This window comes from Anolis carolinensis, chromosome 1 (genome assembly GCF_035594765.1).
Source record: "Anolis carolinensis isolate JA03-04 chromosome 1, rAnoCar3.1.pri, whole genome shotgun sequence".
NCBI classification, from domain to species: Eukaryota; Metazoa; Chordata; class Lepidosauria; order Squamata; family Dactyloidae; genus Anolis; species Anolis carolinensis.
The window spans coordinates 199,972,712-200,116,890 of NC_085841.1; the positions used below are offsets into that span (position 1 = coordinate 199,972,712).

Here is a 144,179-nt window from a genome sequence, read left to right on the forward strand (position 1 = left end):
AGTTAACAAGGATCTTCCTAAAGGGGAGGAGGGAGGAGCTCTCTTTAGATCCGGCACAGCATTGGCTTCTAGGCTCAGAGCCCTTTTCTGAGAATACTCCTGAGTTTCCTTTTTAAAGATTTATTAAAATCTTCGGGGAGAGGGGTGGGATATAAAGCTATTATTACTATTATTATTATTATTACTATTATTTTATTGTATGACACAGCAAACAAGATAGATATGCTGGATTTCATATCACAAAATCACAAGTCGAACACTTCCCAAGCATTTAGGACTCTGAGATGTATTTTCGGATGATGCGTGCATATCCCAGTAGGGTGGCCTTTTGCAGCTGGCAGATCGTAATTTTGTCAATATCTATTGTTTCCAAATGCCGGCTGAGATCTTTTGGCACGGCACCCAGTGTGCCCATCACCACCGGGACCACCTGCACTGGTTTCTGCCAGAGTCTTTGAAGTTCAATCCTGAGGTCCTGACAGCGGCTGAGTTTTTCCTGTTGTTTTTCATCAATCTGACTGTCACCTGGTATGGCAACATCAATAATCCAAACCTTTTTCTTTTCCACGACTGTGAGGTCTGGTATGTTGTGTTCTAGATCTGTGTCAGTCTGGATTCGAAAGTCCCACAGTATTTTTGCATGTTCATTTTCCACTACCGTTGCAGGTTTGTGGACCCACCAGTTCTTTACTGCAGGGAGGTGTTACTTGAGGCATAAGTTCCAATGAATAATTTGGGCCACATAGTTGTGCCTCTGTTTGTAGTCTGTCTGTGCAATTTTCTTACAGCAGCTGAGGATATGATCAATGGTTTCGTCGGTTTCCTTGCACAGTCTGCATTTATTATTATTACTAGCTTGGGGACCCGGCGGTGCCCGGGTCATTTGAGAAAGACATTGTTTGCCTGTGTTCGAAGTTTAGTGTAGATCCAGTGTCAGCTGGGATCAGTTGGTGCAGGGAACTACAACTCCCATATGCAAGTTCCTTCATACACAGTCCATCCCCCTCACAACACCGCCCGGATGTAAAGTAAGTCATGGGGGCTCTATTTCTGTGGATGCAGGTGAACTATAACTCCCTTTTCCCCAAACTTTGCAATATGTTGTATTGGTTATGGGGGTTCAGTGTGCCAAGTGTGGTCCTGGTGTATCATCGGTAGGGTTAGAAGTGTTCATTCATTGCAGGTGAACTATAAATCGCAGTATCTACTACTCCCAAATGTTTGGGGCAATTCCCCTCCAAAACCCACCAGTATTCAAATCTGGGCATATCAGGTATGCATGGCCAGTTTGGCCCAGACCTATCATTGTTTGGGTGCATAGTGTTCTGGGTGTAGGTGAACTACAACTCCTCTAAATTTCCCAGTAGGAGTCACAGTGGTGTGACTTGTTGCAGGGTGAACTACAACTTCCACCATGTGCAGTCAATCCCCAAACTCCTCCAGTAAGTTTAGTCGCTGCTCGGTTCTGGTGTGTTTGTTCTGCAGACAGATTTGAAAGAGAAGGGCAGTGGGCGGGGCCATGCAAATTCCACACCAATGGAGAACCCTGGGATGCCTGCCTGTGGTGGAAGAAAAAGCAAAATCTAGGATGAAATGGTTCCCAAATGAAAGCATTCCTTCGGTGGTGGGTCGTAGTGTTTGGGAAGGACATTGGCAGGGGCTGGGCTACATGTTCATGGAGTTCGCTGTAACCGCAATGTCAGTTAAAAGGGGTGACTTGCTGGATTCTGAGCCCTGGGAATTGTAGCCTGTTTGTGGAGGCCGGAGGCTATCTGTATGATCACTCCATTTCAGATATCGACTGGTTTCATTTATTGATCTGTTGCCCCTTCTACATTGGCATATAATCCAGATTTTTTTTCGTGTCAGGAGCAACTGGAGTTGCTTCTGGAGTGAGAGAATTGGCCATCTGCAAGGACGTTGCCCAGGGGATGCCCGGATGTTTTGATGTTTTACCATCCTTGTGGGAGGCTTCTCTCATGTCCCTGCGTGGAGCTGGAGCTGATAGAGAGAGCTCATCCGCGCTCTCCCCGGGTGGGATTCGAACCTGGCAGCCTTCAGGTCAGCAACCAAACCTTCAAGTCACAAGGCTTTTATCCCCTAGGCCACCGGAGGCTCCTATAATCCAGATTATTAAAGCAGTTACATTGTTCCCTCACTACTTCGCAGTTCACTTTTTGCGGATTCGCTGTTTTGTGGTTTTTCAATAAACTATAAAAGAATATTATAAATCATAAAAATTACAATTTACAGCCTAAGGAAGGAGGAAGGAGAAGCCAAAGGGAGAGAAAAAGAGCCCAAGCTGCAATGGGAGGAGAAGGAGGTGATTTATCAACACACGATTGGTTGATAAAGACTTAAAATAGTGTATAACTACTAAAATAATGTACAAATATTACAATAAATATAATGTCCCCTGGTTGTGGCGCAGTGTGCTAAAGTGCTGAGCTGCTGAACTTGCAGACCGAAAGGTCCCAGGTTCAAATCCTGGGAGCGGAATGAGAGCCCGCTGTTAGCCCCAGCTCCTGCCAACCTAGCAGTTCGAAAACATGCAAATGTGAGTAGATCAATAGGTACTGCTCTGGCAGGAAGGTAACGGCGCTCCATGCAGTCATGCCGGCCACATGACCTTGGAGGTGTCTACGGACAACACCGGCTCTTCGGCGTTGATGAGCACCAACCCCCAGAGTCGGTCACAACTGGACTTAACGTCAGGGGAAAACCTTTACCTTTACCTATAGTGTCCCTGCTTCATGATTTTCATTTATTGCGGGTGGTCCTGGAACGTAACCCCAGCAATAAGTGAGGGAACACTGTAATCCAGATTTCAACTGAATTATATGAGTCTATACTGCCATATAATCCAGCACATAAACTAGATTTTATATGGCACTAGAAGGGGCCAGAAAGAAGCAAATAATTTGGCTAACAAAGAATGGAAGTTCATGGCCCTTCAGAGCACGGCACAGGAAATCAGAGGTTGGGACTTTCCAGCTCAAAACTTTTGTTTTTACATGCCATGCTAGACCAGTTCTTTAGCCAGACAGTGCAAATCCATGTGGGAAACAGATTATATTAGTTCCAGAAGCAGTTTTTGTAGGTAACAAGACATTTTTTCTTGTGTGAATGGCTGAGAGTGGGTCTCTCTTAGTTTTGATAGATCCAATCTGAAAACTGCAGAAAACTGTTTTTTGGTTCCCAATACAAGTGGGGCATCCCTTATTTTGAAATACTCTAAAATTCAAATTTGTCCACATGGACGCTTGCTTTCTGATGGCTCAGTGGACACAAACTTAGCACAGTAGGCTAAATTGCTGTGCTGCAGAAAAATCCTGCTGATCAAAAAAAGTTCGAGCCCGCATCGGGGTGAGCACCACCGTTAGCCTCATTTCACCTGCCCACCTAGCAGGGTCGAAAGCAGAAATGCAAGTAAATAGGTACCGCTTTTAGTGGGGAAATAATAAAGGCATCCTTAAGGACATCGATTGGAGGAAAACTCCTCAGCATGGAAGATGGAGCGACAACACCCCTCCCCATGGCCAGAGTCGAGTACAGCCTCCAAGATGCTGGAAATAAAATGGTAAAAACTGCCTTTACCTCTGTCTGTGTTGTCTGTCCTTGTTAATTGTATAATCGGCATTGAATGTCTGCGTCTATTAGCTATTGGTTTTGAGTATGTTTAAATGTATTATATGTTTTATGATTTTATGTTTTAAATGTATTTAGGTGATTGTATTTTACTGTGTATTGCTGGGTTTGGTCCCCATGTGAGCTGATCCGAGCCCCTTTGGGGAGATGTGGAAGGAAATAAGAATAAAGCTGTTGTTGTTGTTATTATTATTATTATTATTATTATTATTATTGCCATATATGTGTTCTGTAAGCCGCTCTGAGTCCCCTTCGGGGTAAGAAGGGTGGGGTATAAATACTGTAAAATTACTTTCAGATTATGTGTACAAGGTATATATGAAACATAAATGAATTTCATGTTTAGACTTGAGTCCCATCTCCACAGTATCTCTCTGTGTGTGCAAATACAGATATTCCAAAAATTTTAAAACACCCAAACTCCAAAACAATTCTGGTCCTAAGCATCTTGAATAAGGGATACTCAACCCATCATTACTTTTTCTGGTTGGTTTCTCCTGAGGGTCTTGAGCAAAGGTCCATTCTCTGATGCTGTCACGTGGAGCTGCCAGTCATTGAACTTGGGATCTTCTTTCACAAATAAGCAAGAATCACCAACTGGCTTACAGAATACAATGACATGTATTAAAAGTCTGTCAGTGAGGTTTAATTGCTTTTGGTACTTGTACACTTTGGAAGGTGCTATCACACATGGCTTGTAGCATGAATTTGAAGCTCCTGGGCTACAAACAGATGCTGCTGTTGTTATTCTATTTATTTGTATCCCATCTCTTCCCCAGTTCGGGATTCAAAGTAGTTTACAATAATTAAGAAGACATTGTTTAAAAAAAATCAATAAAATACAAGAAATGAAACTTAAGCAATTAGAAAATTTGGGTTTCTACCGTGTTTCCCCAAAAATAAGACAGTGTTTTATATTAATTTTTTGCTGTGCTGGGTCTTATTTTTCCATGAAGAAGAATTCACATTTATTATTGAACAAAAAAAATGAACATTTATTGTGTACTATACAGTAGCTGTCATCACAAACCAGCATAACCAGACAAACTGTGAATCCTATCAAGAATTTCTTGTTACTACCATTATTTCCATGTACAACAATCTATGGTACGTACATTTACCAATCCTACATGCTCTAGTGTTCTGTTTGGCAGGCATGCTTCCAAACAAAAACTTTGCTAGGTTTTACTTTCGGGGGAGGACTTATATCTAGCAAAACCTCTACTAGGTCTTATTTTCAGTAGATGTCTTATTTTGGAGAAACTGATGTTACTGATGGGTGTGATATAGTTGTGCTTTCTCAGAGATTGCATAAGTGTGAACTTCAGTGCAGCTGATGTTTCTGTAAACACACGTATACTGGTAGGAACATCCACAGTTCCTATCCACTCTGGGTGGATAGAAACTGTGGATTGCATAACAACCACAGTACAGCATCTGTATCACAGTTGTTGCATTCTACACAACATTAGTATGTAGCTAAATTATGCGAGGATTGTATAAGGTTTTGTCTTTCATGCTAAAACATCTTGGACTCTTATGGATACTTGAGGAGGACACAGGCCCCATCTACACTGCATATAAAATCCAGATTATCTGTTCTGATAATCCGGATTATATGGCAGTGTAGAAGGGGCCACAAAGACTGGCAAAGAGTGATAAATTTGGGGATGATTTAAAGCAGGCTTTTTCAATCATTGCTTCCCAGAAGTTGTTGGAATACAATCCCCATCACTCCTGACCAAAGTCTTCACTTGTTGGGTATGACTGGAAGTGTAGAACTGGGAAATCAAAGTTGAGGAAGGCCACTTTTAAACATTATAGTCAATTACTTCTCCATTTTATATCATTTTATTATTGCAGCTGAAAATACTATGAAGAATGATTACCAATAATTGTAGACAAAGACAAAACTGACAGAGTGAAGCAAAATTTATGAAGTGCTGCAAAAATTCAGCCAGGGTGATTTAAATTGGGTGACATGCAAAATGCAGTCCATAGGCTGCATGTGACCTCCCAGTTTAAGGATCCATCTACACACATACAGATTTTCATTTATTGCTGTCCAGGAAGCATGGGCGACAATTTCAGTGGGTCAGCACCCAAACTATTTTAGGTCCAAGGTGTTGTTTCCGCCCTCCGGAATTAGAACTGCCTCCGTTTTTTAAAGAGAAGTTCCTTCCTGTGCCAAATCATTTGTAGCAAGAACCTGGAAAAAATCCTAAGGGACCTTTTGAAAGACAGGAAAGAGATGGTGTCTTCCTACATCAGGCGGACATGTATGTGACCCCCCCCCCAAGACTTCAAAAAGGTGTCCACCCCCATTTAAAACAAGATTGTTCAACCATCAAGAAAAAGGTTAAATTTTAATCAATGATGTAAGATATGATTCCTAAGATATGTTAATTTATAACTCAATAGAACAGGTTACAGCATTTAGGTGGGTATGGCAAAAGGCATTATTTCACCCAATGGTAACGTATGGAGGTCCTTCTGTTGTCGAGCCACGATACCCCCTCCCCCCCCTCCCCAAAGATTTCTAGTTCACCAAGGGCTCACAAATAAATACTGTATATAATTTTTCCTTTTAAAAAAATCCTTTCTGGACCTGTGCCAGTTCAAACCATCAGAAGAGCGAGACCAAACCGCAGCAGCTGTAAACCCTTATCATATCTAACTCTTTAATACAGTGTATCTATCTTTCTTAACTTTTTGCGTAACTTGCATCTTTCTGTGTACTGTATCTATTTCTTATATGTATAAAACTTATTTACAAAATGTAACGAGATGTATCCCAGAAACAGTCATCTCTCTATTACCCTGCTGAGATAATCCCTTGAGAATAAGAAAGTTGGGCAAATCCCTATGGCCGTTTCCCAGACCAAATAATTACCAAAATCCATGTGTATGCAGATATAGGTGACTTCCTGTGTCAGACCAGAAAAACCTAAACCTGTTATATGGTTCACTTGAATCCAGAGCCGGCCCTAGGTATTTTTCAAGTGTAGGCAAACAGAATTTTGGCGCCCCCCCCCCCAACCAATCACTGAAAAATAAAAGCGTTGGATAAGCAAAAATGTTGGATAATAAGGAAAGATAAAGGAAAAGCCTATTAAACATCAAATTACATTATGATTTTACAAATTAAGCACCAAAACATCATGTTTTACAACAAATCAATAGAAAAAGCAGTTCAATACATGGTAATGTTATGTAGGAATTACTATATTTGTGAATTTAGCACTAAACATTGAACAGGGATATAGGGCAGTGTGGACTTAGATAACCCAGATAGCCCTCAATATTTAAAAAAACTCTAAAATCAGGATAATAAATAAAGAACAACACTCTGAAAACAGAAGAAATCCAGACAGTAAACAATCAGGGACAGCTAACACCTCCCAAAAAAAAAAGATTCTCCCAGGCAAGAAGAAGCCAGGCCTTGAAGCCACAGGGCCATTAAATGCTAATCAATTACAACATTCACACCTGCTTCAAAGAAAAGTTCTTTCTCCCACCCTGGACCTTCTACAGATATATAAACCCCACATACCTAGCTTCCAAGTTCTCACAGACCTCACAATCTCTGAAGGCCCCAAAGGTGGGCTCCCGTTGTGCGAAGGTGGGTCTGCGCCGGCCGGAAAGCCCAGCACGGGCACCGGGAGGCCCAAAAGAGAAGGAGGTGGAGAGTGGTGCCCTCCTCCCAGGACGATGGCGCCCCTGGGACGATGGCGCCACAGGCAAGTGCCTAGTTCGCCTTATGGTTGGACCGCCTCTGCTTGAATCTGAGAGATTGCTGCCCGCAGAAACAGAGGCTCAAGAGTATATGCATTTTTCTGTCAATCGGGAGGGAGCGGGAAGTCTGAATAGTTGTCAGAATTGTATAAGACATCTTGTATTTCTTTGTATGTTTATGCTTGTACATTTCAAAGTAAATTGCTGTACTTGCATACTTTTTGGCCAAATTGAAAAATCTCTGTGGCTTGTCTTCAACCTATTGAGTTGGTTTCTCTGTTCTGCCATATCTGGTTTCGTATACACTCACCAGGCACAGATCCTCTTACCCACGATCCTCACTAACCACTTCACTTCCATCCGCCATCCCAATCTTGCTTATTTAACTCCTCTGTTTTGTTTAGCCCAGTTCCCTCCATATAAGCCCAGCCTTAACTTGAAGTCTGTTAGAAAACAAACTGAAATGTCTTGGCACAATTCTACAAGGCACCATCTCCTATCTGCACAGAGTCAACATCACATTATCACACCTTTTGTAACAGATCAGTACCCAGAATGTCAATAGTTGGTTGGTTTCTTTGATTTCCTTTCTGATAACTTTTTTTTTGTAAATAATCTGTTCCTAGGCAAAGTTTAACCTGGTGCAGCTAAGCACTGCTGCAAACACAAGACTCCGGTTTATGCTTCCTCCCTCGCCACTTTATGTGTGAGGCAAGGAACTGAATGCTTCCACTTTCAGATTTGAATAAACAACTGTTTCCTGTTACCTTCAAGCAATTGTGACATATATGGTACATGATTATTTCAAACAAACAAGGGTCAAACTGCAAGGAGGAGTGGGATATAAGTGAGTCCAAATCTGGCCCCAGCTAGTTCTTGGAAGGCTAAATCATGAAGACAGGTATGTTGCTGGATTTCAGGTTGCACCAGCCCTAGCCAGCATAGCCAATAGTTGGGAATACTGGGAGATGCAGTCAAACAATGTCTGAAGGACAAGTAAAGAAACAATGTGTGAAAGTAGATGTAGAGCCAAGAAGATAAAGAGTGTATACAAGGGCATATTGATATTTACAAAGGAAACAAGAAAGAAATTGATTTTGATGTTCCTCTTTTGAAATGTATCTACATCAATCCTTTAGATTCTTCATCAGACGAATGTTAGTCAGTTGAATATGGAGAACTCATCTAGGAGAAAAGAAGACATCAGTTCATTCACTACTGTTTGTTTTTCAAAAATATAAGCTAGAGCTGGCAAAAACAAATCAAAATACCAAATATGCAAACACTGAAAAGTGAAAGCTGGAGCAAGCAGTTGGTACTTTTCCACCCAGTTAAAACAAAAAAAGCAATTTAACTTTTTATAGTGTGCTCTTGTGGCGTTAACCTACAGAGGCACAATTACTCAAATAAACATGCCAAATACACATGCCAACCTTTTAGGTCTTTTCCTGGAGTTATTTGGAGTGCTGATTCAGAAAATTGCATTGGATAGACCATATCAGCTCTAGTTTCTTAGATATAGTGTTATCATATTCTGTGGGTGAGCAGATGCCTACTACTGTGTTTCCCCAAAAATAAGACAGTGTCTTATATTAATTTTTGCTCCCAAAGATGCGCTAGGTCTTATTTTCAGGTGATGTCTTATTTTTCCATGAAGAAGAATTCACATTTATTGTTGAACAAAAAAATGAACATTGATTATATACTGTACAATAGTTGTCATCACAAACCAGCATAACCAGACAAATTGAATCCTATCAATAATTTCTTGTTACTACCATTATTCCCATGTACAACCATCTATGGTACGTATGTTTACCGATCCTGCATGCTGTAATGTTCTGTTTGGCGGGCATGCTTCCAAACAAAAACTTTGCTAGGTCTTACTTTTGGGGGAGGCCTTATATTTAGCAATTCAGCAAAACCTCTACAAGGACTTATTTTCTGGGGATGTCTTATTTTAGGGGAAACAGGGTATTATATGATATATATTGTGCATTTCAATAAAATGAGCTGATAGGGGAAAACTGGTACCATTTTTGGAATCAGAAGGTCAAATATATCCAGAAACAGGGCTAACATTTGAGGCACCCAAATATGTGTTGGCCAATGTTATCCATTATTCAAAATATTATCCCACCCATGGGAAAAAGTGGGAATTAATAATAATGGTGATTATGATGATGTTTTGGCAGCGAGTGCAATATGCATTTGACAAAGGAATAGGCAATATGCAAGCTTGTGAGTTATACAGAACTACGTATCACACAAAATTAAATGTTAACTTTGGACGGACTTCAGACACAAGACGTTTGTTACAGTTGTAAATTATTCCATCCCTCCAGACACTGCATAACTGCAAAGCAACATGAATTTCACTTAAAAACATAGTCCGCTAAACATGGTTTCTTAGTTATGAAATGAGTAATTTCTGGAACTGTAGGGCAGCAAACATGATTCCATGGCATACTTACAGAAGGGTCTCCAAAACTGTAACAAGGGTTTAATTTGGAAACTGTGGGGCTTATGGCCTGCTAAACATGTTTAAAAATGCAGCCTGTATGCATCTGTAATGTCACCTGTGTTCTAATACAAATATTCCTACATTTAGCTCTAACATCAATAGCTCCTAGGACAGCGTTTCTCAACCTGGGAGTCGGGACCTCAAGGGGGGGGGGGGGGTTGCAAGGGGGTTGTCAGAGGGGTCGCCAAAGACCATTGGAAAACACATATTTCTGATAGTCTTAGGAATCCCTTTGGCAGAGAAGGTTGAATATCTCTTCACCTGTCCTTCTCTTCCTTTTTGGAAACAGATGGCGAATCCTCCGACCAAAAGCCCAATTCTATCATTGGTGGGGTTCAAGGGGCTCTTTGATTGTACGTGAACTGTAAATCCCAGCAACTACAACTCCCAAATGTTTTCCCCAAACTCCACCAGTGTTCACATTTGGGTATATTGAGTATTTGTGCCGATTTTGGTCTAGATCCATCATTGTTTGAGTTCACAGTGCTCTCTGGATGTAGGTGAACTCCAACTCCAATACTCAAGGTGAATCCCCACCAAACCCTTCCTGTATTTTCTGTTGGTCGTGGGAGTTATGTGTGCCAAGATTGGTCCAATTCCATCGCTGGTGGAGTTCAGAATGTTCTTTGATTGTAGGTTAACTACAACTCCCAAATGACAAAGTCAACCTCCCCCCACAATCCCACCAGTATTCAAATTCAAATTTGGGTGTATTGAGTATTTGTGCCAAATGTGGTGCAGTGAATGAAAATATATCCTGCATATCAGATATTTATATTACGATTCATAACAGTAGCAGAATTACAGTTATGAAGTAGCAACGAAAATCATTTCATGGTTGGGGATTACCATAACATGAGGAACTGTATTAAGGGATTGTGGCATTAGGAAGGTTGAGAACCAATGTCCTAGGCAATGATAACACTATTCAGATGGTTTTTTTTTTGAATGGTAATGGAAACCCAGTCTTTGTGTTTCATGATCCAGCCAGCATCTAGCAGAGATTTGGTTACTTAGTACATATTGGACCCTTGTTTGTTTAACATTAGTTTGTAAGTTAAAAAATAACCTGTTCACGTACAGCAGTTTCCATTACAGTAGGACTTAGGTGTTCTCTCAAAACAGCGTAGACACTGGGAGACATGGGGAGAAGGTCTGATGGTGAAGGTGGGTCTGTTGAATCATTCAGACTTCAGAAAAAAAAACCAGACAAAATTGATGTCCTTAATGAATTATAAATGGCAATAAATCATGTTACTTGGCATATGATTTAATAATAAAATAATCAAAAACTGTTATAATGCTTGTCAAACACAAAAAAAACCTTACTACATAGTCTATTCATACCAGAGGCCAATTTGCCACAAGCCTCCAACTGGCTTTCCTGGTAGGAAGCCTTTTTGTGGCCACCGCTGCCTCTCCCTCCTCTGTCTCCAGCTGGGATCTCTTGTCCAACAGCACAAGAGATTTGGGTGTGCAATTTTAATGTGCCATTGAAATAATAATAATAATAATAATAATAATAATAATAATAATAATAATAATAATAATATATTAACGTAATTATTATTAAATAAATAATAATAATAATAATAATAAACCCGCTATCAGGACCTCAAGATTGAACTTCAAAGACTCTGGCAGAAACCAGTGCAGGTGGTTCCGGTGGTGATGGGCACACTGGGTGCCGTGCCAAAAGATCTCAGCCGGCATTTGGAAACAATAGACATTGACAAAATTACGATCTGTCAACTGCAAAAGGCCACCCTACTGGGATCTGCGCGCATCATCCGAAAATACATCACACAGTCCTAGACACTTGGGAAGTGTTCAACTTGTGATTTTGTGAAACAAAATCCAGCATATCTATCTTGTTTGCTGTGTCATACAATAAAATAAAACTTTATTTATACTCCGCCACCAGATGGCGGACTTGGAGCCGTTTTCATGGGGCAGAGGCCCAAACAACATTGATGAAATAAACAATATAAATACAATTCACAGTATAAAAGATAAAAACAAGAATACAATGTAAAACAAGAATAAAACAGTTGATAGTATCAGTCAACCACCAGGCGCATTCTATCATCTACTTAGGTGGAGAAACTGGAGCAGCAATGCAAGAATAGAATGATAAGTGCATAGACAGTAAGGACCTAATAAAATACAGAATAGAATTGGCTTACATAACGAGAACCTCCCCAAAACTATGCTGACACAGCTAAAGGATAACCGGAACATACATCCACAGGTGGTGGGATTGTGAAAAAATACAAAAGTTCCATAAAATAATTAAGAAGGAAATGGAGGAGCTATTAGGGCTAAAAATAGATTGGAATAGGACACAATTTTTCGTCCAGAAAATTGAGGGCAATACAAGCACTCCTCCATAGTCTGAGTTCTTCAACCTTTGTGCATGTGACTAGTATGTCTGAAATGTTACTAGTTACAGGTAACAATAGACTTACAACCATCTTACTTTCAAGCTCTCAGGAAGTCTTGTTTCCCAGCAGCATTTCCAGAAGGCTGTCATAACAGAACATAGACATAGAATTGCACTGGAGGACCTAAATATTCCTAGAGAGATCACTGTGGGAATTGCCAGGTCTTCCTATGGCCAACATCTGGCAGAATGTAACAGAGTTGAACTGGAGGACCTAGAGATTCCAAGGGAGGTCTCAAGTTTAAAATAATTGGTTTACTATCACCATTTTCCCATTTCCGCAGGAGTCTTTTGCCCCTAATCCCTGCAGAAGCAGAGGGCATACTGTAGTAGATATCCTTTATTAGTGAGTTTAAGACAGTCTTGGATATTAGGAGTGGGTGTTGAAATGCAGCAGAGCAAGGAATTTCACCCTGTTCAAAAAGTTTCCCAGAGCATTGATTCACCAGACTTCCCAAACAAAGTTGTATTACTCACATTTTGGAGACTGGAATAAATACAGAAGGAACATAGCCTGTTGTCCCTCCTTCTGTAGGTCTTGGAACTAAAAATTGAACAAAATTAAATATGATGGATATTAAACTTGCAAAGAAAACTGGATTTACTGAGCAGGTTTCAATAGACAATGAGATACCACTTCATGTAGTTCTCAACCTGGGGTCCCCAGATGTTTTTGGCCTACAACTCCCAGAAATCCCAGCCAGTTTACCAGCTGTTAGGATTAATGGGAGTTGAAGGCCAAAAACATCTGGGGACCCCAGGTTGAGAACCACTGTTGTACATGCAGAAGGGCAATTTAATGTGTTTCCTTATGGTTTCTCCTGCCTACAGTCTTCAGTGATGGTCTAGTTCTGGCAGCTAGATTGGCAGCTAGATTGGCAACTAGATTTTACAGAAAGCAACCTCCTACACTCCTGTGTTCCACACACAGCAGAGTTGCACATTGAACAGCCATGCTTTGTATCCACAATGCTCCCACTGCTATTGTACACAGGAAAAGGTCACAGAATCAAGGTGAAACTATCCATGGTGAAACTGCCCAGTAAACCATCTTATTATACAATTTTTTCTATCTCAGCCGTCAGGATCTGGCGGTCCACAGGAGACAGAGTTTGACTCAGATTCTGATTTGGATTTTGGGCCTCTCCAGGACTTGGGTCAAAGCCCAATGGCTTTGCAGGTGCCCGAAGTTGTGCTTCCAGAAGAACTGCTAATTGGGGAACATTCCGATGTTCAGTCAAGGTTGGGTTCGCCAGATGGTGTTGTTGCAGAGGAGGATGTGACTTTTGATCGGAGACAATCTTTTGCAGAGGATAAGAGTCGAAGGGAGGGCGTGAGAAGATGCCAGCGCTTGGCTCTTAAGTGCACTAATGAGTAACTTTCCCATGTGAAGTTGTAAGTGTCCTGACTCTCACTGCCTTGTAGCCTTTAACCTTGTAGCCTCTCACTGCCTTGTAGCCTTGTAACTCCTTAAAGGTGCCTTGTTCCTTGTTCTCATTGCGGTGTCAACATTACCATCCTTGGGAGAAGAATCTCCGTTCCAGTCTCTTGCTCCTTGCTTCGTTTCCGTGCTGGTTCCAGGAACTCCAGGTGGAGTTCGTGCCTTGTGACTCTTTAGTATATCTTGCCTTGTTAACCTCATTTCCTTAGTGGATGCTTTCCATGTGGATTACAGTTGGTGGATTTACCGTGCCTTGTTCCTGATCCCTGCAACCTCTGGCTGTTTACTGACTTGACTTCTTGGTGGAAATATCGAGTTCTGTTTGTGGATTACAACTTTGAAAAACTTTGTTGGGACTAACTATTGAACAGTTGCAGACTTTACATTATGGACTATTCACTTTACTGACTTTTTACACTATTTGCTTGCATATATATATATCATTCAGTAAACTGCTTTGCTTATGATTCTAGTTCTAGTGTGGTTTTCAGAGTGCTCTCGCAGTCTTGGGGTGCAACACAATTGTTAAACATTCCCCATACTTGGTACTACAACTCAATCAATTTTACCCCAAACTTGTTAAACTCTTTTCTTCCATCACATGGTATGTTTACTTAACAGTTTAAATATATTTTCACATGCTTTCCAAACAATCACTAATAGATTTGTTCAACTTTTCCTAATTAAAGGAAGTGAGTCAAATTTGTCTTGGGATCAAACAATGCATGTCATGCATGCCATGAAACCCACGCTCTTTCTACAATAAACACTCATATGGGACTGTAACTTTTCCCCTTTTCTTTTCTTTCCTTTCCTTTCCATTCAGTTCCTTTTCTGACTTCTCTCTCCCTTCTTCTTTTTTAAAGAGATAACAATATTTTCTTTGCTAATTGAAAGATGCTAATAATAATTAACTTTATTCATATATTGTCCTATCTCCTTGAAGGGACTCAGGTCGGTATATAAAGTTGGTTGTTGTTGTTGTTGTTGTTGTTGTTGTTGTTCTTCTTCTTCTTCTTCTTCTTCTTCTTCTTCTTCTTCTTCTTCTTCTTCTTCTTCTTCTTCTTCCTCCTCCTCCTCCTCTTCGTGACTACCCATTCACCCTACTATATTCTTCCCAAGCACAAAGAATTTTCTCCCACTGCCCTTACACTCAAAACTGCCACCTCTTGGGGCTACCTTAAATGAGAAGAACTTACTACATTTACTCCTGTAATAAGAAAATAGTCTACTTCTCTTATTACACACTAGCTGTGCCCGGCCACGCGCTGTGGCGAAGTATGATGGTATGGAAAATAAAGTATTGAGGAATTGGTGGTAGTTAAGGTAAAGGGTCCCCTGGGCTGAGTGAGTTGGTAGGAGACCAAGTGAGCGGAGCTTAGCCTTCTAACTGGCAGCAATTGGATAAAAACAATTATTCCTCTCCCTCTAATTAGGACTTTATTTTTCTTTTCTTTTTGTTGTATCAACCTAGAGGCATGGATGAGGGGTTGTGCTGTCAATTTTCGAGGTTGTGGGGTGTTTACTTTTGTTGTTTTGTCCGCTGCCGTGATGCCATCACTCTTTTATATATATAGATTTCTCCTTCTGTCTTTCTATACCTGCTTAAAACATACAGGCTTTGTATACTTGTTAAAAATGTTTAAACGTTCTTGGGAGACACTGGTATAATGATGCCTCTGGAGTTCTAAACAGTTTAGTATCAGAATATCCATGTGATGAGGTCCATTGTTGCTATTAACTAGCCTCTGTGGCGAATCAGGGTAGCACCATGGCAATCCCAGAGCTCTGGCCAGCAGCTAACACTTCCCCATCACACATGGAACACATCCCAATGGAACACAGGTAGGCTACTGTATTGGCGGCGCAGCGTCCTACCACACTGTTGCCCAAGTTTAGCCATGGAAGTCAGACTACATTGTCTGATGGGTGGTGTGGGGCTCAGTAAGTGAACTGGGACAGTAGCATTCTAGGATGTTATTTTTTCATGTGTAAAGAAGTTGTATATCAGGACAAAGGAGTCTGTGGCCCTCCAAATGTTGTTGACGACAATTTCTATGATCCTTGATATAGTAGCTATGACTGGTGAAGGTCTCATCCTGACTTTGATTTTGACCAGCTCCATGACATTTATCATATCAGAAGCGAACCAAGAGTACAGTTGTAATGTATTTAAAAACACAAAGTTAAAAACTTGGTATTATATTACAAGTCCTTTGACCAGTAGCTGGCCACTTGGCATGCCTCTGGTGTTGCTATAAGAAGGTCCTTCATTGTGCATGCGGCAGGGCTCAGACTGCATTGTAGTATGTGGTCTGTGGTTTGCTCTTCTTCACACTCATATGTCATGGACTCAACTTTTTGGCCCCATTTCTTAAGGTTGGTTCTACATCTCATGGTGCCAGAACGCAGTCCGTTCAGCACCTTCCAAGAATTTTAGGTTAAGTCAGGTTAATCTGTTTGGGCCCTATGTTAGGAACAAATGGGGGAAGTTATTGATATTGTCTGAAACTCTGTGGCAACCCCACGGCTTGGGGGCAGTGCGGACAACAGAATTGGGTCTAGTTGAGCAAAGGGGAAAGAGTAGATCATGCCCACGTCACTGCTATTGCCATTCCTGGCTACCACAAAAACTTCTACTGAAGTCAGAACAAGACTCTCGCAACAACCAGGAGGTCACACAGGGCCCTCCAGCCATTTGGAAGTGGCCATGGTGAGAGGGATGGTGAGTGGGTCTTGCGAGGCTGATGCAATTTTGCCTGGCTGGACTGTGCAGTCTCCCACCTGCTATCATAGCCTTTAGAGTGTTAGCCTGTTAGGCCAGTATAGAGCATGTCTGCACTAGGCTAGATCCACTGTTTTCCTTTCAAATGCAAAGACATTTCTCTCACTGTCCATATATGCCACTAAACACCACCAATGTGCAGTGGTGATGTTTGGATAGGCCATACAAGATTTTATTAATTAAAAAAATATGGAAAGCAGCCCCCATTTTAAGTACAGCACCTCTTTCTTTCAAAGGTAAAACTGTAAGAAGGAAATCTTAACAAGAGAAGGTATTCACAACAATATCTAACCTTCACTTGGCTGAGAGCTGTAATGCCTTCCGAAGGCCGTGTCTTTGGGGATATCTGGATAAAGATATTTCAGTGGGTTTTCGGGAACATTATCTTCCGTAATAACTTTGTAATCTCGTAAAATGTCAGCAAAAGGCAATGCTGTTAAGCGACCCTTGTTATATGGTTCCACAGAATGGAAATCCACTTCCCCTGTGGAGAGAGCATCCATGTTAATAAGGAGACAGATATTTTTTTTGCAGGATTTAAGGGGAAAATGAAAGCAAACCACAGGGAGCTTTTTAAAATGAGCGTTCAATGTACAAAATGCTGTCAAATTTAAGATATGCTATAGAGCCATTGTTTTATTAAAGTGCTAAAGGACGCAAAATAATTTGCTACACAAAAGATTATGGTGCAGTGTCTGGTCCAGATGAGCTCTAAATCTGGTATAATGGTTCTTATTATAGTTTATATTCATAGTTTACATAAAATTTGTATTTTTAAGCCAAAATCCAACTGAGCACTAGCAGAGAATAACGCTGTGCTACCATACATACATTGGGAGTCTGATGGCAACATGTTTACACTGGAGGAAGGTTAATAATGTCAGCTGGCTAGGCAATACTAAATAATAGTGTCAAATCAAAGAATGGCATGTGCACATATTTCAGGCATACACTCATATTTGTTCCAATACTGTTTTTTCCAGAAAGCCCATTGTCATAATTTAGATAAGTGGTTCTCAAACTGTGGGCCACGAGAACAAAAATCTGGTCCACGAACATCCTTCTTTTTTATTTATTTAATTTATTTTATTTCCGCTCCTTTCTGAAGCTGACTATTGCATTGCATAGACCACATCAGCTCTAGATTATTAAATATGGTTTTCTGTGGGTGAGCAGATGGCGACTATTGAATGTCATATGTTCTGTATCAGAAACTAGAGCTGATGTGGTCTATCCAATGTAATTTTCTGAATCCGCACCCCAAATAACCAAACCAAATCTAAAGTTGACCAAAAACTGATTCGTAACCCTTTTAGTACTAATGATGCAGAGTGGTCCCTGGTCAAAGTGGACCCTGTTCACGTGGACCCTGGTCAAAGTAGGCCCTGGTCAAGTGGGCCTTGGTCCAAAAAAGGTTCGGAACCACTGATTTAGATAGTGCTAAAGAAGTGGAGGAATGGGCAAGGAACACAGTATGAATTGCAAGTATAGAACCACAAAATTGCTTCGAGTTGTTGTTGTTGTGATGTATTCTGATTATTTAAAATAAAAAACACAATCTGAATGGGAATAAAATGCTGATGCTTTTGTGGGAGTTGCCACCAAAGGCCTATTTGTTTTTTTCAAAGCAACAACAAAATAATACAGACCACAGAAACTTCACAATTGTACCCAAGTCATTCCACTGCTTACTCCCAATAACTACTAAGGGTTAATAACAATGGGAACACTGAAAATTGGAAAAAGCAGTTTGCCACTGCCAATTGAGTGGTGGAAAGGCCATAAATGTGCACTATATTTTTGGTACTGAAGTTCCATACTGCTGCTTCTGTGAAGTGTCCGATAGCCTTAAAGCAAAAGCACCTACCATTTTCTGACTGGGATACCCATGTAAATGTAATCCCTCCTAGGTTGCTTTCACTGAATCTCAATAAAAATGTCCCTGGCATCTTGTCCTTGAGCAAACTTCGCTCCTTCTCTTTGCTCACAAAGCCCATGATACATCTGTAAATGAACGGGAGAAGACATGACAAGTTTTATGTAAACACATCCCTGATATACATTTTCACCTGGCAAAATGTTATGCAGCAGTCCCAGATAATTGACAATCTAAGACAGCCAATCTGCATATTATTCAGGATCAGTCAATGTTGTTTTGTGAACACACTAATTTTGATTAGGTTTGAAAAAAGTACTTGAATGTGTTTCCTGTTATGTTTCATCACTTTAAATGCTTCCCCCATCCAGCAATTAACCCTACTGGAACAGAAAAACATCAGTAAAATAATTTTCCTTTCTTCCTAGCAAGGCAAAGAAGAGAAATAAAGAATATTTAAACACTCCATAAAGAAATCATTAGATACAGTACAGTCTAACTTATCCAACATTCGCTTATCCAATGTTCTGGATTATCCAACGCATTTTTGTAGTCAATCTTTTCAATATATCATGATATTTTGCTAAATTTGTAAATAGTAAATAACAGTAATTACTATGTAGCATTACTTCATATTGAACGGCTTTTCTGTCAAATTTGTTGTATAACATGATGTTTTGGTGCTTAATTTGTAAAATCACCACCTAATTTGATGTTTAATAGGCTTCTCCTTAATCTCTCCTTATTATCCAACATATTCACTTATCCAACGTTCTGCCGGCCCGTTTATGTTGGATAAGTGAGACTCTACTGTAGTTACAAATGCATGGCCTACAGTTATACATGTATTAGGCTTGTGCAATTCGGACAAAAGGCATGCTGTTCCGGGCTCCATTTTTGGCTAACCCATCCTTCTGTATTCCAGGAAGTTACTTGTATCAGAAGGAGTGTTGTTTTCATTCAGCAAAGATTCGCCTTATTGGCTACAATGGGAAAATTCAAAGTTTCAATCCTCAGTCATTGTAAGATCTATCTGCATGAAACCTACCTCAGTTTTAGACCTCGTTTACAACTTCAGGCCTGCCAAGTTTCCAAACAATTCACAAATCTACTGATTTTTAAGAATTATTTTAAGTATTTACCATAGCATTTTATTAAAAATTAAAACAAACCACAAAAGAGGGTTCTGGGAATTGTAGTCACTGGTTGTGTCCATTGTCAGCCAATCAGATTATGGACACAACTAGACCTTTTATTGGCTGAGAAACAGAAAGAGAGAAAAACTTCAACTCCCATCATGCTCCTAGAGGAACCCAGATACTTTTCAATAATAATAATAATAATAATAATAATAATAATAATAATAATAATAATAATTTATTTTTCTATCCCGCCTCCCTCTCCTCGAAGGGACTCGAGGTGGCTAACATGGGGCCAAGCCCAAAAATGCCCGCCTTATGCAAGTGTTGCTGGGAAAGTGAATTCCCAGCTGGGTCCTCTCCAGAGGAGGAACCTAGGGAATTTTTCCAAAAGAAATGGACAGTACACTTGCTGCAGGATCTTCTGCAGGGGTCCCTCGGCAGACCGCTGCCTCAGGTATATTGCAGACTTAACTCCATCCTCTCCAGTAGCCAATAAATCCGGCTGTCTTGATCCGTTTTGCCCAACTTTTCGGTTCCCTCCTCCCTGTTGTGTTTTTGGAGGATTACATGAAATGGACTGGCGAATATTACAAATCACTTTTGGTCAAACTGATCTGGGCCCAAGCCTAACATATATAACAGGTTCATGTATACGATCATTATGTATTCACTACACTGAGAAACGCAGGGATTGTGAAAGTACCCAAATCCCTATTTATTAGACAGTCTCTACTGCAATTGATGAAAGTCAATTACCGACTGGAAAACAGGTAACGGATATTCCCACCCACCCCTTATGAAAATTATATCAATTGTGGGGTGGAATTGGAATAGGGGTGCTGCTTGTGGCTATCATAACAATAACTGCTCATGAACCGGGGTGGGAACATCAGTCAACTGCTTCCTGATTAATAGGGGATCAGATCCTTATTTGTTGCAGTGGCTGTTGCCCAGTCAATGAGGATTGAATGAGTTGGGGTTGGGAGATGATACACAACTAAACTGGCTATGTTTTAGGGCCCTTCCAGACTGACCCAAAATGTGGACTGATCCTAGATTATCTGCTTGTCCCAAATTATATGGCAGTGGAGACTCATATAATTCAGTTCAAAGCAGATAATTTGGGATCAGATTCTGGTCAGTGTAGATTCAGCTTCAAAAGATGTGGTTTGGCTCCAGTTCCTAACAACTGAGATAAACAAATTGCTTGGAATGATTCACAGAACTCACAACACAAAAAAGAAAGAAATATAACTTCTTTCCCGCACTTGCCTTGTCCCCAAGTGCACCATGAATGGCATAAATTAAATGGGACTGACTTTAATAGGCTGTTTTGCCTATGAATCATGATTTAGAAAAACACTCAAGCTATCACTTTTAAGATAACACAACTGTTGGATCAGCGCAACCCCACTGTGCAAAGCTGATATGCAGACTTAGAGAAACAATGTTGGCAAAAAGTATTAGCAACCTGGCATCTACTGGGTGTTTGGTTTACAATTCCCAGGATCCCTAACCATCGTGACTAAGATCAGCTGCAAGTGACAATGGTTCTAGATTAGGTCCCTTCTACATTGCCAAAGGAGCTCCCGGTGGCACAGCGGGTTAAACCGCTGAGTTGCTGAATTTGCAGACCGAAAGGTAGGAGATTCGAATCCAGGGAGCAGAGTGAACTCCCGCTGTTAGTTCCAGTTTCTGCCAGCCTAGCAGTTCAAAAACATGCAAATATGAGTAGATCAATAGGTGGGAAGATAATGGCACTCCATGGCCTTGGAGGTGTCTACACACAATGCTGGCTCTTCGTCTTAGAAGAGAGTCGGACATGACTAGACTTAACGTCAGGGTAAAACATTTACCTGTCTACGCTGCCATATAAAATCCAGATTATCTGCTTTGAACTGGATTATATGTCAGTTAAACACAGTTCAAAACAGATAATGTGGATTATCTGCTTTGATAATCTGGATTATTTGGCAGTGTAGAAGGGGCCTTAATGTGCCCAGAAATCATAAAGTGCGGGAAAGAACCCTAAATGCCCATCTCAACTACTTTGTTAGAAGCTGAATTAGCAATGCATTACCTCCTCTTACTCCCACATATGCTTAATTTGTTCAAATCAGAGGGAGTTAAAAGTCCTTTAACTTGGGCTGTACCCAGTAGAGGTAGTTTATTGCTGTTTCTGCTGCTGCTGCTTCTATTATTATTATTATTATTATTATTATTATTAGTAGTAGTAGTAGTAGTAGTAGTATTTTATTAGTACAGTAGAGTCTCACTTATCCAAGCTAAACAGGCCGACAGAAGCTTGGATAAGCGAATATCTTGGATAATAATGAGGGATTAAGGAAAAACCTATTAAACAGTAAATTAGGTTATGATTTTACAAATTAAGCACCCAAACATCATGTTTTACAACAAATTTGACAGAAAAAGTAGTTCAATACGCAGTAATGTTATGTTGTAATTACTGTATTTACGAATTTAGCACCAAAATATCACGATATATTGAAAACATTGACTACAAAAATGGCTTGGATAATCCAGAGGCTTGGATAAGAGAGGCTTGGATAAGTGAGACTTTACTGTAGTAGTATTTTTGAGGATTGAGACTCAAAGCAGTACAGCATTCTTTACAGGCAATGATGTATAAATATCAAAATGCTACTCACCCATCAATCCAAAGAGGAAGAATATGTTTTTTAATCAGCTCCAAGATTGCTTCAAGCCATGCCCAAAATGTAAATGACTTCCCAGGCAAGTGCTCCTGTTTATAAATCCAATTAATGTTTTAAGGAATGTGGCAATCTATTTATTGATTTAGTCTTATTCCAAAGAGGCACAATATATAATCATATATAAATATGTTGATAACTAAAAATAAATATGTGTATGCTTTAGCAGGCTGAAAACCTGCATAGACCTTTTAGGAGTACAGAAAAGATGGAACGTGGAATCGGATAATTCTGCTTATCCAAAAATTGCTGTAAATTATGCAATTTGTAATGAGCACAACAGAGATTTTCTTCACACATGCTCATCTTGTGAATATGTATTTTTCCCCATAGGTTGTTCCAGCATATTTTCAAAGAACATATTGAACCATAGTTAGCCTTTTGCAAAAGAGATTTGAAATTTTCTTTTTTTTTTTCGAAACATTTTTTTAAACTTTTTCTTGCATTACCAGTGAACTATGAAGCCGTGTTATATCTGAAGCCGTGTTACATCTGCACTGTAGAATTAATACAGTTTGGTACCACTTTAACTGCCATGGCTCAATGTCATGGAATCTTGGGAATTGTAATTTGGTGAGGCACCAGCACTCTTTGATTCCATACCACTGAGGCCTCTCAAAGCAGATAATCCACATTACCTGCTTTGAACAGGATTATATGAGTCTACACAGCCATATAATCCAGTTCAAAGCAGATAATCTGGATTTTATATGGCAGTGTAGAAGGAGCCTGAGGCTAAATCGTTATCAGACCAAATTACAAAGTAAGGGCCCTTCCACACAGCTGAATAAAATCCTACATTTTTTGCTTTGAACTGAAATATATGGCAGTGACTCAGATAATCCAGTTCAAAGCAGATGTTGTGGAATTTTCTGCCTTGATATTCCAGGTTATATGGCTGCATGAAAGGGCCCTAGGTCTTCAGTCTATGCCCACTCATTTTATTACTTTAGGAAAGGTACATGTGGAAGTTGCATGAAAAGACTCCACCGGCTTACAGAACAGACTTATCATATGGAAACTATCTATTATGCAACTAAACTAGATCCATGATGACACTCAAATAAGGAGGAAGGAACGATTTGAAATACATGAACACAACATACCTTACAGAATTTTGACCAGGAAATGTGATGTTCAGTATAGATGACTTGTTGTCCTAGAATGTTATAGGAAAATTAATTAGCAAGCATCCTTACAAAATGCTTACCAGTTTTAAGGGAAACCCTGCAAGGGCAGATTACTTAAAAACACAATTGCAATCCACATTTTGCCACATTGCTATAATTCAGTTAAGAAAAAAGAAGGAAGTCAACACAAGGCTCCTTACGTTTACCAATTAAGGAAAGTCAACGTCTGTCCAGGAACTGAAAGCCCTTCTACACAGCCATATAACCCAGAACATCAAGGCAGAAAATCCCACAGTATCTGCTTTGAACTGGATTATCTGAGTCCACACTGCCATATGTTCCAGTTCAAAGCAGATAATGTAGGATTTTATTCAGCTGTGTGGAAGGCGACTGAGTTGAACCCAGCATGTTTCAGGCTGGAAAAGCATCTATCATTCATTTACAACATTGGACATCAGCAGAATAATTGCTAGTTAGAGACCTTCTGATATTCCAGAATTGTGACAGACAGCTGTGTTGTTCACCCGCCATGCTCTGCTTCTTGTGAAGGAAAGAGATTGTGTATCTTGGAGTGTTGGATCTGCTATAGGAAAGCAGGATTCTGGACACTTGTCTCATCTCAAGCGAAGAGAAAAGTGTAATTTTTGAGCCATGATACGTTTGCAGGGACAGTTTCTGCTGTTCTAATACCCTTTCTCTTACTGGAAAATTGCAATAAAAAGAATCTATGTTTTAAAGTTATTGAAAAATTATTCATAACATAAAAAGGGCCTAAGATGCAAGTTTTTCTCCATATAAACATTTCTAAAAAGGGTGTGCAATGCATCTAAAAGCTCTTTTTTTGGGGTTGGTGGTGCGGAAATTAGTGTGTGTCTTACAATCAATGGCCTCTTAAAACCAAAGAAATACAATCATTAGAAATGAAGGTCCCTTCAACACCTCCATATAAAATCTAGATTATCTGCTTTATACTTGATTATATGGCAGTGTAGACTCAGATAATCCACTTCAAAGCAGATAATGTGGATTATCTGCTTTGATAGTTTGGATTATATGGCAGTGTAAAAAGGGTCTTTCTATTTCTGCCTTCAGTTCAAAAAAATGAGAAAGGATTTTTTTTGGTACTTTCATGGTTCTTACCTGTAAGTTTTTCTGCCAGCATCCCAAGTTGGTCAGAATTGAGTCCACGGCCAATATATGAAGAAAACTGCCAACTCAGGACCTCCAAGACCTGACTCAAGCCAACAGATGGGGGATTGTTGAAGAACGCCAGGTTCTGCAGTCAAATAAAGATTAGCACAGAGCTTTGTTAGCAACTTTTGTTATTTTTATATAATTTGAAACAGTCTATAATTCCCTGTTCCGGTGCTGTTGGAAAACACAACATACGACCATTTCAAAATTGAATGAATTTCTTTAAAGTCTTTAATGTGATTTTTTTAAAACCACTTCTTGCTCCAAAGTTTTCAGAAAAAAAGTTTTTTTCTAGTTTTTCAGGGTGAGGCAGGGGACAAACTGGTTGGTGACAAGTACAACCATTAAAAATATTGTAATTCGTTGTTGAGAAGACTAAGTTAAATGTGTTTTTCTCCTTGAGGCTCCTGCCTTCCCTGCCAATTATCTCCCTGCCAGAGCCCTGCTTCTGAACATGTTTTCTTTGAGGTCAGAACAAGATGCCCAGCCATGAGCTCAATGGTGTTGGGGTCAGTTGGTCATCACTGGCCTCATTCATAACTAGACTTAGGCCCCTTCTACACTGCCATATGAAATCCAGATTATCTGCTTTGGGCTGGATTATATGGAAGTGTAGAAGAGGCCTAAAATGGGAAGCTAGTGGTGGCCCCAAGGAGAAGGAGGATAAAATGTGATCGCAATTGGAATTTGGATATGGGAAATGTGTGGCCTTCAAAACAATGCCAATGCTGTATATTACAAATAGGTGCCATGCTAGGAGTGTGGGTGGGAGAGAGTTAGGGTCAATTTTGTTAATTTTAATATAGTGCACAATATCACAATTAAAGGTGTGCATCCACATTTTAAAAGCTGTCTACATAAACAAATCAGCATGGGTAACATGTCTGTGATTGTAGCTGGACATGAATCAGAAACATTTGCCAAAAACACCTCTGAAGTGTTTTCAACAATAAAGAAATGCTTATACAACAAAGGAAACCCACAAAGGTACCACGATTAAACTGCAAAATTGTCCAGGGCCTTTCCACACATCCATATAACCCAAAATATCAAGGCAGAAAATCCCACAATATCTGCTTTGAACTAGGTCATCTGAGTCCACACTGCCATATATTCCAGTTCAAAACAGAAAATGTGGGATTTTATTCAGCTGTGTGGAAAGGGCCCCAATTTCCTTGATTGTTTTAAAAAGAGCCCAAAGTGGGAAATAATGGCTATCCAGCTAGTGGCTCTCTCCGTCTACTCACGAGAAGTTGAATGGCCCACAATTTGGGAATTGGGAAGTGAAATGGAGAAAAGTGACACCCACAATACTATGTATTTTCCCAGTCTTGCTGCAGTAGTGCTTCTGGTGTTTCACAACACTGGAACAAAGCACCTCAGGAGGCTATTCATGTGATTCTCCTATTCTTTGAAAGGTACCACCAAACGACAAGTTTTTTTTTTCGTGTCAGGAGCGACCTGAGAAACTGCAAGTCGCTTCTGGAGTGAGAGAATTGGCCGTCTGCAAGGACGTTGCCCAGGGGACGCCCGGATGTTTTGATGTTTAACCATCCTTGTGGGAGGCTTTTCTCATGTCCCCGCATGGAGCTGGAGCTGGTAGAGGGAGCTCATCCGCGCTCTCCCTGGGTGGGATTCGAACCTGGCAGCTTGCAGATCAGCAGCCCAACCTTCAAGTTACAAGGCTTTAACCCACTACTCCAGTGAAAAACTGGTTTGCGATGCAACTGAGGTCCCATCTACACTGCTATATAAAATCCATATTATCTGCTTTGAACTGGATTATCTGGCAAGTTAAACTCGTATAATCAAATTCAAAGCGGGTAATGTAGATTAAATGGCAGGATAGAAGAGTCCTGAGACAACGTCATGCGAAAGGAGCATTTTCACTAGTTCAGAAGCTGCTAACATATGCTTCAATCCTTATGCAATAATCTCCAAAATCCTAAATCTGCATTTTTTTTTTATCAAAAAGTAGCATCACTGGAAAGATGTCCTGCTATGTTCCACACCTAATTAATGGAAAAATTGCAACATAAAACATACCTGAGATTCATTTGTGGACAGGTTGTACCAGATAATAGAAGCCCAAGCATTAGGCAATTGACTGACATTAGAAATCATCACAACTGGTAAAGATCCTGTCTGGTAAAAAAGATACATAGGCGATGTCAGTATTAATGGTGTACAGATCAGAGAATAATAACAATAACAACAACCTGCCTTTCCCTATGGATCATGGCAGGGAACAACATATGAAAATACGGCAAGAAATAAGACATATAACACAGTTAAAAACATAATCATTTAAAAGTTAATAACAATTTAAAGAACGTATATATTAGTAAAAATAATTCATAATTTTAAAACCAATTGAATGGGTCTGTCAGAAGAGACTAATATTTAATATTGTTTTAAATGCAAACAGTGTATCCAGCTGTCGAAAGTCTCCTGGTGGGTTATTCCATGTTTTGGGGGCCATTGATAAAAAAAGTCAATTCTTTGATTCTAAGACACTTTTTTCTCCATATAAACATCTCTAAACAGTTGCCAGCTTGACTCTGGTTGACTGGAGTAAATGACCCCGAGGAGACCCAAGTGTGCAGGGTAGATTATACAGGAGAAGGTGATCACATAGCCAACCTATCATGACCAACTTCCTTCAACAGGAGATCATGTAGACCTCTTGCTGCCTAAGGCAAACAACAAAATTCATTCCCTCCAACTGTAAGTATAAAAATGCAACTGAACAGGCTGCTGAATCCACTCCCAACAGTAATGCCAAGAGACTATCCTCCATGTTGCCCCCCAGGCCTGGAAATCCCTATGACCACAGCACCACACAAGAGGCCAGAATATACGCAAATATTTTATTGCATAAACACATAAAAATATAGGAAAAATCATGAATAAAGGAAGAAGTAGTATATTCCAGGAAAGGGTTAGCAACAGATGATAACAAGGCAGTAATCCAAATGTCTCATGCAAATCCCAATGTAATATAGTCCAGGAATAGCCAGAAAGTCACCAGTATAGCATAAGTCTATAAGCAAAGGTATCATTACTAAAACATGAGCAAGAATATAAAAACAAGGATGTAAAAAGCTTCCAGAAAACCAAGGCTTGACTTGAAACAAGAATGAGAGAACTTAGGCCTAGCATCTCCCTTGAACGCTACATTGCCTGAACTAACTCTTAGGCAAAACAACTTGCTAATTAATAGACAGCCATGAAGTCATTTCGCTTCCCATGAATCCTCTCCTCAACTTTCCCATGTAGATGCTCCAAACGGAGATATCTATTTTCTGCTCTAATCTGAAACGAAGGCTTTTGTTGATCTCCACTTAGTTCTTCACCCAACTCCTTATCTAATATTGCAGTTTCTGGCTCCTCTGGTTGACCTTGGAGCCTTGTACTTTCCAAATCAGGTTTTCCCCAAAGACAGCCATCATTTTTCTGACTTGAATTTTCATCACTTTGTGCCCCAGGAAATCTCACAGGAAATCCCACAATTATCTCTAAACTATCAGTGAACCATCAGTCTCAGGTTCATGCTGTACTACAATACTCCATGACACCTGAACACATCAGGGGATGCAAAATGGAATTGTATGGAACACAACTAACAGTTTACAACCATTTTTCAAAATCTGCTACCAGTTTTGCTTTATTCTGTCCCCCAAAAACGTAGTTGAGTAGATATGTCTTCATCTAGCCCAAAAATATCCCAGTTCCTCCTGGGATTAAAAGCAGTGTAGAAGTCCCCTTGGAGCCCCAGTGGCACAGTAGGTTAAACCGCTGAGCTGCTGAACTTGCTGACTGAAAGGTCAGATATTCGAATCCAGGGAGCAAGGTGAGCTCCCGTTGTTAGCCCCAGCTTCTTCCAAACTAGCATTTCAAAAACATGCTGTTCAAAAGCATGCAAATGTGAGTAGATCAGTAGGTACCGCTCCAACAGGAAGGTAACGGCGCTCCATGCAGTCATGCTGGCCACATGACCTTGGAGTTGTCTACCGGCATTGTTTACGGACAACGCCGGCTCTTCAGCTTAGAAATGGAGATGAGCAACAACCCCCAGAGTCGGACATGATAGATTTAATGTCAGGGGGAAACCTTTACCTTTAGAAGTGCCCTTAGTCTACTCAAAGTTTGGCTTTAGCCTAAGATAAGTGCATACAATAAAGCAAAAAGTGAACACAGATTGCTTTTAGTACAAATATTTATTGGCCCCTGCCTAATAAAATTCAAGTCACAGTAAAACAACAAAATAAGAATAATAAAAACAAGAAATACCAACAGTACCGAGAAAGCTTTAAAAGGAAGCATTTTAAATTGGGGAGAAACAGCTGTTCTGTGGAATTTCTGGGAATCTAGTTCTTCTAGCAAAGAGTAAATAAACAGATGTTTGGCAAATGCCTAACCTTTTTGTGTTGAGAGAATTGGACGAAAGAGTGGTGGGATGGTTGAAGAGAGCACAGAAAACGTTTACTCAGCTTCGATGTATGTTTATTGACTTTTGGAAACAAAAATGTTTGTATTTTCATTTCAGCTAACACAGGCTTGCTTTTTAAAAATATGATATACCTATTTAGTAGAGTTATTGTCAACATTTTTATAAATTAGAGGAATTCGCTACTGAGTAATAAGGATTGTTTCTATGTAAGTTCTATGTAAGACAGACAGACAGACAGACAGACAGTACTTACTTCCAAGTCTATGGTCAGTCCATATAAGCAGACCTGTGTTTCAAAAGTAATGGAATGTAATTCTTCAGTAACCATTTGAGGCCCCTAAACAGAAGAAAAATAGTTTTTAGTAAGTGAAACACATACTGGTTACTGAACGTGAGAGGGCTGGCTACTGACTCAAAATGCAATATCGAAAGATCACACGTTCTTCATTATATTTAGAAAACAGGAATAAATGTGTTAAAAAAACAAGCAACAATTATGAAGTTCAACAATGCGTTTGGGGTTTTTTGGCTTTCAAAAATATAACATTATGAATATCTTGTATGGCAGCATTATCTATGTTTTCTTTTGCTGTAAGCCGCCCGTAGTCCCTCTGGGGAGATAGAACGGGCTATAAATAATAATAATAGGTCCCAGTGGTGACTGGCGCACTGGGTGCCATGCCAAAAGATCTCAGCTGGCATTTGGAAACAATAAACATTGACAAAATTACGATCTGTCAACTGCAAAAGGCCACCTTACTGGGATCTGCACGCATCATCTGAAAATACATCACACAATCCTGAACACTTGAGAAGTGTTCGACTTGTGATTTTGTGATACGAAATCCAGCATATAGATCTCATTTGCTGTGTCATAGTGTTTCTTTGTCTCAATAATAGTAATAATAATAATAATAATAATAATAATAATAATAAGTCTTAAATTTAAAATCTCTTTCCAAGCAATTAAGACAACTTTTTTTGATATTATGGCGACCTGATGAATTTTATAGGGTTTTATTAAGCAAGGAATACACCTGTAATTTTGCCAGTTCCTTCCCCAGAAATCCCGCCAACAACACTTGGTATTCATTGATGGTCTCCCATCAAAGTCTTATCCAGAGCTTACCCTACTTAGCATCCAAGATCTGGCAGGATCTGATAAGGTATTTAGGGCCCGCTAAATATATAATATGAATTTTCTCAACCAGAGAAATCAGCCATAGCAGAGCACTTGATGAACCAACCTGGACACAGTATATTATTTGAGAACACAGAAATGCTGGACCATTCCAACAACTATCATGTCAGACAACACAGAGAAGCCACTGAAATCCACAAGCATGTGGACAATTTCCACAGAAAGGAGGAAACCATGAAAATGAACAAAATCTGGCTACCAATATTAAAAAACTCAAAAATCAGAACAGTAAATAAGGAACAATACTTTAAAAACAAAGAAGTTCCAGACATGAATCAATCAGGGCCAGCTAATGACTCTGCACAAAGGACTCCCCCAGGCAGGAAGAAGCCAGGAGATGAAGCTATTCAATGCTAATTAGGTGATCAATTACAACATTCACACTGGCCTCCAACTGACAAGAGTTCTTCTCTCACCCTGGACTTTCCACAGATATATAAACCTTCCTTGCTTAGTTTCTCCATACCTCACTACCTCTGAGGATGCCTGCCATAGATGTGAGAGAATACTTCTGGAACAGACAACGAAATAAAACTTGGTGGTTATAGCCAATATTTTCTTGTAGCAAAATAAAGCTTTCCAGTTATATTTCAAATGTTTCTTCTATATTTCCAAACCTACTATACTATACAAAACACCCAGACAATAACAGTAGATGAAAGAAGGAAGAACTTTCTGGGTTCACAATGGTTAGGGTCAGAGTTAGAGTTCCAAGGAGGGAAAAGGTATTCTGCACTTTTCATTACCAAGAAAACGTACAAGAACCCTGTGATCCCAGCCATGAAAGCCTTCGACAACACAATTTTCTTAATCTTTGTCTTCCACGAGAAAACACAATTTGATCCAGAAGGGGGAGCCCTAAACGTAATGTTTTGTTAAATGCCAACAAGAGATGGAAAGGTATAAGCAAAATCTTGGGAACACTGTAGTGCTAATATCCTTGCCATAAACAGATAATATTTTCATTCTGAATGTTCCTTCCAAGCACCCACATCAAACATTTGACTAAATTTAGTTATTCGCTTTTAATGAAATATATCATAATTGTACATTAAAATTATATTGTTGCATACCATCTAAACATTTGTGACATTGAATCTGCCTGCCACCAGTTCATCTATCATAAAGAGTGATACTTTTTTTTTCGTGTCAAGAGCAACCGGAGTTGCTTCTGGAGTGAGAGAATTGGCCGTCTGCAAGGACGTTGCCCAGGGGACGCCCAGATGTTTTGATGTTTTACCATCCTTGTGGGAGGCTTCTCTCATGTCCCCGCATGGAGCTGGAGCTGATAGAGGGAGCTCATCCGCGCTCTCCCCGGGTGGGATTTGAACCTGGCAGCCTTCAGGTCAGCAACCCAGCCTTCAAGTCACAAGGCTTTTATTCCCCTAGGCCACCGGAGACTCCAGTTCATCATAAAGAGTGATACTTAGGACCTTTGATAAATTTATTCTTAAATACTGTACAGTGATAGGCCCGTTCAAAATCATTTTACAAGTCAGCATCCCGCAGTTATAGTCTGAGAGTCTGAGTCTGAGTTGTGTGGGCTTCATGAGCCATTGAGTTCACTCTTGCCCCTTCTACACTGCTATATAAAATCCAGATTATCTACTTTGATGTGCTGTTCAAGGCTTTCATGGCCGGAATAACTGGGATGCTGCGAGTTTTCCGGGCTGCATGGCCATGTTCCAGAGCATTCTCTCCTGATGTTTCACCCACATCTATGGCAGGCATTCTCAGAGTTTGTGAAGTCTGTTGGAAACTAGGCCAGTGGGGTTTATTTATCTGTGGAATTTCCAGGGTGGGAGAAAGAACTCTTGTCTGTTTGAGGCAAGTGTGAATGTTGCAATTGGCCAGCTTGAATAGCATTGCATCGCCTTGCAGCTTCAAAGCAAAACAACGGCTTCAAACTACAGGAAAGGAGATTCCACCTGAACATGAGGAAGAACTTCCTCACTGTGAGAGCTGTTCAGCAGTGGAACTCTCTGCCACGCAGTATGGTGGAGGCTTCTTCTTTGGAAGCTTTTAAGCAGAGGCTGGATGGCCATCTGTCGGGGGTGCTTTGAATGCAATTTTCCTGCTTCTTGACAGGGGTTGGACTGGATAGCACAAGAGGTTCCTTCCAACTCTATGATTCTATTATTCTATCCACATTGACAATTCATTCTTCCTACCTCATTTCCTTTGTTTCCAGCACATGCTTTCATTTCCTTTGGTTGCTAAAAAAGTAAAAAGATTGAGATAAAAATTACAAAAAGTTTCCTCTCATAGACATTCAATGTCAGCTGACCACCTTTCTTTACCACTGGAGCAATTGATCTACCAAAAATATCACTATTATTTCTACTGCTAAGTACATAGCTTTGTGTGGAGACCATTTGAGGAGGTCCAGGGCCCTTCCATACAACCATATAACCCAGAATATCAAGGCAGAAAATCCCACAATATCTGCTTTGAACTGGGTTATCTGAGTCCACACTGCCATATATCACATGCTGGCAACATGACCTTGGAGGTATCTATTGACAACTCCGGCTTTTCGGCTCAGAAATGGAGATGAGCACCAACTCCCAGACCCAGACACGACTAGACTTAATGTCAGGGGAAACCTTTACCTTTACCTTACTGCCATATAATCCAGTTTAAAGCAGATAATCTGCATTCAGAAACTTGATTACATGGCAGTGTAGATGGGACCTTAGACTGAACTGAGTAGAGATTGTGGAGATGCTTCATGACCAAATAACGCAACAGCTCCATATTACAGAATGGCATCTCTGATACCTTCATCCAAAGTTTGGGCTTCATAAATAGTTGCGTTTGGTTTTTCTAACGGAGTACTTTTCTCAGTCAGGAGTTGACAGAAATGGAATTGTATTTGCTAAGACAAACGTATCACTCATATTAACAAGAATTTCAAGTAGTCTTTCCTTTCCCAAACATGCACTAAAGGAATTTAAACCTCTCCTCTTCTGCTGTGCTCCAAGGAAAATTAATTCTTCTCAAACTGGAATTACCCTTGATATGAAATGCCTATTGAAGCCAATAGTAGATTTTTACTTTCAAATCAATACATTCTGACACCCATATCTGTAAAAGTTCCTGGATTTCACATGGATGTGCGAAACCATGGATAACAGCGGACCCTATTGAAATGAAGGACTTCCAGCCCAAGAATACCATAGGATTTTTTTTCATGTCAGGAGCAACTTGAGAAACTGCAAGTCACTTCTGGAGTGAGAGAATTGGCGGTCTGCAAGGACGTTGTCCAGGAGACGCCTGGATGTTTGATTCTTTACCATCCTTATGGGAGGCTTCTCTCATGTCCCCGCATGGAGCTGGAGCTGACAGAGGGAGCTCACCCGCACCCTTCCCGGGTTGGATTCGAACTGGCAAACTTCAGGTCAGCAACCTGAATGTATTTAAGTGAAACCATGGTACTGATCCCACAGATACGGGGGTCACACTGGACCACTTTCAAAAGCATAACTGGCATGAAAAGAAATGGTTATATTCACAATCTGATGCAAACTTAATCTGAACCAATTTGTACTATATTCAACATTTAAATCAAACCTTTTCTAGCACTGATGTGATTCTATTGTGATGTTTTAGGGTAGTGGTGGTGCAGCTCCTAAATAAAATGAGCCCAATGCAAAAGGTTCTAACAATGCAGAAATAATGCAACTCTTCTCTGATTTGTGTGTCATAATGAATGAAGTGCTGACTTACCAGATGTCGAAACTCCACAGAAAGACTCCCATTTTCAGACTCATCCATGTTCATTGCTTTGACATGAGTACCGCAAAGAACAAATCTGCGGTTACTGGAAGAGACATTCCAATAAAGCACCAGATAAAATAAGGAATAATGTGCGCTCATTATCACAAGTACAACCATTTAAATGATCTTACCTTATAGTAGAAGCATTCCTGGGTTAAAACAAGCAAAGAGACAGAGAAAAACATGAGAATTTATTGTGTGAATCTGTATATGCTAAACATGCATTTTTAAAAAGACATAGTTCATTGTTTAAATTTGAGAATCAATAGAACCAAAACAAAACAGATTGGGAAGCTGTATCAATTTCTTCTAAAAGACTATACAATTGATGAACAAATAAATAATTCTATGATCCAAAAATATATATGCCGAGTAATACATTGAGAAGAATGGGAAGAATTCTGGAAAAAGTGACTAAAATTTACAAGGAGCTACATTTATATATAGAGGGTACCTAAGTCCAGAAAAATCTTCAAAGATATATTAAAAAGTTCCAACATATGTTGGAAATGGCAACAAATGACTGGAATTTTTTACCACATCTGGTAGACTTGCCCAAAAGTTAAAGAGACCTGGAGAAAGATTCATAGAGACATAGAGATTATTCTAAAACAGAATTCCTCTAAAAGAGTGGTTGTCAATCTGTAGGTCCCCAGATGTTTTGGATTTCAACTCCCAGAAACCCTAACAGATGGTAAAGTGGCTGGGATTTCTGGGAGTTGTAAGCCAAAATATCCGGGGACCCACAGGTTGAAAAACACTGCTATAAAACCAGAACTCTTTCTATTGGGATTAATGGGCAATCAAATACAGTAGAGTCTCACTTATCCAAGCCTCGCTTATCCAAGCCTCTGGATAATCCAAGCCATTTTTGAAGTCAATGATTTCAATATATCGTGATATTTCGGTGCTAAATTTGTAAATACAGTAATTACAACATAACATTACTGCGTATTGAACTACTTTTCCTGTCAAATTTGTTGTATAACATGAAGTTTTGGTGCTTAATTTGTAAAATCATAACCTAATTTGATGTTTAATAGGCTTTTCCTTAATCCCTCCTTATTATCCAAGATATTTGCTTATCCAAATATTCTGCCGGCCCATTTAGCTTGGATAAGTGAGACTCTAGTGTATTGAAATATCAAGAAATATTTTTTCTATATGACAACAGCAGCAAGAATTGAATATGCAAAAATATGGAAACAACATAATATACCAACATCAGAAAAGCGGATTACAAAGGTTTCTGAAATAGCCAAAATGGACAAATTTACTTTAGTACTACAACAAACGAATACACAGAAACTTCAAGAAGAATGGAAGCCCTTTATTGAATTCATGGGAAACCAGAGGACGATGACCACAGTAGGATTTGTGGACTAAAATAACAGAAATGATATATAGATGATCTCAAGGTTCCTCCACAAAAATCCCAGTGGAAATTTATTATAGAATAGCACTAGAGGACCAAGAGATTCCCAAAGATAACATTTTAATCAAATCTGCAAAAAAATAAATTCACAAGTGTGAAGGGCCAACGTAAAATGTAATTTTCTACAGAGTTCTTGCATGATATAATCTTGTCCATGCCATCGCAACTAGTGGTGTGATGAAGCAAAGCCTTAGGACCTTTGGTTAGCAAGAGTGATGGCATCATCTGCCATCCCACATAGCTTCCTTGTACCCTCTGAGCTTGTCTGCAGTAGCTCATCATGGGTGAGATGGGGTTTTCCAGCAATAATAAACTGCTGCGAGCTCCGGTGGGAAGGTAATGGCATTCCATGCAGTCATGCTGGCCACATGACCTTGGAGGTGTCTACGGACAACGCTGGTTCTTTGGCTTAGAAATGGAGATGAGCACCAACCCACAGAGTCTAACACAACTAGACTTAATGTCAGAGGAAAACCTTTACCTTTTACCTATGTACCAAGTTGCCTTTCAACCTATGGCAACCCCATGAATTTCATAAAGTTCCTTTAGGGAAGTAATCCTCCAAGCTGAAATAGCTCCACTGGCTGGCAAACCATTTTGGGCAGAATTCAAAGTGCTGGTTATAATCTTTAAAGACCTACATGGCTCAGAAACTGCCTTCTATGGAAGGTCAATTTGGCCTCATCACTACTGTCCTCCTGCTGGAAGGCATTTTTATTTATGCAGACATTTGCTTCTTAATTTGTTGTCAAAGGCAGCACTTTCAACAGGAGCAGGGTTATGTTTCTATTTCATTATGTGTTTTTTAGATTGTTTTGTTATGTGTTCTTTAAACTGTGTGCTGTTTCAGTGTTTGTGGACCTCCTTGAATCCTGGGCTAAGTGAAAAGCGGGTTATAAATAAAATAAAATTGAAATGCACCATCAGTTTCCCGTGAAATATCTGAAGACCTCCTGTTGGTGACGAACTTCAAGGAGGCTACGATTCAGTTTCAGTTCTAGAGGCAATGACGATTTTACTGAGTTTTAGATTTACACAGCAGTGAAGTCAAAGAGAACCACAACCCAATTTATGCAGCTTTGTTGTTCGGAAACAATGCCAGCTCAGGGAAGTGGAAAGTTGTCATGCTGAGGTGTTGATGATGCAGCAACCTACATTTGTGCCATTTTGCTGTTATTTTTGTAAACTAATTGGTTTATTTACCCTAATTTTTCAGGCCTATCTATAGTTTGGCACATATCAATTGTTGAAGGAGACTAAATATCTTACATGGCAAGACTTTGAAAACTATATCTAATGCAATTAATGCATTACAACTACCATGATACCATTGCAGTGAGCCACAGCATTTAAAGTGGGGTTATACTGCATTCATTATACAGCATAGATGCATCCTAACACTAGGCCTTGGTCCACAGACTTAAGAGCAAAAGATATGCGTTAAAACTTAGTGGGGTGGGGGGGAGAGAAAAAGAAACACAAAGATCTTAGAAAAATAATGGTTGATTCTGGAACTTCAGCAGCATACTGAAAAGGCAATGAAACATCATCCATCGGCCACAGGTTAACATGTTGGGGGTGAGATGCAGAATATGGATAAAATAGTGAACACTAAACAGAATTAAGGAAGGATTTTTTAATATATACCACCCTCCATAAATACACTTGTTAAGCAGGTAAAAATGGGGGAGAGTATGCAATGACATGCAGATCTTGGAGAACAATTTCCCTGAGAAATACAGAAAATAATAATCAAAATTTGTGCTTCTGTTTTGCCTGAAAGAAAAAGGGAAGGACGACAGCTAACTTGAGCATGTTGAAAGTCCTTATATTTCTGGATGAGTATTCAAGTCCTACAGTCCTCTTGAATGTTGCCTAAAATCTAATAATTAATCCTAGCTAGAGCAGCTCCATTGATTCCATGGAATTTGCATCAATGTTGTCTTAACATTGATTGATTCTATGGTCCTATTGTCATAGGAAGCACCAACTGGATTTAGGCTGCTGCTTCTGTCAACTCTGTCCATGATATGAACATATTTTGCCAATAGATCACCCAGAATTGTAGAGAGTTGTACTTTGTGCACATTACTTACTTGTCAATAGTAGCTTTCACTCTGATTTGGTAGTTCAGCTCTGGCAATTTAATAAGCAGCCTAAGAATTTAAAATACACAATTGAACTTCAGAGGAAACTACTTTATACACTTCACAGCAAATATTACTACTAGATAAATATGCAAGACAAATTGGTAAGGCAAATTAGTTCTCCCAAGAGCAAGCATTATAATTGGTTAATTTGATGTTACTGAGAGTCCTGTCACCAAAGGCATGGAAAGTACAGACATTTTCCTGTTCTGGATGAGAAAAGATGTCTCTACACAATGAAAAACCTATCAAGGAAATAGTCAACTTTCTACAAATTGCCATATAATTTTTTTGTACAAAACTTTTTTTGTGTGCAAAAAAAAAGTTTTGTGAAAAAACAATTTTTTCCCAAACTATTTTTTGCTGGATTTATTTTTTCAAACAAGTCATGAGCTCTAGCAATCAAATGGTTTTACAACACAAAAGCTAGTGAAAGTTTTGAAGCATAGGGTAAGAATTTAGTTTATGAAGCATGAAAAGTTAAAATGAGATTCTAGGATGCTACACAACTCATGTTCATGACATGTGAGACCGTTTACTCACCGAAGTTTAACAGTGAACTGAATTAATGTTTTAAGAACCAAGGGCCTCTGGGGATGAGTTGGCATGCAGGGCTGTCTCTCAACTATAAATGAACTAGTATGAAGGGAAGCAAATATTTTAGTTAATATTGTTGGTGTAAAACAAAAAAAATATATTCTGATCTGTTTTAGTGAGCCTAGTAAACTTCAATTTAACAATAGCTGTTGTCTCTTCAAGGCTTGCATTGTTTGCTGAGTTCTTTCATTTGTGTTATTCTAGAAACGTTATAATTACGATATTATGTGCCCAAGGCCCAGAACAAGAAGTTACTCTTACACAGTAGTTCTCAACCTGTGGATCCCCCAGATGATTTGGCCTTCAACTCCCAGAAAGCCTAACAGCTGGCAAACTAGCTGGGATTTCTAAGAGTTGTAGGCCAAAACACCTGGGGACCTGCAGGACTGCTCTTACAGATCCTGAGAATATCCTCTTGGACACATAATGTGCTGGTCTGTCAGGACCTTGGTGGAGGATGAGGATAATGGGGAAGAGGGTTTTCTCCCAGTAGCTGAATCAGGGACAATTGCAGAACAGCCATCTGCAAAAGCCGGACTCTTTGGAGCTCACTAATGCTGAGCAGAAGAAGGCCTCTCCAGGCTTGGAGGTAACTGAGTCAAGGCAGGATGGGGCTCTTGAGGGGAAAGAGCAGGAGCTGACTAATGGTCCATGCCATCCAGCTGAGAAGATCCAATCTGCTGGCTCAGAAGAAGGCCTTTCAACTGTAAGAGCTTTATTGGGCAGCATAAATAGCTGATGGCAGCAGCAGCTCTTTACTGGGAGCAACATCTTAGAAAGAGCCATAGCCAATATCTTTATTGGTAGACTTTGTATTTGGCTTATGACTGCATGTTTGGATCTTGACTTGGACTATTTTTGAATGTTGGTGAGTTCATATGTTATTGATCATTTGGATCAGACTCTTAGCTAAACTTCTGCTTGACTCTCTAATGCAAGATAGTTTTTAAAACCCCAGCATTGAACACTAGGTTTCCATCATCCAATGAGATTTTCAGACCTTTTTGCCACAGAATAAATATTCCCATAAATATACACAATTTTAAAAGGTACCTTTCAATTATGTTAAAATCAAATAATGTATATACCTTTGGAAAAGGCTGTATAGTAAGAAGTTTACTCTTTCCAACAAATGAGGTCTTTGCAGTGCGATGGGATCTCCATCATATGTGAGTTTGACCAAAAGCTCATCCAGTTTCTCCAGTTGCCTTTTTATTTGGAAAAGACTTTCTGCCAACAATGTGAAACTGAGCAAATGCCATAGGAAGAAAAGTTCAGGTTAATTAGACACATAGACTAGATATTTGAATACGATGCTGAAAGAAATATCATTTTTCATGTATTGTATATAATTAGTTTGCTTATGAAGACATATGAGAGTTGTCTAACCTCCATCTTTTTTTCACAAGCACATTTATGTAAGAAAGTCACTGATGATGAAGGTCCACACAAAGAGTTCCTTGAACAGATCGTGTCCATCGGAACAAAGGGACTGTTTCTCAAAAAAAGGAGCTGTCTTTCTTTTAGAAGTCTAGAAAATACCATATTGACACCATTACATCAGATTTCTAATGCTTCTCTGTGTATTAAATTTGCATGGTGTAATTATATCACTTCAACCCCAGCTCCTCTTCCCCCCCGCCCCCGCATTCACTATTCTTCTCCTTTTGAAGAACCTTCTTTCACAAATAGCACATGAGGTCTGCTAAAGTTGTATTCTAAAGATCCCTATGCCTAATGGTGTTGAATTAACAATGTCATCCCTTAAACACACAAATGAAATGTTTACTATAAATGCTGGCCTTGGGGAAAGCAGCAGCCACAAGCAACACATTTCCTGTTGTTCTTCATGAAGAAACTGTGGTGAAAAGTTTACCAGTTTTGTAGCTGATCAAGTCCACTGTGCAAAGGGCCTCCGATGCAGGCAATTTGCTGCCGCCTCTTCCAATCCAGTAATTCTTCCATCAGCATGTTATTCACAAAGGCTTCAACTTCCTTTATTATTTGTGCCATTTTGCCAAGAACCTCCTGAAAGAACCAAGCATTACATTACAAACATTTAAGAATTAAAGGTTTCCTTTGAAAAATACAGATCAATATGTTGTACCTTATTCCTGTAGCATTAATACTAATTCTACAAAACAATTTTGTAATCGATTGGTGTAGAGCTACAGACACATCTCAATAATTCTTCCTGGTTAAACGTGACTTTTTGATTTTCCGAGAGCAGTTACATTAGCTCTTTCAATAGAGAAAGACTTCCTGGAATATGAGAGATTAAATAAATATTTTTGTTTTGAATCTGCCTAATTCAGATTCAAGCGAAGTGATCCTATAATGGTTGTTATGTGCTTTCAAATAATTTTTGACTTACAAGTTTTCAGGGGTTGAGAATGTGCCACTCACATGATTCCCAGAGTGTTAGGCCTATGCTCAAACCACTATACCACACTGTTGATCACAGTTGTTTATTTTTTTATTACTTTGTTCTTCTGTCACCATGTCCCATGTCAAAATACACAGTTGTACCAAGATCTGAAATGATGGCCACTGTCTACTCATATTACTTTAATATTTAATGGTGTTGGCAATGGAACGTAGCACCATATTCCATTTTGCTTCTCAGCCCATCTGTCCTTATACCAATGTCATGGAACCTTTTGTGGCTATTGAGCATGCTTAGTCCTCACTTTTCTGTTTTGGGGTTTTGTCACTTTTTAAAATTCACTTCTGCAGACTGTTAGGTTTTTGTAGCTTTCTTGTGCGTGGCTGGTGATGCTTTCTTCACATAAGTGCTCACTTCTGAACAGTGGATGTGGAGAGAATGATTTCCATTATTTAGTATTATCTCTTGTTTAAATCTGGGGGAAATTAAAGTGCAATATCTAGCTTTTAAAAGAAAAGGGAACACTTGAGTCTGATGAGCCATTTTGGTTGCTACTGCTCAGTCCTTTAGTCGTCTCCAACTGTTCGTGACCCCATGGACCAGTCCATGCCAGAGCTCCCTGTCGGCCGTCACTGCCCCCAGTTCAAGCCAGTCACTTCAAGGATACCGTCCAGCCATCTTGCCCTTGGTCGGCCTCTCTTCCTTTTTCCTTCCATTTTCCCCAGCATCATGATCTTTTCCAAGCTTTCCTGTCTCCTCAAGATGTGGCCAAAATACTTCAGCTTTGCCTCTAATATCCTTCCCTCCAATGAGCAGCCGGGCATTATTTCCTGGAGAATGGACTGGTTGGATCTTCTTGTGGTCCAAGGCACCCTCAGGATTTTCCTCCAGCACCAGAGTTCAAAAGCGTCTATCTTCCTTCGCTCAGCCTTCCTTATGGTCCAGCTCTCGCATCCATAGGTTACTATGGGGAACACCATTGCTTTGACTATGCGGACCTTCGTTGCCAGTGTGATGTCTCTGCTCTTCACTATTTTGTCAAGGTTGCCCATTGCTCTCCTCCCAAGAAGTAAACGTCTTCTAATTTCCTGGCTGCAGTCTGCATCTGCAGTGATCTTCACGCCTAGAAATATAGTCTGTCACTGCCTCCACGTTTTCTCCTTCTATTTGCCAGTTATCAATAGGTGTAGTTGCCATGATCTTGGTTTTCTTGATGTTTAACTGCAACCCAGCTTTTGCACTTTCTTCTTTCACCTTGGTGATAAGGCTTCTCAGCTCTTCCTCACTTTCAGCCATCAGAGTGGTATCATCTGCATACCTAAGGTTGTTAATGTTTCTTCCAGCAATTTTAACTCTGGCCTTGGATTTGTCAAGCCCCGCACGTCGCATGATGTGTTCTGCGTACAAGTTGAATAGGTAGGGTGAAAGTATGCAGCCCTGCTGCACTCCTTTCCCAATCTTGAACCAGTCTGTTGTTCCGTGATCTGTTCTTACTGTGGCTACTTGGTCTTTATACAGATTTCTCAGGAGACAGACAGGGTGACTTGGTATCCCCATACCACCAAGAACATGCCATAGTTTATTATGAACCATTTTGGTAGAGTGGAGAAAAAGTGTCAGAGCTATACTGGTAGAAAACAGTTCCAGTTTACAAAGCCCACAAGAAAGGCAATCATGCACTTACCCTCTAGACTCTCCACTGTGTAGGCATGCGTGTCATGACAATGTAAGACTATATTCTTGAACACACTCAATAGTGCAAAAACCTCTGTGAAGACAGTGAATCTTCCAAACATATGAAGGTGTTCACTGTGCGGCCAATTGTTTGACATAGCAGCAGTGGTGTTTCCAGTGCACCCTTGGCCCAGCGAGCCACCCAGACACGAAAAATTCTCTAGGGGTTATGTCAGACTGAAGCAGCAGCTTATCCCAGAATATCTGGGTAAGTGTTGACACACGCCGGGTCTCATTGATACAACTGCTTTTAATGTTGATTTTAAACTACTTATGAGGGAGGTCATAAGGATGATGGGCTAGATCTCTGGATGCTGGTTCAAGCTATCTACAGAAAGGCCAAATTAAATTAAAAATCTAACAAATAAAAGGGAAAATGTTTCCAGTGTTGTGGTTGTGGTTCTACTTGGGATGTTGACAGCCTTCTAGTTTTCCCATTTTCAGGCTCTTTGGAATTTCTTGCTTCTTATGGCACATCTCAGCCTGAGCATGTAATCAAATTTGAAGCATCAAACTGCAGTGGTTACGAAATGCATGCCACAGTATAAATCAACATTTTTAAAGTGCATCAAATTTAGGAGGAAGTCTTCATGTGCTTCAGCAAGTCCTAAATCTAAACCACATCACACAGTGAAAATGGCTCTGTCACATGGAGAGTGCTTTGTAATGCAAAGGAGGAGTGCTACAAAGTATATATAAATAGCGACCCACCTTTCGCCTGTAGTCTAAGGTGTTGAGTATTTCCTGCAACATCAACATCTCTTGTTTCATTGCAGCGCTGTTTTTCTCATTCTGTTCTGAAAGGGAACATAAAAGAGTAGTTGTACAGTGCAGAAGGAAGAAAAACCCAAAATATGCCAGTAGAAATTGTGCAGGAGAATTTCCATAGAACTCTATTTATACTCAATTTGTGTCATTTCATTGTCAACAAGAATTTTTTTTAAAGTACTTTTACAAATGCAGAGTGCAAACAATGCTTTCTACTCACACATCAGTACTTACAAATGTAAATGCATTATAGGTCAAGGTTTCCCCCTGACATCAAGTCCAGTTGTGTCTGACTCTGGGGTTGGTGACATCTCAATTTTAAGCCAAAGAGCCAGTGTTGCCCATAGACACCTCCAAGGTCACGTGGCCGGCATGACTGCATGGAGCTCCGTTATCTTCCTGCTGGAGTGGTACCTATTGATCTACTCACATTTGCATGTTTTTGAACTGCTAGGTTGGCAACCCAACCTTCAAGTCACGAGGCTTTTATCCCCTAGGCCACCGGAGGCTCCTACTCGCCAAGCTGAACTGAGTGGTGAGGAGGCGCGCCTATGGCTGGTTACTAAAGGGAGGAGACTGTTTGGCCATTGCTAGCACCGTTGCTAAGGGGAGGAGCTGTCTGCTGCCACAGTAGTTAAGGGAGGAGGAGACTGATTGGCCATTGATAAGGGGCATAATTTTTCCTGTCTCAGGTGCGACAGATTTGTGATAGTAGTTATGTGAATACCTTAAAACACTCGCCAGTTCAAATGTCATGTTGCGTCTAAATTCTGTAGCAATTGGTGATGTAGTTCGGGAGATATGAGGTCCCCACAAACGGACATTAGATTTTTATTTATATAGATTAGAGACAGTTCTTAACAATATTTTATGAGGAAGCTTACCTATGCTATGCATTGTTTTGTACCGGAAGTCAAACTCCTCTTGCAAATCTTCTAAATATTTCACATCTTGTTCAGTCATCTGTTTTTCAATTTTTTAAAAAAACAGGCAAATGGATCAACCAAAAATCTAGTATTTAGCAAGTAGCAACATTCCTTGGATTTTAAGAACACATTCCCACTGCCTCACATCTACATTCATTAGCTCTGCTTTGGGTGGATAAAGCAGACAGAACAATTTTATATCTCACATTCAATGCACTTTGTAACACATACAATTGACACTCCGTTGTCCATTGGTTCTTCATCTATGGATTCAACCATCCACAATTTGAAAATATTTTTAAAATTCCAGAAATAAAATCTTGTTTTTGCCATTTTATATAAGGGATATAATTTTACTATCCTGTTATATATATTGGGGCTTAAGGATCCAAAGATTTTGTTATCCACAGGGGTGTTTAGAACCAACTCAATGGATATCAGGAGCCCACTGTACAATCAAATTGTATCCACAACTACTCAGGAACAAAATTATGAACCTTAGCTAATTTGTGACATAATATTGCAGACTTACTCTATCAATGAATTGTATTAATCACAAACAAAACATTTTGATCAATTTAGAAGGTTGTAACATTAATAGAACAGCAGGTGCATCGAATACCACAAACTGACAAATCCCACAAATAAATAGGATTCTTCCTCTCTCCTCAACTGGAACAAGAACCTGGAATATTATGATGTACCATTAAGTCATTTCCAACATAGGGAACCCGAAGGTGAAGCTATCACAGAATTTTCTTGGCAAGATTTGTTCAGAAGAAGTTTGCTATTGCCTTCTTCTGAGGCTGAGAGAACATGTGATTCGCCCAAGACCATTCACTAGGTTTTCATGGTAGAACAGAGATTTAAACCCTGCCCTCCAGAGTCTTAGTCCATAACTCAAACCATTACACTGACTCTCCCTAAGATGATACTGGATATGAAACACGAGTACATCACGCAGCATAATATGATTTCTTCTGTACAGAACTCCTTTGAAAATTTGAACACATTCAAATTCTACCTCGTGATAATTCAGACCACAATCCATTAGAAATTATTATTGATTACAAAAGACAGAATTGGAGATAGCGATTGGATAACAATCTATATGGTATGGGAAAAGCAAGGTAGAGAAAAAAAATTGGAAATCATTTTATTAGATCAGCACTATTGAGAGTTTGGGAAAAATACAAAAGAAATTTTTATACAAAAACACCAAAATGGGTTTCACCATTGGAAGCCAATCAAAGAAGATTGCTTGGATGGACCAATTGGCCATCATACAGAGATTTGGTAATTGGGACATTTCCCACATATCAATTAAGAACGCAACAAGAAATTCAGGAAAAATTCAAGGAAGTCACTTGGCTACAATATCTACAGATTAAAGAGTATTTTAATATTGATAAGAAATTAGGCTTCTCCGAGGACGACCTTTGGGACAGACTGATTAAATCTGAGAAAAAATTAATTACAATATTATATAATTAACTCCTCGAATGGTCAACCGAAACAGAACAAATTAACAATTCAATGATAAAATGGGCAAGAAACATAGGAAGGCCAATACAAATTGAAGAATGGGAAGAAATTTGGTTAAGGAAATTAAAATACACATATGCCACTGATTTAAAAGAAAACTATCTAAAAATGATGCATTGCTGGTACATGACTCCAGCAAAACTTGGAAGAATGTACAAGAATATGGACAATAGATGTTGGAAGTGTAAGGTAAATGAAGGTACATTCTTCCATCTATGATGGATATGCAAAGAGGCATTGAATTATTGGAAAACTATCCATGCCGAATGCCAAAAAATACTTTAAAAAACTTTTCCAATGAAACTGGAATATTACCTTCTCGGTATGTTTGATTTGGATCTATTTGCAGATCAAAATGTGGACAAACTGTTTACTTTCTTTACAACAGCGGCGAGGATAGTCTTCGCCAAAAAATGGAAACAGGATACTACTCCTGATACGAAAGACTGGATTATTAAAATTATGGAAATAAAAGATATGGACAAATTAACATTTCTATTAAAAGAGAATAATGGTAGTGGATTGAAGAAGACGGACTGGTCACTTTTAGAAAAATATCTTATGAAAAATTAAAACTTAAGTGGGAAAGAATTTTTATTTCTATTGATAGTTTTTCTTTCTTTCTTTTTTCTCTCCCTCCCTCTTCTTTTTTTCCTACTTTCTTATACTTATACTAGCTATGCTCAGCCACGCGTTGCTGTGGCGTTGTCTGGTGGTGTTGGTGAGAACTTGTTGAGGTAGTGGTGGTATTGAATGTCTGTTGTATGGTTGTCTTTATGTTTAGTATGCATTTGGTTGTTTGTGTACTGTGAAAGTGGTGAGGGTAGAGGGGGTCTATGTCCCTGTGTAGTATTGTATAGTATTTATACGTTGTCCATGTGTTGGGAATGCTTGGATTGTGTCCTGCTGCATAGTAGAAAGGGTTGGGCTGGATGGCCCTTAGGGGTCTCTCCAAACTCTTGTGCCTGTCCCCTGGGCTGAGTGCGTTGCTAGGAGCCCAAGTGGGCAGAGCTTATTTATTTATTTATTTACAGCATTTATATTCTGCCCTTCTCACCCCGAAGGGGGGACTCAGGACGGATCACATTACACATACAGGCAAACATTCAATGCCTTTTAACATAGAAAAAAGACAAACAAACATAGGCTCTGAGCGGGGCTCGAACTCATGACCTCCTGGTCAGAGTGATTCATTGCAGTTAATTGCAGCTGGCTTGCTCTCCCGCCTGCGCCACAGCACCGGGCCCAGCTCAGCCCTCTAACTGGCAGCAATTGGATAAAAGCAATTATTCCTCTCCCTCTAATTAGGACTTTATTTTTCTTTTCTTTTTGTTGTATCAACCTAGAGCCGTGGATGATGGGTTGTGTTGTCAAATTTCGAGGTTGGAGGGCCTGTAGTTTTGTTGTTTGGTCTGCTGCCTTGATGCCATCACTCTTTTATATATATAGATTGTTCTCCTACTTTTATGTATACAAAATATTCTTTTCTTTCAATAAAATTTATTATATAAAAAAATTGAACACATTTTGACCCCTGTATCTTTGGGAGCAGTATCTGCACTCTCATTTATCCAGATCCAACAAAATATGTCCTTTCTAGGCATTTTCTAGGATTTCCAGAATGATTCCATGGTATTCTTGGGCCAGTAATTCATTTCAATGGGATTTGCTATTATTATCTAAGTTTCATGAATTTATTCAAAGTCCAGGAATGTATTGTTTCTGGATATGTGGGTTGTATGGCACCTAATTTCTCACTTCATCTTTATCACAAAAATTCATGTGTTAAGAAACTACAATAGTTTGGTGGAACTGAAGGTTGATTGACTTTCCATTTTATCAGACGGGGTGATTTTATCATTCTAGGATGCTTTCACCCCATCTGGGAGACGGAGGTAGATGCTGGACATCACACGATGTCATGTAACTTCCAACATAGGCCACACCCCCAACTGGCTCCACGCCAATGGAGCTAGCATGGAGTCTCCCCACATGGCCAAGAGGAAACTGTGCCCAGGGCAACACATTCATCCCACTGCTTTGTTTTTCCTTTCCAGAAGTCCGGCGAAGAGGGGCGCCTTGCCAGGGCTTCATGATGAGGTCATAAATCAACTAAACCCATATGTTCAACTTGGGAAGCTGACAGTACAAATAGATCAATCTGTAAATCCAATGTGAAACAACTTTCACTATCATAATACCACTTTCTTATCCTGAAAGTGAAAGCTCAACATTAGTTAGGTTGGATTGTATCAAAACCAAAATGATGTTGGCTTCTATACCAGTGGTTCTCAACCTGTGGGTCCCCAGGTGTTTTGGCCTACAACTTCCAGAAATCCCAGCCACTTTACCAGCTGTTAGAATTTCTGGCAGTAGAAAGCCGAAACATCTGGGGACTTACAGGTTGAGAACCACTGTCCTATACATAGCCTTCTTTGCATCTAGTACACAAGTAGCAAACCATTAGAACTTGCCTGGGTGCTGTTCTTAATTGTGGATGCCTTATGCTCAACTTTTCTTTGTCTTTCTGAATCCAGGTTGTTTTGTAGAGATTTTTCTAGTGGTCCCTAAAAGATAATAAAATAAATAAATAAAAGTGAGTTCAACAATACTGTTCCACTCTGTACAGGATATCCTTTATGAAATAACAAAAAAGCAGAATCAGGACTTTACTTTTCACCTCTATAGTTGCCTACCATAAAACCACTTTATTTCTGATTTTATTATTACAGTAGAGTCTCACTTATCCAACACTCACTTATCCAACGTTCTGGATTATCCAACGCATGTTTGTAGTCAATGTTTTCAATACATTGTGATATTTTAGTGCTAAATTCGTAAATACAGTAATTACTACATAGCATTACTGCGTATTGAACTACTTTTTCTGTCAAATTTGTTGTAAAACATGATGTCTTGATGCTTAATTTGTAAAATCATCACCTAATTTGATGTTTAATAGGCTTTTCCTTAATGCCTCCTTATTATCCAACATATTCGCTTATCCAACATTTTGCCAGCCCGTTTATGTTGGATAAGTGAGACTCTACTGTACATCAATCTGAGATATCTCAGACAGCATTTATGAGAGAAAACCATTAAGATAAAATGGACCGTTTCCATATTTCTGTATGAAGAAGCTAAAAGTATAGAAACCATGTATTTACAGTAGAGTCTCACTTATCCAACACTCGCTTATCCAACGTTCTGGATTATCCAACACATGTTTGCAGTCAATGTTTTCAATATACAGTAGAGTCTCACTTATCCAACATAAATGGGCTGGCAGAATGTTGGATAAGCGAATATGTTGGATAATAAGGAGGGATTAAGGAAAAGCCTATTAAAAATCAAATTAGGTTATGATTTTACAAATTAAGCACCAAAACATCATGTTATACAACAAATTTGACAGAAAAAGTAGTTCAATACGCAGTTATGTTATGTTGCAATTACTGTATTTATGAATTTAGCACCAAAATATCACAATATATTGAAAACACTGACTACAAAAATGTGTTGGATAATCCAGAACGTTGGATAAGTGAGTGTTGGATAAGTGAGACTCTACTGTATTGTGGTATTTTGGTGCTAAATTCATAAATACAGTAATTGCAACATAACATAACTGCGTATTGAACTACTTTTGATCTTTTGATCTATGGATTTAAAAAAAAACCAGAAATTATTATCAAATATTAAACAAAATTACCTGTACAGGCATATTGGCTGAAGCCAATATTCTTCTTTCTTCTCTTAAACAATTAGAAACAACTACTGCTACATGCACAGGATTATTGTGATATTTTCCCTGGGGGGAAAAATACACAGACACACATACAAGGATATGTTAGCATAAAAAGCCAAGCTAGGAGACATTGCTGCTTGTGAGAAAATATATTAATAGTGTTGGCAGGTATTATAGATAATGTATTTTTTGTGTATCAGGAGCGACTTGAGAAACTGCAAGTCGCTTCTAGTGTGAGAGAATTGGCTGTCTGTAAGGGGATGCCTGGATGTTTTGATGTTTTATCATCCTTGTGGGGGGCTTCTCTCATGGAGCTCCCCGCATGGAGCTGAAGCTAATAAAGGGAGCTCATCCACGCTCTCCCCAGGTTGGATACAAACCGGCAACTTTCAGGTCAGCAACCCAACCAAATAATGTTGTACTCACTATAAAGTAACTCTTAAGAATTCTTTAGTATTAACACTGATACTATGAACATACACAGACCTTGTTAGTCCTAGAGACCACTGCAAAGCTATGGGTAGTTACGACAAATCAGTGAATATTTTATATCATTATATCACTGATAAAGACTATGGGGTTGAAGAATATAGAAAATAAATATATAGAACTGACTACTGCAAAAATACAGATGAAATTCTGCATTTAATATATTCTCAAAGATATCAGTGAGTAACTTAAGTAATGTTGCACCATTCAAGTCCAAAAAGGTCTCTGTTCAGCTTTCTGTTGGGCTGATGGTAAAATGCTGAAAAATTCTCTGAGAATCGGGAAATTATTACTAGAACTACTCATCTGTATTGAGTGATTATTTTAATCTAGGTCAGATAGAGGAAACTCATAAAAAAAACTTCCGTCGCGCAGTTGTAGTATTACTTTTAAGCCACAGGTGTAAATTGCTTCCCCCACCTTATCTACCCACTTCCTGAAGACTGCTAATATAGACATCTGCTAACATAATAGTCTCAAATTATAAGAAGTGCATCACAACAAGAGATAGCATGTATAGCTCTTCCTTAAACCACACAACAAATTCAGTTAGTGAAACAATGAAGGAGTGAATACTCTCACCTGAAGCATCTTCCTGATTCTCTTAAGGTTGTGTACCAAGAGGAGATTCTTTTCTTGGGAAACACGGTCTAAATGTTCATCCAGCTTTATTAGCAAGTTCTGTAGGAGAATGGTGGCCATGGGTTCATTGTTATATGCAGATTCCCTATTCAACACAAAGTGTATAAGAGCAAAATATGAATTTTAACAGTGAAAGCACAACTTTATTTATTGCAATTATGAAAAACTCATGTCAAGCTCTGCAAGAATTTTTTTCATTTGTATGGGCTATCTGTATTCTGGGAGCATCAGGGGGTGGCAGTAGGCAGGATAAATTGGTGGGCGTCACACGCCATTCGGCAAACATATCTATTTTTAAAAAACATTGACTGCTACCTACTGTGCTGCGTGCTTTATTTTATTAATAAAGAGCATGTTGATGTCATAGCTAAGATTGGCTGACGAAGAGGTAAAAAGCTAAAGGAGAATGCCAAAAGCAATGCCTACCTGGGAAGGTGGTAGCAGCAGCTTCAAGAAGAAAGAAACACTTTCCCTTCTCCTGCTTGCTCCTTAGCCAAGCCTAGCCATGAGAGCAATGATGAGTGGGTATATCAAGCCCCGCATAGTTTAAAATAAAAATATTTCTTTCTCCTCCTTAGCCTTCCCAGCTAAGCACCTCTTCTGCAGAGCCCTGCTGAAGAAGTCACTTGCTCTAAAACAGTGGTTCTCAACCTTTTTTTTTTTTTTTTGACCAGGGACTTCAACATTGAACCACTCTTCAACATTAGTACCAAAAGGGTTATGAATCTGTTTTTGGTCAAATTTAGATTCAGTTTGGTTATTTGGGGTGCTGATTTAGAAAACTGCATTGGATAGATCACAGCAGCTCTAGTTTCTGATACAGAAAATATGCCATCCAGTAGTCACCATCTGCTCGCCCGCAGAAATCCATATTTAATCTAGAGCTGATGTGGTCTATCCAATGCAATTTTCTGAATCAGTACCCCAAATAACCCCAGGAACAGGCCTAAAAACGAAGGCACTAAGGCGCCTCTGCTTCCAGGTGTTGTGGTAGTCTCTGAACGGTTAGACTCAATTTAACCCTCTCTGGGGGAGATTCCACTAAAATGCAGCAGAGTAGCAAAAGCAAAAGCTTTCAAATGCAACAGTTACTTACATGGGGCGAGCAAAGAGAAGCCTTTCAGCTTAGGATGGCAATCGATTGCAGAGTCTCAGTAAAAGTTCAAAAACATTTATTCAGGTAAAAAGAATTCCATTGTAGATAGAAAGGTTTGGGAGCTGTCTAGTCTACTCTAGACTGGTTTCTAAGGAAAAATAACAAACATCTAAATAGTTACATCTTGCCAGGAGAGACAGCAAGATGCTGCTTGTTAGCTAGAAGAACAAAGGGAGAAAGAGAGAACAAAATGGTTCCAACCTCATGGTCCAGTTTATTGGGGCCATAAAAGACATTCTGACCAATGAGAAGTTAGTGTCCCTGGAGATTCACATTTCTACTAACTTCAAAGTAAGGGATGTGACGTACACAGGATAGAGTGAAACACAGTAAAGCCTATCTAGGCATGCTTTGGAAACAGGGAAAGGATTCCCTCAATTTAACTCTATCATCTATCTAACTACATCTAGACTTGAGTAGTCCAGGATGATTCCCAACACCAGGCACCATATGGAACGGTGCTGCTCAGGGGGAGGGAGGAGGAGGAGAAGCAGCAGTCAGGAGGCTTGTTGTCGCGCCTTAATGGGTAGTCAGCCTCTCCTCTCCCGACATCCCCATTGCCTTGGCACTATAAGAGGATTTTGTGAGGCCAGTTGCTCTCGTTGCAACGGACTAGGAATGTTGAGGCAACGAGCCATATTTTAGTTCCCAACCTATGGTCCATAGACCACAGGTTGGGAACCACTGATTTAAAATCAAGCAGCTATAAGGCTTCAGCCAGGACATAGTGACCAGCCATGAGATCAATGGTGAGGTGGCAGCCCGATCACCCTTCATTTCATGGCTGGGCTTAGTTGGGGAAGGGAGAGTGGCCCCAAGGAGAAGTGAAAAAAGAGGTACTTATTTGAATTTGGGCAAGGGAAATGTATGGTTATCAATCCAATATTACATGGTGTCAACAGGTCCAATCTTAGGCAGCTCCAGAACAGACTACAGACCTGATTTGCTATGCTGGTGTTGATAGCCTCTTAGTGAAAAATGTGATAGCTAAGCTGCTAACTGGCCTGTGATAACAAGTATTCTTCATCCCAAGATCACATTGGTTTCCAGCTGTTTTCTGGGTTTGATTCAAGGTGTTGATTCTAAACTTTAAAACTCCAACAGGTTGAAGTTTGTCTGTTGGTGAGGAGGAGGAACAAGTGTCTTTGGTATGAACCTGCCTGGTTACTAAAGTCTATTCCTTCGAGTTGACTTTATGGTGACCCTATGTTATTTTCTTAATAAAATAGTTTCAGGGTGGGGTTGTCTTTGCCTTCCTCTGAGGCAGTATGACATACTGTATTTACTCAAATCTAATGCTCACTTTTTTTTTTGCTAAATTGTTGTTGTTTATTCATTCAGTTGCTTCTGACTCTTCGTGACCTCATGGACCAGCCTATGCCAGAACTCCCTGTCGGCTGTCACCACCCCCAGCTACTTCAAGGTCAAGCCAGTAACTTCAAGGATAACATCCATCCATCTTGCCCTTGGTCGGCTCCTCTTCCTTTTTCCTTCTTTTCCCCCAGCATCATTATCTTCTCCAAGCTTTCCTGTCTTCTCATGATGTGGCCAAAATACTTCAGCTTTGCCTCTAATATCCTTCCCTCCAGTGAGCAGCCGGGCATTATTTCCTGGAGGATGGACTGGTTGGATCTTCTGGCAGTCCAAGGCACTGTCAGCATTTTCCTCCAACACCACAGTTCAAAAGCATCTATCTTCCTTCGCTCAGCCTTCCTTATGGTCCTGCTCTCACATCCATAGGTTACTACAGGGAATACCATTGCTTTAACTATGCGTACCTTTGTTGCCAGTGTGCTGTCTCTACTCTTCACTATTTTATCGAGATTGGTCATTTCTCTCCTCTGAAGAAGTAAATGTCTTCTGATTTCCTGACTGCAGTCTGCATGTGCAGTAATCTTTGCATCTAGAAATACAAAGTCTGTCACTGCCTCCACGTTTTCTCCCTCTATTTGCTAGTTATCAATCAGCCTGGTTGCCATAATCTTGGTTTTCTGGATGTTTAACTGTAACCCAACGTTTGCACTTTCTTCTTTCACCTTGGTTTGAAGGCTCCTCAGCTCCTCCTCGCTTTCAGCCATCCAGGTGGTATCATCTGCATATCTGATCTTATTAATGTTTCTTCCAGCAATTTTAACTCCAGCCTTGGATTCATCAAGCCCCACATGTCTCATGATGTATTCTGCATACAAGTTGAATAGGTACGGTGAGAGTATACAGCCCTGCCGTACTCTTTTCCCAATCTTGAACCAGTCTGTTGTTCCGTGCTCTGTTCGTACTGTTGCTTCTTGGTCATTATACAGATTCCGCAGAAGACAGACAAGGTGACTTGGTATCCCCATACCACCAAGAACTTGCCACAATTTATTATGATCCACACAGTCAAAGGCTTTAGAATAGTCAAAAAAACAGAAATAGATGTTTTTCTAAAACTCCCTATCTTCCCCCATTATCCAGTAATTTTGCTAAATACTTTGCCAAAATTAAGGATGCGCATTAGAGTCATGTAATACAGTAATCTTAGTGCTGAGCCGAAGTAAAAGAGGAAGCTGCTTCAGGAGCACCTGGAGCACCTATTTAAGAGATGTTACCTGTAATTTAATTGTCATAGCTCAAAGCTATGTAATCCTGGGATTTTTAGTTTGGTGAGGCATCTGCACTCTTTGGCAGAGAAAGCTCAAGGCCTTGTAAAACTACAGCCTGTGAGACTGCATAGCACTGAACCAAGGCAATTAAAGTGCATTCATTCTATATCAGTGGTTCACAACCTGAGATCCCCAGATGTTTTTGGCTGGTAAACTTGCTGGGATTTCTGAGAGTTGTAGGTCAAAACACCTGGGGACCCACAGGTAGGGAACCACTGCTCTACAGCATAGATGCATCCCAAGGTTTTCTTTTCCATTGTTGAAAGCTTTGGGGTTCCTTCCAATTGTTTTTAAAGGAGGAATTCTAAGCAGGCAGCAACTGTAATGGGTATATTACAAAAAGTGTACATTGTCAGCAATTACTTTTTTTTGATGCGTATTAGGTTTGGTGGTACATTATACTCAAGCAAATATTTGGAATATTTTGTAGCATATTAATATTTTCCTTGCACACAACAACAAATGTGAGCTGTCATAGTCACTGCAATCAGACTTCAATAGTGTCACAAAAAAATAAATGGATAAAACATACATTACAAGCAATATTTATTTAAACAACAGAAGATAAACTTTCTAAGAAGCTATAAGTGCACAAGGAAACTAACACAGAGTGTCCAGTCTGCTTGTACATCAGCTTCCTAAGGTTTAACACATGGAAAAAAAGAAGAAATTACCAGTCTTGGTTTTCAATCCATTGTGCTAATAGGTGTCGCACTTCCATGGGAAATTTGTCGTCATAAATCTGATCTATCTGCTCCAAAAATTTTGTTTCCAGCTGCTGGATTTGATTCCACTGAGACATGCTAAAAAGACAAAGACCTGTTTCAGAGATGCAATGCATTTTACCACACAGTGAATCTAAATTTATTCTATTTCGGCTGTACACTTGCTGGTTCAGAGTGAAGAATATTATTTTGTAAACATTTACACATTTGTTGCATTGAGTCTGAAAATGTTTACTTCAGATTTTACTTTTAATTAGGAAATACAGGTTGGGCATTCTTTAGATGAATGCTTGGGACCAGAAGTATTTTTTAATTTGTAATTTTGGATTATCTGTGAAATGACAGGAATCCTAATGTAGTGCTCGATGCAAATCTATGCCTCCCACCATTTCACAGAGCCTTGCATCTCCCCACAGCTTCAGGTATTTTTTAGTCTCATATTTGGTCCGTTTGCTACTTATGTTGGGTATTAGATACAAAGATGGAAAGACAGTGAGAATATAAGAGAATGAGAATATAAGGGAGGAAAAAAAGTCCTACTCACTTCCATCATGCAAGCAAATCAGCGGCAACATTGTAGATTAAGGACACTCAATTTAGACATATATTCAGAGTGGCTAAAGTCCTTTATTTTGAATGTAGGCTCTCCAGATAGTATTTTTGGATAAAAATTCCCCAACGCCCCTGAGTGGTATTTCCACTGAGAAGTACATTAAATACAGTAGAGTCTCACTTATCCAACGTTCTGGATTATCCAACACATTTTTGTAGTCAATGTTTTCAATATATCATGATATTTTGGTGCTAAATTTGTAAATACAGTAATTACTACATAGCATTAATGTGTAATGAACTACTTTTTCTGTCAAATTTGTTGTATAACATGATGTTTTGGTGCTTAATTTGTAAAATCATAACATATTTTGATGTTTAATAGGCTTTTTCTTAATCTCTCCTTATTATCCAACATATTCACTTATCCAACATTCTGCCGGCCCGATTATGTTGGATAAGTGAGACTACTATAAAAACAATTGGTTTTCTGAGCTGTCCTAAACAGCATTTTCACAGACTTTAAAAATGTATTGGGGGCTTTCACACTGTAAGGACTATTGACATTATTCAATACAGATGTTGAGACAAAATGTGGTACAGTGTTCCCTCACTTATTGCGGGGGTTAGATTCTAGGACCACCCGCAATAAGTGAAAATCCGTGAAGTAGGGACACTGTATTTATTTTAATATTTATACATTATTTTAGTAGTTATACACTATTTTAAGCCTTGATCAACCAATTGTGTGTTGATAAATCGCCTTTTTCCTCCTGTTGCCACTTGGGCTCCTTTTCTCTCCCTTTGGCTTCTCCTTCCTCCCTTCCTTAGGCTGTAAATTGTAATTTTTTATGATTTATAATATTCTTTTAGAGTTTATTGAAAAATTACAAAACAGCGAATCCGCAAAAGTGAACCACGAAGTAGTTCTGACGATTCCTGCCATAGATGTGGGCGAAACGTCAGGAGAGAATGCTTCTGGAACATGGACATACAGCCTGGAAAACTCACAGCAGCCTAGTGATTCCGGCCATGAAAGTTTTTGACAACTCATGGGGCCTCATCACACTAGAGCATGAATCCACTTTAAATCTGGTTTCTGCCTCTTGAAGAATTCTGGGATTTGTAGTTTGGTGAGGCCCAGGACCTGTCTGGCTGAGCTGTTTAAAGCCCCCTCCCGAAAGAGGATTTAAAGTGGATTTAAAGTGGATCCAAGCGCTAGTGTGATAAGGTCTTTTGACAACACATAGAATCAGTGCAGTTTGGCACCACTGGAAGTGCCCTGGCTCAGTTCAATGGAGTCGTGAGAGTTGTAGTTTGGTGAGGTGTCAGCACTCAGAATCAGCAGAGAAGGCTAGGTAAAAAGGTAAAGGTTTTCCCCTGACATTAAGTCCAGTCGTGACCGACTCTGGGGGTTGGTGCTCATCTCCATTTCTAAGCCAAAGAGCCAGCGTTGTCCGTAGACACCTCCAAGGTCATGTGGCCGGCATGACTGCATGGAGCCCCGTTACCTTCCCGCCGGAGTGGTACTTATTGATCTACTCACATTTGCATGTTTTCGAACTGCTACTGTGTTTCCCCAAAAATAAGACAGTGTCTTATATTAATTTTTGCACCCAAAGATGCGCTAGGTCTTATTTACAGGGGATGTCTTATTTTTCCATGAAGAATTCACATTTATTGTTGAACAAAAAAATGAACATTTATTATATACTATACAGTAGCTGTTATCACAAACCAGCATAACCAGACAAACTGTGAATCCTATCAAGAATTTCTTGTTACTACCAATATTTCCATGTACAACACTCTATGGTACGTACATTTACCGATCCTGCACTCTCTGGTGTTCTGTTCAGTGGGAATGCTTCCAAACAAAAACTTTGCTAGGTCTTACTTTCGGGGGAGGCCTTATATTTAGCAATTCAGCAAAACCTCTACTAGGTCTTATTTTCTGGGGATGTCTTATTTTAGGGGAAACAGGGTAGGTTGGCAGGAGCTGGGGCTAACAGCGGGCACTCATTCCGCTACCGGGATTTGAACCTGGGACCTTTCGGTCAGCAAGTTCGGCAGCTCAGCGCTTTAACACACTGTGCCACCACCAGGGGCCCCAGAGAAGGCTAGAGACCTAGTAAAACTACAGCTCCCAAGATGTCCCGCAAAAACCAAGTTTGGGCAGTTTAATACACTTTCTCCCCATGCTTTTGCTGATAGAGTCAATTAGGAAAGGACATGGATCACGCAGGAACAACAATGGTGTTACAATGGTTGGAGACGGGACCCCTTTGGAAAGCACTATGTGCAGACCCAGCCACTGGCCAAGGAGCGGCAGCCCAAACCCATTTGCGCACCTTGGAGCGAAGCTTCTTCCCTGCGAAGACGAGTCCAAGCCAAAGCCAGCCGAGGGAGCAGAACAAGAGGCAGTTGCGGACCCCGATTGGCCTCTGCCCTACGGAGGGCCAAGGCTGCTGCTGCTTCTCCTTCGCCGAGGCAGACGGAAACCGAGCCGCTCCGCTTGGGCTTCCACTCGCGGCGCCGGGCGGGGAAGGCTTTCCTGTGCGTCAGGGGCCGAGGAGGGGACGTCCCTGCCTGGCGGGCTCTCAGGCTCAGCTCCGCGGCTGCGGCTTCCGAGGCCACCGCTCTTGCGCCTCTCCATTGCCTCCGAGCCTGCTCTCCCACGCCTGCCCTTGTCGCTTGTTGCCCTGCCCAAGGCTTCCAGGGCTGAGTCAGGATGTGGAGGACCCTGGCCTTTAAGAGTCCTCAAGCTACCACTCAAAGGCCACTTTCTGCAGTCATAATAGTGGGCTAATGCGAATGTAGCAAGGCCCGGGCTGTGGCGCAGGCTGATGAGCAGCCAGCTGCAGCCAGCTGCAACAAATCACTCTGACCAAGAGGTCATGAGTTCGAGGCCAGCTCGGAGCCTGCATTTGTCTCTGTCTTTGTTCTATGTTAAGGCATTGAATGTTTGCCTTATACAGTAGAGTCTCACTTATCCAACACTCGCTTATCGAATGTTCTGAATTATCCAACGCATTTTTGTAGTCAGTGTTTTCAATCTATATATATAAAAGAGTGATGGCATCACGGTGACCCACAAAACAACAAAACTACAGGCCCCCCAACCTCAAAATTTGACAACACAACCCATCATCCACGCCTCTAGGTTGATACAACAAAAAGAAAAGAAAAATAAAGTCCTAATTAGAGGGAGAGGAATAATTGCTTTTATCCAATTGCTGCCAGTTAGAAGGCTAAGCTCCTCCAACTTGGTCTCCTAGCAACCCAATAAAAAATAATAAAAAACACTAAAAAATAATTAAAAACACTAAAAGATTAATACAATAAAATACTATAATAACAGAAAATAACTACAAATAATACAAAAAAATAATAAAATATAATAAATAAAAAGATAACTTACAATAAAATATTAATACAATAAAATACTATAACAGAAAATAACTAAAAATAATACAAGAAAATAATAAAATATAATAAATAAAAAGATAACTTACAATAAAATTAATAAAAAATGCAAATAACGTCAAATAAAAATTACACAACCATTTTTAACCAATACCACCACCACTTTGCCACAGCAACGCGTGGCCGGGCACAGCTAGTCTATATATATAAGAGTGATGGAATCCTGGCACCGAGCAAAACAACAAAACTAAACACCCCCCAACCTCGAAATTTCACAACACAATCCATCATCCACGCCTCGAGGTTGAAACCACAAAATATCATGTCACGAACCTCCACAGGGCCTAAAAAACCCCAAAAACCGGAGCTATTCAGTGCAATTTCAATAGGCCACAGCAACGCGTGGCAGGGCACAGCTAGTCTATATATATATAAAAGGGTAATGGAATCATGGCACCAGACAAAACAACTAAACACCCCACAACCTCGAAAATTGACAGCACAACCTGTCATCCACGCCTCTATGTTCATACAACAAAAAGAAAAGAAAAATTAAGTCCTAGCCACAGCAACACGTGGCCAGGCACAGCTAGTACGTGATACTTTGGTGCTAAATTCGTAAATACAGTAGTTACAACATAGCATTACTGTGTATTGAACTCCTTTTTCTGTCAAATTTGTTGTATAACATAATGTTTGGTGCTTAATTTGTATAATCATAACCTAATTTAATGTTTAATAGGCTTTTCCTTCATCTCTCCTTATTATCCAACATATTCGCTTATCCAACATTCTGCCGGCCCGTTTATGTTGGATAAGTGAGACTCTACTGTATTATTTACAGCATTTATATTCCGCCCTTCTCACCCCGAAGGGGACTCAGGGCGGATCACATTGCACACATAAAGGCAAACATTCAATGCCATGGCATAGAACAGAGACAGAGACAAAACGCAGGCACCGGGCTGGCCTTGAACTCATGACCTCTTGGTCAGAGTGATTTGTTGATTTGTTGCAGCTGGCTTGCTTTCCAGCCTGCACCACAGCCCGGTCCGGTTTTTGTAGTCAATGTTTTCAATACAACGTGATATTTTGGTGCTAAATTCGTAAATGCAGTAATTACAACATAGCATTTCTGTGTATTGAACTACCTTTTCTGTCAAATTTGTTGTATAACATAATGTTTTGGTGCTTAATTTGTAAAAATCATAACCTAATTTAATGTTTAATAGGCTTTTCCTTCATCTCTCCTTATTATCCAACATATTCGCTTATCCAGCATTCTGCCGGCCTGTTATGTTGGATAAGCGAGACTATTGTATGTGTAATGTGATCTGCCCTGAATCCCCTTCGGGGTGAGAAGGGCGGAATATAAATACTGTAAATAAATACATAAATAATGAATTGCCCAGTTTCCTCTGAGACTGAGAGCAAAGCGACTTGCCCAAACTTCCCATGGCTGAACCCTGCTCTTTCAGAGTCCTGGTCCAACACTCAAGCCATTACTTTACTCCAGATCCATAGGTAAAGGTAAAGGTTTCCCCCTGATATTAAGTCTAGTCGTGTCCGACTCTGGGGGTTGGTGTTCATCTCCATTTCTAAGCCAAAGAACTGGTTGTCTGTAGACACCTCCAAGTTCATGTGGCCAGCATGACTGCATGGAGCGTCCTTACCTTCCCACCGGAGCGGTACCTATTGATCTACTCACATTTGTATGTTTTTGAACTGCTAGGTTGGCAGAAGCTAGGGCTAACAGCAGGAGCTCCTCCCGCCCCTGGATTTGAACCTCTGACCTTTCCGTCAGCAAATTCAGCAGCTCAGCGGTTAAACCCATTGTGCCGCCTTGGGCTCCTGTCAAAAGCATATTGATGAGCTAATGAATTGCTCACTTTTTTCTTTTGGTTCATATTTGTTGGGAATCATCATGGACTGCTCAAGTCTAGATGTAGTTAAATAGATGATAGAGTTAGATTGAGGGAATCCTTTCGCTGTTTCCAAAGCATGCCTAGACAGGCTTTACTGTGTTTCAGTCTATCCTGTTTACATCCTTTACTTTGAAGTTAGTAGAAATGTGAATCTCCAGGGACACTAACTTCTCATTGGTCAGAATGTCTTTTATGGCCCCAATAAACTGGACCATGAGGTTGGAACCATTTAGTTCTCTCTTCTCCCTTTGTTCTTCCATCTAACAAGAAGCATCTCACCATCTCTCCTGGCAAGATGTAACTATTTAGATGTTTGTTATTTTTCCTTTCTTATTTTTCCTTAGAAACCAGTCTAGAGTAGACTAGACAACTTCCAAGCCTTTCTATCTACAATGGAGTTCTTTTTACCTGAATAAATACTTTTTGAACTTTTATTGAGACTCTGCAGCCATTGCAATTCTAAATAGATAAAGGCTTCTCTTGTTCGCCCAGTGTAAGTAACTGTTGCTTTTGAAAGCTTTCCTTTTGCTACTCTGCTGATTTTTGGTGGAATCTCCCCCAGAGAGGGTTAAATTGAGTCTAACCACTCAGAGATTACCACAACAGTATTTATTTTTTTCCACTGCTGAACAGCTCTTATAATAAGAGTTGGAAGAGACTGCATGGGCCATCTAGTCCAACCCCCCACCATGCAGGAAAAGCACCCCCGACAGATGGCCATCCTGCCCCTGTTTAAAAGCCTCCAAGGAAGGAGCTTCCACCACACTCCGAGGCAGAGAGTTCCACTGCTGTACAATTCTTAGAGTCAGGAAGTGCTTCCCAATTTTCAGCTGGAATCTCTTTTCTTGTAATTTGAACCCATTACTCAGAGTCCTAGTTTCCAGGGCAGCAGGAAACAAACCTCCTTTCCTTGTTGGTTTCACACACACACACACACACACACACGTACGTTGAAGGCTTGCGTTACAGATGTTTCTGAATTTCCCTATGACATTTTGGTTAGAAAGTGGGGGAACTGAATGATGATACCACCAGGTAGATTCCCAAACCATTACTCACCAGTGGTTTCTTAGTAAACTGATGAGTGCTACCAGTCATTCTGCACTTCCGGGGACAAATAGGTAGAGGTTTCAAGAAAAACATATGCCTAGGAAATGCTTTACACTGAGGTATGATTTCACACACACACACACACACACAAGATTGCTGAGTGCTTATTTTCATCTGTTGCAGTACCTACTTTTAATAACAAGTACAGTAGAGCCTCGCTTATCCAAGCTAAATGGGCCGGCAGAAGCTTGGATAAGCGAATATCTTGGATAATAAGGAGGGATTAAGGAAAAACCTATTAAACATCAAATTAGGTTGTGATTTTGACAAATTTAGTACCAAAACATCATGTTATACAACAAATTTGACAGAAAAAGTAGTTCAATACGCAGTAATGTTATGTTGTAATTACTGTATTTACGAATTTAGCACCAAAATATCACGATATATTGAAAACATTGAGTACAAAAATGGCTTGAATAATCCAGAAGCTTGGATAAGCGAGGCTTGGATAAGTGAGACTCTACTGTACCAACATTTGCATGTGCATGTGCTGTCAAGTTGCCTGTCGATTTATGGCAAACCATGAACTTCATAGTTTTTCCAGGCTGCATCTACATGAGGGCTTTATCCCAGTGTTGTTGAAGGTTTTCATGGCCAGAATCTTTGGGTTGTTGTGAGTTTTCCAGACTGTATGGCCATGTTCCAGAAGCATTCTTTCCTGACCTTTTGCCTGCATCTATGGTAGGCATCCTCAGAGGTTGTGAGGTCTGTTGGAAACTAGGCAATTACTTTACTGCCACACACACTTGTTTTAATCCAAACTGAAATAAGTTTGGAAAGCCACATGTGATGCCAGTGTGCTTTACTGTTTACATGTGTTCTCCTCATCAGTTTATGTCTGGTGGCATGACCACACCAGCAACGGATATGTGTGAGGTTTTCTTGGACACAATCATACATTTGTATATTTACTTAATTAGTAGCCTTTGTTTTCCTTTCTTTCTGATTGCTTACCTATGCTTCCATAAGGTGAAACTGGTAGGAAAAAGGGGGGGGGGGATGAAATGCTGATCTATAGATGGTTTAACTCCTTCAACCTCCCTCCCTTCAGAAGAAGACAATGGCAGACTCACTCTGAACAAATCTTACCAAGAAAACTGCATGATAAATTAACCATAAGATGGAAACAATTTGAAGGTACACAACAACAATAATAATTCAGCTATCTTCCAAAACAGTGCAGAGAATCTAAGTTTGATATCTGGATTCTTCAAGAGACTATTTCCTTTGAAATAACTGTAAACCTCTTCCCAACTAGCTTTGTGTGTGTGTGTATATATAAAGTACTTGTATATAAAGTACTGTATATACTCGAGTATAAGCCTAGTCTTTCAGCCCTTCAGAAGATTGGATTAAATCTACATACAGATGGTATATGACACCAAAAAACTGGGAAAATGTTACAAGAATACCAACACAAGCTGCTGGAAATGCAAGCAGAGACAATGAACATATTTCCACATATGGTGGACATGTGAAAAGGTGAAAAAATTCTGGAAAACAATATATAAGGAGCTTCAGAAGATTCTAAAAATTGCTATACCATGGAAATCGGAAACATTTCTACTAAGAATACATGAAATAAAGATGGAAAAAAATACAGACAAATTGTTATTCTTACTGACCACAGCCACAAGACTGTGTTATGCTAAGTTATGGAAAAATCAAGATATACCTGATGATTACAAAAAATCTTAGAAATTAGAAATATGGATAGGCTTACCTTTCTCATGACTAAGAATAAATGAATGAAAATAAAGGAAACCAACTGGAAACAAGTAAATGAATATCTCATGTTAAAGAATAAAAAAATAATGATATGATAAGAACTATTTGTAAAAACAAAACTATGTACAAAAACAAAGGGGAAGGAAGAAGAAAGGGAGAAAAGAACAAGAATAGAACAGAAAAATAGAAAAGGAACAGACCTCTGCAAGATACCAGGAAGTCAAAACAACCAATCATTTTTCTATTTTTTCATTTTTCAACCAATTCATTGTTTCTCTATCCTGATAATTTTAACCTATGTTTATATTTCCATTTCTTCTTCGCCTATGCGCTCTATATAAATATATTCTTCTATATACTGCAATTAAGTAACTATAACAATAATAACAAAAAATTAATTTTTTCAAGAATATACACAATTTAGTGTAGGTAATACACATAGTAAAATAGATACTCTAACTTGCAGTCTTAAATCTGTTCTATTTATGTCCCTTTTTCATATCTGTATATTAACCTTTCTTTTTCTCTTTTCTTCTATCCTTTTTTCTTTTCCCTTTTCTTCTTTATTACTATTATATTATTATTGTATTATAAAAGAAATCTTAATTAAAAGTATTAAAAAAAAGAAGCTCCCCTCGGCTTATACTCGAGTGAGGGTCCTGGCTGGCTTTTATTCAGGTCGGCTTATACTTGAGTATATAGGTATTCAGAGTTGGACAGTCTTACCTTATTAAAGTCTTATTATTATCTTAAATTACAGTTTTATATAAATATTCTAAGATATTTAACCTACTAATGCAATTTTATTGATATCTATTTTTATTTTTGAATTCGACCCATAGCTGCTGCATTTCCCACCCTTGTCTTATACTCGAGTCAATAAGTTTTCCAAGTTTTTATGCTAAAATTAGGTGCTTCGGCTTATATTCGGGTTGGCTTATACGATAAGTTATATACAGTAAGTTTAGAATCACAAGGCAGTCACCATTTGTTTCTGCACCCCATTCCCATAGGTGCACGTGATTAGAAAGTAATGACAAACATCAGCTCCTCACTATTTATTCCAGCTTCTGTTGTTTACAATATACAGATTTGTTACTGTTATGCTGTCAAATCAACTTTGGTTTATGAAGACTCTATGAATGAGAGACCTCCAAGTCATCTTTCCATCAACAGCTCTGCTCAAGTTTTGCAAACTCAGGGCTGTGGCTTCCTTAATTGAACCAGTCCATCCATAATGCAACATTCCTCTTTTCCTACTCTGCCTTCCATTTCACCAAGCATTTTCTCGTGAGTCACGTCTCCTTGTGTTATGGCCAAAATATGACAGCCTCAGTTTAGTCATCTTGCATATACTTATTACTAACTTAGGTTACTATTGTGGCTTTTTAATTGAACCATCATCATCATCATCATCATCATCATCATCATCATCATCACCACCACCACCACCAACAACAATAGAAATGGGTTGCTGTGAGTCTTTCAGGCTGTATGGCCATGTTCCAGAAGTTTTCTCTCCTGACGTTTTGCCCACATCTGTGACAGGCATCCTCAGAGGTTGTGAGGATGTGTTACCTTGTGTTACTTCACAACTTCTGAGAATGCCTGCCTCAGATGTGGGCAAAACGTCAGGAGAGAAAACATCTGGAACATGGCCATACAGCCTGAAAAACTCACAGCAACCCAGTGATTCCAGCCATGAAAGCCTTCGACAATGCAGCAGAAATAATTTAAAATATATCATATACACGGTGAGCAAAGTTATCACTAATCAAATGCCTCAGATTAAAAACTTATAATTCAGAATCCATGACAAAGTTATTCTGCTATAGGACACCAAGTTTTCTAATAGTTAAAATATGTACAGTAAAAGGTAAGGCAATGAACAGCCCATTGCATTTTATATGTGCTGGAATATTTTTACTTCTGCATTTGTTTTGTATATTAATCTGTGCACCGTGCATAGATATTCTTGCCTAGGCAGGGAGCAAGACAGATTGCTTATGATATAGATTTGCCTTAGGGTACAAAAGGACTTTATTGTGCATAATATCATACACAAATGTGTCCAAATCCACCTAGCTAGCTATAAAACAAATTGCCAGCAGAGGGCTCATGACACCTGATAATGTGGAGAAAAAAAATACTGCCAGAGGCAATCCTCCTATTGAAGCATATGTAGTAGAAAAATAGCTATAAAAATATTGTCTCATCTGTTGCCAGAATTATTGTTTATTATGTTGTGAGAAAGTAGCTGAAACCCAACAGAAGAAAAGAATCTGAGGTCACACTCGCCACTTAAATTAATGTTGTAACACTTTCATAGGCCTTGTGTAATATACATCCATGCAAATGTGATGGGAGTTTCTTGGAAGTCTAGAAAGAGTTCAGGCTTGACTGGCACTAAGACCATTTATTTGTCTTTTTGGCAGTCTGTGACATCTACAGAAAGCCCCTTCTACACTGCTATATAATCTAGATGAGCAAAGCAGATAATCTACATTATCTGCTTTGAACTGATATGAGTCTACACTGCCATATAATCCAGTTCAAAGCAGATAATCTGGATTTTATATGGCAGTATAGAAGAGGCCGAAGTCTCCTCTAGCACTTGATTTCAAACCAACTGATTCACTTCTTGTCAATGTTATATATCATTCTATGATTTATTTTCCAGCTTTTGCAAATGCACATGGAACTACTATGACATGAATGATCTTGATTTTGATGCTGCTTTGCACTTGAGGATCTTATCTAGAAAGGATCTTAGACAAGTCCCAACATTGACCACCTGTCTAAGGACCTGAAAACCTGGTTGTTTCAGCTTGATTTTGACAACGCCTAGTCCCTAGTCACAAATGTCCAGTCCCTAGGTTCCACAAGATTAAGCTGCTATTTTATATTATTTTATACCTGGCCCTATCTATGCTGCTTGCACTACCCCATGCCTTTGCCTGGCCCTTGTATATCCTGATCATGCGCATTGTACTACAGCATTTCATTTCATTGAGTATTGTGTATTGATATTTGATATTTTGTTTGATATTCTGATACTTTATTGAAACTGTTTTGTTATTTTGTACTGTTTTTATTTGATTTATGTTTTTACTTTGATGGGTCATTTGTATTGTGTCTATGGAGATTGTCCCATATGTAAGCTGCCCCAAGTCCTGCTTGGGAGATGGTGGCAGGATATAATAATAAAATTATTATTATTATTATTATTATTATTATTATTATTATTATTATTTTATTATGACGCAGCAAACAAGATAGATATGCTGGATTTCATATCACAAAATCATAAGTCGAACACTTCCCAAGTGTCTAGGACTGTGTGATGTATTTTCGGATGATGCGTGCAGATTCCAGTTGTTGTTGTTATTATTATGGCTCTTTACTAGAACTTTTAATCTATTTTAATTTTTATCAATATTTGTATGTATGTATTTTTATCCTTTACAATTTTATCTTGTAAATCGCCTAGAGCATCGTGGATGGAGGGCGATTAATAAGTAATTAAATGATGATGATGATGATGATTATTATTATTATTGCCTTCGTAACTGCCTTTTCAAGTTAGTAGTGTTCTTCCGATTTCTTGACTACTGTCTCCATTTTGATTGATGACTAAACCAATGTGTTGCTTTTTAAAATTTTGATAGTTTTATCATGCATTTCCAAGTTTAAAAAGGTAAAGGTTTCCCCTGACGTTAAGTCCAGTCATGTCTGATTCTGGGGGTTGGTGCTCATCTCCATTTCTAAGCCGAAGAGCCGGCGTTGTCCATAGACACCTCCAAGGTCATGTGGCTGGCATGATTGCATTGAGCGCCGTTACCTTCCTGCCGGAGCAGTACCTATTAATCTACTCACATTTGCATGTTTTGAACTGCTAGGTTGGTAGGAGCTGGAGCTAACAGAGGGTGCTCAAGCCGCTCCCAGGATTTGAACCTGGCACCTTTCGGTCTGCAAGTTCAGCAGCTCAGCGCTTTAACGCACTTCTCCAACGGGGCTCCTATTTCAGTATTCCTTAAAATACTGGCCTGCCAGGTATGCAAACGATTGACTACCAGTCCTTGGCAAGTTTCTAGAAAACAAAGAATCAATGTAACCAATGGCCACAAATATTGCACCAGCAGAAAGCCGAAAAAGACCTGGTGTAAACCATCTTGGAACCTGTAATGGAGATTTAAAATCTTTTTTACATGCAACCACCTGCCCAGCCTTTTGCTATGCCTTGTCAACTGGCTGTATACATCAAATATTTGGTTTTTGATGGTATGTAATTTAAATTTAAAAGCTGGCAAATGATCTGACTGATGTGTTGTTGAAGGCTTTCATGGCCAGAATCACTGTCAAACAGACAGAGTTCTTTCTCCCATCCTGAACCTTCTTCAGATATATAAACCTCACTTGCCTAGTTTCCAACAAACCTTGCAACCTCTGAGGATGCCTGCCACAGATGTAGATGAAACGTCAGGAGAGAATGCTTCTGGAAGATGGCCATACAACCTGAAAAACTCACAGCAACCCAGATCTTTTTCATTGTGCAATAGAGTTCTTGTGAAGAAACCCACTTGCATTGTGTTGTCAAAGGCTTTCATGGCCGGGATCACAGGGTTGTTGTATGTTTTCTGGGCTGTATGGCCATGTTCTAGAAGTATTCTCTCCTGATGTTTCGCCCACATCTATGGATGCCTGCCATAGATGTGGGCGAAACGTCAGGAGAGAATACTTCTAGAACATGGCCATACAGCCCAGAAAACATACAATAACCCCACTTGCATTTTCTGCTGCCATGAGACCCTCACATCCTTCAGTTTTAGGCTTGAACCTTTCCAGAGGGATAGGGAGCTATGCATGCAATGGAGACCTTTGGAATGCCATTCAATACATTGAGTACATTTGTCAGTGGAATCTAATGTAGTTTGCCCAAGCACAAGGTTGAAGGTGCATGAAAGCAAATAATTTCTTACTTTTGTGTCTTCCTGTAACTTTCTATTTTGTAATTTTCTAGAAGCTACTTTAGGATAATGTAATGGGAAAAACACCTGTTATCACTTGTTTTTGAGTGACGCAAGGATCTTCAAAGGCCTCATTCATTAGTGAGAAAATGATTTCATCTATATTTGGAAAGAGGCTACTATTTGCATGCCAAAGTGTTACAGAGTTCAGGTTGGTAATATCACTGTTTGGTTTGTTGAGCTACCCTGAATTATGGTCAATTTTGATTATTAAAATTGGGTATAACTTTGCTTTCCTAGACACTTTATTTTGATTGTGTGAAAACTGTTGCGTGCTTGGAGATTTGGGCTCTTGTTCTGATATGTGTGAAAACTGGGGCAGATCTGCTTTCCCTGTCTTTAATTTTCCAATATGTCTGTTTTGTACAAACTAACATAGGCACTGGAATGGCACCCTGTAAACTAGATCTGGCATTTTTCCATCTTATTGAGGTCATCAGCACTTAACATCTCATTCCTAAAAAGTACATATTTTTTTACATTTGCTGGTGTTCACAAAGAAACTTAATATTCCAAGTTTTTAAACCGGGAGCACAAGATTTCCCTTTCACACAGCCATATAATCCAGAATATCAAGGCAGATAATCCACAATATCTGCTTTGAACTGGGTTATCTGAGTCCACACTGCCATATAATCCAGTTCAATGTGGATTTGATACAGCTGTGTGGAAGGGGCCTGAGATGTAGGCCCCTTCTACAGTGCCATATAAAATCCAGATTATCTGCTTTGAACTCAATTATGTGGCAGTGTGGACTCACATAATCCAGTTCAAAAGAGATAATTTGGATTTTGTGCTTTGATAATCTGGATTATATGGCAATGTAAAAGGGGTGATAATGAAGTCTCTTTTCTATTTGATTCAATGACTGGGTGAACAGTCCATTTAACGATCAATGACCTGAAATTTTAAGAAAATACACACATACACTATATCTATATCTATATCTATACACATACACATAATAAATAAACAAATACACATAATAAAAGTGAAAATCTGTATGTGTGTATGTGGCACAGATGTCCGTTCACACAGACAACCTCCGGCCTCCACAAACAGGCTATAGTTCCCAGTGCTGAGGAGCCACCGTCACTCCCTCCCAGGACATTGCAGGTTACAGTGAGCACATCCCAGTGTTCCTTTCTCTCTCCATTTGCATGATCCCACCACTGCCTCTCTCTTAACCCTTCCCTAACCTTTCCTATGGCACTCAGCAAACAGAGGAATTGATTAGCAACTGAACATACTCCAGAAGTTTGAGGAGAATTCACCATGATTTCTAGGAGTGGTAGGGACTGGTATGTTTAGTTCACCCGCAATCTAAGAGCACTCTGAACCCCACCAATCCAACATGGCCTCATTTGCATATGGGTGGGATTTGGGGGTGATTGACCTTGACATCCAGGAGTTATAGTTCACCTGTACTAAAATAACATTGAACCATTTGATGATGAATCTGGACCAAACTTGGCACACAAATTCAACATGGCCAACTGCGAACACTGGTGGACTTTGGGGGTGATTGACCTTTAACTCTGGGAGTTATTGTTCACCTGTATTCTGCGACTTCTGTTATTGAAGTCCTTGGCCTTGATTTGCTAATATGAAGTGAAGTCCTTTAAGATTTTTTCCTGTTTTCCTTAGATGTACCCTATATTTATCAGTTTCTATACCTGTCATTTCATGACTGCTTCCTATTGATCGGATTAAGTGCTGTATCTCAGTCCATTTGTAGTTTTGATCTGAATTGCTGTAGCAAACTCCTTACTGACTCTTTGAGTACTGGGCGACTTTTGTTCTTAGCTTTTTAGCCTTTGTAGTGCCTCATTTTAGATCACTAGCAACTCATTCCAGACAAAAACATGCTGTGATCTTTGGGTGGGAAAGAAAAAAGTCAAGTTTAATTCCACCAATTGTTCTGCAGTTTAATTCCTTTATCCAAGATTATATCTTGGTGAAAACAGAGATATTTAAAGGGGACTGTGTTTAGGAATTCATCTGTAAGAAAATATCCTGTACTTCCAAAAGAGAATGTGCAATGTACAGAACATTTAAAATTTAAGTTTCCTACAATCTCATCAGATGGGGGAAGAATTGGCGGCATGCTCCACTTCACTGCCGCTTTAAGCATGGAGCCCAATGGTTTCTATTACACTACACACTACTACTTCCAGCAGGGCTACGTGTTTAAAGGGGCAGTGAAGTGGATTATGCACAACACAAGAGGTTTCCCATGTTGACTTGAACAATGGGGGGAAGCCAGATGGTCACCCTTTCTCCTCCGAGATCACCCTGTCGGTAAGCCGGACGATGTGGAGCATGGGGTTCAACTCTACAACTCTCTTGTCAACTCTACATGATTTACTGTGGTTAAAGACTTAGATTTTCCTGGGTGCAGAATTTGCTTTGTACTAAATGTAGTAGACAACAAGATGAACATGAGCCAATCATGTGATATTATACAACTTAATTTATAATGATATATAATAATATAATATATTGTATATACATATAATATTGATAATATTATAATGTATTATGATATAATACTGATAATAATACAATTTAATAATATTAATTATATATTATATATTAAATATAATATTACTAATAATATTACAATGTAATGATATAGTACAATATAGTAATTTAATGCTAGTATTGTACTATGTTAATAATATAATGTATTATATGTGAATGTAATATGTAAGCCGCTCTGAGTCCCCTTTGGGGTGAGAAGGGCGGCATATAAATGTAGTAAATAAATAAATAAATATGGTAGCAAAAAAACCCCCTATATGATTCTAGGCTGCATCAGTAGGAGTACAGTGTCCATATCAAATGTGTCCATATCAGTGTCCATATCAATGTGGTCACTGGATTTGCCACAATATGTGGTGATTCAGGCAACCAGTGTAAAGAATTCCAGGATGATGCTGTGATTTGACCATTGAACAAACTCTGGAGGCCATGGAAACCCAATTCCGTGGCAATTCACTCTCAGAAGAAGTCAATGGCAAATTTAAGAAATCTTGCTAAGAAAATGTCATGATAAATTGACTTTAAGGACACCATAAGTCAAAATGGACTTAAAGGCACACAACATTGGCAATGGCAGCAATATGTTTCCTATGTCTATTGTGATGGGTTGATATCATTCCAATGCATATACACATTGTGTCTTTGCAGATGTAGAAGGCTTTGCCCAATTTTATACTAGCTAGCTCTTTTCTGCAAGCCCAACATCCTAATTGATGTTGATGGAAACAGTAGAAACAGTAGAAAAATCAATTAAATCTTGGCCACAGTAGTAAGTACAGGGTAGAGAGTAAGGGAAGATAGTATATGTGAAGTCCTCGGACAACAGACTGAATACATTTACAGTGTTGAAGAGGCCTCACTTCAGGTCTCTCATTGAATTTTCTTTGTGCCTATCCAACTTCTGATCTGTGTTAACGAAGCTCTTTCAACTTCTGTTATGGCATTCTGCTGTAAATGGAGCATATTGAACTCTAGATGGGATTGTGTTTGAAAATTTCTCAGAATTTGTAGTCAGTTCTACAAAATACAGCTGCTGGATTATTGCAGCCAGCAGCAGGGAATGCATCTGCCAAGTTCTTCAGCTAGGCTGACTGTTGGTCTGCTTCTGAGAGTAGTTTGAAAGGGTGGTGCTTAGCAGGTTATGTTATGTTATAGGTATATGTTATTTTGGCATATTAGGCAGAAAAAAACTGCAAACATTTCTCCTTATCCTTAGAAGTTAAAATACAAGTGTAGTGACAACAATAATGTTTTATTATTTTTTGCTTTGATATTTTATGTGTTGCCTAAATCAGACATCCCTTGGGTGACTTGCAACATAATAATAACTATGTTTCTCAAGTAGATGTGAGAAGAAAAGACTCAACAGTAGTGGCTTAAATACCCCAAAGGCACCAGATCCCACATGATCTTGGAAGATAAGCAGGATCAGCCCTGGTGAGTATTTGGACAGAAGACCACCAACAAATACCAGGAGGTGTTGGATCTTTTTCAGGGGAAGGAATCAATAAAACCGTATCCATGTTTAAGAAAACTCTATGAAATGCCTTCGTTGATGAGCAGCATGAAGACATATGTACACAGAACAGAACCAGACCTTTTCCTTCAGCTGAGAGGTGCTGCTGACATGGGATGGTAGTGGAAGTCTCACCACCTTATCCGACTGGGTAATTTTAGTGTCCTAGGATGCTTCCTAGGTTTAGAAAAGGCAGAGGAAACAGAGACCAAATTGCCAATATCCGCTGGATAATGGAGGAAGCCAGGGAGTTTCAGAAAAACATCTACTTCTGCTTTATTGACTATTCTAAAGCCTTCGACTGTGTGGATCATAATAAAATATGGCATGTTCTTGGTGGCATGGAGATACCAAGTCACCTTGTCTGTCTCCTGAGAAAGCTGTATAAAGACTAAGTAGCCACAGTAAGAACAGATCACGGAACAACAGACTGGTTCAAGATTGGGAAAGGAGTGCAGCAGGGCTGCATACTTTCACCCTCCCTATTCAACTTGTATGCAGAACACATCATGCGACATGCGGGGCTTGAGGAATCCAAGGCCGGAGTTAAAATTGCTGGAAGAAACATTAACAACCTTAGGTATGCAGATGATACCACTCTGATGGCCGAAAGCGATGAGGAGCTGAGAAGCCTTATCACCAAGGTGAAAGAAGAAAATGCAAAAGCTCGGTTGCAGTTAAACATCAATAAAACCAAGATCATGGCAACTACACCTATTGATAACTGGCAAATAGAAGGAGAAAACGTGGAGGCAGTGACAGACTCTATATTTCTAGGCGTGAAGATCACTGCAGATGCAGACTGCAGCCAGGAAATCAGAAGACGTTTACTTCTTTGGAGGAGAGCAATGGCCAACCCTGACAAAATAGTGAAGAGCAGAGATGTCACACTGGCCACGAAGGTCCGCATAGTGAAAGCAATAGTATTCCCCATAGTAACCTATGGATGCGAGAGCTGGACTATAAGGAAGGCTGAGCGAAGGAAGATCGACGCTTTTGAACTCTGGTGCTGGAGGAAAATCCGGAGAGTGCCTTGGACAGCAAGAAGATCCAACCATTCCATCCTCCAGAAAATAATGCCCGGCTGCTCACTGTAGGGAAGGATATTAGAGGCAAAGCTGAAGTATTTTGGCCACATAATGAGGAGACAGGAAAGCTTGGAAAAGATCACGATGCTGGGGGAAATGGAAGGAAAAAGTAAGAGAGGCCGACCAAGGGCAAGATGGATGGACGGTATCCTTGAAGTGACTGGCTTGACCTTGAAGGAACTGGGGGCGGTGACGGCCGACAGGGAGCTCTGGCGTGGACTGGCCCATGAGGTCACGAAGAGTCGGAAACGACTAAACGACTGAGCAGCAGCAGCAGGATGCTTCCACTTCATTTGGAGAACTGATGGTTTCAATACCCATCAGATGATGTGAGGGACCTTCCTGTGGAAGTACCACTCCCAAATGGGGTGAAAGCATCGCCAGAAACTTTCCCGGCAACACGGAAGGCCTCCCGTGTTGTGCTGGCTCCCATAGAGCTACCATGGGGCATCCTTGCAGTGGCAAAACTTTCCACATATGATGGGGAAACTGTCACGGAGAGGGAGCTGTGTGCAGGGTGACAGATTCACCCCACTCCTCCCTCTTTCCTCCCCAGAAACCCGGTGAAGCGGGGCACTTTGCCAGGACTTTATGATGAGGCCATAAGAGCTCACCGACATTGCCATATATTGCAATTTCACAATGTAGTTTAACTGCATTGCATGGCAATATGGACTCATATGATGCAGTTCAATGCAGATTAACTGCATTACATGGTTGTGTAGATCGGGCCTCTGGGACCTTTCACACTACACCATTCTAGCACTATAATTCCTTTATCTACCATGGTTGCATTCTCGGAAGCATTTCTTTGCCCTCTTCTGAGTTGGCTCCACCACATTTTAGTCAAGAAAGGGGTTCCTGAATGGGAAGAAAAAATATATGAGGGGAGGAAGAACAAGACTTTTCCGTCTCTTTAACTTTAAATTACTCTTTAAATTATAACTTCTCTATATATAAAAGAGTGATGGCATCAGGGCAGCGGACAAAACAACAAAACTACAGGCCCCCCAACCTCGAAATTTGACAACACAACCCATCATCCACGGCTCTAGGTTGATACAACAAAAAAGAAAAGAAAAATAAAGTCTAATTACAGGGAGAGGAATAATAGGTTTTATCCAATTGCTGCCAGTTACAAGCCTAAGTTCTGCCCACTTGGTCTCCTAGCAACCTACTCAGCCCAGGGGACAGGCACAGTTGGACTTAATGTCAGGGGAAAACCTTTACCCTTTACCTTAACTACCACCAATTCCTCAATACTTTATTTCCCATACCACCATACTTCGCCACAGCAACGCGTGGCCGGGCACAGCTAGTATTTTATAATGTAAATGTCCTGGTTGCATCCTATAGAATATTGGCATTTTGGTTTGCTGGAACATTAGAAGACCTCTTTATGCATCCCTCCCTAAACTGCAAATACAAGGATCCCACAGAATTGCACCATGGCAGAAGTTGATGATGAACCCATGGGATCTCCGTTCAGGGATAGGAACAATTCCTGTCTAAAACCTAGAGACTCATTGATGACAACACTGGGTTGGGCGAACTATTGCTATGACTCAGGCCTCCTTTACACTGCCATATAATCCAATTCAAAGCAGATAATCTGGTTTTTATATGGCAGTGAAGAAAGGGTCATAGAATAAAGAATTGCTTGTATTCAGGGGCACTTTTTTCTGCAATCATGTTTCTCTATTCTTATGCTATTCTACTGCATATGACTCTGTTAGGTGAGATTTGGGCTTCTAGTGAAGGCAAAATGTTTAGAGAGGACATACCAGTACTTTGTTGGACATGGAGAAATGTAATTGTGGGAACTGATCCTGCTGTATATAGGCTATATTTATTTATTTATTTTGTGTCAAAAAGCATTGCATAAACAGATATGTTTAAAACTGATAAAATATAGGGATCACAAGCTGTTAGATAGTTTTAGACCCAAAACGGACAACAGTGACTGCATTGTCTGTAGCTTTAAACAGTACTTCCTCTGTGCATGAGGCAGGGCATTGTGGGCAAGCATATAGATGCTGAGTTGTTTGTTCTGCTACACAATTGCACAAGGTGGAGGATTCTTCTATGTCAGTAGTTCCCAACCTTTTTATAGGAGCCTCCGGTGGTGTAGAGGATTAAAGCCTTGTAACTTGAAGGTTGGGTTGCTGACCTGAAGGCTGCCAGGTTTGAATCCCACCCGAAGAGAGCGTGGATGAGCTCCCTCTATCAGCTCCAGCTCCATGCGGGGACATGAAAGAAGCCTCCCACAAGGATGGTAAAAACATCAAAACATTCGGGCATCCCCTGGGCAACGTTCTTGCAGATGGACAATTCTCACACCAGAAGCGACTCAGGTTGCTCCTGACACACACACACACAAACAAAACAAAACAAAAACCCTTTTTATGACCAGGGACCACTTGACCAGGGACCACTTGGCAATGTCAGCTAGCTTATAGAGTCTATCAATAATAATAATAATAATAATAATAATAATAATAATAATAATAATAATAATTTATACCCCACCACCATCTCCCATAAGGATTCGGGTGGCTTACAAAACAGCACACAAAGATGTCATACATAAAATACATAATACATAAAATATATCAACAAGTGTAGGTTTAAGACATCCTGTGATTATTCTACATGTCTCATTCAGTTCTATATTCACCTGCTTCACATGGGCAGATTTATGTCAGACGGGGCAGACATACTCAGCAGTTGAGTAACACAAGTCCAGGTCTGATGTTCTTATTAATTTTGGATCTGCACCCCATGAACTATTAGTAAGTTTCCACAGGATGTTATTGCATGCAGCTACGTTGTGCTTGGTGTTCACACAGTGTTTCCTAAATGTTAGCATTCAGTCTAAGGTGACGCCGAGATATTTAGGGTGGGAACAGTGTTCCAGCTCTTGGCCTTCCCAGGTAACCTTCAGTTTGCTGTTGGCTTCACGATTACGAATCCAAACATAGGTTTACCAAAGGGATTTCTTCCTTTGCCAGAAACCCCTCCCCCCCATTCAAGATCTCATTTAACACTGCCGGGGCAAAAGTCTTGTCCAAAACTAGAGGCCGAAGAGGGCAACAGCTGCCAGCTGGGCATTGACAGAATGGAGCTCTCCTGGCATGCACCTTGGTCAGTCAATGGCAATTTGGGTCAGGACAGGAACTGTTACTCAGCCAAGGAAAAACATTGTGCTCGGAGGTATACAATAACATCTGAAAAAGTACTTATTCTAGTACAATGCCAGTTATGCCACTATAAATCACCAAAGGAGTTCTTGCCAAACAAACCTGATTACACTTTTGGGGACTATAGCCTAGTTTATCAGATGATGATCCACCAAGACTAAACTCTGCCCACACCTGCCTTGGGAGATATCGGGGAGGAAGGTAAAGATCTCTTGACCTTCATCCCATGAATGACTAATTGGAATGTAATCCTCTCCATCTCAGAAAAGCACACTTTGATCCAGAGGCTAAGGTGAGTGTGATGTATATACCCTCAGACTGTATTTCAAGTAAATGCTGGAAACACAGTGTCTTTCTCTCATGCAGCAGACAACCAGACAATATTCATTTTGCCAGCACCCTTCTCTACAGCCAAGCCAATGTTCTTGGGTCATTTCCTAACATTAGAGCCCCCTAGTTAATCAGGTGTAACATGAAGCTTTGACATGATTTACTGCATGATGGTAGCTCGTACTGTAAGGGCTTTGTACTGCTCTATGTATTGTATAATAGTGTTAAGCTGTCCCTGGACAAGACTCCATTGTAAACAAGCTATCTAGCTCAACTGGGATATCCTGTAAAAATATTATAATGAAAACAGACTCTGACATCACTCTAAAGAGCCTCTGTTCAGGACTCCCAAAACCACCCGGCAACTGTCTGTAAAGAACATTAACTGCAGCTATTTAACCCCAATGGTGCTGAATGAATTGTCTGCTCAGAAAAATTAATTTCTCACTGGTTGGCTCTTCGGCCCCTTTCCCACAAATGCAGGCAATACTTTATGAGAATTTTCAGTTCCCCCACAATTTCCAGCAGCTTCAAGATACATAGAGGGACCTTCCACACAGCTGAATAAAATCCCACATTCTCTGCTATGAACTGAATACATGGCAATGTGGACTTTCTGCGTGGATATTCTATGTTATATGGCTGTGTAGAAGTGCCCAAAGTTTCTGATGGTGGCAAACATACTCAGGACATTGCAAACAATAACAGTGAGAAAGTTAATCAGCTACAGGCTCCAAATTCCGTATATACTCAAGTATAAGCTGACCCGAATATAAGCCAAGTGATCTGTTTCTCTTGCTGCTTTAACCATGTTGTACCTCACCTTGAGCCACAAGAGGTGGGTAATAAATTATTATTACCGTATATACTCGAGTATAAGCCGACCCAAATATAAACCGAGGCACCTAATTTTACCACAAAAAACCTGGGAAAACATTGACTCCAGTATAAGCCGAGGGTGTTAAATTTCAGAAATAAAAATAGATACCAATAAAATTACATTAATTGAGGCATCAGTAGGTTAAATATGTTTGAATATTTACATAAAGCTCAAATTTAAGATAAGACTGTCCAACTCTGATCAAATCATTATTCTCATCTTCTTCAATGTAAATGTGCTTATGTATCCCTTTAATAATAATAGAGTAAAATAATACATGTAATAATAATAATAATAATAAGATCAGAGTGAAATAATAAATGTAATAATAATAATAATAATAATAATAATAATAATAATAATAATAATAATAATAATCTGGCAGAAACCAGTGCAGGTGGTCGCGGTGGTGATTGGCACATTGGGTGCCGTGCCAAAAGATCTCAGCCAGCATTTGGAAACAATAGATATTGACAAAATCACGATCTGCCAACTGCAAAAGGCCACCCTACTGGGATCTGCACGCATCATCTGAAAATACATCACACAGTCCTAGACACTTGGGAAGTGTTCGACTTGTGATTTTGTGATACGAAATCCAGCATATCTATCTTGTTTGCTGTGTCATAATATAATAATAATAATAATAATAATAATAATAATAATAATAATAATAATAATAGAGTAAAATAAATGTAATAGTAGCAACAATAATAGAGAAAAATAATAAATGTAATAATACCAATAATAATAGAGAAAAATAATAAATGTACCATATATTCTCGAGTATAAGCTGACGCAAATATAAGCCAACCAGGGCCCTCACCCGAGTATAAGCCGAGGGGGGCTTTTTCAGTCTTAAAAAAAGGGCCGAAAAACTAAACTTATACTCGAGTATATACAGTACATTGTGGGAGTAAAACAACCATTGGTCGAAAGTTATTAATTCACAGAGGATGGTTGTTTCACTTCGACAACAGTTTAATCTTTGAATTAATATGCTGGATATTTCAATAATGTTCTGGTTAAAAGCCACAATAAAATTCATTGTGTCCATTGAGTAATATCTTTACTAGAACTATTTTTATAGTGTCTATGTGAGATTTTGAGTTACTGAGAATGTTTTCTCAGATTTAATATTCAAGGAGAACATATAGATGTTTGCCTATGAGACTGGGTTTGGTTTAAGATATTGATTCAGTATTATGATTCACACTTCAAAATTAAGGATGCTTTTGTCAAGTACAATTCCTGTGTTATGATGTTATGAGCCGTTGATCCCAGAATAGGGGATCATAGACTCTTAGAGTTGAAAGAGACCTCATGGGCCATCCAGTCTAACCTCCTGCCAAGAAGCAGGAAAATCACATTCAAAGCACCCCCGACAGATGGCCATCCAGCCTCTGCTTAAAAGTTTCCAAAGAAGGAGCCTCCACCATACTCGGGGCAGAGAGTTCCACTGCTGAACTGTTGGATTATGGTTGTATGTATATGAAATGTAAATCAAGTGTTTTCTGCTGTTTTGCAAGAGTGTGTGTTTCAGTAATGAAATAGTTAACAGCAGGCTAGTTTGACTGACAGCCTGTTGTGACTGCTATGACCTATCAGGCATGGTTTCCGGTCTTGGAGGTTGGGAACTTCCTTCGGACTGAGGAATGTGTTTTTCTTATCTCTCTGTGTGTTGAGCTGTGCTTGCCGAGCAAAGAGGCTATAAGAGAAATGCCAGCTCAGAGAGATGGCTTTTGCTGTGCTTTGTAAATATGTATTATAGATATAGAATAAATGTTTGGACTTCAGACTACGGATGTGTTTGAGTCTGACATTGAACAGAGGAATTGGTGAGGCAGACGATTGTAACCAATTCATCAGGGTGCTGGAGAAGATGATTGATGGAGCTTGAAGAAACCCACCCGGCACGCATCCTGACCACCACGCTGTCATGAACAGCTCTCACAGTGAAGAAATTCTTCCTCATGGTTAGGTGGAATTTCCTTTCCTCTAGTTTGAAGCAGTTGTTCCACATCCTAGTCTCCATGACAGCAGAAAACAAACCTGCTCCCTCCTCCCTATGACTTCCCCTCACATATTTATACATGGCTATCATGTCTCCTCTCAGCCTTCTTTTGAAGGCTAAACATGCCCAGTTCTTTGAGCCACTCCTCATAGGGGTTTTTCTTACAGACCCTTGATCATTTTAGTCGCCCTCCTCTGGACACTTTCCAGCTTGTCAACATCTCCCTTCAATTGCAGTGCCCAGAATTGGACAAAGTGTGATTCCAGGTGTGGTCTGACAAGGCAGAATAGAGGGGTAGCATGACTTCCCTGGATCTAGACACTAGACTCCTATTGATGCAGGCCAAACACAAGACTGCAGAAGAAAGGAAGGTCACATTTCAAGTAGATAGACTCAATCAAGAGCGCCACAACCCTGAGTGTGCAGGACTCGGGCAGAACTATTGAGGATGGAGTGTCTTGGAAGTGTCTTATTCACAGTGTCACCATAAGTATAGGCATAGAATCATAGAATCATAGGGAAGAGAAAGGGGTCTCTACCATGATTATAGGTAAAGGTTTCCCCTGACATTAAGTCCAGTCATGTCTGATTCTGGGGGTTGGTGCTCATCTCAATTTCTAAGCCGAAGAGCCGGCATTGTCGGTAGACACCTTCAAGGTCATGTGGCAGGCATGACTGCATGGAGTGCCGTTACCTTCCCGCCTGAGTGGTACCTATTGATCTACTCACATTTGCATGTTTTCGATCTGCTAGGTTGGCAGAAGCTGGAGCTAACAGCGGGTGCTCATGCCGCTCACGGGATAGGCTGGCAAAATTGGACCTCCAAGAGGTCGAGCCACATTTAGAATTATCCATTAGAAGTGTTCTACATGATGTGTTCTACTAAGAAATATCTAAACAATCCTTTTGAGTTTTCCCGTGAATAATAAAGGCTGCCCCTCCTCCATGCTGTGTAGACATATAAATACCACTGAATGCATGGAAGTCACTTGTAAATAGACATGGTGCTTATAAGAGGCCTCATTTTAAGAATGTTTGAATGTTAATGAATGGAAAAACAATTTGTCCTCCCACGCCAAGTATCTGCAAGTAGATGAAGTTAATCATGTCCTGCCTGCCAAGGTTAAGCCGCCACCACTACCATCTTAATAACACTTCCGGGGTCCCTGGTATGAGCAAACCTATAGCGAAGGCTTATTTTACATCTTAAATATCATTATATTTATATATAATTTTAACAGCATATCATTGTATGTCAGAAACATTAGGTTTCAAGCTGCCAAGGCCTTGTCTGCTCTAAACCACATCTTGTGTCTTGCTCATGCCACTCTGAACAACTGCCTAACCATAGTCTCTGTGCAGACCAAACTGGAGAAGGAATTGGCTCCTGAAGAGAGGCCAGATCTGTTCTAACAGACATTTGGAGACATGGTGAGAAAATAAAAGAGAGATGTTGCATAAAAGTAAAAACTGCAGGCATTACAGAAATAAATTATGCAGTGTTCTTGGGCTTCAGTGGAATTAGCAATTCTGGACATATTTGTTACCTCAAAGGCATAGAGTCTCTCTGGATCAAGTATAGTAGGAACAATTTGCACTGTGTGCTTTTTTTACCCATCCCTGCTTCACAGACATGTAAAGGTAAAGGTAAAAGTTTCTCCTGACGTTAAGTCCAGTCATGTCTGACTCCATTTCTAAGAGGAAGAGCCTGCGTTGTCTGTAGACACCTCCAAAGTCATGTGGCCGGCATGACTGCATGGAGCGCCGTTACCTTCTCGCTGGAGCGGTACCTATTGATCTACTCACATTTGTATGTTTTCGAACGGCTAGGTTGGCAGGAGCTGGAGCTAACAGCGGGTGCTCAAGCCGCTCCCGGGATTTGAACCTGGCACCTTTCGGTCTGCAAGTTCAGCAGCTCAGCGCTTTAACGCACTTTGCCACCGGGGTGTTAATATGTGTGGCCTGACTACTTAAGCTAGATCAGTAGTTCTCAACCTTCCTAATGCCGCAACCTCTTAATACAGCTCCTCATGTTGTGGTGACACCCAACCATAACATTTTTGTTGCAACTTCATAATTGTAATTTTGCTACTGTTATGAATCGCAATGTAAATATCTGATATGCAGGATGTAGTTTCATTCACTGGTCTAAATTTGGCACAAATACCAGATACGCCCAAATTTGAATACTGGTGGGATTGGAAGGGGATTGATTTTGTCATTTGGGAGTTGCAGTTGCTGGGATTTATAGTTCACCTCCAAGCAAAGAGCATTCTGAACTCCATCAATGATGGAATTGAACCAAACTTGGCACAGAGGACTCCCATGACCAACAGAAAATACTAAAAGGGTTTGGTGGCATTGACCTTGGGTTTTGGAGTTGTAGTTCACCTACATCCAGAGAGCACCGTGGACTCAAACAATTATGGATCTGGACCAAACTTGGCACAAATACTCAATATGCCCAAATGTGAACAGTGGTGGAGTTTGGGGGAAATAGCCCTTGATATTTGGGAATTTTAGTTGCTGGGATTTATAGATCACCTACAATCAATGAGCATTCTGATTCCCATCAACAAGAGAATTGGGCCAAACTTCCCACACTGAACTCCTATGGCAGGCAAAGGGATCTTCAGCCTTTCCTTCCGAGGGGGTAACTAAGGCCATCAGAAATATGTGTTTTCTGATGGTCTTTGGTGACCCCTCCGACCCCTAGCTTGAGAAACACTGGGCTAGATCCTTTCATTATTCTCCCATGCCTTCCTGTCTTGCTCTGTTTCTGTCCCATCTGTGTCTCATAACTGTTTGAAATGATGATCCCATAATGTATGTGCCAATAGTGACTGTAATTCAGCATACTTAACTGGGATGATGTTCTAAGTTAGCACAAAGCACTGACATGTTGCAACTGAGAATGACACAGCATCTGCTTATGTTGGCAGCATTGTATGACATTCTAAATGCTGGGCAAGCAGTTGGTTGTTTTAATTCGAATTGCAGTCAGCTTTCTATACCTACATGTTTGTGCATCCATTGATTCAACCAATCATGGCCGAGCACTATGCTGATGTGTAGGCAGAACCTTGTGTTGCTTCCTGCCATTTCACAGATACTCTGGCTCTCTCTGGCACTTGTTTACATTGTTCACCGTTTTATATATACATAGTATATAATGAGACTTGAATATCCACAGATTCTGTGGCCACTTACTCTGCAGAATGCTTTGTCAGAGGGAGATCCAGCAGGCTTCCGCTTTGATACTGTGTTCTTTTTAGGCTGGATCTACACTGCCCTGTATCCCAGAATCTTATTCCAGATTATCTGCTTTGAACTGCCAGATAATCTGGGATAAACAGATAATCTGGGATCAGATCCTGGAATATGGGGCAGTGTTTAGCAAAAACATGTCTATTTAGTACTGAGCTTGGAAAATTGCTTTGTCAATTACTTTGTGGTCACTGGGATCAATACTGGTGACTGTGGTTTTGACATCTTCAACACGGTGGTTTGGTTATTATTTTCTGACCATTTTAATACTGTTTCGTTTCCAGATTTGTTTTTATGATCTGTTATATATTGGATGAAGCCATTTTGTCAGGCTTGAGTCAGCTATTCCACTGTAAGAGTACTGTAAAAGGAATGCAAATGCTTATATATCATTGATAGACAAGATGAGATACTCAAATAAGGAACACCATTAGGACTCTTGGATTTACATATAGATTACAACCAAGGGCTCGTCTCCACCGACCAGTTAGGCCAGCTCAGAACCAGTTTGGTAGAAACCGGTTTGGCTGTGCATATGATTAGATGGACATTTCTGGAACAGGTTTAAGGCTAGGAAAGTGATTACATGAACCATGGAATGTGGCCTCAAACCTCTTCTAGAATCTGCAGTATCCAAAGTTGCAGAAAAATGTGTCCCCCATCCCCCCCCCCAAATTACTTGAGATTTGCACCAGCTCCCCCGAGGCATATAAGGAAGTAAACAAGAAAAGAAAGTAACACCAGTGGAACCTCCTACTGCCCAGCTATGCCTTTGAGGTGTTTTTTAACAGCCCCTGACCCCACATTCTGAATTTTACAAAGTGTTTCAGTGGAGGCGGGTATCTATGATGCATTTTCCATTCTGTTGAACCGATTTTGACATCTGATGTGCTTCACATTTGGAGCTTGCTGCTGCTCATTCAGAGGTGTATCTCAATACTTTCCCTCAACTTTGGTGAGCTTTAAAGGCCTTAACCCTCCTTGCAGTGGGCTTTGGCAGCATGCATTTTCTAGCCACTGCAGAAGTCATAATATTTCAAATTGTATGATATGGGCATGACATCTGTTTCGACTTAATGTTTAATATAGACATACAGTGGAACCTCTACTTAAGTGTCCCAACTTAATAGCATTTTGAGTTAAAAGATGTTGCTGAGCCCAGGTTTTGCTTTGACATAAGAGCAGAATTTTGAGTTAAGAGCTAGCACTAGAGGGGACACTACCGCAAGGGTACTGGGCTTTAGGGCTTCAAGGGAGCAGCCTCCGTGCCTAGTGCTCTTGTCCGCTTTGGGAGATTGCTGTTTGCTTTGCTCTTGTCTGTTTTGTGGAGCTTTGGGTTAGTTGATTTTGTGTGGTTTTTATTCCTGGTATGTTTGGCTTCATGAAGAGGGAGAGAGAGAGTGAGTGAGTGAGAGAGGGAGGAGGCTGGAATGAGTCCAGTATGAAGAAAATGATGCTTCTGCCTCTTCGCTTGGTTCTTCCTTGTCACAACTTTGTGCTTCTAACATTTTAAAGTTGATCTTTTTTCTTTGTTCCACATGAATGTGCATTTATACTCTATTTGTTATTTATAAAGTACATTTTCTTACACATAATAAAATGGGGGGTGCCTGGGTTCAAGGGACCGGAACCAATGAACATCACTTTGATGTGTTTCAATATGCTTTGAGATAAGAGTGTTTTGAGAAGAGCTTGGCCATAGAACAAATTACTCTTAAGTCAAGGTGCCACTGTAGAATACCTTTTAATAAATTGCAGCAGGTTTCATGCCGGTGAATTTGCAATTTAGGGACGGATGTTTTAAATTCTAAAATAGAGAGCCAGATTCTATTAGTGCTCATATTTTAAAACTTTATTTTACAGTACGCATTACATACAGAGTTAAACTGTAGCTTTTCATAGTAATATAACCATTCTGGCTGAAATTATTTTAATGAAAGCAGTATTTCTATGGCTTTCCACCACAACGGTCGGATTTCACTCCTCATGGCATCATCACAGCTATAAGGCTTCTGAACTTTTTGTCATTATGAAATTTAATCTCCCAACAGAGGTTTCAGGAAATGTACCAGATCAGATGTTGAAAAATGAGAAAAAAGAATATGCAAGGGAAAGAAACAACACTGTATAGAGCAGTATGGTACAAATAAAATACTGGGATAAGGAACCTCAGTTAGCAAGACTTTTTTCCTTTGTTATGTTCTAGGAATAATATGAGTGCTGATGAATAATAAACATCCAAAGCTTTGAAGCTCTTTCAGATAACTGTTTAGCACTTCATCTGTTTAAAAGAAAATGCAATAAAATATAAAATTGGAATGATTTTCCTTTTGAAATCAAAATATAAGTATAACTATATGAAATATATCAACAAGTTGACCACCAGTATTTTATATCTAGTATAGTTTAAACCAGCACTGGTGACATCACTCCTTCTTTTCTCCTTCCAGCTCATTGATTCTTATGATGTGATGATAAAAATTCAAGGCAACTAGAACCTAGCTAGGTTACAGCTTTTACAGGAGACAAGGTAAATTCACATATCATTTAAGGCACTGTGGTGAGAAGGGGCTGGGGAAACACTTCTACTGAGAATCTGTAAACTCAATATGACTGTATCAGTGGTATTGTTTAGATCAGGCATGTATTTTCCCATCTCTGTAGAACAGTGGTTCCCAATCTGTGGCCTGTGAACCACCAGTGGCCCCCAAGAACTAAAATATGGTCCACAGCTTCATTGTTACAACACTGTGGCAACGAGAGCGACAGCCTCTTATAGTGCTGAGGGGATGTTGGGAAGGGAGAAATTGACTATCCACGAAATGTTAGACAACAGGCCTCCTGACTGCTGCTTCTCCTCCCTCCTCCTGAGCAGAACCATTCCATGTGGCACCTGGAAGCGGGGGCGCCTTTATTGGAAAGTGTTTGCTGGCCCTGAGTGATTCATGTCTGGAATTTCTCTGTTTTCTGAGTGGTGTTCTTTATTTGCTATTCTGATTTTAGAGTTTTTTAATCCTGGCAGCCAGATTTTGTTCATTTTCATGGCTTCCTCCATTCTGTTGAAATTGTCCACATGCTTGTGGATTTCGATGGCTTCTCATGGTAGTTGTCCCAACAAAGGTTTCCTTCAGTCAGTAAGGAGCCAGATCTTGAAGCTGAAAGGGTATTCAATGCTAATCAAGGTGGCAAACTGAAACATTCACACTTTCTCAAACAGGCCCCACCCTGGACCTTCCACAGATATATACATCCCACTTGCCTAGTTTCCAGCAGATGTCACAATCTCTGAGGATGCCTGCCATGGATGCAAGCAAAACGTCAGAAAGGAATGTTTCTGGAACATGACCATACAGCCCGGAAAACTCACAACAACCCTGTGATTCCGACCATGAAAGCCTTTGATACTACAGGGGGTTTTACCCTTCCTTATTCAAAGTAAACATATACAGTAGAGCTCCGGTTAACCGAGGCTCTGTATTATCCGAGGTGCCACCGGGGGCGCCCCGCCTCTTCATCTCCTTCTCTTGCGCGAAGGGAGCTCGCAAGAAGAGGGAGAGGGAGGAGGAAGCATCCCGGAAGCGGGCCACGATCGCTGCTGCAGCAGCGATCGTGGCCTGGTTCCCTGGGCCGAGCCCTTGTCCCTTGTGAAGCAGCCCACAAGTACTGCTAGGCAGCAGCGCTCGTGGGCTCCTTCCAAGGGGCGAGGTCTTGCCGAGGAATGTCTCTCTGGATCTCCCTCGGCCAGGCCTTTGCTGGAGGAAACTCTTTCCTCCAGCAAGGGCCTGGCCAAGGGAAATCCTGGGAGATGTCCCTCGGTGAGCCATCGCCCTATCTGAGCCTTTCAGTCATCTGAGATTGGGCCCGCCCGTTTATCTTGGATAAAGCATTCACATACGTATATATTTGGCCGGAGTTACACTTGAAAATGTACTTGTTCCAACTTACCTACAACAAACCTATAGAACCTATATTGTTCGTAACCTGGGGATTGCCTGTACTTCTGGCTCAGGAACAGTCAAAATATCGGTTCCACTATTATCTATGATATCCACATTCTGGTTGTCTCAGAGTGTATCCCCTGCAAATACAGAGTCATACTGTATATTCAAGGTAGATAAACAGATGAATAGATCAATAATTACGTTTTTAATTGCTCTAGTAACTGCAGTGCAGTTATGCCCTTTCAAGTGAGTACAATAGCAGATTTACTTGGTAGAAAAAGGATTGAGGCTGATTTTCCCTCTTTTTCATTGTTATTTTTTTCCGGAATAGTTTACCCGCATGGCAAGTATTAGGAGTCCAGTAGCTTGCCTTTGAGTAGCCATGGAAAAAGTTTGTTATTAATGGTGGTCCCCAACCTCACTCAGCTTGTCATGCTCACTTGTTAATTGCTAAATAATTCTGCTTTTTAAACACTTTAGGAAACATCAAGAAAACATATGAAAGATTGCGCGAATTGTTTTTTAATATGATAAATATAGGTTTGCTGAAGAGATGGAGAAACTAGTTATTACAGCACGCCGAAATCTTTTGGTGAATCAGCCTAATTCCATGTTGAGGCCAATGAAAACTTTTGAAACTAAAATGCTTTGAAACCATAACAACAGAAAGGAAACATTATTAACCTCCTTTTACAAAAGATCTCACTCATTTTCTTTCTTTCTTCCCTTCTGTCTTTCTTTTTCTATAATGTCAGTCAGAAAAGCAAATCAAAAGGTCTGAATAAAAATCGCAAGGTAAGCAGTTGCTCATTTGGACCTTGTGGTTTTTAAGATTAGAATTCTTCTCTCTCTCCATTTATTACATCCTTGGAAATAACCACTTGACATTGCGCCTAAGGCAAGTAATACTTCCAGCTGGGCAAACAACCTGAAAACAAGGCTTTAAATGGAGTCACGACGCATCATAACTTTCAGCCACCCAATTCTCAGTGGTATTTATCTCCACTATGAATCCATTTTGTACAGTAAACCACAATGTGCCTGAACACATGAGGAGTCTCTTTTCCATAGAATTGCAGTGATTTTCCAGCAGTGGAGGCTAAACCCACTTCAGTGGTTGTTCCTCCCATTTGCTAGAAAGGATGTAATTTGTGGCAGCAGCAAGCAGAGGGCACAACCCACCCTCAACTCAGGATGCATGTACAGTCCGGCACCACTTTAACTGCCATAGCTAATATTATGGGATCATGTGATTTCTAGTTTAGTGAGGCATATGCTTACTAAAGAGTTTGTAAAACGACACCCCCCATGATTCCATTGCATTGAGCCATGGCAGTTAAAGTGGTGTACACCTGCATTAACTCTACAATGTAGATGCAACCTCCATCTTGCTTGTGATGGGCCTTGTTTCCTCACCGTTCTTTCTCACATCTAAAAAAAATATTTTAAAACATTGGAAGTTATTTAGCTGCTACAATAAAACATGTGAATAGTTTCTGCTCCAGGTGTCAGACTCAGGAGTAGAGAGAATCAGTGTCCTAATGTAATTGTGGCCATCATGTCTATTCAATCTGCTTCCACCAACATCTGTTCTAAGATCAGAAGGGACCCAGCTCATTCTCACTGGATTTGGAGAGTGTGGTTCTTGGAATAGTTCACTCTGGAGCTGGGTAGCCTGCATCTGCATCTATTCTGCCAGGTGGGATTCACTAGAATCTGGTTTGGCTAGAGATTTAAATGGGCCGTACTACTGAGAAAAGGTCTGCTAGCCACAGTAGTGGATATTATTAGCACCAGATGCTCCTCTACCAGTTGTATTTATTAATAACTTAGGTACCCAGCAATATCCAGGTTAGGTAATTTGTAATGCCATTTATTAGAAAAAGACATTGATAATGCACAAGAATTGTATTATTTGCTCCTTTTGAAGATGGTGTATGAGGGCCCTTCTGCACAGGCCCTAAAATGGGGAAGAAACCGGGATAAAAGGGGGGTGGTCAAATTATGTTTGCTGAAAATGCGTGCTGGATCGCACTAGCTGCTGAAAAACATGATAAGGTCCCTGAAAGATCCAGACCTTAATGTAAGGTCCAGATCTTTCCAGTTGTGGATCCTGTGGGGACTGACTCCCAGGACTGCATTCCATCTCCTCTGGAGCCCGAAGGAATTGGATGCCCCCCATTTATCCCCAAAACTTACCTGAGGGGCCTGGCAGCATACTCAGGTCCCACTGGCAAGAGGTCCCACTGGCACATTAAAATGGCACATGGGAGGTTGGGGGGGGGGGAGGAGTAAATGGGGGTAATGAGGGGCTGGGGGCAGGCTGGCTAGCTAGTTGACCCAGGAGGGCATGTATCATTACCGCCATCCCCCTCATGCCCAGGGAAAGCCTGGGGTTTGGGGTAGGCAGGGGCCTGAATTCTGGGAGGATCTGAGATTAAATATCCCAGTTGGATGGAAGCCCTTCAAGTGCCTGGTCTTGTTACCCTATCAAATGCAAATGTTGATGTCATGTGCTTTCAAGTCAACTCCAGCTACCATTTTCTCAGCAAGATGTATTCAAAGGAGATTTGCCACTGACTTCCTCTGAGTTTGGGAGAGTGGGATTTGCCCAAAGTCACTCAGTGGATTTCCATGGCTTTCATGGGATTTTGTGTCTGGTCTCTTATATTCCTACTACACTGGCTGCCAAATGCGTGTGTGTTTCATATAACATGGTTAGTAAAAGGTAAAGGTTTCCCCTGAAGTTGTCCAGTCGTGTCCGACTCTGGGGGTTGGTGTTCATCTCCATTTCTAAGCCGAAGAGCCAGCGTTGTCCATAGACACCTCCAAGGTCTTGTGGCCGGCATGACTGCATGGAACACCATTACCTTCCCACCAGAGCAGGACCTATTGATCTACTCACATTTGCATGTTTTCGAACTGCTAGGTTGGCAGAAGCTGGAGCTTACAGCAGGTGTTCACTCCGCTCCCCGGATTTGGACCTGGGACCTTTCGGTCTGCAAGTTCAGCAGCTCAGTGCTTTAACACACTGTAATTTAAATATCTAAGCTCCCCTGATACTTTCTCCTTATGCTTTTTTTCTTCTATCCCTCTCATAATATGTTGTGGTCCATAACCTGACAGTTTCCTTTCCTCTATAATTGGATCACAATCCTTTTGGATCTTTCTGTATAGGCTTCCTTTTTGTTGCTGGTATTTTAGTCCTGCCAACCTAGCAGTTCGGAAACATGCAAATGTGAGTAGATCAATAGGTACCACTCTGGCGGGAAGGTAACGGCACTCCATGCAGGCCACATGACCTTGGAGGTGTCTACAGACAATGCCGGCTCTTCAGCTTAGAAATGGAGATGAGCACCACACCCCAGAGTCAGACATGACTAGGCTTAACGTCAGGGGAAACCTTTATTTTGGTCCTTAAATGTGTTTTTAAAATAAAAATCCAAAATAAAACCAAACCCAGGCTAAAATAAGTAACCTGTGTTTTGAAACTTGTTTTGCTTCATATATCTTATAACAATATATTTTCCAGGTTTATTTGCAGGAAAGCATGGCTTTAGAGCTAGTGGAGTGGTTTGAATGTTGAACAATGACTCTGGAGACCAGAGTTCACATCCCTGCTTGGCCATGAAAACCCACTGGGTGATTTTGAGCAAGTCACATTTTCTTGTCCTCAGATGAAGGCAAGGGGAAACCCTCTCTGAACAAATCTTGCCAAGAAAACCTTGTGGTAGTTTCATCTTAGTGTTGCCATAAGTTGGAAATGACACGAAGGCACACAAAACCAACAACACATTTGAAGAAAAATATTGCATTGTGGTGGTCATGTGAGCTGATTTTGAACATAAAATCATTCTGAATCTTGTAGAATTATACCTCACTGTGACCATCTTTTGAACAGCAAATAAGAAGAATTGACTAACTGGCTTTTTCAGACCACCAATTGCTATGATGACTCTCACTTTAAATACACTATAAGCTGCCAGCCGTTGTAAGAAGAACCACCACTCATTAGTTGAGTCAGCCTAAGAGACAAGAGAGACCTTCCATGTGGCTGGGCACCATCTCAGAGACGTTGACAGGATCCATCATCTTCTAACTCTCAGGACGGAGAAGATTTGCAGCTCCAGCGATGACAATTGTGATGGTGGCCTCAACCCAGCCAGAAGCTGGTGAGTCACTCTATGATCTCCATGAGGCTGAGGCTGATTCCTTTAGTGGCTTCCTTTTCTCTGTTTTAACTTGACATCCCTTTCTTTCTCTTATTCAGAGCTCTAACAACTGACTGCATTCTTCATCCAGTCTGAACTTTGTAAGAAAACCTGAGCCTTTTACAAAGCTATTTAGACAGAAATTTTAGCTCTGAAAAAAGACATGTCTGTGAAAGGTCATTTAATAACCCTACTGCAATATCCCAGTCTTAGAAAGAGGTGTCATAGTATAATGGTTGGATTAGAGCTAAGTCCAAATCATACTTCAGTCATGAAGCTGACTTGGTACAGTCAACTGTCTCTCATCCAAATTAAGATAATGTTTTGTTTTGAGAGCCAGACAATACCTCACATGTACATCACTTTGAACTCCTTGAAGTAAGAATTGAATATAAACAAGCACAGCACAGCAGAAACTACCCTACATTTCATGTGGATCTTTCAAGTCTTCCTCAAAAGTGACCATGGACCTTTTTCAAATATAGTATGACCCCTGGACTTGCAGGACTAGTACCTGTGGTTTCACCTATCCCCATCTGACAAAATATGTTCTTTCTAGGAATTTTCTGGGTCGTCCAGGTGATTCTACAGTATACTTCTTCCAGAACTCACTAGAGTTGCATTGGAGGACCTAGCAAATTCCCAGAGAAGATAACTCTCTTGGAATTTTCTGGGGGTGTCTCTATGATAATAGTTCTCAACCTGGGGGTCCCTAGGTGTTTTGGCCTACAACTGCCAGAAATTCCGGCCAGTTTACCAGCGGTTAGGATTTCTAAGAGTTGAAGGTCAAAACATCTGGGGACCCACAGGTTGAGAACCACTGCTCTATGGTAACTTCTGACAAAAGTTGTTCATCTCAGTAGAGTTCACTATTATACACAATTTCCTGTTTCTGATGTAGGTTCAGAGATGTATCCCCCATGAATGTAGGGATCAGGCTATATAGAGATAACTTATGGCTCAAGTTATAGTGTGCGGTAATAACCAGCATGTGTGGGATGTTTTGGCTGGGACTTATGTGAATAAGACAGGATCTAAGGATTTAATGGCAATAACTGCTGGTCTTTATCAACTGAATGTAAGTTTTAGCAGAATTTGCCCAGCTGTAAAGTTGTTTCTGGGGCCAACATACATGCACACATGTACACACCACTTGCCGAAGAAAATACTGATGTAAATGCAAATCTCATGATTAATTATCATGTCTTCCTTTCACTCATCTATAGGTCCATACATGTTGTACAGCTCTGGAGGTACAACATTTCCGTGTTGATCCTTGTGTAGTCTGAATCTATACATTTTTATTCAGCATTACATTCCACTGTTCAGAAGTACATTCCCTATATGCATAAAACAGCAGCAATAAACTGGCATCCTGAACAGTGAAGCTTGTAAAGGATTTATGCAACCACCTGTCAAAATACAGCTATGTTTTTATAATGTGCTCTCATATTTCCCTTCTTTTCTACTAAAGCTTTTTAGAAGAAGCAAATCATTTTGTAAAAACCTTTAAAAGAAATTAAATTCTGAACCATCATTAGATGTTCTTACTTGTTTAACCAGAATGCAGACATCTTTATTTAGAAGCCCCACTGTAGTCACTGGACAGGGCTGCCCATGCTGATTATATTTGTGATAGAAGAAATAGTCCAAAACCAAGCATTGAACTGTGACTTGCAGGGCTTCAAGAAGAAAGGCCAGCAGGCACAATCCTCCCCTAAGACTAAACCAGGGGGCTGACAAATTTGGACCACCAAGATTCATACATAGTTGAACCATGGAAAAAAAATAACAATTAGAAGTCCATTGTTGCTTTTGTGGTACTCAGACTGGTACCACCTTCAGTTAGATGCTGATGATTATTGTTTTAATGCAATGTATTATGTTTTCAAGGTTTTGGAGATAGTTAAATCCCATCCTTTTAGAAATCCTTTTGGGAATCATGCCTAGAAGCAAATCCTTATGTCAAAGCATACCACAATGACTCATTTTTGACTGAAAATGCATAGGATTGGCTTGTTGGTCTACCAGTCATTGTAAAAACACACCACATTGTTAGAACACTATATTATTGGTATGGAATGGCATATCTGTGAGACTATAGACATGAGGTCATTATAATCTGCCTTACAACAGGATTCACAAAGGGAAGGTATTTGTGTTTTATTTACATTTCAGAGAGAGCAGGTTCATGCTTCTGCCAGAATCTCTGACCTGCTGGGAGAGATTCAACAGTCAAACAGGCTGTCTGAATTTTAAAAAGCATTAAGGAGCAATCTCTTCTGGCAGGTCTGCCCAGTTAGTTTCAAACTATGAATTTTAAATAGACATTTTATACATATGAATGATTTTGATGGCTAATGCTTTGTGTTTTGATGTTATATTTATGTGTTTTAATCTATGTGTTTTAAATGGTTTTATGAGTAATATATTGTAATTTATTTCTGTGTTTTGCTCCACCTTGAACCTTGGGAAGAGACAAGTAAGAAATAAAATTTGTTGTTGTTATTAACCTTTGTTACAACCTGAAATTGGCTTGCACCTGGCTTAATCAAATTTAAATAAGTTTGTGCAGATCCTCAGGCTGTCTAAGAGGTACAGACTTTTAGACTGTCCCCTTGTGCTTTCCCCTTAATATCACAACCATTAACATTTCACAGACAAAAACTGGGATGTGTGTGACAACACAACATCAGTGTAGTAAGAAGGCAAAATCTATTAATGATGAACAACACATAACTAAGAGATGTTGCAGCAGTTTGCTTTTTCCAGAGCCCACTGGGAAAGGCAAAATTGTGCCCTCTCTATACCCCTCTGTTGAATTATTTGAGTGCAGACTAGTTTTGCACTTTGAACTCCATATGCCACAACTGAAGAAAGCCAAGGACAAAGAGGGAAAGTGGTAGAAGAAGAGAGAAAGCAGGACACTTTAAACTCAACTTGAAATGTTGAATGACAGAAGATTAATCAGGACAGCTCCTGCAAAATCAAAATGAGAAGATAAGCTATCTTTTCCTCATTGATTTTAAAAAATTCATTATGGAGGATAGCAATTGATGACTATATAGCACTTTTCAAGAATGGTAAGGTTCTTCATAGTAAACAGCAGTTTGAGAAAACTGTACTCCTTGTATGTAGGTTTCCAAGAGGCATTTGGAGGGCAATTGTGGAAGAGCTTACTCATTGTTTTCTAAATCTGTATAATAAACCTTATTTACACCAAGATTTAACCCCCTAAAATCTCCCTTTCTGAGTTAGCTACAGCATTTTTTGCTTAAAATCTACATAATTTCTGATCAGTTTGCCATGGCCACAAAAACCTCATCAAAGTAGTGGATTATCTGGAGTTAAACTGATGTGACAAGGGGCGGTTTCTGAAGGGCACAGAACATGGGGCAGAGTTAAAGAGATTATGTGGTGATGTTTATGAACAAGACAGGTATGTGTTACATGTCAGTTTTAAAAGAGTGCTCTCTGCAGAGTCTTTTGATCTTGCTCAGTTTCAAGTACATGACATTTTATATTGTCATTAATTATCTACCAACGCACAATGCAATTCTAAGTGTCAAAACCCTGAAATGGAAGGGGTTGGAAGACATTGGGAAGAAGGAAAATATCCCTCATCCCCCAGAAAACACCTGCAGTTCCAGATATTGTGGTGAGTGGCTTTATAGCCTAACGTATCTTTGTGTGGCGTGAGCAATGTACTTATTTCGATTGGGCAGACAAAACAGCAACTTCATGGGAAGAATTCAAACCAGCTATGTCTTGGAGAGACATGTCAATTTCCCATACTGGTTACATATATGCAGGGCCATAGCCAGAAAAAGTTTCGGGAGGGGTTTTGAAAATTTCGGGGGGGGGGGGGGGGTTTGAACCCCTAGCACATACCCCTCCCCGCTACAAACCTGTCAATATCTGCTTGAGATAGTGCCTGGAGGGACTCTTAATGTTTTGCATCTCATAGACTTAGCATGGGGATTTGGTTAACCAGTTAAAATTCATGAGTAAACGAGATTTTTTTTATAACTTGAAAAATTTCGGGGTGGGGGGGTGGGGGGTGGGGTTTGAACCCCTAACCCCCCCCCCTCGCTACAGACCTGCATATGTGCTTTATACAGAGTGATTAAAAAGACTAGTCTTGGATTTTGTTTCTGTTCCTTTCAATTTTATTTTGGATATCCATACGTATTTTATTTATACCCAAATGTTTTCTGTCAGATCCTAGTGCAAGTACAGATATTTTATATAGGCTCCCAAGATCAGCCTGACTGTGCCCTCAATCTACTTTTATATGGCTCCATTTTTCATAGAATACAGTCTTTCCTTGTCATGTTTATCTTGTACAATCTTGCACAATTCAGTGAATTTTATAGCCTGGTTAAATGCAGAAAGAAGTGGGTCTAAACCCATTTCTATACATTTGTTTAGTTACATTTATATCTTGCCCTTTCTGGCACAAACTCAGAATTATGCACATACCTCTCCTCTAAGAGCAACTTAATATAGAAGGGGGAAAGCCTTACAAATATAGAATACATTTTTGCAGTTGTTGTATGTATGTATGGCATGTTCCAGAAGTATTCTCTCCTGACATTTCGCTCACATCTATGGCAGGCATCCTCAGACCTCACAACCTCTGAGGATGCCTGCCATAGATGTGGGTGAAACGTCAGGAGAGAATACTTCTGGAACATGGCCATACAGCCCAGAAAACATACAGCAACCCTGTGATCCCAGCCATGAAAGCCTTCGACAACACATTTTTGCAGTTGTCTTGGCAGATTAAATATGGAGAATGTGTGGCTTTTCAAATGTTGCTGTCTTACATTTCCCATCATTCTGAACATTAGCTATGCTTGCTAGAACTAATGGGAACTACAAGCCAACAACTCTGTTGAAGGTGCTTAAAATACAGCTATCACACAGAAGATAAGAGTGTATTGCTGATTTAGACATTTTCCTCTCTTTTGCAGACTTAAATATGCAGTCAATGTTAGGACTTATTCCTGGAATGCATGAATAGAAAAGACTGTTTTTGAGCAGAGACTGAGTCCATTTCTCTTGCTATTGAGACCAGAGCTTGAATACCTCTTGAACAGTCATGGGCAAACTTTGGCCCTTCAGGTGTTTTGGACTTCAATCCCACAATTCCTAACAGCCTGTGGGAGTTGAAGTCCAAAACACCTGGAGGGCCAAAGTTTGCCCATGACTGCTCTTGAACCATGGAAACCCACTGGGTGACCTTGAGCAAGTCATATTCTTTCACCCTCAAATGGCAAATTGCCTCTGAAGAAATCTAACCAAGAAAACACTAGGCTCCATTTGGGACCCCATCAGATACAGGGTGTCTGTCCCTCCCCCCATTTCAACACCCTTTTGAAACAGTTTAGAGATGAAGTCACATGGAACGCATCACACGACGCAAAACCATTTCTTCCAGTTGCTCATGGGATTCTGTCTGTAAACTTTCAAAAGTGTGTAGGAAATTGTCTTAAGAGCTCCTGATTTGTGCAGAATCAGCTGAAGGCACTTAATTTAATGTGTGATGGGATCTGTCAGATTTGCCTCTGATGGATTGCTTTCGTAACATTGAAGAGTGGGTGTTCCTATGGATGGTCTCCAAATGAGCATCAATGCTCTTTTTCTCACTAGTAATCCTCTTCCGTGATTCTTTCACAGTAATTTAAAGAAATACATAATTTGTCAGGAATCGTGCCATTTCAGTATATCCCCACTTAGCTGTTGCTATATCTCCCTCTCTATTAGACTTAGATTTTGGACTTCTGCAATTTCAACGTTCCTTCATTTTTAATTTTAAAAAAGAAAGAAAGAAAGAAAGAAAGAAAGAAAGAAAGAAAGAAAGAAAGAAAGAAAGAAAGAAAGAGAAAGAAAGAAAAGGAAGCATTATGGATGGGGACTACACTCGCTTGTGTGATAGGTCAGAATGCAGAGAATTACTGTTGAAATGTACAAAAGTACATCGCGTGTGATGTTGGTGAATATATTAAATGTTTTCATTATAAACACAATGGAATGAAACGCTACGATAAAAAGACAATTCCTCTTCATGCTTCTTTATAAGAGCCAGTGTGGTGGAGTGAGAGCGCGGAAACTCTAAAGAACGTGGAAAGCCACTGGGGGACTTTGGGCAAGTCATGCTCCTTCATCCTCAGAGAAAGGCAATTGCTCTGTAACAGAATCACAATAAGTTGGAAATGATTTAAACTTACCCAGCAATGATGTGCTGTGGTGAGATGAGAGTTGGACCAAGACTCTGAAGACCATGAGCTCCCACTCAGAGGAAAGCAATGGCCGCCTGAAGAAATCTAGCCAAGAAAACTCTGCCAGGATTGCAATAATTGGAAATGATCTGAAAGTACACAGCAGCAACTTATTTCCAAGAGCCAGCATGGTGTGGTGAGGTGAGAGTTGGACAATGACTCTGGAGACCGTGGGATCCCACTCAGAGGAAGGCAATGGCCGACCGCCTCTGAAGAAATCTAGCCCAGGAAACTCTGTGATAGGATCGCTACAAGTTGGAAATAATTTGAAAGTACCCAGCAACAATGTATTTCAAATAGCCAATGCGGTGTAGTGAGATGAGAGTTGGACCAGGACTCTGGAGACTGTGGGATCTCACGAAGAGGAAGGCAATGGCTGATTACCTCTGAAGAAATCTAGCTAAAGAAAACTGTGAAAGGATCGTCATTAGTTAGAAATGATGTGAAAGTACCTAACAGAAATATACCGTATTTACTCAAATCTAATGTTCACCTTTTTTGGCTAAATGGGGTACACATTAGATTCACATCATACAGTAATCTTAGTGCTGAATCAAAGCAAAAGGGAAAGCTGCTTCAAGAGCACATGTTTTGGTTTTTTGGTTTCAGGGTTTTCAAAACTGAGGCACACATTAGATTAAAATCAAAGAGGCATGAATGGAGGGCCAAAGGGAGAAGAGTAAAGCGCGGCAAGCCAACCCTTGTTGGGACCGCATTCCATCTAGAAGTCGATGTCCTCACTGTGAAATACCATGCAGATCCAGAATCCAGTATAAGCCTCTGCAATCACTGCCAAGATCCTAAACCTGGAAGGCAGTCATACTCAACCAAGAGTGATAGCCTATGATGATATGAGATTCAAGTAAATAAGGGTATTTCCAAGAGCCAGTGAGGTGTAATGATAGCATTGGAGCAGGGCCCCTTCCACACAGCTGAATAAAATCCCACATTATCTGCTTTGAACTCAGTTATGAAAGTAAACCAGGTTTTGTGCTGTCAAAGGCTTACTGTGAGTTTTCTGGGCTGTATGGCCATGTTCCCGAAGCATAATTTCCTCATGTTTTGGCAGGCATCCTCAGAGGTTGTGTGGTCTGTTGAAAACTAGTCAAGTGGGGTTTATATATCTGTGGAAAGTCCAGGGTGGAAGAAATAACTCTTGTCTACCTGAGGCAAGAGTGAATGTTGCAATTGGACAGCTTGATTAGCATTGAATAGCCTTCCAGCTTCAAAGCCTGGCTGCTTCCTTGCCTGAGGGAATCCTTTGTTAGTGATTTGAGGTGTTAGCTGTTGTTATTGTTTCCTGTCTGTTTTTTGAGTGTTGTTTTTTATTTACGTCCTGATTTTGGAAGTTTTTTTTAAATACTGGTATCCAGATTTGGTTCATTTTCATGGTTTCCTCCTTTTTGGTTGAAATTGTCCTCATGCTTGTGGATTTTCAATGACTATTGCAATGCGCTCTACGTGGGGCTGCCTTTGAAGACGGCCCGGAAATTACAACTAGTACAGCGATCAGCAGCCAGGCTTCTAACTGGAGTGAATTACAGGGCACGTTCAACGCCTCTAAGGAGCTCCACTGGCTGCCTTTACTTTCCGGGCCCAATTCAAGGTGCAGGCTATCACCTACAAAGCCCTAAACGGTTTGGGACCCACCTACCTTAGAGACCGCATCTCCCCCTACGAACCCGCATGTTCTCTTCGCTCGTCGGGAGAGGCCCTTCTCTCGCTCCCACCACCCTCGCAGTCGCGGTTTGTGGGGACGAGAGAGAGGGCCTTCTCTGTCGTGGCCCCCCAGCTTTGGAACTCTCTTCCTAGAGAGATCAGGCAGGCCCCTACCCTCCTCTCCTTTCGTAGGAGCTTAAAAACCTGGCTCTTCCAAAAGGCCTTTGATACCTAATTTGATGTTGGACTGATCCATCTGCCCATTTTATAATAGCCCCCATTTCGAGATGTTGCCAATGCTATTTGCACTTTATTGTCCATTTCTACCGGCACATTCTGTTCTGGATTTTATGAATTAGTCTCCTGTTTTAATATTGTATGTTTTTCGTATGCTTCTTGCCGATTTTAACAATTGTTTTATTGCTATTGATGTTTTACTGGTATAATTGTTTTATAGTCGTGTTACTGATATTGATTGCTTTATCGGGCCTGGCCCCATGTAAGCCGCCCCGAGTCCCTTCGGGGAGATGGGGCGGGGTATAAAAATAAAGTTATTATTATTATTATTCTCTGTGTAATCTGACATGGTGGTTGTGAGAGTGGTCCAGCATTTCTGTTGTGTCCAGGTTGATTCATCAGGTGCTCTGCTATGACTGACTTCTCTGGTTGAGTTAGTCTGCAGTGCCCTTCATGTTCCTTGTTTGGACAATGCTGTGTTTGGTGGTCCCTATGTAGCCTTGTCCACAGCTGCATGGCACATGGTAGACTCCTGAAGAGGTAAGATGATCCCTCTTGTCCTTTGCTGAACGTCAGGAGAGAATGCTCCTGGAACATGGCCATACAGCCCGGAAAACTCACAGCAACCATGAAAGCCTTCGACAACACATCAGTCAGATCATTTGTTAACTTTTAAATTTAAATACCATCAAAACCCAAATATTTGATGTATAAAACCAGTTGACAAGGCATAGTAAAATGCTGGGCAGGTGGTTGCATGTAAAAAAGAGTTTAAAATATCAATTACAGGCTCCAAGATGGTTTCCACCAGGTTTTTTTCCGCCTTTCTACTGGTGCAATATTTGTGGAGTCCCCGGTGGCACAGTGTGTTAAAGCACTGAGCTGCTGAACTTGCGGACCGAAAGGTCCCAGGTTTGAATCCAGGGAGCGGAGTGAGTGCCCGCTGTTAGCTCCAGCTTCTGCCAACCTAGCAGTTCGAAAACATGCAAATGTGAGTAGAGCAATAGGTACCGCTCCAGCGGGAAGGTAATGGAGCTCCATGCAGTCATGCCGCCCACATGACCTTGGAGGTGTCTACGGACAACGTTGGCTGTTCGGCTTAGAAATGGAGATGAGCACCAACCCCTAGAGTCGGACACGATTGGACTTAATGTCAGGGAAAACCTTTACCTTAATATTTGTGGCCATTGGCTACAGTTGATTCTTTGTTTTCTAGAAACTTGGCAAGGACTGGTTGTTAGAGTAGTCCAGCATTTCTGTGTTCTCACATAATATACTGTGTCCATGTTGGTTCACAAAGTGCTATGGCTGACTTCTCTGGCTGAGTTAATCTGCAGTGCCTTGATTCGTGCAGGAGTCTACCGTATATCATGCAGCTGTGGAGAACTCTACATAGGGACCACCAAACGCAGCATTGTCCAAACACAGAAGCAGTCTTTCCCAGTTCTCCTTTCCTGTGGCCAAGGAGTGATATTCCCCTTAGCCTCTGCCGAGCCACTGGGAGCCGCTCGCCTCCGACTGGCGAGGACCTGGCCGGCGGAGGTGTGTGGGGCACAGTCCCGCCCCCTTTCCCGCCCAAAGCCGGGCCCCTCCCCTGGTCGGAGGCGAGGCGAGGAGGGGAGTGGCGGGCGCAGCAGCACGAGCGGGCTCCTGCTTCTCCGCCGCGGAGGGAGGCATTCAGCGGCCGAGGTCGCGTGCAGCGCGAGCGGCTCCAGGAGGACAAGGAACCCAGGCTGAGAGAGAGGAAAGGTACAGAGAGGGAAGAGGAAGGGGCGGGCACGCGCCTCTTTCCAAACTCCTCGCCCTTTTGGTAGACTGAGGGGTCTTCTCCCGCCTTGCCCCTCTTTGGGCGCGCGCCTTCAGGTGCTGCTAAAAAAGAGGAGGTCGCGCGCGCTGGTGTTACTGAGGAGATTTCAAGTGAAGAATTTTTTTTGGGGGGAGGAGGAGGAGGGCTTGGAAGTTTATGAGGGAAGCAAGGTTCCTGGATAAGAAAGAGAGATTTTAGGGTTGGCTGAGGCCCCTTCCACACAGCTGAATAAAACCCCACATGATCTGTTTTGAACTGGAATATATGGCTGTGTGGGCTCAGATATCCCAATTCAAAGCAAATATTGGGGGATTTTCCGCCTTTCCATTCTGGGTTATATGGCTGTGTGGAAGGGCCCTGGAATATATGGCAGTGTGGGCTCAGATATCCCAGTTCAAAGCTATTGGGGGATTTTCCGCCTTGATATTCTGGGTTATATGGCTGTGTGGAAGGGCCCTGGAATATATGGCAGTGTGGGCTCAGATACCCCAGGGCCCTTCCACACAGCCCCATATGCCAGAATATCAAGGCAGAAAATCCCACAATATCTGCTTTGAACTGGGTTATCTGAGTCCACACTCAGATAATGTGGGGTTTTCCGTCTGGATATTCTAGGTTATATGGCTATGTGGAAGAGCCCTGGAATATTTGCCAGTGTGGGCTCAGATATCCCAGTTCGAAGAAGATATTGTGGTTTTTTCTGCCTTGATATTCTGGGTTATATGACTATGTGGAAGAGCCCTGGAATATTTGCCAGTGTGGACTCAGATATCCCAGTTCAAAGCAGATATTGTGTTTTTTTCCGCCTGGATATTTTGAGTTATATGGCTGTGTGGAAGAGCCCTGGAATATATGGCAGTGTAGACTCAGGGCCCTTCCACACAGCCATATAACCCAGAATATCAAGGCAGAAAGTCTGTAATACCTGCTTAAATCCGGGTTATCTGAGTCTACACTGCTGTGTGGACACAGTTCAGTGTGGATTTTACACAATTGTGTGGAAGGGGGCCTGAGGTTCAAGTTAGAGGAGAGACTCCAGATCAAAGGAGCAATGGGGTCCTCCTCACCCCCTGAAAGAACACGCTTGAATGGAGCACTCAGGGAGACAGCCTTTACGCATCCAGATTTAACCTTTTCTTGTTTCCCTTGCCTCTTTTTGCTGAATCCCATTCGCAAGCTGGCTCTGAGGGGGAGTTGTATGGAGCTCTGTGCTGCTTTTCCCCAGGTACATTCTTGCCTAAGGGCCCTTCCATACAGCCCTATATCCCAGAATATCAAGGCAGAAAATCCCACAATATCTGCTTTGAACCGGGTTATTTGAGTCCACACTGCCATATATTCTAGTTCAAAGCAGATAATGTGGGATTTTATTCAGCTGTGTGGAAGGGGCCCAAGAAAACCCTGCAAAACTCATGGGGCAACTTGAATGCATTGATGCCTACAGAAAGTTGGATGTGGCTCATTTGTCGGTGCTTTCTGTTGCCTTCTTCCCTTCTCTCCTTCCTTTTACGCCTGGCCTTTGTTCTGTCTCAAGGACTGGGAGAAGGGGCACATTTTCTGTCCTTAGTGTGTGTGTGTGTATGTGTGTCAGAGAGAGAGGCGCCTGCCCAGGGATTGAAACCAGATTCTGGGACTGTGGGTTTCCGCCTTGTGAGCCCTGAAGCCACTAGGGTGTGCATGCAACTCTTTTGTCTTGAGAGGTCCTTTTGTCCCGGCTCTGGACATCTGTGCCTTGCGGAGGGGGTATGCTCCCTTTGTCTGGGAACTATTCAGTTTCAACAAGTTCCTTGCCTCAGGAGAGACTTGCTGCAAGGCAAGGAGGAGATTGAAATTTCATGCATCTGTAGCCCCGGGGACTTCACTCCCTCCTGTTTTGATGTGACTTCTTAAGAGCAGAGCCTGTGTCTAAGGGCCCTTCCACACAGCTATATAACCCAGAATATCAAGACAGATAATCCACAATATCTGCTTTGAACTGGGTTATCTGAGTCCATGCTGCCATATAATCCAGTTCAAAGCAGATAACATGGGATTTTATACAGTTGTGTGGACGGGACTTTAAACAGCTACATGAGAAAAAAAAATCAACAAGTGATCCCCCCCCCCCCCCCCCCCGGCAGCATAGATATACTATTGTGGCAAAAATGCTTCTTCAGTTTCCCTGCATCCTTTTCATCTTCACTGTAAAAATAACACAGTCAGCCAGGATCTACACTGCCCTACATCCCTGGATCTGATGCCAGATCTGCTTTGAATGGGATTATATGAGTCTACACTGCCAGATAATCTGGGATCAGATCCTGGGATATAGGGCAGTATAGATCCAACCTCTGGCACCACTTTAACCACTTTAGCTCAATGTTATGGGGTCTTGGGAGTTATAGTTTGGTGAGGCACCACCACTCTTTATCTGGGAAGACTGAAATGTTGTACAACTGCAACTCTCATGATTCCATAGAATTGAGCCATTGCAGTTATGTGGTGTCACACTTCTATGGTCTAGACGCACCCCATGTGCAAATTACAAAGGGAAAACTATGCTTTCCTTTGTAATGCCTTTTTTCTTTAAGAGTCAGATTGCCCTTCCAAGTGATTTTTTAATTGTGGTGTAGTTCCTTATCAGGGTTAGGTAAAGGTAAAGGTTTCCCCTTTACCTGAGTCATGTCTGACTCTGAGGGTTGGTGCTCATCTCCATTTCTAAGCCTAAGAGCCGGCGTTGTCCATAGACACCTCCAAGGTCATGTGGCCGGCATGACTGCATGGAGCGCCGTTACCTTCCCGCTGGAGCGGTACCTATTGATCTACTCACATTGGCATGTTTTCGAACTGCTAGGTTGGCAGAAGCTGAGGCTAACAGCTGACGCTCACTCCGCTCCCGGGATTTGAACCTGTGACTTTTCGATCTGCAGGTTCAGCAGCTCAGTGCTTTAACACACTTCACCATCGGGGCTCCTTTTATCAGGGTTATCTGTGTACATTACCTGATCCTCAGATGTCTCATATTTGTAAGGCGGTGTCAAAGTAAGAAACTCATACAGAGATCATTGCTGAGTTCATCAATTGCACAATATATAGCACTGTCTCATTTCCCAAGCGTTAGAATTGAAATGATTAAGGAAGTCTTGTCAGCAAGTCCAGACACCTTAGTAGCTCATCTGCCTGTGCATTTGTGTATGTAACTTATTTCCTACTGCTGACTTTTTGGAGCGGGGATGGGGAGAAGGAATAATCTTACTTCCTAGTGTTGATTCATGAAGTTGATGCTTGTGTTGTATTCCTTTCGCATAATTTCTGACTTAAGGCAACACCCCTTGCCTCAGGAGGAACCTATCATAGAGTCTTGACAAGGTTTGTTCAGAGTTGCCATTCCCTGAGGTTAGGAGTGTGCGATTTGCTCAAGGTCATGCAATAGCTTTCCATGGCTTCAATATGGGGACTCAACCTAGGTCTTTTTTATTCAGCAGGTTTGCATTGTTAAATATGGGTTTGATACGGTGATCCTATCTTAAGGTCTTATTGGCAAGATTTCTTTAAAGGGAGTTTCCTGTTGCCTTTCTGTGAGAACTGTGTGAATGTGACTCGCCTAAGGTCACTCAGTGGCTACTATGGCTGAGCCAGGATTTGAACCCTGGCCTCCCACAATCCTAATCTGACACTCGAACCACTACACAACAAGACAATTCTTGTTAGGCAAATATTTACTTAAAATATGTTATTTACAAGACACATCCATACAGATGTAATTTCCTCTCCAATTACTACAGTCACCCTCCCCTTGGGAAACCAAACTCTTGCTCTGATGTTATCCCGGTTGACACTTTTTCATCTTTGAAAGTTGGGTGGGATTCAGTGGATTGCATTGTCCCATTTCTTGTGTGTAGAAGCACATTTGGCCCTCATAATTAGAGCTACATAGAAATATCATGGCTGGTCCATGAGGTCACAAAGAGTCGGAAGCAACTGAACGAACAAACAACAACAAAGAAATATCTTTGTAGTTGCTACAAAAAAGTTGCCAATGGTTTTTTTAGTAGCCAGTGATTATTTATATTTATAAATAATCACTGGCTACTAAAAAAAGGTAGCAACATTTTTGTAGCAACTACAAAGATATTTCCATAGCAGTTTAAAACTGAGGCATGTTGTCTGCTGATGTGCATGTGAGAAAAGGTTTATAAATGGAAAGTTTATACAGATTGAGAACTAACACTCAACCCTGAGAACATTTTGTATGAAATCACTTGCAGTGATAAAAATTCTACTTCATTATTAAAATGTAAATGGGATGAGTAGTGTTAGTGCGGAAGCAATATAAAGGAGCTGTGAATAGAAATTGTCAGGGTATTTGAACTGTATTTGATATCTAAATCATGTACAGAAAAATATTAAGTGGAAGTGACATTCAGGAGAACAGTTATTAGAAGTGCTTAGTTTAACTCAAGTGTGTCATCTTCATGTACATATCAGATACATCATTGTCATGAATATCAATCTCCAGGCTCATTATGAAGGTTGGCATCTAAGGATATAATGAACAGGAAAAAAATTAGAGGATCGGGGCTGATATTCAAAAGTAAATGCCTTATTCTTCTTTCAATTCCCTCGCCCTTTGCTTCTGCAAGCATTTAATAGATGGAGGAGCTAAAATGTGTGTTATCGCTGTAATGTTTCAGGAATGCTGGGATCCTGGGAACCAGTATGTGGGACATGTGGCTTTAAATTTTTTCCACCAGCTCAACAGTTTTAGGAACATTGCCCTCCGTAAATATGTAAGTTAGAATGATTCCAGTACAAATGCAAGGACAATCAGTTTTACTGTTGAGTCATGACTTTTTCCTTATGGCAGTCTGTCCTATTATATCTTTCAGCTCAGTAAGGTAATAAATGATGAATCCTTTTGTCACGCCCTTTAGTTGGTTTTCTCCTATTCGGCCCTGCTGGACTGGCATGAATGTAAAATTAGACAGTCATACGTTTCTTGTAACGTAGCAGACATACTAGGTGTAGCCTGCTTTCTTTCCCAACTGTGATTATCTTTATTTTAGTGACTGTGATTATAGGGCTGTAATTGTGGCTTTGTTTTAGAATGCAGTCAAATGAATTTCATCCATTATGATCATGAATCAGAATGGGGAAATGGTGCAAGGGATGCAGAATGCATAGTCTTCCAGGTGTTGGAGTGCAATTTCCATGTTGAGTTTGGTGATATGAATTGCAGCAGAATGTATTTTGCTTCCTGTTCTTTGACTTATTGTTGATTGATCCAAGATGTGAGAGAGGCAGATGTGTGCTAATTTTGGAGATTAATTAAGAAGTGGTATATTTATAGGCTTTTATGGCTGCATTGTTCCCTATATGAACATTCCCAAATATGCTCTTTGAAGGAGGGCCTTCTCTTGGTCTTCCACCATCACAGTTTTGTCTGGTAACAAACAACATTGGAAAGAGCATTCATGTCACTTCCTGCTTTCCCCACATCTCCACATGGAATTTCCTCCTGAGAGTGGGTAGATAGGCTGGTATTTTGGCCTCTTCACCAGCAGGAAAAGATATTTTTTAAACAGATATTCAGCTTTTATTGATTGGAGCATAAGGTAGAGGTAAAGTTTCCCCCCGATATTAAGTCTAGCTGTGTCCGACTGGGGTTTGGTGCTCATCTCCATTTCTAAGCCTGCAAGGTCATGTGGCTGGCATGATTGCCTGGAGCGCTGTTACCTTCCTGCCGGAGCAGTATCTATTGATTACTTACATTTGCATGTTTTCGAACTGCTAGATTGGCAGAAGCTGGGGCTAAGAGCGGGAGCTCACCCTGCTCCTGGGATTCGAATTGCTGACCTTTTGGTTTAATCTGTTGAACCATCAGGAGCTTCTTGATTGGGGGAAATGTATTTATAATGTATGCTGTATTTTTTACTCTGCTCTGAATGCACTTTAAACTCTTAGCAATGTTTTGATTAGATTCTTTGCTGAATTTTAAAAAACATTTCTATTATATATTGTTATAGCTATACATTTGGGGGTATCCATGGGTTCTGTATTCAAGAATGTAACCAACCATTGTGTAGCGGAACCTTTGTGCTCCGGTCCTTGTTTGAGCGCAGTGGAGGAATGGAGACGGACAACTGAAGGAATTCCAAGAAAGCAGTTTTATTTCGCTAATGGCCACTAGGGTTCCCCCTAGCACAAAGTAAGTGCTTCTCCAGGGAGAACCCCCAGTGGCGGGCTGAGAAAATATTTATACACACTACAGGGTTCGGGTTATGCCCGCCCACAAGCAAATTCATTGGCTTAGAGTTGTGACGCTGCCCAATCAGTGCTGACCAGCAGGCCGGCTGCACTCTTTCTGTGCCGTGCTCACAAATCATTCAGAGCGCCTGCGTACGCATGCGCTGTTTGTTTATCTTTAGCTTTCATTTCTTCAGAAACACATGATTTCCCAGAAGTCACATGTTTCTGTGAGTTTATGCACCCGGGTCGCTAGCTGTCGCCATCTCTGCCCATATATGGTATTTCCTGGGGTTCTTTAACCTCCCGCCTCACTCCCCCATTTTCTTTTTGCGAAGCGCATGTACAAAAGCTGAAGCAAAGCATTATGGTTCCATCCAATCCCGCTTGGCTTGGAGTATGGCTATCTTTTTTTCAGGTAAGGATTGTGTGACACACCTAGTACACATTTGCATCATTATTGGAGTGCAGCACATAACTATGAGAACAATGAACAATCCTAAAATCTCTACCAACAATATGTTCTTCAACCATTCTATTGAGGGTAACCAGCTAGTCACCCAGGAGAAGGGAGACCAACCTTCTATCTCCTGGACATTATTGTAAATTAACTTTTGTAATGACTCGATGTCATCTTCAATAGTACTATTCAAGTTATGAAATTTCACTACACAACGCCCTCTAACCATGGCGCATAACCCCCCCCTGGCCGCCAGTAGGTAGTCAAGGGCCAACTTATGCTGTAGGGCCATCTGGCTGATTTCTTCTACTTCAGACTGGATTTCCCGGAAAATTTTACCAGTGGCATTTATGGACTTTTCAAGGCGGCAAGTCAGGCCTAGAACACTTCTACGATTTGCTTGAGCTACAATCCCTGGGTAAGCACCCAGTGTCAACAAGCCTGTGATCAGGCCTCCTCCTACACGGGAGGCTTCTGAACCTGACAGGGCCTTGTTAATAATGACCTCATCCGAGCATTCTGGTCCTAGAGGGCCTGTTTGCACAATGTCCCGTTTCAGGCGCTGATGCCTTTTGTGTAAGACCTGAACTGGGAATGTCAAATAACCCACACCGACACACTGGTAGTTGCCGGGGTGATAATTTGTGGCCCATTTATCAAAGAAAAACCATAGATTTGGATCCCTAATTTGCCATAACGGACAGAGGCTTTTAACTAGGCTCAGTTGGGTTAATTGTTGCAGTATGTTCATATAAGATTTTAGGCCCTCAATAGAATCATTCACACTAAATGTAGGATAATCTGGATACATGCTAGCCCACTCGGTTGCGGTTAGATTTAATCGTGAGACATAAGATGTATTAAATCGTCCATGTAGATAGAACCGGTCTCGACAATGGGAATAATTGCCTAATCGGGAAAAGAACGCCTGCCTAGTTCCCCAGTGTTTCCACTCAGAATTCCATATTCCCGATCCTCCACAACAGAAGCACAAACCCCTGGTGGAGGTGTGGTATCTAAACCGTCGAAACCGAGTTTTATTTATTTTTTGCGGTATGCTAGAAAACACGGTAGGTGGACCCTCCTGAGCCTTGGACAATCCCTCCAACACAATCTGTGGTTCATCAATTAAATCGGGAAGAAATGAAAAATCTCCTACGGTGAGGGGGTGTTCATATATTAATGCTACCTCTTTCCCGTGCTGCTCAAACATATAATTGGCATGTTCTTTTATCCAATTCCCATGTGCTCTTTTTCCAAAAGAGAGAATAAAACTCAGCACAAATAATATACCAAACACAGTGCGCTTTCCTCCCCTCCTCATAACTTGTCTCCCACTTTTTCCTCTCAAAATGTCTAGCCACCATCTCCCGGAGAGCGCCTTTGTTGGGCCATGCTGCGACATACTTGACCACCGACGCTCCGTTGCACCCGAAGGGATCAGCTTCATGGCCTTGTTGACCCCTTAGGGAGTTGCCGGATGATCCTGAGTCTCAGGTCCTCACCAGGAACTCGCTCCGTCCGCCACTCCTCAGGTGCTAGTTTTACACGGGTGTAATGTATCCACGGCTTAATCTCCTTCACCTTCACTGCAGTGGGGGTAGACAGGAGCACAACATAGGGTCCTCGCCACTTGGGTCCCAATGGCTCAATCTTCCAATCCTTGACCAGAACCTCGTCACCTGGTGAAAAACAATGTAGAGGTGTGGTAGGGAATGGTGGGTTCAATTCAGAAATGTATTTTTCTAACTGCTGCATTTGTCTGCCCAAAGCCTGAACCTGGGCCAATGTCTGTTTCTCTCCTATGAGGTGTTGCTCAGCTCCTGTCTCTAAGGCTCCCTTCAAGTTCAAAGGGGGTCGTCCATAGAGTCTTTCAAAAGGGGAGAGTCCTGTCCGTTTGTGTGGTGTACATCTGATTCCTAATAATGCCATGGGCAAAACCACCGTCCACGGCAATCCTGTCTCTTGGCAAAGTTTCCCAAGCTGAGCCTTTAATGTCCTATTCATTCTTTCCACTTTTCCAGAAGATTGGGGTCTATATGCACAATGTAACTTCCATTTTATGCCCAAAATCCTACATAATCCTTGCACAGCCTGTTGAATATATGCGGGGCCATTATCTGACCCAATTTCTAAGGGTACGCCAAATCTGGGAATAACATCTTTCATTAGAGCTCTTGACACCTCCACAGCCTTCTCAGTCCTTGTAGGGTAAGCCTCCACCCATCCTGTGTATGTGTCCACGAACACCAGTAAATATTTGTATCCTTTGTATGGGGGCATTTCTGTAAAGTCAGTGACTAAAGCTTCAAAGGGTACCCCACCCACATGTTGGACTCCTGGTGGCTTGAGGGGTCCTTCTCTGGGGTTATTTTTGATACATGTCCAGCATCTTCGGGCTGCTGCCGCCGTTAGGCTATGTAATCCATCGATATACAACTGTCGTCCTAGCAGATTTGCCAATGCCATTTTTCCTAAATGTGTGTTTTGGTGCATGTGTTGGACTAAGTGCCATGCCAAGTCCTTAGGGACGTAGACACGGGCGTCTGGCACTATGAGTTCTCCTGACCACTGACCCTTCTCCTTTAAGGCCCATTCTTCTTCCTCTGGTGTATATGTAATGTTATGTTCAGTTAATTCTACCTGTAGGGCCATTACCTGATGTTCAATATAGGGCAGCCTAGCTGCCTCTTTGGCTGCCAGATCAGCCTGCCTATTTCCTTGCACTACGGGATCGTCTCCACGTTGGTGCCCTTTACAATGCATCACAGCCACCTGCCTTGGCTTCCAAACCGCCTCCAGGAGATCCACAATCTCTCCAGCATGTTTCACGCACTTTCCTCCAGACGTGAGGAGCCCGCGCTCCTTGTACAGTGCTCCGTGTGCATGGAGGGTAGTGAAAGCATATTTTGAGTCTGTGTAGACGTTAACCCGCTTTCCGCTTGACAATTCCAACGCTCGGGTCAGGGCAATCAATTCAGCCTTCTGGGCAGAAGTCCCCGGGGGCAGTGACTCTGCTTCCAGCGTCTCTCCCCCCCACCGAACATCCGCATAACCTGAGTGTCTTTGATTATTTTCCATAAAGGAGCTTCCATCTGTGAACAGAGTGTCGTCCACCTTAGTTAGTGGCACATCCTTCAAATCCGGTCGACTGGAGAATACCTCATCCATCACCTGGGCACACTGATGGATCGTGGTGTCTCCTGGAGTCGGGAGCAAGGTGGCCGGATTCAGAGTGGAGCAAGTCTCCAGGGTCACCAGTGGGTTGTCACACAACAATCCCTCATATTTCATTAACCTCTCACTTGTGAGCCAGCGCGGTCCCTTAATGTCTAACAGTGCCTTAACGCTATGGGGCACCTTAACTGTCAGTGGCTGTCCTAGGGTCAATTTATTCGCTTCTTTGATTAAATCTACTGATGCTGCCACAGCCCTCAGGCAAGGTGGCAATCCACGAGCCACTGTGTCCAATTGCTTTGACAAGTAGGCAATCGGCCTTTGCCATGAACCTAGTGGTTGGGTCAATACTCCAACCGCTGTTCCTTCCCGCTCTGCAGCGAACAGAGTGAATGGTTTTTCCAAATCGGGCAGTCCTAATGCTGGAGATGACATTAATGCTTCTTTTAATGCCTTAAATGCCTGTTGACATTCTTCTGTCCACTCAAATGGATCTTCTCTTCCACCTCTCGTAGCCTGGTACAGTGGCTTAGCCAACACGGCGTAGTTGGGGATCCACTGTCTGCAATATCCTGCTGATCCCAAAAATTCCCGCACCTGTCGCCGGGTACTGGGAGTGGGGATGGCACAAACAACTTCCTTTCTTTCAGCTCCTAACATCTTCTTTCCTTCGGTCAGATGGAACCCCAAATATTTCACCGTGGGACAGCACAACTGGGCCTTTTTCTTTGACACTTTGTAACCCTTTTCTTCCAATGTCTTGAGTAATCTCAAAGTATGCTCTTTACAGCCCCCTAGTGTCCGGCAAGCAAGAAGCAGGTCATCTACATATTGAAGCCAAATTCCCTCTTCTTTAGGTATTACAAAATCCTGTAAGTCTTTGGCCAGGGCTTGACCAAAAATGGTCGGGCTGTCCCGGAACCCCTGAGGAAGGCGTGTCCAAACATACTGGGTCCTTTGCCCTGACTGCTGAGATTCCCACTGGAAAGCAAAGATCGGTTGGGATACAGGGGCCAATCGAATGCAAAAGAATGCATCCTTTAAATCCAATACAGTAAACCATTTGGCAAATGCTGGTACTAGACTCATCATGATGTATGGATTTGGCACTACCGGGGTTAGGGGAACGGTGACTTGATTTACAGCCCGCAAATCTTGAACTGGGCGATATTCTCCTTGTCCTCCTGGTTTCTTGACTGGGAGCAGGGGCGTGTTCCATGGGGAACTGCATGGTACCAATATCCCATGCTGCAGAAGTCGCTCTAGATGCTTTCTGATCCCCTGCACTGCCTCTCGACTGACGGGATACTGTGGCTTGCATATGGGTCCCATTCCTCTTTTCACTTCCACCACCACCGGCGGAACATATTTAGCTAATCCTGGAGGATTATCTTCTGCCCACACTAAAGGAGTCTCATGCCATGGCCATTGTATTTCTTCAGTAAAAATCCTAACTTGAAACAGTCTCCATTCCTCTTCCATGGGAAATGATAGTTCCATTTGTCCATTCTTCATGAACTGGAGTTGTGCTTGTAATTTTGATAAAATGTCCCTTCCCAATAAAGGGACTGGGCAGTCTGGGAGATATAACATCTTATGCTTGACCTGATGTCCGGCCAGATTGCAGGTGCGTTCCTTAAGGAAGGGGCACTTCTGGGTCTTCCCAGACACCCCTATTACTTTCGTAGTTTCCCGAGTTGGTGGACTAATTTTTGTATTTACTACTGATTTTTCGGCACCTGTGTCCACTAAAAAGTCCAATTGTTGGTCCCCGATTTCAAGTGTGACCATCGGCTCCCCGGGGTCCAACAAAACAAGAGCCTGGCTTCCTCATTCCTCTCCTCCATCCATATCTTCCCATTCTTCTTCCATCACAGCTGCTGCAGCTATCACCTCTCTTGCAGGAAAAGGTACGTAGTTCCCACGCCCTCTTCCCCTTCCTGGGTTTCTTCCTCTCTCAGGCCTTCCTCTTTCTCTCGGTCCTTCCTGACTTCCTTCTCTTCCTTCTGGGCATTCACCTTTCCAGTGTCCAAACTTCTTACATTTAGCACATTGGTCTCGACCTAACCTCCGAGGGGGCCCTCTTCTTCCTCCTTGTCCCCCTCTGGCATATCCTCCTCTTCCTCTCTGTCCACTTGCACTTTGTTCCATCATGGTAACTAATGCTTGGTATTCCTGCTTCTTCTTCCTGTCCTTCTTCTCTTCTTCTACCTGGTCCCTCGCCATATAAACTTGATCTGCGAGTGCCAACAATTCATTCATAGTCTTTCCTAGAAATCCTGGTTGCTTTTGAATCTTTCTCCGGATGTCAGGAGCCGCTTGACTGATAAAAGACTGTTGAATCGCCCTCCTACCGTTTTCATCCTCCAAATTATATGGGCTATACTTTCTATATGCTGCCTCCAGCCTTTCCAAAAAGGCTGTTGGTGACTCAGATTTTTCCTGTACCACTCCCTGAATTTTTACAATGTTGACGGGTCGCGGCGGGCCCCTCTTTACCGCTTCTACCAATATACGCTGGAATCCTCTCAGTCTCTGCAAATGTCCTTCTTCTGCGGTGTCCCATTGGGGATCTATTTCCACAGGAAACCTCTGTGCTCCCCACTCGGCTGCATCACCATCTTGTGGGGCACCAACCTGGGCTATGGCTACCCCATTATTCAACACTGCTCTTCTCTCCTCTGATGTGAACAACATATTCAACAATTGTCTGCAATCTTGCCAGGTGGGATTATGGGTTGCCATAATCCCTTCCAATAGCCTAGCCATAGCTTGGGGTTCTTCACTATAAGGTGGAGTATTATTTTTCCAATTCAAAATGTCACTACTACTGAAAGGCACTACCTGGTATGCTTGAACTATCTCATTCCTGTTGTTTATCACAGGCACCGTTCTCAAGGGCATCTGGAGGGCCGGTCCGGTCGGTGAATCACCAGGCCACACCGGAGCTCCATGTCTCCGAGTTTGTGCCGGAGAAGCATCACTGGGCATCCGTTGTGACTTCTTCTTTTCCTTTGTTTCCTCCTGATATTTTTCTAGGCTAGGATAGTGTTTCTTGGCCGCTTCGGTTGACTCCGAAGAGTAGGGTGGGGGTCTCGTTCCTAGTGTAGGTGCACCGGGGGCTGTTCCCTGGGGTGGGGGGGGCGGTGGCAAGGGTGGCGGCAATAATTCCTGTTGTCTAGCCTGTACACTCAACTGTAAATCTGGGTAGTCCTCCTCATTGGATTGGAAAACTTTCTTCTTTTTCCCTTCCTTCTTCACCACCATACATTTGCCATTCCTGCACTGTCGAACCCAACCTGGATCTTCTCTAACTACCCGTTCCCACGTAGCAATATAGACCCACTGGTTCGGATGATTCACAGCACAATATTCTTCCACTGTTCGGATCAGTTTCAGATCCCACGTTCCTTCTACTTGCCAACCTAACCCAAACTCTGGCCATTCTTCCTGACACAAATTCCTCAGTCTATAATCTCTCAGGTCCCTTGGATTCCCTGCTACAGCTCTGATAGCAAAAGAGCCAAAATTATCTAAGATGCATTGTAAGGGAGTGGAGCTCTTTGAATTTTTCCCTCCCATCCTGCCTAATAGAGGGGACTGTCCTGGCCTGGGCACCCGGCCACTCACGGCATACGTCAGGAAACACAAGACAGAGCCCCTTTCTACCTCCCTGGGAACTTTTTGTGTCCCTCCCAGCGCTGGTGTTCCCTTAATATCTCATGCAAACCCCTATACTTGCCAGATTTCTGTAGACGTCGGACCAACCTTCGCCCCTGGGCTTTTTTCCCTGGATCCTTTTCCTCCTAGCCGGTTTCTGTGGAACCTCGCTGATGTTGCAGCTCTCACCGTCAGTCGGCGTTGGCATCAGAGGCAAGCACCGTAGCCGGTCTTGTAATATTCAGGGGCCCCTTCTCGTCTCACGGTAGTTGCCTCAGGCCCCCACCGCTGAGTTGAGGCCGTCCCGCCAACGGGATCCGTCTCCAATCTCCTGGCCCGTCTTATAGGAAATCACGTCGGGGTCACCAGAAAATGTAGCGGAACCTTTGTGCTCCGGTCCTTGTTTGAGCGCAGTGGAGGAATGGAGACGGACAACTGAAGGAATTCCAAGAAAGCAGTTTTATTTCGCTAATGGCCACTAGGGTTCCCCCTAGCACAAAGTAAGTGCTTCTCCAGGGAGAACCCCCAGTGGCGGGCTGAGAAAATATTTATACACACTACAGGGTTCGGGTTATGCCCGCCCACAAGCAAATTCATTGGCTTAGAGTTGTGACGCTGCCCAATCAGTGCTGACCAGCAGGCCGGCTGCACTCTTTCTGTGCCGTGCTCACAAATCATTCAGAGCGCCTGCGTACGCATGCGCTGTTTGTTTATCTTTAGCTTTCATTTCTTCAGAAACACATGATTTCCCAGAAGTCACATGTTTCTGTGAGTTTATGCACCCGGGTCGCTAGCTGTCGCCATCTCTGCCCATATATGGTATTTCCTGGGGTTCTTTAACCTCCCGCCTCAATTGCACAAAAATGTCCTTCCTGGTGGTCTTAGCAGAAGTTGTTCTGTAATGCTTCCCTGTGGAGGGTGCAAAAGCTGCTGAAGCAGGACAGTGGAGAGAGTGAGAAGGAGGAACTGGTTCTCAGAGTGGGGTGGGAAGGAAATACTGGGGCTCACGCATGTATAGCTGTTGCCTTTGGGGTGCATGAAAGGTGGGGTGAAAGGGATCAGGTAGCATTTGAATTCCTCTCTCATTTTAGAGCTTCATTGCCCTTAAATTGAATCTACATGAATCCCTTTAAATATGGGACCTGAACATTTGCAGATTTTGGTATCCATGCCCTCCCCCTTCAATTTCTTGCAGTTAAGAAGGCCAGCTGTATTATGCCTTAATTTATAATGTAAGCTACCTTGGCGCCAATAATGGAAGAAAAACAAGTTATAAAAACAAGCTAATTTCAGTTGCGTAGATTTGCATATTTCTTGAGTATTGTTCCTGTTATGAATGTGGCCCTCAATTGGTGTAATTTCCTGGTATTTTGCAGCTTGAATGTACATGGGAAAACATTTGCTTAATATTTTAAATTGAATTGTGGGAGCTGAAGTCCAAAACACCTGGAGGGCCCAAGTTTGCCCATGCCTGGTGTAAGAGCACTTCCACTCCCATTTGTGGTGGCTTAAATGCAGTGTTCAAAACATGCAACTGTTCGTGTAAGCTTTTGTGTTGATTACATATTTTTTATACATGTATCAACACAGTAATATAGTTTTACCAGCAATCGAATCTCTTATAAGAGTTCTGGACACATATATAAATTGTAATAACAAAATGTATGGGGACACAGCATATCTCATGAAAACCTTACATTTATATTTTTAAAAACTATGCTTTGTAAGGTTATAATATACATTTCCAAGGTTTTTTTCATTTATGAGTAACAATATGTAAATATGCGCAAGCATTTAAAAATTCTACATTCATGAAACACACCTATACACTACAGTCAACACAGTAACGTGTCATGATACACAGTTTGGAAAGCTGTACCATATACTAATAAGAGCCTCATAATGGAAGATGCCATGTAGTATGGTCCTTTCTCACGATTCTTGGTAACATGAGAAGTCTAAAGTTCGTATAATGATACCAGCAACAGTATTTCAGATACTCTGGCCCTAAGCCATTTCTTTATAGAACTAACTTCTCCTTTCTTGCTTGAGTATTTATTTTATTTCTATTTGTCATCCATACAAACATTTCCATTCAGTACTTATTCATTGTCTAGTGGTGGTATGATTCTCTGGTACCACAGACCTGGATCTTTATGCCATGTGGGTCTGACTCATTAGGTTAAACATCTAAGGTTATCAGTAGGGTTTATCTAGCAATTTTTGAGGATTACAGCCTCTCTGTGGAATACTGTCAAGGCTAGAAGTCTGTTTACCAGGAAGTGTTCACTGAAACTGCAACACCATGCATAAAGCATATGGAGCTATAGAGAGGGGGAAGTATCTTAATCTCAAAGCAGAATATTGAACAAATGGTATAGGAGGACAGTAGATTTCCATTGGCTCTTGCTTGCATCAGCTCTGCTTGTGCAAATTAGTTATTGCTAATTTGCCTACTGGCTCATGACACATTTCTAGTATGGTTTTACTTGAATGGCCCACCCATTTCAAGCATTACTGCAGTAAATTCTATTGAGTATGGGACTGATATTATGGTTGACAGTTATTGCTGAGGGAAAGAGAGCAGAAGTGTGAACTTAATGTCCTGCAGTAGAATTGCATTAGATATATTGAGATGAAATAATTAGCAGCACAAAGGGATGAGAAGTATAGGTAGGCTAGTACGCATTTCCAGATTGTAGCTATGGGCTCATTGTTTCATGTAGACCAGTCTTCTTACAGTGTAGTTTGCAACCAGTCTAATTACTATGATGCAGTTCACTGTTATCTTTACGGCACACATTTATTTGAACTCTAGGCATCTTCCATTTTCAACCATCCTAAATTACTGCCAAGTAGTGTATATTTGACTTGTGGTCCACTCTTGTGACCATTAATGAGTTCTGGTTATGTATAGTTTAAAAACAGTTTGAAAGAGTAGCCTGCTGCCTGCAGCTACTACACTAATCAGCCTCAGACTGAATGAAAATATGACTTTTTCCACACTGCTTGCACAGTACAATGAAATTTATGGCTGTCTCCTTGTTCTCCTCTTCCTCCTCTGATGCGAGGGAGGACAGTTGAGAGGGGTATTCAGACACACCCAGAGACACTGGAGAAAGTTTAGAAGCAGCTTTAAAGGAGCAAGTGGAGCATTCCAGTTTGGTCTTCTGAGAAGTGTGCAAAAGGGGAGAAAAAAAAGAGAAGGAAAATGAGTTGGAAAGCACACATTTTCCCCCTTGCCTCTAGCATGCATGTAATGATTGAAGTGTAAGGAAAGTATTGATTGTGCCAATACTTCTCCTTTGTCTAATGTTGCTGCCTCTACTGCTTCTCCGCCATGTCCCCTGCCCCAAACTATGAGATTGGTGACTGGGTGGGCTTTCTTGCTGCATTCCAGATACTTCTTGCTCAAAATGACGCACTACATTTGCAAAGAAATTAATCTCCTGGTTTGGATGCTGCTTGTCTGAAGGGCTGGAAGTGGTGGGAAGTAGGAGCAGAGGCGGTTCAACTGCCAGGCCAACTAGGCACTTGCCTGTGGCACCATCTTGTAGGGGGTGCCATTGAGGACTGGCCCCATGGCTTCTCTCCTCTGCAAAGTGCCCAGGAACGCCTTCCCGGTGAGAAGCCCTGGAAGGCCCTGATCCTCCCCTCCCAGCTGTTCCCTGTTTGGGGGGTGTGTGTGTGCCAACATTCGAGGGGGAGGGGGCGGCAACATTCGGGGGGGGGGGGGGAAAGCAAAATTCTTATTGCCTACTCCTGAAAATTACCTAAGGACAGCTCTGAGTAGGAGGAATCCCTCCAGGGTTTCATATACAAGATACAGGCATTCTTTCCCTCTTCAACCCTGATCACCAATCCCTCCTCTGGAAGGGAAGGAAATCAAAAAGCTTTCTTGGGAACTTCATGAAAGCTCTTTAGCACTTCCAGTGCCATTGATTTGAACAGGGAAATTTACTAATTGCGAGCAGCCTTCCATGCAAGCATACTTTTGCTTCCTGTGGAAGTGCATAGTATGAATTCTGTTAGTAATCATAACTAGATTAGAACTATTGAATCTGGGGCTGAATAGTGGATTGACCCAGGGGTAAATTGTATTAATCTAGTGGGTCTGCTCTACTTGAGACTGCCCGTAGGTAGATTTTTGTGTGTTTGGTAGCAAATTATGTATGTAAGAGATAGGTTTGTGTTTCTCACTTTTTAGAAACACTTCTACATTAAGTAAATAAGCACCCATAGTTTAATGTACACACTTCAAAAAGTTAAACAGTTATATAATTCTTGGCATTGAAATAAGCCGAAGAATAGTGTTTGTTTTCAGAGTTCTGTAACAGACCAAAACTTCTCTGTTCCAGCACTATGGACGGGTAACTTTCAAAAAATATCATGAAAACTTACAAACTGAGTTGATAAGACCCCATGAGAGGACACTAAAAAAGAACATCTGTCTTACAAGCAATGAAAACTCTAGAGCTTTATTTATAGGGATTTGATAAGACATCATCTACGGGAGCCTGAGCAATTCAGACCAAGTTCTGGGATAGCTGGAATATGAATCCAGATGCCTCATTTGTTTGGAGATTAGATTGATATGCAGCAGAATGGTGCTCGGTCTTTGAAACATGATCAAGCCATTAAGTTTTCCACTAGAGATTTACAGAAAGCTGGAAGTGTATGAAATGTTTTATCCATATGTCCCTACTGTCTTCTAAAAATACACAATTCACAAACACTGAAGAAAAAGGTATCTGCTCAGATCTCATATTGCTTCAACAACAAGAACTAATAATGCCAGAACCATGGCATAAGAATATGAATGACAAAATGGCAAATATAGTTGGGTTGTAGTTTGGAGGAGACTTATTTTATGAGTAGGGCAAATCATTGGGGTGTAACATTTTGAGCTGTTAATTTCATCCATCCTTTTCCTCCCCCTTTTTATGTTATGATTATAATAAATATAACAGTGAAACCAAGTGCTTATAACTCAGGGCCCATCCAGAGAGGCCCATATAGAGATCCTAGGATCTGTCTCGGTTTTACCGGAAGCGTCCTGATGCCATGTATGGTAAAACCAGATTAATTAAATTCCATGCTAAGATCCAGATCATAAGGTAAGATCCAGGTCTTACCAGGTGTGGGCCCTGTGAAGATTGAACTTGGGGACCACGTCACGTGATCCCTGGGCCCAATCCACACAGCCATCTCAGTTTTTCAGGCTCTTGGAGCCCGAAAGACAGAGAGGGCACCCACCATCTCCCCTCGAAGCCCCAAATTTCCCTGTAATGGTTAAGTAAAATTTTCCTGACTGCCATAAGTTCCCTCCTCATGTTCTTTTGGCATGAGGAAACAAAGTGCCAGGAGATTGGGGGGGGGGGGGCAATGAGGGATTATTTGGGGCCGGTGGGACTGATATCCACACCAAATCGGGTTTTTAAAGTCTTCTTCAGCACGGATTTTAGTCCTGTCTGGAAGTGCCCTCAGTTTTTATATGAATAGGGATCTAAAGTTAGAACACTACCAGAACTTTAGATAGAAAAAAATGAAGGCTTTGCCTATAGTTATCTAAGTATAGTCGTAGTTTGTAAATTTTTTAGTTCAAGTAAAAAAAAAAGGTTTGCTATTCTAGACTTCAGGGTTTGTGTATTTTTGGCTGAATGTGCTGTTCCCTTGGTGTATAGTTTTGTTATGGTCATGTCACAGACACATTTTATTGCATTCTGTCATGGATCCTTTCCATGTACAGATCTCATGAAAGGTCCTTGGTCATTTGCTGGGCATAGATATCAACATAAGGGAAATTTCTGTTGTAGAGCTCCATATGAATATGGAAACCCAATACAACCAGGACTGATAGGACCAATAAGTTGTTGAAGAAAATATGAGCCAGAGATAGTACTGTGTTCTGTTGAACTGTGGTTGCCAGGTGAGCTACCAGGTGTTCTGTCTCTCTTGAATATTAGTTGTACAGCTAAAAATGTACAATTTATGAAACAGTAAAAGGATCAGCTGTATTAAATGTTACTTTTCAGATTACCCTTTTTAACCTTTTGATTCCAGTATCCTTGGTCAATTTCTCCCTCTTTTTTGTGGGTTAAACTTTTGTGGATTTTATTTTCCAGATTTGATTCTTTATGAATCCCCAAGTCTTCCAGGATGACATCATGGTCAACTTCCAGAAGAAGTTGACCATAGAGTTGCTCTGGCAGATATAGAGATTCTAGAAGAGGTGATTATTTTATTTGTCTCACACAACCCCCCCCCCCCCCCCACACACACACAAACACACCACTTTTGTATGGGGTCCTTCACCCATACCCCCTGTGAAAGTGGAGGACCTACTGTACATTTCACTCATCTGATTAAGTCTGTTAAAAGCCACTTAGTTATGCTGAGGCAGTCCTAAGAATAAAGAACTCATTCTGCAGTGCCTGCAGCTGTTTTAACTTTATGGTGATAAAAGTATCAACTGAGTTAATGTGGAGTAGTTGGAAGTGTGACCTAGTTTATCCCTGGTAATGCCCATATTTCATTGACCTTTCTCCTGCAAACACATGTGAGAGCCAGGCTTCGTGATGCTTTTATTTGTTTTTAAAAGCTAATGACCGAGACAAGGGAAGAAGGGAAATGTGCAAGGCATGTTTAAGGAGGAAAAGTTTAGGGGAGTAGTAGAGTGTGCCTGAAACATATAACAGCTGATGGTATGTCTTAAATGTACCCATACAAATGAATGCAGTTGTAAGTAGAAACCAATTGTGGAGGTTTTGGTATGTTATGACTGTCATTTGCAAAATTCTTCATTTGTCTGTGCTTCTCATCACTGCAGATGGCCTTGGACTGGTTCACTGACTTTTAGGATTAGTCCGTTATCTGCAACAGGCTTGCTGGCAAAACTGATGAAGCGTCTGCATGGTCTGACTTGTGTTTCAATCTTCTAGCAGACTGACAGTATAGTGACGTTTTCTAAGTCTCAGGAGAGTAACTTATCTATTATTTTAACCATGTTTGTTATGTGGAAGACTATGAACATTTGGCTAACTACTTCTATGGATTCACTTGTGGTTTATTCTCTCTAAAGAGGAAAACCACACAAGCTCTCCTTGTCCATTGTCAATGCTGATATATAAATACAGTAGAGTCTCACTTATCCAACACTCGCTTATCCAACGTTCTGGATTATCCAACGCATTTTTGGAATCAATATTTTCAATATATCATGATATTTTGGTGCTAAATTTGTAAATACAGTAATTACTACATAGCATTACTGTGTATTAAACTACTTTTTCTGTCAAATTTGTTGTCTAACATGATGTTTCGGTGCTTAATTTGTAAAACCATAACCTAATTTAATGTTTAATAGGCTTTTCCTTAATCTCTCCTTATTATCCAACATATTCGCTTATCCAATGTTCTGCCGGCCCGTTTACGTTGGATAAGCGAGACTCTACTGTAGATAGATTGAAAGTCTGACAAGATTGGATGAGCTATATCCTATATACCAGGGATTCCCAAACTAAGGCCCGGGGGCCACATTCGGCTCATAGAAGCCATTTATCCAACCCTCACCTCCTCCCTTGCCCAGTGCGCACCTTCCAGAGCTTTGCTTGTTTATAATGGTATTTTTATTATTAATAATTAATTAATTATCAAGGGGGTGTTTTGCTAGTGCTTTTGGTGCACAAAGGCAGAAGGGGGCTGGACTATATGGCCCAAGGGGGTCTATTATTATTATTATTATTATTATTATTGACACAGACATTGTATAACACAGCAAACGAGATACATATGCTGGATTTCGTATCACAAAATCACAAGTTCCCAAGCGTTTAGGGCTGTGTGATGTATTGTTGTTGTTGTTATTATTATTATTATTATTATTATTAACAACATTGAGGCTGGGTGGCGATCTGTCAGGGGTGCTTGTGATTTTGGTGCACAAAGATAGAAGGGGATTGGATTAAATGGCTCAAGAGGTTTCTTCCAACCCTATTTTTATTATTATTATTATTATTATTATTATTATTATTATTATTATTACTATTATTACTATTATTATTATTAACATTGAGGCTGTATTTGTTCCTGTTTGGTTTTTTTACTTCAAAATAAGAGATGTGCAGTGTCCATAGGAATTTGTTTATAGTTTTTTTTTCAACTATAGTCCAGCCCTCCAATGGTCTGAAGGACCGTGAACAGGCCCCCTGTTTAAAATGTTTGGTGACCCCTGCTATATACAGTTGTCCCTTCACATTTGTGGTTTTGACTTTTGTGGATTTGATTTTTCACAGATTTGATTAAAATATTCTCTCTGGGAATCTTTAGGTTATCCAGTGTGGTTCTATGGTCAACTTCCTCCAGTCATTCTGAAGGACCTAGAGAGAACACCTCTTGAGATGATAGTATAATAATATAAGAAGTTGATTTCTTCACAGCTGTTAACTCTTTCAAGGTTTCAGATCTGATTAAATTGTTCTGGGATGGGGAAATATGAAGTGGCCAGCTAAATGCAAGTGTGGCAGGAACAGACAGTAGATTTTAAGCTTTAGTTGTTTCTGTTTTGGACCTTTTTGAGAATCTGATAGAAGCAATGAACTCCTTCCAAGAAAAATACACACAGTTTTCAAAGCAATAGGAAGAAAATCAAAGGAAAAAAAAAGATCTTACATGGAGACAGTGGAGGTTCATGGAACTGAAATTAAGAACCATACCATAAAGTGACCAGTCCAAATAATTCCTCTTGTAAAAAGTAGTGGTGGTGGTATTTTCACATATACTGTGTAAGAAATAGGGATAGCATATGGTGTAGCATTAGACCAAGGCTGCTTGCTCAAATCCTTACGTGGTTATAGAACTCACTAAATACCTTGAATAATTTGTTATTTCTGTATAACTTGCTGTACAGCATGTTAGTGGTGATATTATTAGCAGATTGAGAAAGAACGGGCCCTTGTATGCTATTCCAGGTAGAATACAATGGAGCAGGTAATATAGGGATGAAAAGCACATTCAAAAATATTCAGAGATGGTTGAAAAACCATAATAACAATCCCTAACTGAAGAGAATATATTCCACAATTGGTGTAGTTTAGGACTAATTCTGTGCAAAATTGGCATATAATTTTGTGTAGAAATCATCATTTTCTGCATGGAAAACAATATCTAATGTAAAAATACTTTCTGTACAGAAAGTGTTTATTTTTACTCAGAAAAATGCTGTAATTCGTAATTTATTCTGTATTGAATTCATACACAGTTAATTTGCATAGAGGAGAACATTTTCTGTGCAATACAACTTTTTAAATTTGAAACTTCAAGATTTTTGAATTGTGCCTAACTTTTGAAAACTATGATTTTCAAAGATTTTCTCGCAGCAGCGAATGCTGGAATTGCATTCTCCTTTATAGATTTTAGAGCTCTCTGTCTTGAAATTCTAAATGTTCCTCCCTTGACTGCTATTCCTAGGATTCTATATGATGGAACCATTATAGTCAAAATAGAATACAATTCTGTAGTGGAAATGGGACCATAGTCAGCAAGCCTGGAGCAGTTTTATCAATTTCACCATTGATAATTCAGCTCTGATTGCTGGTTAGTATGGCAGGCACACAATTGTATTAACATTTTTCAAATTGTTTGTTCTAACTGAAGACAACTGCATAAAACGATTACTAAGCAAATGCATTTACTATATAAAATTACTCTGATAAAGTCTAATGACAATTTACCCGTAGACCCATTCTTCAGTCACATCTGTTTTTTAAGTATCAATTTCAAAATTAATGGTAACTTTGGCTTTAAAACACACATTATAGGCTAAGCGTGGGGAAAGTGTCAGTGCCTCCTATTGTGATTTTGCTTAACACCTCCCACCCCCCAACATTCCCTTGAGGATGGGGGGAAATATCAAAACTTTTTTGCATGGGAAGTGTTTTTCCCAGTAGCAAATGACATAGAAATTCAATTCTGGATGTCTAAAACGATTGTTCGCTATACTCTAACAGAACTTGGAGATAGATAACACATGTGTCAAACTTTAGTTAATATATAGAGACAGCACAATATATTTCTGGGTATATTAGCAGCCCCGGTGGCGAAGTGTGTTAAAGCACTGAGCTGCTGAACTTGCAGACCGAAAGGTCCCAGGTTCAAACCCTGGGAGCGGCGTGAGCGGCCGCTGTTAGCTCCAGCTTCTGCCAACCTAGCAGTTCGAAAACATGCCAATGTGACTAGATCAATAGGTACCACTCGGGCGGGAAGGTAAGGGCGCTCCATACAGTCATGCCGGCCACATGACCTTGGAGGTGTCTATGGACAACGCCGGCTCTTCGGTTTAGAAATGGAGATGAGCACCAACCCCCAGAGTCAGACATGACTGGACTTAACATCAGGGGAAACCTTTACCTTTACCTATGTGGAGCATAGACTATAATTTCAGTTATAGATTGATTAATGCAAACCATGGTTTGTTGTTACCTCTGAATTTTATCTTGGGGAATTAGGAAAGCCACCTGTAAATACTCCTTGTCTGAGAAAATTATATTAAATTTCTGTGTCTCCTTAAGCCAACAGGTGACTTAAAGGTACATGGGCTCACACACAGCATTTAGCTTAGGGGAAAACTCCTCTAATTTTGTAGTGAAGACTGACCAATAGTGTGTATTTACCAGCATGTACTTCTGTTGCTGTGAACTGCTTAGTTCAAATTATGTCACCTAAAGTAAACAATCTTTTGTCTCCTTCTGTTCTGAAGCAGTTATGCAAACTCAACCTTTGTAACATGGGACCAAAAGATAGCATCCTGCCTAGTTCTGACTTTTTTCAAAGGTGATAATTTTTATGTAATTTATCTGCTAGTGTGGTGTTACGTGACATGGTCTGAGTGTTTTGTGCTATTAGTGAAGTAGAAATACTTCTTGTAGTCCTCTATAAAATTATTCTTGCGGTTTTTTGTACTTTCTCTTGAAGAAATATCTGTCTATAGAAATGCATATACAGTATCTTAAAGTTCACCTTGAACTAGTTTTGAAATCTAAAGCTGAAGCAGATGCTTCTTATTTGATTGACATTTCACTGCATTTTGAAGTGAATATTGATTACTTTTCTTGTAATAATATTTCAATACACATCTGTATTCTTGTTTTGATATTCTTTGCCTGTGAGTCATTTAGGGACAATTTATATGGAAAAGCAGCATAAAAAGTGGACCACCAGGATCAATACAATAACATTTTTAACATTGAAGACTTAATTTATACCAAGAGTGTTTATGTATTATAACTGTGAGATAAGACTTCAGTATTTTCTCAAATACTTTTGAATAGGACCTGTTTAGCAGTCCATATATACTTTGTCCTTGTGTAGCTTTGTATCAAGATATAGCCGGCTACATCCTCTTTATGGTTCATAGGCATAATGTATATAATGGACATGATAATAAACTGCAGTTAATCCTGTACTCATGGACCTTCACTACTTCCATCTAGCTGTGGTGAGAAAACTGGAATGTTTCTCTTTTAGCTTAGCTTTAAAGTGTAGTTAATTTTAACTTATTTTATGTAAATTATGTAGGACATTTGTTTTTCCTAACGTTAATTAAGATATGGTTTAGGACCACATGAAACATCAGACTGATTAATTCGAAGTGGAAGCAGAAATGCTTTGAGCATGACATTTGAATGCAGCCAGTGTTCTCCCAAGGAAATCTGAAGTGCAAGTTCTCAGATACTGGGAACTAGGCTTGTGCAATTCAACTGGAAGGCGATCTGGTTTTGGCATCCAAATTTTGTTGGGCACCCAGATCTGTTTTTTGGGATCCTCCTGAAAATCAGCAAATGGAAATATCTGTTTTTGACTAGGCAGCTGAAAGATCCGGGAAGATCCGTCCAATTGGTGGAAATGGGGAACTTACAAGGCTCCCCTTTCCATTCCTGGGATCCTTTCCCTTTTTGCCTTCAAGAGCGTCTGGGTTTCAGTAACAGGGTTAAGGAAGCACTCTTCCTGGGACCCTTTCCTTTTTTCCTTTCAAGGAAGTCTGAGTTTGAGCAATGGGGTAAGGAAGCAGTGTGTAACACATGCCATAATGTTCTTCTATTCAGATTGGCCCAACAGGCAGGGCTCACAGGGAAACCCTGCACGTGTGATGTCGAATAGGGGACGAGGAGCTGTGATTGGCTGCCACATGGTCCTGTAATGGACGAAAAATGTGATGGCTGAGCCCTTACCATTATGGCCATTTGACCAAGCCGAAAAAGCCAGATTGGCCGAAGGGAACCAACCACTCTGAATTCGTGCACAAACCTACTGGAAACAGGTTAAAATTCATGCAGTTGTTTTTTCTCCCATAGGCTATGTGGGTTAAATCTGATGGGAATTGCCATTACAGTAGATCTACAGAACATAATGTTGGAGGCACACATGCAAATCTGCTTGTATTTATATTAAGATAGTTGCATGTGCACATCATTGCATATACAGTCCAGTGCATAAGGGAATGATTTTTTTAATTTAAAAAACCTTCTACCGGATGTCCCCTGTCTGCCCTTCATCTTGTTCCAATATAGAGGAGGCCTGTGAGGACAGTGGGGGACCCAATCTCAGAACTAACAGGTCTGTGTGGGAACCTGCAGCCAGGTCCCAGGATTTATTATCTCCATTTAAAACCCGCATTTTCTTGCTGTCTGGAAGCATCCTCAGTCTGTCTGATTTACGGTGATAAAAGGGTGAATCTTTTAAATTTGCATTGCCAAAGCAGAAGGAACTATCCTCAATTCTGGGTTTTTTTTAGTCAGTATTCTTAAATTGGGCAAAGTTTCTATTTGTATTTTTGTTGTATGTACTCTACCAAGAATAATTCCTCTATAATGCCCATTATATTTAATGGGGATTGAGGGGAGCAGTGCATTTGGATTGACCTATAGAGTTCTCATTTCATGATTAATTAGGCTATTTTTGCCTCAGCTTCTTTAGAAATCTTATGCTTGTGTTGTTGGGTTGTATGCTAAGCATGTTAAGAGAAGCATAGCCTCACCTTCTGTAATTCGTTTTATTTTTAGGATTATCCTTTTTGTTGCTACTAGAGTGTTTGTAGTGAAAAAGTAATATTTCCCCAGAGTATTTCAGTATTCTTCTCACACGCACTTTAGACTTGTAGAATCACAGAGTGCACGTTACTTGCAGAGGCTCTTTATTATTTAGAATCTTTGTCAGGTTTCTTCTAACTTGTGAAGTCCTCATGAATAAAGTAGGCATACAAATAAACATGTCAGTCTTATTATCATGGGGAAAGGGAGAGAGGGAGGTTAACATTATACAGCAAGCTCTCCATACTCATGGATTCTGTATCTCCAATTCAACTGTCCACAGCTTAAACATATTTTTAAAAATTCAAAGTGGACACCTTGACTTTCTGTGTCATTGTATAGAATGGGATTTGAACATCCACAGAATTTGATATCCACAGGGGTCCTGGAACCAAACCTGGATACCAAAGGTCAACTGTAGATATTGTTGAATATGGCAGAGTTGGAAAGAGTGGTGATTTCTGGATACTAAGCTAAGCACATGATCCTCACTGCCCCTTTTGCCATGAATCGTGATATTATAATGTAAATAGGGCTATAGTTGCTCATGAATTTTTCAAGGTATGATCAAAGAAGTACTAAATATGTGTCTCTGAGGCTGTGGTGACTATTTTTTCATCACTGAAAAGGTACCACCCACCTTGTGATAGGCTTATTCCTCCTTCTCCTTCTTTTCCTTCTCCTCTTTTTTGACAAGTTTGTGTGTCAGTTTTAAACAGTGAGTTTGCAATAAACTCAAATTAGATTTTTATCCCAATTTCTGTTTGATATCACCAGCTTTCCCTCCAGTAAGGTCTTGGAAGATTTCTAAATATGCTTTTGTTACCTTAGCCCAATGTGAGTTTCTTTGGGTACCATATAAAAAGGGGCATACAAATAAATGTGAGTGCTATCACACAGAGTCATAGAGTCATAGAGTTGGAAGAGACCTCATGAGCCATCCAGTACAACCCCTTGTCAAGAGGCAGGAAGATGACATTCAAAGCACCCCCGACAAATGGCCATCCAGCCTCTGCTTAACAGCCCCCAAAGAAGGAGTCTCAACACAATAAAAGAAAGTCAAAGATGATGGTTAAAGTGGTCTTTCTGAAAGATATAATGATTCTCAGGTTGTTCTGAACAGACAAAAGATGGGATCTTCAGCCCACTAGTCAATCTGTCAAATAAATTGAGGGTACTGTTTCATTATCAGGGCGGAGGCCACAAGAGGGTGCTAGACAGAGAAGGATAGTCCATTTTATGGGGGGAAGGGGTTGAAGGAGTAAAACAATTTCCTCGTTTTCCTGTTATACGCCCAGCCATGTCACCTTTGTGGAAACAACCATTGTTTATGACATAGGATGTGTGTATGTGTGGGGGGAATAACCAGTGAAAATGGGGGGAATGGTTTTCCTCCTTCAAATCCCCCCACATAAAATGGACTATCCTCTCTGTCTAGCACTCCCTTGTGGCCTCCACCTGGATAATGAAAAACTGAGTTCTTGATTGAACATCTCACTGTCAGGAAAAAAAAAATCAGGAGAAAAATAAAAAGAGTGATTTTTTTTAAAAAAGCAATTGTTATGGAAGCCCTATATGTATTTCATTTAAATGACTACTGTATCCCATTGTCAGTACTTATGCCACTAGTTGAGAACCATTGCATTACAAAATTTGTAAAAAAAAAAAAATCCAGAAGAAACATAATACTTATTTAGGTAGCTTCCTTGTTTTTGGAATGTTTGTACTTTGTAATACTGAATACAGGTCTTTGGTTCAGAAGAATGTCCAATTGAAGAACATCGTTTGTCAAACTTACATTTGCTTTTCTCACTGCTGGAATTTTGTTCTTGTAAGCCCTTATAAGATTGCTGAACACTTCATTTTTCCACTTTGCTATATATAACATTGTTGGTGGCTCTGTTCCCATTCTTATTACACAAGTTATCATTGTGGCTTCTATATTTAAGAAAAATGAATAAATGCATAGAAGGTAAAACTAAAAATTTAAACTTGCTAGAGTTTATAAATGCGAAAAGTGCCCAAAAGTTCCATAAGAAAAAAAATCCACCCTGAGCTCAATATCAGTATTTTTTATTGATGTTTTTGACAACCGATGTATAGGGAAGATTATTAATTGGCTAAAACTGAAATAAAATCTTTTAGTTTTTCATTAAAGAAGATTCAAGGAAAACTGATCTAGCTCTTCATGTATACATTTAATTGAAGTTTGTAATTAATATAATTGCTAAACATGCAGAAAACAATGTTTATACATCTTGTGCAACAAACTTCTATACACTGGTTACAGAATTTTTCTGACACTATAGTTTGGCTAATTCTGAACATTTTCAAAAATTAAACTTTTGACACAGAAATGTTGTATTATTAGCAGCATGGGATAAAATTGGGTCATTTTTTCCTAGAGGTGTATGATCTTAAGGAGTCCCTGGTGGTGCAGTGGGTTAAACCACTGACTGCTGAACTTGCTGATCAAAAGGTCAGTGGTTCGAATGCGGGGAGCAGGATGAGCTCCTGCTGTTAGCCCCAGCTTCTGCCAACCTAGCAGTTCGAAAACATGCAAATGTGAGTAGATCAATAGGTACCGCTCTGGTGGAAAGGTAACGGTACTCCATGCAGTCATGCCAGCCACATGACCTTGGAGGTGTCTACGGACAACGCCGGCTCTTCAGCTTAGAAACAGAGATGAGCACCAACCGCCAGAGTCAGACATGACTAGACTTAATGTCAGTGGAAAACCTTTACCTTTTATCTTAGATTATCTTTACTGAGAAACTTTGTGATTGCTATTCTCTCAATCAAAGGATTTTAAGAAAATACATATTTTTATGTGCTAAATTGGAATACTGTGTCAGACACAACCCAATTCCCAGTACATATAATGTATCATAATATATTTGCCTTGCGAATGTAGAAGTAAATGTAGGGAGAGGGATTTTAGGATCCCTGTGGTAGCTTTTTAAAAAATGCTACGTATTCACCTATAAAGCCAGCTAGACATTGATAATTTGTAGGGTCCCAAGTGTGTGGATGAGCTTGTGATATAGAAAGAAAGGATTGATTAGGCACAAGGGGATATTTCCCTCCATAAACATCTGATGGGCTGCTGTGTATGGATTGCAGATAGACCAGTTCTCAACCTGGAATCCCCAGATGTTTTTGGCTTACAACTCCCAGAAATCCCAGTCAGTTTACCAGCTGTTAGGATTTCTGGGAATTGAAGGCCAAAAACATCAGGGGACCCCAGGTTGAGAACCACTGAGATAGATCTTTGTTTCCTCTCAGCAGGGTTCTTCTTGCAATATTGTAGAGCTCCAGCTTGAGACTTTGGCAATTTGATCTACTAATGTGTGTGAGCTGTGCTATTACTTCTGTTCTTTGATGCTGTAGTTATTGCTTGATGCACTTAAACGAGAATGAAATCTTCAACTAGTAGTGTTGGAATGGAAGGCTTATTGGTTTGGCTGCATTCACACTTCAGATTCCTTAGTGGTGATGAATGTCATATGGTAGGTAGCTTGTAATTTAGAGTGGTTAACAAAGAAATTTCTTCATAGCAGAAATTTAACCCACAATGACCTTATTAGGATTTGTATACCTCAGAAAAGCATTTTTTCCAGTGTAAATCAAATCCTAATGAATTCCATGGAGAAGAGATTACAATACAGAATGGGTATGAGTTCTTAAAGGCTGGATTTACACTATATGCAGTTTGAACTGGATTATTTGGCAGTGTAGATCCAGCCAAAGCCCGTCATTGTGCAATTCTGTGGAAGCCAGTATTTTATTCTATATTCTGTTTATATCTTGCTATCAGTCAATGTGGAATCCAAGGTGGCTAACAACTAGGGTTGCCAGTTTGGATACTTTGTAGGGTTGCTATAATCGTAATTCTGAACATGGCTTTTGCCTGATTGTTGATGGGTATTGTGGAGCAATGATGACCGGAATAGAAGTAAGAAGAGAGATCATAGAACTCTCATCAAATCAGTTGAGGGTCGTTTTCTAATTTACCTTCCAGACTCCAGTATTTTAGCAGCCCCAATCAGGCCTCCCTGGTGGAAATCAAATTGGGCACTTTTATTCTTGTCATCATTGCTTCACACACAACTTTCAGAAGCAAGGCAAAAATTATGCTAGAACTGAAGCTGAAAGTTGGAGTTTGGAAGGTAAGAAATGACAAACATCTCTGTCCATTTTGACAAAACTTTATGGTGTTTTTTTGTCCTGCTATGCAATCTCTTCAAGATTAAAGTTACAGGAGCCCTGTCCTGTATCTAATCTGACAATCCTACGTACAACATAGATTTGTTTTACAGTATGGATAGGTTTGTAGACATAAATACATACACGTCATGTATAAAAATATTAGCACTGGTTATTGACTTGTAGATAGATAGTTGAACTGATCTCTCCTGCCCCCCTCTCCCAGTTGATGTATAATGCCAGGTAATGTATTCTAGAACATCTACTTTACCAGTTGCTTATATTATTTAGGAGTAATGTTCGAATAATATTTGATGAAAAGTTGATTAACATATTTTGGAAGAGTGACATATAAAGAACCTAGAGAGTGGACAGACTGATAACTTGTATGGACGATGGTCTGTGAAATTAAAAACTTGTGTTTATCACTAATCTATTACAGTAGAGTCTCACTTATCCAACACTCGCTTATCCAACGTTCTGGATTATCCAACGTATTTTTGTAGTCAATGTTTTCAATATATCATGATATTTTGGTGCTAAATTCATAAATACAGTAATTACTACATAGCAGTACTGCGTATTGAACTACTTTTTCTGCCAAATTTGTTGTCTAACATGATGTTTTCGTGCTTCATTTGTAAAATCATAACCTAATTTGATGTTTAATAGGCTTTTCCTTAATGCCTCCTTATTATCCAACATATTCGCTTATCCAACATTCTGCCAGCCCGTTTATGTTGGATAAGTGAGACTCTACTGTATATATAACTAATGAAGTGATTGAAAGTCAGCATGGTGTAGCATTTTGAGTGATGGATTAGGATGCTGGGAGACCAGGGTTTAAGTCCTTGCTCATCCATGGAAGCTCACTGGGCAAGTTACACATTCTTAGGCCTCTTCTACATTGTCAGATAATCCAGGTTATCAAAGCAGATAATCCACACTATCTGATTTGAAGTGGATTATCTTAGTCTACACTGCCATATAATCCAGTTCAATGCAGATCATGTGGATTTTATTTATACAGCAGTGTAGAAGGGGCCTTAGTCTTAAAGGAAAGCAATGGTAAGCCCCTTTGGAAAAAAAAGTTATGTGCTTACACATAAAAATATTTAAGAAAGCATTTCAAATATAGGTATATCAGGGTTTTTTTCTATATTGAAGAAATGTTCAAAGCGATTTCCCAGCTATCTTTTGCTAGGTGTCTGTACCACAGATCAAATTACAAAGGAATATACCATTTGAAAAATTTAGCACTTCTTAAATATCCATCTTGGAGTATTGGTATTGGCCATATTCAGATGTCATACTTTTTTTTTCGTGTCAGGAGCAACCGGAGTTGCTTCTGGAGTGAGAGAATTGGCCGTCTGCAAGGACGTTGCCCAGGGGACGCCTGGATGTTTTGATGTTTTTACCATCCTTGTGGGAGGCTTCTCTCATGTCCCCGCATGGAGCTGGAGCTGAAAGAGTGAGCTCATCCGCGCTCTCCCCGGGTGGGATTCGAATCTGGCAGCTTTCAGGTCAGCAACCCAACCTTCAAGTCACTAGGCTTTTATCCCCTAGGCCATCGGAGGCTCTTAGATGTCATACTAAAGTAACCTTTTCCGATCTAGTGCCCTCCAGATGTTTTAGATGATAGTTTCCAGCATAGTTGGCAATGCAGGGGAGGGGTCAGTGGGGGCTAGAAGGTTTTCTTCTTTCTTACAGCTATGCTGTAGTGGGAGTGAAAGGTGCACATTTGTGTTGCACCACATTAATCTAGGAGAGCTGTTTTTTATTTCACAGAGACCCCCCTAAAGTATCACAAGTCATTCCTTTGAGAATTAAAAGGAAGTTTTCAGGTAACACACACACACACACACGTACATGTGCAACAATTGTTACAAACATGTGGCTAGTTGGATTGTTTTTCTTACATCACACTAAGCACATGGCCCTACTTCAATTTAGGAATTAAAGTGATGTGGTGCAATTTCTGGTAATGCAGGGAGTGATTGCATTTCCCCCACCATATCTGTGTATTGAATGGCATCCACTCTCTTTAGACTAGCCATTCCCACCATATTCTGGCATGTGAGGAGATCAAATTCTATATTTTTGCAAGTTCTCTTTGGTTTGTGTTAAGTATTTTTGGTTAGTTATAAGTGATCTAAAATAGTCTGTTACTGAGGTGTTAAAATGAAGTTATGTAAACCTTTTGCTTTTTAAATGGTGTGTTAACCATCTCAATTTGACATCTCTTCCTGAGAAATTCTAGGAACTGAATTCTTAATAGTTTCACAATTTGTCTTGTGCTTCTGCCACTGGTTGTTCTGAGAATAGTTGGTATATTTTCATGAGATCTGCATCTGTTCAGTTCCTTTTTCTTGTGGAGAATGAACTTTGAAATAGTCGGTATGGCTGGGATTAAGTTGCTATCAGGGGACTGGGATGTAGAGGAGACAAGAACAGGGAGCCCAGAGGCACAAAGGCTAAGGGGAGTAGACTGAAGCAGGAAACCTGAAGTGAAGGTGGATTAAGTGATTTGAGGAAAAGGAGACAGGAAATTGAGGCATAGGAAGGTTTTTTTGTAGGGCAGAAATTGATGCTTTCTGATGTGCACACGATAGGATAGGAATGATTAAAGAGGAGGGGATAAAGAAGTTAAAATTAAAGGAAAAGGTCAAGGTTGGGATAGGGTCATTATGTCAGGAAAGATGCTCTTTCAAGTAGGTTGGGACAAATCTGATGCATTTGAGGTTGTTTTGGGTTATTTCATGAGCAAAATTTAATCTGCTTAAGAAATCTACAACTGTTTTTGGAATTGGGGGGCATGGTCTGAAGGGCAATAAAAGAGAATTGTTTTCTGTTCAACTTTAAAAAGTAAGACAAAAATCTGTGTAGCAGGGCTGAATTTTGCAGGCTGTTTACATAGTTTGGCTGCAGGATATTTGGTGGATAGAAAGATAGATAGGGAAGAGGCGCGTGAAGAGAGTGTCTCGGCATCACTGGGCATAAGAGAGAAAAGGCCATCTGCTTTACTTGTTAATATTTTATCCCCTCTGCTCGTGTGCACATTTGTATAGGAATAAAGAATAAAAATAAAAGAAATACAGTAGAGTCTCACTTATCCAAAACTTGCTTATCCAACATTCTGGATTATCCAACGCATTTTTGAGTCAATGTTTTCAATACATCGTGATATTTTGGTGCTAAATTTGTAAATACTGTAATTACTACATAGCATTACTGTGTATTGAATTACTTTTTCTGTTAAATTTGTTGTATAACATGATGTTTTGGTGCTTAATTTATAAAATCATAACCTAATTTGATGTTTAATAGGCTTTTCCTTAATCTCTCCTTATTATCCAACATATTCGCTTATCCAACGTTCTGCCGGTCCGAGACTCTACTATATAAAGAGATACATCATAGCGAGAGACTGAAATGGAGGTGCTTTGGATACATTGTAGCCACCTGGCTTGTCTCTTGGCTGTGAAGTAGGGAGGGGATAGGCTGTGGAGATCTGCTGGGTTAGACTGGTTCGAGCTGAACAGCTGAGCCAGGGTGTGGACCCATGTGTGGGAGCTCAGGGGTTATGGAGTGTGGGCTGTTGCTGGTCCGTTGGAGGCTCGAGGAAAATTGTGGGGACGGAGACCATTTCCAATTCATCTGGCTTCCATCCTCGGGAAACTATGATTCCCACGGAGTTTGAACAATGTCTCCTTTTTATTAGGGTTGGGGTTGGTTGTCCTGGACAATAGAATGCCTCAAATTTGTTATCACTAGGCTTGGAATGAATATACGGTTTTGCTCTGCAAAATTGCTGTTTCTGCACAAGTTTTTTTTCTACAAAACTGAGATTGTGCACAAATAATTCCATGTGACTGGCTCCCCTCCCAATGCAACAAATCTCATGCAAAATGTCTATTTCTGCACAAAATAAATCGTATATTCTCACTTATAACATTTGGTCAGACATTAACATCCTTAGCTTTCAGTTGGTTATCTTAAATCTGTTTTGTGAAAATATCTTTTGAGATATTCTGACTCAGTTTTTCAAAGCTATTTTTGTTTGTCTGATTTCCCTTATAGGAGTAATTATGTTCTCACAAATGATGTTCCTACATGAAACTGCTTTTTTGATGTTGCGTTTTTCCCTTCCAGCCCAAATAATCCTCTTTCCCCCCCTTTATCTTAAAAACTTAAGGTGATATTCAGTCAAGACAGTAAAGGCACAGGGTCCTTTGATAACCTTGTCCAAGGATTTTTTTTTCCAACCATGTAAGATATTTCTGGCTCATTGGCCCCTGTGATTGATCAGGCACCAAAGGTGCCCATTAATCTCAGCATAATACATTTTTATTTTACATTTTCTGGAAATATATGACTTAAGGATACTTTTTATCATAGAGATGTGTTGAGAATCGTCATTGGACTGGAGGCTCAGCTTGAGTCTATGGTTCTTCTAGTTGCTTAGGTTGATTCAGTTAGTTCTCATGAAAGGCAGCTTTCTAACAAGATATCTTGCCATGATCACAATTCTTTAATTTACATATATAATTAAAGAATAATTAATGGATGCCCATCCCAATGTTTGCCGAATCTCATTACAAATGGGAATGTTGAGTTTAACTTTGGGTTTTGGAGTTGCTGTTATTTTGAACATTTGAAGTGACAACAGTCTGGTTCCTTAGGGGTTGTCATAATTATGTCAAGGCATAGTTATTTTAACTATGTATTTGCAGACTAGTTTCATTTATGGGAATGCTTTTTTGTTGTTGTTCTGGACTAAAAGGATAACAAAACAACACCCTCCCGCCCCTCATAACCATTTATAGATGCAAGGAAACCTGGATTCTTTTCTTGTTGGCACATACCACCTTCCTGAATAGCTTTTTCATAACTCTCACATAGCAAAATCAGACAGTGGAAACAGTTGTTTCTCTGACCTTGAAAGGTACACTCTTGAGTGCTTGTGCTTCCTATCTTTCTTTGGTTATACTGCCGGCTGTGAGCAATTTTCCTAAATGTCTTCCTGTTTTGCTTTGTGCTGCAAGTGTTTCTTGAAATACTTTGCTTTTGCATTTAGGTGATCCAAACTTCATTTTTAATTTCTAATCTTGCTGTGTTTCTTCCTCTTTGGTAGATAAAAATGGCAAAAATGGAGGTGAAGACATCTCTTCTGGACAATATGATTGGAGTTGGAGATATGGTACTACTCGAGCCCCTCTCTGAGGAGTCCTTTATCAGTAACCTCAAGCAGCGTTTTGATCACAGTGAGATATATGTAAGTATGATGTAAATAAATTTCATATAAATGCTTATTTTAAAATGCCCATCCTTAAATGGATGCTATTCTGTATAATTAGGGACATGGATTTAGAATCCCAGAAGTAACCTTTTTGTAAAGAAAAAGTTACTTAAGTAGTGTGTTCATACTCAAAACCAATTTGAAATCCTTGCTGGAAGAAAGTCAGAATATTAATTAAATAAATACATAAATAAATAACTGTGTGTGTGTAGAAGGGGATGAGGAATTTAAAAGAAAATAAGCAGCATTTTTCAAAATTTGCTTTCCCTCACATGGTCTTAGCCTAGAGTAGTGGTTCCCAACCTTTGGTCCTCCAGGTGTTTTGGACTTCAGCTCCCATAATTACTAACAGCCAGTAATATGGCTGGGATTTCTGGGTCCCAAACACCCCGAGAATTAAAATTTGGGAACAATTGGCCTATATGAATAATGTGTTAGCTATTTAACAATGTATTTGATGGATTGTTGTAAACTGTTATCTTGGCTACATACTCACTGGGGAAGGTAGAAGCCAAAACATTTAGTCTATTAGTTGAACTACTATATTATCTTTCTTAATCCCACTCGCATATACAGGAATGTTTGTGTTGTTATTGTTGTTCTGTGCCTTTAAGCCATTTCCGACTTAGAGTGACCCTAAGTGGACTCTATCATGAGTTCTTATTGGCAATATTTGTTTAGAGGAGGCATCTTTGCTTTCATCTGAATCCGAGACAGCAAAAGTTCACTGCTTATATGTGTATATATGTATTTATGTGTTTCTCTTAGATTTATGCTTTCTATCGTTAGATTCATTGGTGCTGAAAACAAGATATATCAGTTTTTATTTTGCTTATCGAGTTGAGGAAAAGCAAAGACTCTGGATGAATGTTAGCTTCTGTACTTGTCTCTTAGAAATAAATCAGAATGCTCCCACTTCCCAAAAAACTTTATGCAAAACCTTTAAAAAGGCCTAGACTTCAATCCTCTTTATCTGTTAGATCATTATTACCATTCTTGATGATGAGATACCATAATATCAAGTGTGTTGATTGAAAGCTTTTTGGGCTTTTTAGACCTATAGTCTCAGTGTATACCTACAAATATAAAGTCAAACTTACATTGTTCAAGGAGCTATGATTGGATCCAATTTCCAATTATGTGTATACTGTGCAGCGTATAATAATAGTAATCACCATCATCTTTATTTATATCTGACCCCCTTTCCCCAAAGGGACTTGGGGTGGCTTACAACAAAAATTACAGTATATGTAATAATACTCAACCAGCCAAGACAACAAAATTAATCAACCAACAAGAGGCAATACGCAAGAGGCAAAAACCAGTTCCTATTAATAAAACAGTTGAAATCCAGTTAATATTGGGATCAGTTGAAAACTCCATCACTTAAGTTGTAGTTAACCATTGTCAAAAGCCTGCTTCCACATCCATGTTTTTAGTTCATTTCTAAAAGTTACTCAAGTGGGAGCCTGTCTGATCTCTTTGAGGAGAGAGTTCCAGAGTTGGGGGGCCACTACCAATAAGGCCCTTTCTCTCATCCTCACCAGCTGCGCCTGTGAGGATGGTGGGACTGTGAGTAGGGCCTCCCCGGCAGACCTCAGGGCCTGAATAGGTTCATAGGGGGAGATGCTGTCCCGCAAATAGGCTGCACCCGAACTGTATACCTCCATCCTATAGGTAAATTGGAGTCCCCTTATGTTGATGGATTTGAGTGCTGAGCCTAATGCCAAAATAGCTGTTATTGTCTGTTGGATTGCAGGATTTTTATTTTTTAGACACAATCCACTTGGGAGGTAGGTGTTTATCAGGCTTGCTGAGAATAGTGATGACTTACAGTTGTACTACAGAAATTAACAGTACTGTTTGTTTTGGCAAAATAACAAGTGTTACTTTCTTAATTAGCTGTGAAATATTTGCCTTCTAGGTGGCAGTGTGTGTTACTCAAAACAGGCTTGTGTTGAAAAGCTTGGTCTGGTGCCAAATTATTTATTTTTAAAAACCCACAGTCTTTGCAAACAAGCATTAACATTCTTATCATGGACAGAGGAGGGAAATGATGAAGCAGCCAACCTATGTGATCAGGGTTGTTGTTATGTTTTCCGGGCTGTATGGCCATGTTCCAGAAGTATTATCTCCTGATGTTTCGCCCACATCTATGGCAGGCATCCTCAGAGGTTGTGAAGTATGGAGAAACTAAGTAAGGAAGGTTTATATATCTGTAGAAGTTCCTGGGTGGGGAGAAGAACTCTGGTCTGTTGGAGGCCAGTGCGAATGTTGTAATTTATCACCTTTGTTAGCAATTAAATGGCCTTCCCAGCCTCCTAGCCTGGAAGAATCCTTTGTTCAGAGTCGTTAGCTGCCCCTGATTGATTCCTGTCTGGAATTCTTCTGTTTTCAGAGTGCTGCTTCTTATTTACTGTTCTTACTTTGGAGTTTTTTTAATACTGTAGCCAGATTTTGTTCATTTTCATAGTTTCCTCCTTTCTGTTGAAGTTGTCCACATGCTTGTGGATTTCAATGGCTTCTCTGTGTAGTCTGACATGATAGTTGTTGGAGTGGTCCAGCATTTCTGTGTTCTCAAATAATATACTGTGTCCAGGTTGGTTCATCAAGTGTTCTGCTATGGCTGACTTCTCCGGTTGAATTATTCTACAGTACCTTTCATGTTCCTTGATTCGTGTCTGGGCAATGCTGCTGCGTTTGGTGGTCCCTATGTAGACTTGTCCACAGCTGCATGGTATACGGTAGACTCCTGCAGAGGTGAGAGGATCCCTCTTGTCTTTCGCTGACCATAGCATTTGTTGGATTTTCTTAGTGGGTCTGTAGATAGTTTGTAGGTTGTGTTTCTTCATCAGTTTGCCTGTGGTTCCCTTGATGTATGGTGCCTGCTCTTTGAGAATGGACCAATGAGATTAAAGGGAAAGACTTTATGGTATAGTGCCAATATAAACTAAATATTTTTTTTTGTTGTGCAACCTGAGCTATGTTTTAGTACTACCTAGTTGGTGTTGCTTCACATTTCTTATTTTCTAAAGAATTCTAAGAATGTTATTTCTGATCCAAATCATTTGCATTCTATTGCTATGTAAATTTCCTTGCCTTCTTTCTGCAAGGACGTTGCCCAGAAGAAGCCCGAATGTCTGATATTTTATGATCCTGTGGGAGGCTTCTCTCCTGTCCCGGCATGAGGAGCTAGAGCTGACAGACGGGAGCTCACCCCGCTCCCCTGATTGTAACCGCCGACCTTTCAACAGTCAACAGTCCTGCCAGTACAATAGTTTTAACCCATTGCACCACTGGAGGATCCTTTTCTGGACTGTAGCTTATTTCTTCAGTTGCCTGCAGTATTATGCAGCTTTTTAGGTATACACAGAGTACACATTGTTTGGAGTGCGATTAAAAGCACTGAGGACAGGAGGAAATTACATAGACAAAGTACTATTTGTAGTAATTACTGTATATTGTTAGCATTGCCCATACAGAGAACTCTTGCTGAGAACACGGGCACCCTGGGACTAGAGTCTCTTTTCTACACTGCCATATAATCCAGTTTCTGTTCCAGATTTTCTTCTTTGAACTGGATTATATGGCAGTGTAGAGTCATATAATCCAGTTTAAAGCATATCACCTGGGACCAGAAACTAGATTATATGGCAGTGTAGATCCAGCCTGAATAAGATAATGTTATAATCACAGATCTTTTCTTGTATTCCTTCTTCTTTTACAACTCTCCCTGTCCTCCAGTCCTGATAAACTGCTAGTATTCTTCTCTCAGGCTGGATCTACATAGCTCTAATGCCAGGATCAGATTCTGGGATATAATTCAGTGTAGATCCAGCCAGTTCCTAAAGGCATGAAATGCAGCAATGCATTCCAAAGTATAGCTGGTATTATTTTAAAGTTGTGATTGAAGCCAGAACTTACATTCGAGTCCCTTTGGGGAGATGGGGCGGGATACAAGAACAAAGTTGTTGTTGTTATTATTATTATTATTATTATTAGTGCAAATTTACATTCTTTATATATGTTATGATCCATAGGAGTGAGGAAGGAATTCGTTGTCCTTTTGGTTTTTCGAGCATTGATTTAAATGGTGTGTGTGTAATCATGAAGAGATAATGATGACCATAATTTTGGGGGAGGAAATTGTTATTTACTAGTAAGCTGGCAGCCTACAATATTTCCTCAACTTGTTTAAGTGTTACTGTTGAACCAGCTATAGTCAAATCTTGCCATCGGGATTTGCTTACATGAATATTTGAGAATAGCCATAACTGTACAAGCTAGGGCCAGTATTTACATATGTTTTTATCTTGGCTGGTGGATATGTTGCAAATATGTCAAATGTTCAAATTAACAAATGAGGAATGCTAGCTACAGCTTGTGTTACATATGGATGCCTCTGATGTTAGAGGAGTGCAGATGACAGGTAGAACTGTTTCCACAATTTCCAAGTAGCACTTTTGGGGTTTACTTATTTAAGGCTATTTTAAAAAATCACTTTTCCAGGTGGCCTCCCCTCACAAGGTGACCTACAAGATGACAAAACCTCCTAGGTCTTGCTGGTAGTACATATTTAATTTTGGCTGATTATGTATACAGTGCCCTTATATCAATTACAGACTTTGTTTTTCCTGAAGAAGACTCATAGGATTGAAACACGTTTAGTTTATTATGTTTTATCTCTGTTCTTGTTTAATAATATTTTATGAAGTGTTAGTATTATTAACTTTTCTATTTCTAGATGGTGAAAAGTATTTTACTTTGTTTTTTGAACCCCTGTTTTATTTTCTGTTGAATAAGAGCAGTTCATTGTGTTTGTACTGTTAGAGAATTACAAAACATGTACTGTTTGTATTGTAGGGCTGACTAAATAGGAATTACTTTGAGAAATCAGTGTCTGTATGTAGTACTCTAGTTTTATTTGTAAAAGAGATTTGGATTTGCTAGTCCCAAGGAGCATTTCAAGGCCTGTTCTGGGCTCTGCTTGAATATTGATGAAATATTAACTGCTGGTTTATAAAACTGAAAATTTTTCAGAATAGCATTTGAATTCACTTCAAGGGGAAAGCTGTCAGGGACTTAGTAGTAATCAGTTAGGACTACTCCTTCATTTTGTACGTGGTCATAGAAACAGGAGTACAGTAAAAACCTTTGTTTATGCAAGCCACATATCTGTCTGATTCTGTCTATGCAAGGACATGTGGAGAGGTCACCTCAGGCAAAGGCCAGAGAGAAAATCTAATGCAGATTTAATTTCACTTAATCTCATTGATATTAGACCTTTTAAGCATGCTCAGTACTTTGCTGGAAAGTGGCCTGCTTATTAGAAGTTTCTGGAATTAAAGCGTTCTAAATAGTGAACAGGACATGGAAAGCACACATTCATGTTGTTTATTTGGGAGTGTTAGCATTTTCAAACAAGAATTCACAAATAATTGTTTTCCTCCATCCCCCAAATGATCTATGATATCAAGTGTACAGTGGGTGACTACAGAGTGTACATGCTTCTTTTATATTGTTTATTTTGATATGAAACGGCAGGTTTAACTCTATGGGTTGAATCTAGAAATTGGTTACATGAATGGAAAAGGCTTCTGTTCACAAACAGAAAGTTCCACTTATGGCAGGACTCTCTTTCCCCCTTCTTTTCACATAAGCAGTGGGAGTACCTTTGTTCCATATAAAAATATATTATGGCCTGTCGTATACCATATATATTCGAGTATAAGCAGACCCAAATATAAGCCGAGGCATCTAATTTTACCACAAAAAACCTGGGAAAACTTATTGACTTGAATATAAGACGAGGGTGGGAAATGTCGCCGCTACTGATAAATTTCAAAAATAAAAATAGATACCAATAACATTACATTAATTTGAGGCATCAGTAGGTTAAATATTTTTGAATATTTACATAAAACTGTAATTTAAGATAGTAATAAGACTTTAATAAGATAAGACTGTCCAATTCTGATTACCTATATACTCGAGTATAAACTGACCCTAATTTAAGCTGGCAAGGACCCTCACTTGAGTATAAGCCGAGGGGAGCCTTTTCAGCCCTAAAAAGGGCTGAAAAACTTGGCTTATACTAGAGTATATATGGTACTTTAGTTTAGCTTTGTTAGCTAAATGCAAATTCCATTTTCACAGAGTATCCTGTGAAAAACTGCGGGAGAAGAGTAGGTTGGAAACTTTATCTGTCTTTGTAATCTGTTTACAAATATACATGCTCAGCAACTATTGTGCTAGTTCAGGAGGAATCACACAGGTAACACTAGATTCCCAGCA

At 40.5% G+C, this 144,179-nt stretch overlaps 2 protein-coding genes across 8 annotated transcripts in view; one reads left to right on the forward strand and one right to left on the reverse strand.

Moving 5' to 3' along the window:
- Positions 1–5,480: 5,480 nt before the first annotated feature.
- On the reverse strand, positions 5,481–58,368 carry stat4 (signal transducer and activator of transcription 4). Of its 3 annotated transcripts, XM_003217416.4 has the most exons (24): positions 57,928–58,368; positions 54,974–55,102; positions 50,442–50,586; positions 49,335–49,433; positions 48,097–48,189; positions 44,036–44,114; positions 43,095–43,180; positions 40,140–40,291; positions 39,352–39,510; positions 38,210–38,302; positions 37,616–37,675; positions 34,216–34,233; positions 34,034–34,127; positions 32,476–32,520; positions 29,357–29,440; positions 26,697–26,795; positions 24,597–24,732; positions 23,433–23,485; positions 22,264–22,358; positions 18,444–18,580; positions 16,869–17,060; positions 12,828–12,894; positions 10,989–11,097; positions 5,481–8,568 (listed from the first exon to the last, which is right to left on the reverse strand). In XM_003217416.4, exons 2-24 carry the CDS (start codon positions 55,099–55,101, stop codon positions 8,542–8,544), a joined length of 2,250 nt encoding a protein of 749 aa, XP_003217464.1. In that variant the 5' UTR covers position 55,102; positions 57,928–58,368; the 3' UTR covers positions 5,481–8,541. The 3 variants fall into 3 exon arrangements, with proteins under 3 accessions (XP_003217464.1, XP_016846955.1, XP_016846954.1); XM_016991466.2 differs by lacking the exon at positions 49,335–49,433; XM_016991465.2 differs by lacking the exon at positions 38,210–38,302.
- A 43,190-nt stretch (positions 58,369–101,558) lies between these two features.
- The window catches only part of myo1b (myosin IB), a 147,819-nt gene continuing 105,198 nt past the window's right edge, over positions 101,559–144,179 (forward strand). For all 5 annotated transcript variants that reach the window (XM_003217414.4, XM_016991464.2, XM_008104772.3 and 2 more), the window contains exons 1-2: positions 101,559–101,715; positions 137,721–137,861. In XM_003217414.4, coding sequence (XP_003217462.2) covers positions 137,727–137,861 — 135 coding nt within the window. In that variant the 5' untranslated portion in view covers positions 101,559–101,715; positions 137,721–137,726. The remainder of the gene's footprint in view (positions 101,716–137,720; positions 137,862–144,179) is intronic.

What these genes read in the sequence shown, in the direction of transcription:
- stat4 (XM_003217416.4), bottom strand. Translation starts at nt 55,101, where the DNA reads ATGTCTCAGTGGAATCAAATCCAGCAGCTGGAAACAAAATTTTTGGAG. An exon ending in CTTGATCAGCTACAAAACTG is followed by an intron (nt 39,511 to 40,139) that starts GTAAACTTTTCA and finishes GCATTTGCTCAG; the next exon opens with TTTCACATTGTTGGCAGAAA. An exon ending in GGTATCCCAGTCAGAAAATG is followed by an intron (nt 17,061 to 18,443) that starts GTAGGTGCTTTT and finishes CTCTCTCCACAG; the next exon opens with GGGAAGTGGATTTCCATTCT.